Below are 120,965 nucleotides of genomic sequence, written 5' to 3' on the forward strand. Positions count from 1 at the left end.
TTCCTCAGCGACACTCCAATATAACCTCTGTTTACATCATATACTCCATGGTACTTCAGTGGTGAATGCATTTGATACCAGCAAATTTTGACACTTTACAGACGTCACCCAGACTATATACTGTGGCATTGTACGTTTATGAGGACTGCCATTTACACTGTACATAGGGAGTTTACACTGGACTACCGAACACTGTGCCTGTTAACCCAGCCGGGGTTGTCCTGAGCCTGCTCATCTTCTGCAAACATGAAGACATGAAGCTACCAAGTTCCTTTTTTTTTTTTTTTTACTCGTCACTTCGTGCCAACAACCTGCCGATCGTTACTGTGGACATAGCATTTAGATAGTGGACGTGTTGATAATATTTTCAGCATGTGGTGCAAATAAAGGCCCATCGGTTTCCTACCAATGGGCATTTACATGGACATGATAGATGGGTCCAGTTGTAAGGAGAGGAAAGTCTACTGTAGCGCCAGATACTCTGAGTGTAAGAGTGATGTGAGATGAAGCAAGACATTGAAAATCAGGGATTAGTACTGTATGCATTATGCTTTTGAAACATGAGATGCTGCTCCATTTTACACACTGGGCCTTGAAACAAACTTTTTTTTTTTTTTACTGTTGTAAAAACACTGTTCACTTATTTTTTAAATACTTTCAACACAAACACCTAATCCTGTTTGATCGAAATAAACACCTATTTATCAGTACAAGGTGGATCCTTCTTCTGTAAATTACACTTTACAAGAACATTCAGAGAGAATGTGTCTGAACAACTAACAAAATAGCACAATTTTAGGAGACAAAATGAAATAAACAACACCCATTAAAAATATTTAGAATTTTTGAGACGTTTAAAATACACCATTTTCACCACGAGAAGGAATTGCGCTGTTTCACCCTGATAATGCAGTCCCTCATCTGACCACCCGATGGCAGGAGAGAGCTTTGCTGAATCTCACGCAGTATGTGCGTTTCAAACGTTTTCAGTGGTACAAATAAACATCTGGTTTTGTGCTCTCTCTCTCTCTCTCTCTCTCTCTCTCCCTCTTTTTTTTTTTTTTTTTTTACAGAAAACAAATACACACATAGAGTATTTCATGTCTGAAGTGTGCTCAGCGTGTCTTTTAATACAGTATTTTGCCACACATAAAAACCCAACTTAAATACAGTCGTATTAAAAGGTTTTGGCATATTCCATTATTTTTATTTATAAACCATAAATCTTCATTTTGATATTTCACATAACCACTGGACACTGTAATATTTCAGTAGTGAAATTAGATTTATTGGATTTACAGAAAACCTGCAGCCCTGAGTGCAGGAGTAAGCGAGTATAGAAAATAGATGGATGGATGGATGGATGGATTTATTGAAAATGTGATGCAAAAAATGCATCCAAACAAAGAAAATAACATGCATTCATTTGGGCACCACAACAGAAAATAAATCAAGTATTTAGTACAGCCTCCTGTTCTTTTTTTGCAAAAAATCACTTTCTTTCTGCAGCCTCAAATGGGCGCCTGGATCTTGAATGAAGGTATTTTGGACCACCAACCTTCCAGACATCTCCAGCTGCCATGATTGATGCCCCTTCTTATGACCAAATAACTCAACCTCTGTTTCATCATCAGTCTATCGCATCGCATTCCAAAGTGAAGCTGGCTTGTCCAAATTGTTGTTTTTTTTTTAATATCTCAAACAACTCGGTTTGTGGCTTCTTCCCCATCAGCAACATTGTGCAATGGTGCACAGTGACACCATCTGCAGCCAGATGGCCTTGCGGGTCTTCGGAGGACGTCTGCAGGTTGCATTCGATCATTCTCACCGTCCGTCGCCTCTCTGATATTTTTCTCGGCTTGTCACTTCTGACTTGAACGAGAACTATTGCCTGTGGCCTTCAATTTCCTCATTTCCCCCGAAAGACAGCTGGAATCTCTGAGATATCTTCACACTTTCTCACGATTGGATGCGACTGTCTACGAAGTCCATCTTAATGAGCTAATCACAACAATGCTGTGTTTCCCAATTAGTCAGTGTTAAGTAGTTACAGGTATTCAAATCAACAAAATGACAACAGTGCCCAAGTTTTGTTTTCATGCGTCTTGCACATTTTCTGTTCATCCAATAAACCTCATTTTCAAATCAATTTGAAGTTTGCAGATCAAAACAACCAGTGATTTATAAATTAAAACAATGAAAATTGTCAGGGGTGCTTAAACTTTTCCATGGCTGTACTAATAAGGGAAAGTTCAGTACAGTTCAATGCCTTCTGTCTGTATTCAAAAGTAAATAAAGCTCCACTCATTTCAACATCGGTCAACCTCTATTCATTCAGAGCGAGATAAAGAAAAGTATCACACCATCCTATAATGAATTAAATGAATATCTCCGACCTAGACGAAGGGGGTAAAAACCCCAAAGACGCAATCTAGTAAACAGCACAGACTGATTCCTTTAAGGCAAATCATACTGGAAAACACGTTGACGTCAATCCCTCCTCTCTGACGTTAGCACTTGATCTCACATCATCTTGATGTCAGCTGTGGTGAGTGTGGTCAGTGAAACTAGGAAACCACTGCATTACGGGCTACCCGCATGGTGGCACAACATGGCCATTTCCCCGCTGGTGGAACTGCTCTTGAAAGTATGAATTCTTCAAAAATCTGGAAACGAGAAGACAACACTTGTGACTTTCGTGACTTTACCCAGCTGAAAACACTAATAGGTATTTTCTATTCCCTCTCATCCTTTGAGATGTGACACACTAGGCCTTTTAAAGTTGACCATGCTGCCTCTGCTGTCACTTACAAGGACATTTTGTTAACAAAAACAAAAAACAAAACCTGAAGTAATAAATAATCATAATTAAAGCTGCAAGCAGCGTTTGCGGGACTGAGCCGCCGTGGCCAACGCGACCCCTGATGACACCCGATGACCCCCAATGATGCCCGACCCCTGCCGACGTCTGCAATTGACCCCCGTCCTCTGCCGACGCCCGGCGACATCTGCTGAAAGAAGTCTTTTACCTGCATTTTTTTTAAGTGGTTGTCAAATGTAAAATATAGGTCTTGATGAGACAAACTTTGTCAAAAAATTGAATGACGTCTGTAGCTTTTTTCTAAAGGATACTGCAGGCATTTGTGTGTTGACAAAGAGGGAGAACAATTCTAATCATCATATGCCTGTGTATGCAAATGCATTTTTTTTTAAGTGGCTGTCAAATGTATGGGAGGGCGTGGGAGGGCGCTAGAGAAGTTTAAATTTTTGCGACAGGATTTTTGGTCAATTTTCAATGTGCGTCGAACTTGGAGGGCCGTTGCACAAAAACGGTTTGAAAATTTCACTTTTTTTTTTGATGATTCTTTGGATTGAACGTCCAGTCTATGTCATACTGAATTTTCAAGCCCGTCGGACTTGCGCTTTCTGAGCTTTGTCTTTTCACTCTGTTCCAAACAAGTGACGATAGGTCAGCATATCAGCAAATAGGTCTGGATTGACCGCACGCGTGGGTGTTGGCCCCATGTCTCTATGACCTTCCTAGAAGGACATTTTTTTTCACGAGGAGCAAGAAATTTGGTAAAAATTGGTAAAAAATAACTCACTTCCTGTTTGTCGGGCGACAAAAGTTAGAGCGTACGAAATGTCGGGTTTGACGAGACGAACGCGTGGAATTTTTCACCGTGAGTTTTGGAGCATGTTCAGGGGGTCAAATTGGGGCGGGAAATCTTTGAACGCCTCTAGGGGGCGCTAGAGAGTGGAATTTTGCCTTTTTCTCTTCATTTTATCAAACGTTTCGCCAGTTTCTACCCATGTGGCAGATTTAATTCACCGATTTTGTATGGTAAGGGGGTCAAAATGGGGTTCAAAGACGCGAGGAATGTGTAAATAATAAGAATAAACATAGCAAATACAATCGAGTCTTCGCCTTGCGAAGACCTGCTCTGATCAGAGCAGGACTTCGCTGAGGCTCAGCCCCGAATAATAATAATATTAACTTAACATGTGACTTTGGTGATTTTATATCTTGATGGTCAGGATTATACATCACATATATGCGTGTAGCTACATTCTTCTCCTGGAAAATGCAGTCCTGGGGGCCTCCGGTCAATACTATTAATGTTTGCTAAATACTAATAGTTTAACTAATAGTCCCTGTGGATGTGTGTCCCTGAGGAGCAACTACGTGTTGCTACGTGTCCTATAAACAACCTAAGGGTGTGCATGTAGCAAACACTGTATTCATTCAAATGTAATCATTCAAATTACTTCATCTTGTGTATTCAAATACAAGTGTTACAACACCTTTAAGCTACAATCCACTCCCTCCACTGTGTGGTTCAGGATAGAAGATGCTGAGAGCAGGCAGTTGTTAAACATCGAGACACATAAGAAGCTGCAACACACAAGTCTCCTCCAGACTCTTGAGGTAATGTTGACTTTTGCAACATGCAGCATGCATGTTCATGCAACTTATTTTTAAAGAAAGGCATCACATTTCATAACTCCATATAATTACCGACCCAACATTTGCTTTTCATTTAAGAGAATGGAAGACACCACCAGGAAGACTTGTTACGAGGGGACCGCCGTGCAAGACTTTAAGTTATTTAGGGAGCGATCGCGTGAGCTTGTGGTCATTGTGCCCTGCCTCAGAGAAATCCTGCACCAGGAATTCAACAGGTACAGCAGGGCAGATGGAGGACGACTCAGTGTCCTGGTCAGGTTGACACCTTTCTGCTTTCAGGTCTAGCCAGCGTAGAACAGTACTTTAAAGCAGCTCTAGGTAACTTGAGCTTGCTACGACAATAACGTCGTAGCAACGTTATTGTTTACTTCGTCTTTCATCGAGGTTACTTATTGGGTTCCATTCCATCATTTTATAATCTTATGTGTTTGTAATAGTAGTAACAGAAAACCAAATGATCAGCAGGGTGGTCAGGAGATCACAGTTCATTGATTTATACATTTGTATTTTTTTTGTTTGTTTTTTCCATTGTGTTGGGGCAGAACTGGATCAGACAAAAACATCCTGGATGTCCTCGGTGTGGGAAGTGGAGGAGGTATGTGACGAGCAGCTGTTACTGGGTGAAACTTTGGGGAAGAGCTGAAGCTTCCCCATGGTTACCAGTGAAGGTTGTCTTGGACAATCACTTATGTAGTGGCCAATGATAATGACCCAGTGCCTGTGTTGTTTGTTGTTGTTTTTTTTTTGTTTTTTTATGTTTTGGGTTTGTTTGTTTTGTTCTGTTCTAATCTGAATGTGATATGTGCATTAGTGTTGGTGCAAGAAGTTCTGTGGTAAAACAATAATAATAATAACAGGACATAGCAGAAGGAAAACTGAAAAATTAAGACAATCAGTTTGTGGCGATTAAATAACATTGAGATTAGACTCATACTCCCGAGTTGTTCTCTCTCTCTCTCTCTCTCTCTCTCTGTCTATCTCTGTCTATCTCTCTATCTCTCTATCTTTCTCTCTCTATCTCTATCTCTCTTTCCATAGGGGAGCTGGATGTACCGATGCTCACTGTCCTCCACTCCAAACTCCCTGACATTCTCATCAGGGCTGAAATTGTGGAGGGCAGCAATGAGCTCACCAGCCATTTCAAAGGTAATGGCTATCAGAGCGCCTCCAATAGCCAGAGTGGCAAACTGCAAGTCTGAAGCTTTGAATTTGAACTTTTCTTTTTCTTCCAACTTTGTGTTTGTTTCAAGACAAGTTAATACTTGTATTTTTTGACAGCTACTCATTGAATATTATGTTGCCTTATGTTTTGTGTGTCTATCGAACAGCTTTGATATCAAAGACACCAAACCTTCAGAAGATCCCGTTTGTTTGGAACTCCATGAGGAGTGAGGAGTATATGAGCCGAGTTAAGGCGACAGGAGACGTGAAGAAATTCGACTTCATACACATGATTCACGTACTTGCACATCACTTTCACTAGATATGCAGTTGTAAGACATTCATTGCATCATATTTGATGTCATATTCATCATCACATTTGTCATCAATTTGTCATGCAATCTGTCATCAGATGATCTACTATGTGGACGACCTTGCCGAGACCATCAGCTTCTACCACAGCCTCCTCAAGGACGATGGCAGACTTCTGATTCTCCTGTCAGCAGGTCGGTCGTCTTCTGCGAGGCCATTACAATCTTTACTTTATCTCAACTCACCAATAAGATTTAGAAGTATATTTTTTCATAATGTGATTTTTTTTTTTTTAATCTTACACTGAATAGAAAAAAATGGCTGGGACACCCTGTGGAAGACCTGCCAGAAGGATTGGATCAACCGGTATTGCTCCTCGGGTGAGGTCATCGCCTGTGCCAAGAGCCTGGGCCTCAAGTACAAGGAGCTCTCCATCCCCAACCAGTTCGACATCACCGACTGCTTCGACCCGAGCAGTCAGACTGGAAAAGGGCTGCTCAACTTCATAACGGCCAAAGACAACTTCTACGAGTCGCTGACGCCGGAGATCAGATCGGGCATCCTGGATCTTCTCAGGCACAAGTGCAGCACCGAGAAAGACGGCAGGGTGATGTTTGACAGCAAGCTGAGCTGCATCCTCATTCATGCCTGAGCAATGGAGGTTGTTAAAATAAATATGTCCTTTGCTTACCTCACATATTTTGTGTCCTCTTTATGCCTACTTGACGTCTAATGTCCTTCATTTGTTGCTCCAGATGGTAAGAATGTCACACCTGGTGAGGTTTGTCTTGTCTTGTTTGTTTTTTTGTTAGTCGTATCATTTCCTGTTTTATTTTGAAAAGAAATGAACTCTCCTCTCGTTTTTAGAGCAGCTTCCTCATGTGTCACCTGAGTGTTTACCCTCATTTTTACCGATTGTCTTCACCCATTGCCCTTCAGAGTTCATCTTATATCCTCCGCTTTTAGACGGGAGTTGTTTTTATTATGCTTTGGGTAATGTTTCTATTAGATCTGGTTTTCCTCCTGTCGGAGTGTTTTGTGTTTGCTTAATTTCCATAGCTTTAGTTAGTACCGTGCGTGCGGTGAGGTTCATGGCTGTGAGGATTTATAAAGGATTGAAATTTTTTTAAAAAAAAACATTACATTTTCTCTGGGAGTTTCATTCATTCCATATTTGTAGTCATCTCTCTGGTCTAAGGCCAGTGAAGCAGCTACTTTGTATTCTGAAGATTCAGATGTTTCCCACCGGAGGCGGCGAAGCTAAAATCAGCAGTGCTCTCGTATTTCATGAATTCATGTCACCCTGCGTGACACGTTCGACTGTTTATGTCCGTGCCACGACAGAGGATCTGTTCTCTCTCAACACACCGTTACACAACAACATTTAAAGACTGCTGTCACGATCCTCACCGCTCATAACATCACCAACAGGCATCAGACTGAGTTGACAGCTGCACAGTTTACAGTGGGGAACGCGCCCAATCCTTTTCTATCAGCTGCGATTACTAGCAGTAGCCACCAGGCGTCACTGCCTCCTCGGTTAAGTCTGCGCTTTAGTCGCGTGTTTTTTTGTGTGTGTGTGTTTTGTTTTTATTATACTTTTATGTCCTTTGTTGAGTGACGTTTTGTTCAATACAAGCGCACAAGAGAGCCACAGCTCTCTGTTTTAATAGTCTTTTCTTTTTCAGACATTCTCCTCCAGATTCAAAGTAGTCCAACAGTGAACACGCTTTTTTACATGAATGAATGAATGAATGAATGAATGAATGCTTTATTTCAAATATATGAGAGCAGGGGCGTCACTAGGTTCTGAGGACGAGGGAGGCGTAGCCCCCTGGAGATGCACAAGATGTGAATGAATGTAGTAGTCACTAGTCCAGGGGTCTCAAACACACAGTGGGCCAACATTTTAAACTTGGACAAAGTCACAGGCCAACATTGATATTTATTGGGAAAAAAAAAAAAAAAAAAAAAAATCTTCCTCCAGATATACTGTATAGTGATCCTTCTTATATGGATCCAAACAAGTTTTACTTCAACCTGAATATGAAACAAGCAAAGCTAAATAAGTTACAATAAATAATTTGTATGTCTTTTATTTGCAGCCTTCTGGTTTAAATTTCAATATTAACCTATTTCCACAGGCTAATAAGGCATTTTAAAATATATGTTTTTTAAAAAGTAGTAATAATATCCATCAATGAACGTTCTGCCCTGATTGAGGCAGCAAAATACCAGCAGAGCATTCTGGGATTTGTATTAGTATTGGCATTAGCAGTACATGTGCTGTATAATACCTGCGGGCCAGATCTAGTAGTGAATTTGTATTGCTTCGTGGGTCAAATATAATTACACTGCGGGCCAAATTTGGCCCACTGGCCAGAGTTTGACACCTATGCACTAGGCAATCAAAAATTTTTACAAATAACGAACAAGAACCGGGAAATAACTTTGCCACTTTTGGACAGATTTTGTAGAGATACTCAACTGTTTTAGGCCACCAGTTAATGCAAACACATGCCATTTGTTTATAACATTAACAACAACAACAACAACAACAACAACAACAACAACAACAACACACAAACTAACACTACTTCACAAATTTCTTCTTTATCAAGAAAACATGTAGGCCTATCATGCAAAATACAAAAATAAAAAATCAATTTGTGAATAGTCGCGGTGTGCATCCATAAAGTGAGTAACACAACTGATGCTGTGCCCCCAGTGGCATGGCCACCGGGGTGGCTGGGGGTGGCACTGGATACCCCTGGAATATGATTGGCCACCCTGCCCGGCCACCCCCACCAGAGCTGCCAATCACTTTGTCAATCAGCTGCCAATCACTTTGTCCGAGTCGACGTTCATTCGCGATTGATTGAGGATTCACGTCGAGATGCATTTCAACTCCGTTTTGCGGAAAAGGAGAAAACAAGGGTAAGTAAACAGTCGCTCTGTGCGGTGTTGAATGATGTACAAATGTTTAAATTAAGTTGCCAAGTAAGATGTCTCTACAGTTAGCACCGTACTCTAATTAGCATAATGAATTGAGACGTACGAGAAGCATTAGCCTCCGCCGGTAAATGTGGAAAAACAATCGTCACTGCAGCCCCAGGCAAGACTTACTAACTTACTTAACTGACACACTCACTGTATGTATCTGTGTGAGCGCCTCTGTCGCCTATTAAATAAAAGTTGCTTCACAAAATACAAGTGTCGAGGCTTTTTTTGAGTGGAAGTTAGCTTTTAGCTCGACCAGTCGTGTTCCACGCAGCAACACGCTAGCGTTCACACAGGCTGCGTGTCGCTGACAGCCGCTGTGTCACACAGCCAGTCTGGGCGCTACGAGCCTGACACGGCGGCTGTCAGCAACACAAAATACAATAAGTGTCCAGCGTCACGTATTACGCGGTTGCAGTCGACAACAACATTTATTTCATACACGTGTGCAAAAAAAAAAAACTCTTTGGGGTTGCTGTACCATACCATTAGAGGATGATATAATCGCATGTGATACCCGTGTGTTTTTTAATTTTAGTGATTTTCTGACTTTATTATTTCTAACCAAATAATATGCATGATTTCTTCAGGGGCAGACGGTGATAGAGACAAAGCAGGATGAAAAGGACTCAAAAAATGGAGACCTTTTTCTCAGTAAAGAAAAGAAAAGCTGCAGATAACGGTGATCAAGGTATCAGTCAGTCACTGCATCCTCTGCATCAGTCACACTCAAAGTCGCACACCACCTTTGCATTGGGCTGGACTGTGGAATGGGTAATATTAATTTAATCTCATTAAATTCTGTTTTATTACTTTGTTTATTTTAATGCTCTTTATTGTTGCTGAATGGAAGTGTGCTTGTTGTTTTTATGAGCTAATGGATAGATAAGTGGCCTATAACACAAGACGTTTAAATAAAGTAAATAGGATATGTCCACAATGTCAAGAAAGGAAGCAGGGTGTCTTTAAAATCAATAACATTTGAATAAGTATTAAAAGTTTAGTTGATGTTATACTTGTATTGACATTTTGAGTAATTGATACAACTTTTCCCAGGAACTTTTCACAATGATGAGGTTGAGGGCCCATCATCTGCAATTCAGCATTCTGCAGGTAGTCAACACCAAAACAAGCGTATTCAGCTGTCATAATCCTTTTTGTAAATAATACACATAAACTGTATACTTGTAATATAAGTCAAACTTTGGTAACTTGAATGTAATTCTCATGTGTATGCACTTTGTACCTGTTATGAATTTTAAAAAAAAAACATTCATAACTAAACTCAGTTGTTTGTTTCCATCTCTATAAGTTAACAAAGATACATAGATACCTATGAAACACTTGTTTATCTTGCTGAAACTAATACTACTAGGTTACTAGTACTAGATACACCAGTATACTCTCCTGGAGCACAGAGCAACCCACTCAAACAAACAAAAAGCATTTTACTCAGTCAGATAAGATTCTAAATGCTGGATGCTACACTGTTTTGTGCATTATTTTTCTGCTTTTTGTTCACTGGGTCATACAGCTATTAGCGTGACCAGCTTGGAACGTCAGGTAACCCACAGCCCCACAATGCCCCCTCCTGGCTGGAGAACCGCTACTACACAAACTGTGCAAATCTTCTAAAATCTTTTAGAACAAAATAAAGTTACATAAAAAACAAAAGCCAAAGGTGTATATCTAAATACAAATACACTCACAAATGTGAGCACACATTGGTGGGCATCACATCTACACGAAAGATATTGGTATCATCTTTTAGCGAAGGGCTTCAGCAATCTAACTATATATAGTTATCCGGGGTGTGACTTAACGGTGTAGGCGTGGTCAGTGAAAAACACTGAAATTCAAAGAATTTCAAATATCTCACTTCCTGTTTGTCGGCTGTTAAAAATTAGAGTGTACACGACGTAGAGCTTGATGAGACGAACGTGTGGGTTTTTGTTGTATGAATTTTCGATGTTCCTAGAGGGCACTAGGTGCATTTTTCATTTTTTTGGATTTTGGTCAGTCTTGACATCCATCAACTTTAAAGGGCTCTAAAATGAAAACGGTGCAACGCATCCTGACCATTCTTTTTACGTTGACCTTCTGAGAGTCTAGTCTGTGTAATACAAAAGGTTTGAACGTTGCAGCATTCACGGTTGTTGAGTTCTGTCACTCTGGATGATTTCAAACAAGTAAAAATATCTAACTTCTGGTTTGTCAGGGGTCAAAGGTCAGAGTGTCAGAATGTAGGTCCGTATCCAAGGAACGCGTGGGAGGGCGCTAGAGAAGGTTAAATTTTTGCGACGGGATTTTTGGTCAATTTTTAATGTGCGTCGACTTTGGAGGGCCATTTTTTTTGATGATTCTTTGGATTGAACGTCCAGTCTATGTCATACTGAATTTTCAAGCCCGTCGGACTTGCGCTTTCTGAGCCTTGTGTTTTCACTCTGTTCCAAACAAGTGACGATAGGTCACTTCCGGTTTGTTTGGGGTCAAAGGTCAGCATATCAGCAAATAGGTCTGGATTGACCGCACGCGTGGGTGTTGGCCCCATGTCTCTATGACCTTCCTAGAAGGACATTTTTTTTCACGAGGAGCAAGAAATTTGGTAAAAATTGGTAAAAATAACTCACTTCCTGTTTGTCGGGCGACAAAAGTTAGAGCGTACGAAATGTCGGGTTTGACGAGACGAACGCGTGGAATTTTTCACTGTGAGTTTTGGAGCATGTTCAGGGGGTCAAATTGGGGTGGGAAATCTTTGAACGCCTCTAGGGGGCGCTAGAGAGTGGAATTTTGCCTTTTTCTCTTCATTTTATCAAACGTTTCGCCAGTTTCTACCCATGTGGCAGATTTAATTCACCGATTTTGTATGGCAAGGGGGTCAAAATGGGGTTCAAAGACGCGAGGAATGTGTAAATAATAAGAATAAACATAGAATACAATCGAGTCTTCGCCTTGCGAAGACCTGCGAAGACCTGCTCTGATCAGAGCAGGACTTCGCTGAGGCTCAGCCCCGAATTAGAGTGCTCTTTATTTTCCCGTGGAAAATTCAACCGCCTCGTCAGTCAGCTATGTGACATCAGGGCTTTCCGTGCCTGTTCCTACAAATCATTCATAATCAGCGTTCTCAGAGGCCGCCCTCACCGGAGCCGCGGGCAACTAAGAGGATCCTGATGAATACTGCATAATCATGAAAAACGCCTTAAGCGGTTTAAGATTGACTCTCTTTTGTATGAATGTTTGATGAACGAGGGGCCCCCGCGTCACTAAAAGCCACCGCGGAGAGGGTAACGTCTTAATCAAGGCCCGCAATTATTTGCGCGGGAGCAGAAACCTGGGCAAAAGGCTGGCGAAGCGGCAGCTGCTGCTGAAAGCGGCAGTTCGGTAGCGGGAAGGAAAATGATGTCTGGCGGGCGCGCGCACGCACGCAGACGCGCGCTTCACTTCAATAACGCGAGGGCGGGTTGCGGGTTAAGGATGATGGAGTGGTTGAAAATTCGCTGTTATTATTGATTCCCCCCCCCCTCCACCAGTGTCTTGCGCCTTCCACTGAAACATACCCTCGCTTACACACACATACACACACACACAGATAACAGGAGATTGAGCGGTGCCCTCCGACCAGCAGGAAGCTTCACTGACTGCGGCTGCGAGAGATCTCTACCCCCCCGGGGAGGCCGACTTGTGCCAGACCTCATAAACCTCCTGCGCCCGCCCGCCAGTGAGCTCTTAACTAATGTACCTTGTAATGGCGAGAGCCGCCGATGGAGATACAATATTGTTTTACATCCGGTGGAGGAGACGTTTCACCCTTTTGCATTCGGTTGCCTTTTTTTCGGGCGTATTTCAAAGGCAGACTGTAGATGAAAAGCTAAGATGGGGTTATTTGGTTGTTGTTTTTTTTTAATTATCCTACCTAGCCAGTTTAAGGGAAGGAATCCAAGAATACAGCCCATTATAACAGTGCAGTGATTATCAGGAATGATGTTATATTTTAGCAGGATATACTTCCTGAGGATTATGGGTGCAAAGGGGCCTTATTGAATAGAATGCATGCGCATGTGAACCAAAACAAACCACTTCCCTGTCCATCCTGAGCGTCCTCTGAGCGAACAAGGATATAATGGGACCACCGCTGTGTTGTTGACTTTTTTTTTTTTTTTTTTTTTTCACGAGACTGCTGTCAAGCAAACATTTCAGCTTGCGTTTCAGGCTAATCATTAAGAGAATTGAAAGCACTTTATAGCATTTTTTTTTTTTTTTTAATCCACTTCCTTGTTTGTCAGTTTTTATGACATCATTTCACGTAAACCGGTTTGGCTCCGTTTCACAACCGCTAAACTCAACCCACTGCAACTCAATGCAGATAACTCAATATGAACTCTCTGGTAGCGTATTCTGAGACATCAGCTGCTGCGTATCTGAGGGTAGTACTGAATTCTTATCACTGTGAAGACAAAACTGCATGTATATTTAATATCTTACGTGCATTGTGAAATCAAGTTTTTTAAAGCAAGTTAAAAGCGCAACCCCATAAAACCACCAACAAGGATAAAGGACCAGCGCGCCAACGCCGTGTCTGATCCTCCTGAGCTGCCGTCAGTGTCGGAAGACGAAAAGGCCAAAAACTCCATTTGGAACTCAGTCAGTTTTTTTTTTTCCCCCTGTGATGAACTGTGGCTGAGAGACATTTAGCTCAAACGCACTGTAATCTGATTATAGACAAAGAGGTTAGGCAGTCGCCCTGACAGTAATGCGGTTACTGGGTCCCTAAATGGAGTCTAACCATCTCCCACTGCAAAATGGTAGAGTTGATAAAAGCCAATGAAGCTTGTTTGTTTGGAGGGACAACTGTCTGGGACGGTATGTGACACTGCTGACGGAGCCAGAGCACACAGACCCATTTATTGTTTTCTATTGACTTAATGTCATTTCAAAATGATGGCACCATGAAATCAATGCTTGCTTTTAAAAGGAAACAAATCTGTTTCCATATCATGTAGGGGGATAACTGAAAGTTCTGCAGTGAAATCTTACGCATTCACCCTGTTCAGTTTTCACATAGATGTTTTTTTTTTTTATTGTCTGGCCATCAAACAGCAAGATTTCTTTTAAAGACGGCAAAATCAAAAGTTACGACTGGTTAAAATGGCAGTAAAAAACAAAACAAAAAATAAAAAACTGATTGGCCTGCTTTGACTTTGATAAATAGAAAATTAATTCAGTCGCTTCTTTCTCTCTTTTTTCAATTCATTTTTGCAAGGACCTCTCCTTTTTCAGACACTTTTATTTGAGCTCTTTGCCAGGCGGATATGTCACATTGATCCAGTTAGTTTGGGACATGATCCAGAAATTTCTTTTGCAATTTGAAGTTCAAGCTCTCAATTAAGCTGATGTAAAGTATTGTCTATGTGATTCAAGGCCTGGCCATAACTCAAACGCTAACGCCACATCACCACAGACAGACAGACAGACAGACAGACAGACAGCAATGTTTTTCTTCGGGCTGAACACATAAACAAACACATAAACAATGACGGACATTTATTATATTATATATTTTTTAATGTATTGTGTTGCCAGTAGATGGCGGTGTCCCGTATATACGTTACAGGTCTGCTTTACTGGCGTATGTGAATATCACGTTTTTCAAAAAAAAAAAAAAGAAGTTCCTTGTAACATATGTAGTTGTCTGTGTATTTGTGTACTGAAAGAGTAAATTTGTAGGTGAGGACAACTTTGTGTGTATAGTAAGAACAATGGTAATATTAATAGCCAGTGTGAACAGAAAGAATTCATGGCAAAATATCAAGCAGGTGGCCACAGCGCCTTTTCTCTTTTAAAGCGTTTAGAGATTTATCACTGACTCAGTCTGACTGGCTCTGACCTGAACCCACAATGTTGAGTCACCATCCATCTGCATTTGTCCCAAGCCAGGGAACCTTTTTTTTTTTTTTTTTTTGTAGCATTCTGCTACCAGACCTGAGCAGAGTACTAAAATGTGCTTTAAGGAGCAGATATATTTAAAAGGGGGAAAAGGTATTGTGAAAGAATTGTACAGGGAAAGAGGGGGAGTGGGGGGGGGGGGGTGGATGCCAACACAAGCCTTTTATTTTGACATTCCAAGCATCACTGATTGAAGACTGAATATAATGATTATTTATGATTTATTATGATGGGCAATGCCAGGACTTCTCAGGTGTCCTCTGGTTGGTGTTGGGCTCTACTTGACTTGCTGAGCTGTACCAGTAACAATTTACATAAAAACATTACAGGTTTAACTCTTTAAACCATTTTGTGTACACCATTAAGAAGACAAGGGCTCCAGCAGACCTCCGTGACCCTGAGGGCAGACGTAACCGAGGTAGAGGAGATGGATGGATGGAACAGTAGGAAGACAAAAGCTCCTAATATCACCCACAGGAACATGGAAATCGGTGAATTCTGTTTGTTTAAACACTATTTCGACCAGCACTGACCTTCTAAATGCCAGGATGGCTGCAGGCCTGATGCTCTTTGTTGTCATCATATCACACGGGAAAGAGCTTCCTATCATGCCTCACTTTAACAGCCCGTCATCATCACCGGACCTGGTCGCATGGGTGAGATCGCGCCATTACGTTTAATGTCACAAACCGAGCATATGCCGCCGCCGCCGCCCCGCTCTGGACTTTGGGGCAGCCGAGGCCGTCAGAGCATGAGATTGTCACTCGACGCATTTACACATCTTCTCCTGCAGGGACGCACCTGCGCGCACACACACTGGCGCGTGCAACGTCCAAATCGGCCCGGCGGCGCCGGAAGTTGCTGTCGACCTTGTCCGAGAGTGATTGACAGGACGGGTTCCTCCGAGCGGAATCGCACATCATTCATAAGTTCTGAACTGTCGTGTTTCCAGCTGTCCACACGAGGAGCCCAATGACATGAGCTCGCCAGCCGACTGAGGGTTCGGCTCCTTTGCGTCGTCGCTCAAGGCCTTTCTGAAGACGCCCAGTTTCTCCGGCTTTGTTTTCTGCTTTCTCACACTCGCGTCGGCCCCATAATGAGCGTTTTGTCTCTGCCTGCATTGTTCCAAGTGGGAGTGAAACGTGTGATAAATCCTCCTCAGTCAGCCATTCAGGCCTGTGACAATGATAACCAAAGATGCACTCCGCGACTTGGCTGGGATTTTGGAATGCCGGCCTCGTCGTGCCTGCTCAGCTCTTTTTCGGTCAGGGTTTTCTTGCGTCGCCTCTGCTTTTTGCAACCGGCACCGGCCCTGGCGTCAAAAAACCCGAGCGGCGGTCATTGCCGAGCGCAGAGGGTGACTCATGTTGATGGCTTTTTGAAGGGAAGGGCTTCACAATGGCAACAGGACTGCACGCCGCAGCACTGCCATTAAATCACTGGCCGAGGGGGCTGTCCTGTAAATCAGACGGCCCAGTGGCCTCGTTGCTGCTGCTGCTGCTGCTGCTGAGTGGGAGGATGCTGGGAGGCTGGACGCTCAAGGACCAGCTGGATGGACTCTGGCCGACTGTCTCATCGCTCAGCCAAGGGACGAGCCTGCCTCTGCGTTTGAACTTGGTTTAACGGACAATTTACAACAGATTCCAAGACCTTCAAAAGACAGCAGAGGTCCCACAGTGTGCAAGGTTTGCTTCGACAGTGTTTCGTAACAACAAGAGGCGTCAATGTTAGTGAGCTCCAGTCCAGCTCTTATTTCGCATGCTTGCTCCAGTTTTCAGAAAGTGTTTGGTTTCAGTGTTGGAAATCAGTTGCCTGTTCCGTTGTGACATCATCACCGGCACTAAACGCCCCACCACCACCACCACCACCCCCCCACCAGGTGTTAGCGCTGCGCTTCCCCTTCTTCCAAACACAGGGAGGCTCCAAGAAACCAAGTTTGACAACGAGTCGAAACCCCCGTGCTTGAGCAGGAGGGTGTCTTCATTAGATTTTCGGATAATTAATATTGTGAAGTTGCTCTTCTGCAGTCCAGGATGACAATGAAGTTCTAAAATGTGTTGGCTATGGAACATTTAAGAACTCGTGGTTGAAATGAAGAATGCTTCTTTCTGTATTTCTTTCTGCGGATAATAATTGTGTAAGACTAAATGCTAACATGCTATGTACTGACTGAAGATAAGATGTATTCACGATATTATGATGATGTGCGAGGTTTTTAATTCAAGACTTCTTGCAAATTTTCGACCCATTTGTGTGAATCTGCCTCTAGACACCAAGGCTAACAAAGGGATATTTCATGTGTCGACCTGCCCCTATGATGAGTTTTTTGTGTGTACCCCTCTACACACTCTCTGGAATGGAGCTGTCAACGACACAGAAATTTTCGGTCTGGGGTCTAAGATTGTGTTCATCAGTCAGGGATGAGCCTTTCATGGAAGGGCTGGCAAAACATTGTCAGCAGTTCAAACGCCACAAGAGCTGTCTTTCAAGTGGTTTCGATTAAAATGATCTGCCACAATTTGGAAATGTTGACTTTTCTCATTCGAAACATTCCACCCAGAAAGTATACTTACTTTTCATATTACATTTATATTTTATATTTACAAGAGGAAAGTGGGCATAGAAAATGGATGGATGGGTAGAGGAAGAAAAAAAGATAAAAGAAGAAAAAAAAAACCTTTTGTCTTAATTTAAAATTAAGACAAATGGTTTTTTTTTCTGAGCTCAATGAGGAGCATGTCACACAACAGGGACATGGTAGTTTAAGTACCTTAAAGTGTATTCTTCTTTTCTTCTTCTTCTCTTTATTATTATTATTATTATTATTATTATTATTATTATTATTATTATTACAAATCCAATTACACGCTAATTATGCAGGTAGGACACTGTCAGGCGGTCCCTAACATATGCAGGCTAAGTAGTTGTGGGCTGGATCGTTGAGCAACAGCGGTGGAGGCAGCAGCAGCTCAGCCAGTCCCGGTGCTGCAGTCCCGCGAATCGGCCAGGCACCGACATCGTCCCGGCGGCTACTGGAGGCAGTGAACAGACGGTGGTCGGGGAAGCAGCGGAGAGGGGGTGGTCATGAGGACACCTGCTCCGGCGACTCCCTCCGAGAGGCGGACCGGGAATCCAGGCGGACATCGATTTTCACCGAGCGAATAAGAAAAGGTGGTGATGCAGCAGCAGCAGCGGCAGAGCGGCGTCCCTGCGAGACACTGCCTGTCACTTAGCTTAGCGCTAGCCGTCTAGCCGAGGAGCTCATCAGCCTTTTTGCCACCTGCGGATCGCTCAAACGTCACCGAAGCCATAGGAATACGCCAAGAACAAATTCTACTCGCCCACGTCTTTCCGGTGGATCAGTGAGTAGGGCGTTTATTCCTCCGTTGCTCGGTTTTTCCATGCACCGTTAGCCCCGCAAGTTAGCCGCTGCCCGTTATAGCTAGCTCGCGTAGCCTAGCTGGGGGAGCGGGGGGGCGGGGGGTTGTCACTGCCAGGAAATGAACTTAGTATTCTGCGAGGGGACGTCGAGGTATCGTCTGTCTGCGCGGGACAGATGGGAATGCGCTGGATGAATGAAGTCGGCGAAAGGGGATAAAATTCCTTGTCAACATTAGCAGGCTTGACCCGTTTAAATGCGAGCGTTTGGCGTTTGGAAAAAAAAAAAAAAAAAAAAAAAAAGACAGAAAAGGAAAACACTCGGATCAGCTGCTCATCGCAATTCTGTCATTTTGTCGAGGTTTGCCTCCAATCGCTCGGCCACTGGGGGGTAGAAATAAATAATAAAATAAAAAATAAATAAGCCGCTTCATCTGTGCCACACAGTGTCACTTCGTGCTTCAATGTCGGGAGATTGAATGCGACACTGCACAGCACAGCGATGCATGGCAGGCGGCGGAGTCGCACGTCCTGAGACGCGACACAACTGCGAATGATCATTGCGCTCCTGCTCGTCACCCCCCCACCCCATATTATTGTCGCTTTTGATCTGATAAATGCAAGCCGTGCGTGATAAAAACACGCAATAAAAACATTAGCTGATCACCCTTCAGTCAGCGAGAAGCCACCAAACGAGGATAGCAGATGGTGGTGGTCTTGATAACATAAGCCTCTGATGAAATATGTTGTCATTTTTTTCTAATGTCCTCGGGATTACTATGTTGTTGTTTTTGGTTTAAATTGCCTCGTTGTTGCATGCATCGCAATCCCAAGACAACTTCTTCTTCTTCTTCTTCTTCTTCTTTTTCTTCTTCTTTTTCTTCTTCTTGGCTTTCACGTAGCATCGTTGGGCTCCATTCGGCCCTTCCAGTCGATACAGGACACAAGGGGCGATAAACTATTGAAAATTGAAGAGAATTAAACCTGCATGCAGGGTTTGGCGGGACTGAGCCCACCCCATGGACTTGCGGCTGACAGACTGGCAGCACTTTCAGAAAAGATGTATAAACCACCAGTATATAAGGCTAAGTAAAATAAGATTTCAATAATATGAATACTGAACAATTGCGTATTGAGAGTGTAGTGTGTTTAAAAGTGTTAAGGAAGTCTAAATAATCATAAGCCTGTCTATGCAAATGATTCAGATTTTTCACCTCCAGTTTTTCTATTTTTTTATTTATTTATTTTTGGATGAGGCTGTGAAATGTACATTTTAGGCGTTGATGAGACAAACACATGGGTGTTCGAATGAGCTCCGCTTTTGCAACCTTGGAAACAAACGCTACGAACTCAGTCATTTCTGCGTTAAGTAAAGACTTAAAGTGGGGGAACAGAATGTCCAAGTTGTGACACATGAATACCCTGTCTACAGGCAGAACATGAGCAAAGCAGCATTTTATCTCGATCGTGTGGATCGACGGCAACCAATGAGTAGTTGCATTGTGCACTCATTTTGATTGAGTTCAAGGAACCATTTTTTGGGGTATTTGAATCTTTTTCTGTCTTCAATTTGTCATTGCAGCCGAGCTATTTCACTGTCGTGACTGTTTTATTATGACAGTTGGGCTGGTGTCTGTTTGTAAGCAATAAGGAAAGGTTAATTTATTTTTCATAAAGTACATTGCACTTGCCTTGTTATTGTTAATTGTGAACCAGTTGTTCACAAAAGACGGTGTGGTTGTTTGTTGCACATCGATGCGACATTCCTAGGGGGCGCTACGGCCGTTAAAGTTTTTTTTCTCATGTCTCGGTTTTTGAAACCTGGGAAACAAATGCTTCCAACTCGGCCATTTCTGCATCTACAGGAAGGATAGTGGCGTCATTGTTTAGCCAAGGTCTTCAGGAATCTAACTGTCCAAGCGTTCAGCAAAACCGGCTATTTCCGTTCACAACAGTCCGTCAGTTTAAACTCCCGTGCGGCGCAAAATGAAGCCGGGACGTTCCCTTTCTCTCTCTCGCTTTGTTTCCGCACGGCCCATTTAGCGGGCGTACCACAACACACACACCTTTCTTGTAGTGGCGGGAGCTCAGCTAGCTGAACACGGTGGCTACGTTAGAATAGAGCTAATGGCAGACGTTGCAGAGCAGGCAGATAGACCGAACGAAAACGACCTCTGAGGTCGGCAGTGTGGGAGCATTCTGGCTACAAGAAGGACGTTAATGTTTTGCTGTTGTAAAGGGAAATCGCACCATACAGTCAGACTTTGTTTATTCTTAGTCATTATTTTACACTGTTTTGGGTACTGCACTATTTGTCTTTGAAAATGCAGCAACTGTTAGACAATGTGGGGGGAAAAGCAATAAAACATATTTTCAAAGAATGCTGATGTGAATTTTTTTTATGTCTATAATAATAATCGTGAAAAAAACGTAAAATCGCGATCTTTTTTTTCTCAGACTATGATCGTACACCAAAATATTAAACTGTTGCACCCCTAGCGTGAATAACGGTGTAGGCGTGGCCAGTGAATGAACAGGCAGTCCGACTTGGGGGCGTTTCAAACAAGTTGAAATATCTCACTTTCTGTGTGTCGTATCAAAAAAGTATCACATCACCCTTTTCAAAACATCGCACCGCTGCTTTCTGATTATGTTTCAAAAGCTTTTCTTTATTTGTTTCTCGGCTGCCCTCTGACCCCTTCGCTCGTCTCTTCCCCCCGACCCCCCTTTTTTTTCTCCCCAGAATGATCCTGCTCGTTTCCCCGCAGACCGCTCACTCTTCGGCCGATGGACCTCGACCCCTTCCGCTCTCCGGACTCGTCGGCGCAGGGATGAGATAATAAGGCGGAGCGGCCCCGTGCGCTTTTCGCTGCGACTGAACCACATGTGGCACTCGTGAACCCTTTCCCCGACCCCCCCCTCCCCCCTCCCACCTCTCCTAGCTCCTCTTCCCGACCCCCAACCCCCCCACCCACCCGCCCTCCTCATCCTCCTCCCCCGGAAGGCGAAGTACGCCCCATCAGTGGGAGGGAAATAAAAAAAAAAACTCCAAAAATCAAAGACCATGACGACGCCGGCTCTCCTGCCGCTGTCGGGCCGCAGGATACCCACCCTGTCGCCGGGGGCCTCCTCCTTCCCGCACCACAGGGCCACGCTGAGGCTCTCCGAGAAGTTCATCCTCCTCCTCATCCTCAGTGCCTTCATCACCCTATGCTTCGGCGCCTTCTTCTTCCTGCCGGACAACTCCAAGCACAAGCGCTTCGACCTGGGCCTGGAGGACGTGCTCATCCCCCACATCGACCCGCCCAAGGAGGGGAAGCACGCCTCCGGTCAGGTGATCATCCACGGCCAGGGGGGCCACGACGAGCACAGACACAGGTAAGAGGAGCCGCCACGGTCGGATGCTGTTCTTGCGGGTTTGCGGTTTGCAACTTGGAGTAATAAAGAGAGGGAGCTAAATTCTTGGAACTTTTGTTGAAGGTTCCATTTATTCCCCTTTTTTTAGCGGTGTATTCTCCATTGAGACCTCCAGTAGAGGAGTCCTGGATGGGTCTTCCACTATTGCACTCCAGAAGACTTTCTAGAGATCACATGTAGGGCTGCAGCTATCGAGTATTTTGGGAATCTATATTCTATCGAATATTCCAACGATTCATCGGGTAATCGGATAAAACGCACGTTTGCTTGATTAAAGACAAATGAAATTCCTCGATTACGTTTTGTAACTCGAAATAGTCGGAGAATCATTGGAGCCCTAATCACATGGTCCTTTCGAGTCGTTTAATCAGTTGGTTTTGGTCTTGGACCTTGCACTTGTTTATTAGGGGGCGGACTCAGCACCTGGATGGGGGTGTGGCTACGAGCTTGGGAGCTATCTGTGACTTTTGAGGGCGGAGACACTGATCGCTTCTGGAGAACTTCAGTTTCGCTACTCAGCACTTTTAACCAAACAATGTGATACTCACTTATCCCCCGGTGGGCAAGGGGAACACCCTGTTGTGACAAAGACGTTCCGGGGTTTCGTAAGCCGACACCGTCCTGTGCAAAGCAGATCTCGGTCGGCGCGGTGCCCTCCTCTTCCCTCATCCTTTTGTGCTTGCTGGGGTTTCTCTCAAATCCTCGCCGCCATCGTGTCTGAGCTGGTTGCCTATGTTCGTGCACGCTGATTTTTTTTTATTTTTTTATTTTTTCAAGCTGCCTTGATAACGATAACGTGGTAACGCCCGTCGCTGAGCAAGAACCTGCAGGTTTGAAGATGCTTGCAAGATTAGAAATGGATGTTCAGCATCAGACAAACGCTAGTGAAATTTTGCCACAGCCATTAAGGGCCTGTGTGCTGTTGAGGGTTTCCCCCTCACCCCTCCTCGGCGTCTGTACAGGGCTGTCGTCCCTGGGGGACTGTTCACGCCTGAAAAAAAAACCCTGGAGAGAACAAGGCAGGTGTGAAATCACTCTTCGTGTGTCGACGGCTGCCACCGATGGAGGCTTTTCAAGCGTCGAGCAAAACTAAAAATGGGATTCGAGAGTGAACACAAAAACAATGTTTGCAACACGCCACCGTATCACTTGCGTCATGATGTGAAAGTAGTGACGTCATCATCCCCTTACGTTTGTTTACTGTCTTGTCAGTGATTGGAACGCTGCTCTCTGCCGTATTTGCACTCATGGTGAATTTTATTTTTGCTCCTATTTTGGGAATTGGGTCCCAGCACCGACCTCCCACGTGGGAGGGATTTCCAGCGGTGCTTCGGACTTCCTTCATGTTTCCCATATGTTTTCCACTGTATTAAACTGTATTAAACTAAAGTACGGAACTCATACTTAGGGATGGGTATCATTCAGAAGTCAGAAAGCCAATTTCGATACCAGTTCCAGAATTATACTGTTTTTGTTTTTTTTTATACCAGGTTTGAACGTCAAAAATTCCCTGCCAGTACTGCACAAAACAAATATTTTCCATTTTCCTGGTAATTCAAGTCAGTATTTTTTTTCTCCTCCAAATCAAGTTTGTTGTATTCCTGCCCTTTGCTGCTACATCCTTGGAATAAATATATATTTTGCTTCATTTTGATCCACCTTAATGACGTGGAGCCACACAAAAACGCATGATGCTAATTTTTAAAGAAAGGTTTTGAGTGTCTTTAGGTCACAATGCGAAAGCCAATTGGCAGCGACTTTAGACCTTGACAAGTGATTATTGAGATTTATCAAAGACGTATCGACGTTCAGTACTCGGATCACAGGTCAATCACGCCCTCAGTAATGGTTTAATGCTGCATTTCCTGAAAATAAATGCCTTAATTCTTCATTCTAGTTGTGAAATTGGAATATCCTCCTTGTCCCTGACATTGCTCGCCCTAATGCCGCTTGTCAACTTGCTAAACCAGGGGTTTTGCCAGCAGAAAGAACCATAGCTTTTTAGTAGCCGTCGGCAAAGCGAGCAGAAAAAATTAAGTAAATCAAGTAAATAAACCAACCCGAGAGGCCGCCTGAGAACGGCGAGACAACTTCCAACGGACTTAATTCGCTCAGGGAAAATGGCAGACAGCGGGACGTAAAGATAATTTTCCGGGAGTGGGTCTCCTGATTGCTGGCGTGGGAGGTCAGCAGTTACACAAAGTGCAGCGCGAGGTGTTAAAAGCAATTTGTCAAAGTGTTTCACAGAGGGGGCCCGTTTCGACTGTCGCCCTCTCGTTCCCCGCGGTTCCTTTTCACTCCCCACACCCCCAACCCCCATTCGTGAAAGCCTTCCCGAGCTCACTATTCCGCCTGCTGGAAATAACTTAATTATCATTGTCCAGTGGCTCGGAAGGAGCAGACAGTACCGGGCTCAAGTGGCGCTGGGTTGCCGACAGATCCACGGGAGGTGTTGTGAAACATAGCGACTTGGAAATTTCAGACGTTGGGGCGGTTTTGAGAGTGGGGACAGGACAGGAGGTCGAGATTGCTGTCCGCGAACCTCTGTCCTGCGCGCCGCTGAGCTCTCCATGAGCTCCTCTTCCGCATCCATAAAGACTGGGATCATTTATTCCACATGCAAGTCTTTTTTTTTTTTTCATAACAAAGAGGCGAGCGGTAAATGTCAGACCTTATCGGGGTGATCAAGACCAGCGTGGCACGGAAAGACATGGCTCCGCCGACCATGTGAACTAACAAGCTGGAAGCGCGTGCAAAAAGTGAACCCGCGTCAAGCACGACAGTCCGTAGCCGTGCGGCCGGATGAGTCGTCGCGTTCACTCAACAATTTGCACTCCAAGGGAAAACATGAGCGCCGAAACCTCGGTCAGGCTGAATGATGTATTTTATTTTATTTTTTTAAATTTTGTTTAACCTTTATTTACCCAGGCAGGGGATTAAGGACAGCTTCCTATTTACAAATGCAACCCGAACAAAGACTAAAGGCTCCTTGATGGATGGAAGGGATGTGGAGCGGATGTTTACTGGCAGATTCTTCACGTTGGCATGTCCGATCTTCTTTTAAATTAGCTGTGTGAGGCTCTGGGGGCGGGGCCTTAAAGGGGTGGTTCCGGATTTTGACGTCTTTCCCAAGTTAACCACGTGCTTGTTGCCTGTGGAGACCGTTTCAACCGGTCCTTCTGGTTTAGCAGAGTTTGCGGTTGCCAGGCTAGCGTGAGTCAATGGCTTCTGCTAGCCTTCCAATTAAAACAATTTCACCCACTCCACAGTTACACCCGAGCGAGGCACATAAATTATAATGCCAGACTATCGATGTAAATGTCTGTGTTGATAGTATAATGTTAGAAATAAAACTACCCTTGCGTTGCAACAATTGCGTTACATTTCGAGGCACTAGTTTCTCAGCAGCGGCGGAATTTTACTTGGCTCTGCTTCTTTAGCAACAACAGCAGCCGGTAAATAAAAGAGCCGCTACAGGCGAGGCCAAAATTATTAGCCCCTCCCCTCCTTATGAAGTTAGGCAAATTCTTGATTTCTCCATGGAAATGAACATTGACAACAAGTGTTTATGGATGTATTTGTCTCCAAATTGATGATGAATGCTGCAAACATTGGGAAGAATCTTAGGACAATGTTCCATAATTCAAAGGGGGCTAATCATTTTGACCTGTAGCTAACATGAGTTGTCGTAGCCTACCACCAACGACAGGAAGTGTAACTACGTTGCTGCTGTGAAACAGGAAAATATAATTCGAGCATTGTGATGCAAGGGTAGTTTTATTTCTGGCATTATTCTTTCAACACAGACTGACTTTTACATCGACGGTCTGGCATTTTTATCTGCCGCGGGTGCATTGTGGAGTGTAACGGTACAGAGCAAAGGAAAAACCTCTCACCATCCCGCCAGGTAAACATGAGGAGGAACTCGTGTCTATTGTTTGGACGTGATTTTGAACAGAAAAAGTCCCACAACAGAGCGCTATACCTTGTAGAATATTTTTGATATCAGATTCAGTTGGCAATAATTGTTCGACTGGCACCCTTTTGGATCCCTGCCTTTGCATCTTGTCCCAGCTGCACCGGCTGTTCAACCCCGGGTTGAGATTATGTAGATGTCCTTGCCAGCGCCTGTTGGTGCGTTTGTTTCGGTTGTCGGTGTTTTGTATTACAGATTATCACACCCGAGGCATATTTAGACTCTATGTGTAAAGAAATGAGTCATGTAATTCGTCGCACTATGAACAATTAATGCTGAGAAAGAAATTGACCCTGAGATGACTTAAAAGAGATTCATTCTGCAGGTTATATTTATAACACGCATAGGAACAACTGTTGCTGGATTTGCCATTGTAGGAAAATCGGTTTTCGCCATTGTCCTCTCCATTACTGTCTTCCGTTTCTCTATAGCTCTTGAGTAGATTCACTTTTTTTCCCCCAATAGAGCAATCTCAAGATACAAAGGTAGAGAAGAGGAGTACATTCCTCTTTTTCAGCTAAAAACACTTGAAGTACTTTAACGTTACACGTGCTACAATAAATTGTGCTGTATTTTTTTAACTGTATTTTTTTACCCATATTAAAGAAAAGGAGGAAAGAAAAAAAAATCAAACTTGACTAAAAATTTATTAATTGAATCTACATAAAAGTAAGCTATAGTCATACATATGGGGAATCACATAGTCTTATTTTGTAAGATATCGCCCAGCCCTGCCATCCATGATAAACCCCAACACTGCAAAACTCTGAATATTGTTCAGTTATGTTTAGCGGTTTCCAAGGAATGTGGTACAGAGTCTCTTTCATAAGTTCAGAAAAAATAGTTTTGAATACATCCTGTACATTGTTAGCACAGCTGTGTGTTTGTGTAGCGGCAGCAGAGCCTGTAATTGTGTTTCAGTCTAATCAGCTTGTTGTTGTGACTCACGCTGTTATGGCCCAATTATTTTGTCTAATACAATCAATGTACCTTTAATAATTTTCCATTAACACGCCAACATACTCAGTGGCTGTTTTCTATACAATAAACTTCACGGTCACTCTCTTGGTCCCCTGATTTGTACGGGAACTTTCAGACTGTGCCTTCAAAAATTGGTTTATGCAGACCTTGCTTGCAACCAGTGCTTATTTGAGTCGTCTTCAGTCTGCGTCCAGCCTACCCATTACGACCTCTGACCCCTGACATCAACAAGACACCTTCCTCCACAAAACTGCCGCCCACTGTATAGTTTCTTTTTTGGGACCATCCTCTGCAAACCCCAGAAACCGCACAAACCTCACAAAACCCCAGAAACCACACAAACCCTCGGCAGTTTGTGAACTACTCAAGTCAGCCTGTCTCGCCCCAACAACCACGTAGTGATTCGTTAAGTAGTAAAAGTTAAAGAGGCCACAGTACAGTCCCTACAAGGACGATTTAAGGTGTATAAAAGAGAGAGGAATCCCTTTGGGATTTCATTAATTACCCAAAATTAGTTTGATGCAAATGTATTGTCTCCAAAATTTTCTTGTTTGTGTTTTGTTTCTACCGTAGTTTAGGTTATAGCAGCTTATGGAAATCCCTGCTTGAGAATTATCCTCCAGAAGAGCACACATTAAACATTCCCAGAAATGTGTGAGACCTTTTAAAGACCCCCAGGAGCTTGTGGAGGGCTCATAATAAAACCCTACCTAGACATTATTTGGCCACATGTGGCTTTAAACAACAAGAAGGTTGGGCACGTTAGCGGCTTGATTAAACCCCCTAGGTGTGAGAATGTTTTTGCTGTCGTTGGTTTGAGGCTAGCTGCCTGCCTCAAATGGCTAATACTGTCGAATTGCAGAATTTAATTTTAGATATGAACGTGTGCATTGAATAAAAGTAATTTTTCGTGTCTCTGTAACTGTGGCAAATATAACTGACATTATTCATGCTCAGTTCTCCTCTCCACACATTTGTTTATTCAGTTGCAGCACCTTGACTTAAAAAGAATGAAAACTATTCAAATCCATGCGTCAGATTGTTGAAAATAGAAGTGATTGTCAATTAAGAATAATTTAGCTGAAGCTCTGCGTTCGCCGTATTTTGCCAAAGCAGTTCCAGTGGCACATTCCCTGAAACCTTTTCTCATCTTTCCGGAAACCTGTCTGACCCGTCCGGCATTTCGCTTCTTAATACCAAAGTGCCGGCCAGTGTTTGGCCATGTGTCGTCACCCCCTGACATCATATCTGATCTGCTTCACCGCTTGTGGCCTGAGAAGACCAGGCAGCACAGACCTCATGCACAAATGACCAAGGGAAAGGGGATAAAAAAAAAAAAAAGAAAAAAAAAGATAGCTTTGAGCTGTTTGACATTTGATAGTGATCCCATTTTTAACGTTCTGGGGGGAAATAAATCGTGACAGATAATGCGCCAAGTAGCTTTTTTTTAGTGCCTTCCCGCTCCAGGCTCGTCGAGTCTTCTGGCACGTTGTGTGCTTCTGTTCATGCGCAGACCATCGGCGTTTGCATTTGCAGAGTCTGTTTATTCACCTGAGATGCATTTACCATGTGAAACATTTAGTGGAAGCACGCGCCGTCTCACGAGCAATAGCGCGGGACACCTTTTTTAAACCACGGACTTGCCTGAGCTTCAGGATTACTGCGTCTTAGTGCAACTGGAAATAATCACTGGACCGACGCACCTTTCTCTTGGCTCCGGCCCAACGCGAAACAACATGTGGTCCTCATATTTTGGTACCATTCGCAGCATTTCATGTCTTGGTGCAGGAGTCCGTCTGTCTGTGGCCAAGCAACTCTAAATGTGGCTGTGTTTGCTCAGGGTATGGCCGCTTTGTGTCGGGCTTCTTTGGTCGCACCTCCGCCCACAGCCCCCTGTCAAAGGCACTCCCACCAGCCGAGAATACCAATGACCATCTCCAGTCAGTGCAGGGAGATAAACCTCCCCATACCGTTTCTTTAAAGATGAAAAAAAAAAAGGGGGGGGGGGGGGGGAGAATAGCTTTTCAGTGTTGGTTATTCAGGGCAAATGGAGGAGTGAATGTACCCTGCCAACCTAAATGGGGCCATTCAAGCGTCTACCGGCACAGTTGAACTCAATCTTGTGTCTGATTCTGTCAGTTCTGGATGGTGGCAGTTGGCTTTAAATGAGACCTCTGAAAGGTGGTGTTATATCACTTCGGTGCCAACGTGTTTTTCTCTCGCTCTCTCTTTTTTTTTCAAAGCCAATTTTAGTCAAATCTTTTCCTTTCTTTGATGAAAATCACGCCACTTGAGAAGTTAGTGCGCTCCCATTGTGATGTCTTACTTTTGCTCTTAGAAGGCAAATTCAACATCTGCTTAGTGGCCTTTCTTCAGTTTCACACAGATCACAACGTTCCCGACAATAAATAGTTAAATTCCCTCTGCTTGTCTCATCCCAAAGGAAGGGAAATTTCTCCTCTGCGTTTGACCCATTCCCTGAGGGAGCGGTGAGCTGCAGCGGTCCAGAGCTCCAGAATCATAGACGATCAGGCAATCTTACCCCCTCAAAACTAAATCCTAATACCCAGTGACAAGCAGAGGAACTATGGATACCATTTTTACAGTAGTCCAGGAGGGCAGGGGATCGAGCCCGCAACCTCCCAGTCTCGGGACGGGCACTCTTCCACTAGATCACCAACCAGCTGCTAGACCAGCTGGTCCAATCATCAAAATGTCACCCTTTTCACCAAATGGTGGCGACTCATTGGTTTCTCTGCATTTTATATCGGATCAGTTAGATAGGGTTTTTTTTTTTTTTTTTTTTACGTGGTTGTCTTGTGGTGCCCTCGTACAAGTCGCTGCTCTCACTTCATGCGTGTATTCAAACACGGGTTGCCTTCGACGTGTACAGCATCGCGGTTAAAAATCGACCTTCACCGATGCGCGGTTGCCTCGACGCCGCCGAAAACAAAACGATTCTGCACACACAGCTGAACGTGGGGTTTTTGGATTTGTCTTATCTAATTGTCGGCCGGCGCGTATGTCGAGGTTTATCGATTGCGCCAGGTGGCGTTTTGCAGCCTTGTTGCCACGTCCTCGAACCGTACCCCAAAGGACGGACTTGAGCTCTCGCACTAGCCAAATAAACTGTACGTTTGGTGTCCAATGTGCTTTGGCCCGGCCGTACAATACTGCGATCGCCTTTACTGTCATAAGGGGGGACAAGTCAGGAATTTCGTCAACTGGAAACCCTTTACTTTAAACCAGTGGCTTTATTTGCACACTTACCACTGTCAAACTCGGTTGCATCGGAGGGCCAACATTTGTGTGACTGTAATCTGTTGTTTTTGTTTTTTTTGTACGCTAATGCGTACAAGATTAGAGAAACGCTCTTACGCCCATGCTGTATTGCAGTCCAATTAGACATTATTGCTCTTGCCTTTCAACTGTGTTTCGTGATGATTTCGGAAAACACTTTTTCTTTGCACTCAGAATAAAATATCAGCATAAACTCATCTCTCAGATCCCAGCCCACAGTAATTTGACTCGGACTTATCCTAATTAATTTGTCTGCCTCCCAGAGATTTGATCTGGCGCTGTCGCAATCGGAGCGGGCGGCCACAGATCGAGGAGTGGACTTCCACTGGGCGTAATCTCCTCATTAGCGCTGCTGCTTCTTTAATCAAATGCGCTCTTTGCATCTAATTTCCTGTGTTGCTTTTTCCTCGTTTTTGTGTCCCTCCATTTCGCGGGATCATAAGGGGGCGCTCGCGGAGAGCAGCTGCAGCGTATCGGATTTGAGTCTGCGTGATTTAGAAGAGATGGGAGAAATGAAGAGCGTTTCTTTCAGTTGAGTTTGTGAGCTGCTGGGGTATTTGCTCTTGCTAATGTTGCTGCCACAGAGTTTTTTAGTCATGCCAAGACCAGTTTGGCTTTAATAACATGATTTAAAGTGAATAGAGGAATTCTAACATCCTGTTTAAAGATTTTCATGGAATGCAAATTGATGGCCGTTTGAAGTTTGACCTTGTATGTTCTGCAATGGAACAGAAATTGATTTAAAACCAAAGCAAAAAAATGGATTTTATCAACCCCCCCCCCCCAAAAACAGTTTTTGCTTAGTCTGGCACATAGTGTCTAAATCATCATTACTTCCAGTTTTCATTTATTTACCTTTCAGAGAGACACGACAGCTCGTCCTTCTCTGTGATATTTAATAGAATCATGTGTTGTGACTTTTGTCTGATACCACGCAAACAGCTCTGTCATAAGCATTCTCTTTTAACTGAGGCTTGTTGACACCATTGGGATGGCAAAATGAGTCTGTCAATCTCTGATTTAGAACGGTGGAGAAAATATATCAAGAAGCCCATTGTATTAAAAAAATAAATAAATCTATTGATAGGATTAAAAGCATGGCGACATCCGCATAAGTACATATGACGCATCAACCTCAGGTAGGGCTGTGCTGCCAGCCTCCTAACCTTCTTCAGGGACGTGGCAGGTCTTTGTGTGAAGGGAATTTTAACGCCGTGTTTCATCTTCACCTGCCAGCTCATCATTAAAACAAACTCAGCCGGACCTTTGGCAGCAACCGTTTGCACTTGGGACCTTTGTTCAGACACTACCAATAACCGCTGGTGCGCCGCTGTCAGATTGCGAGCGAGACACAAAAGACAGAGCAATTTCTCGGGAGTCTTGCAAAATTCAAGAAGACCCTCCACGTCCCTCCGTATTAGATCACAGACAGAGGGATAATGAGGGAGAAAATGATGCAGTTTGGAGAGAGCGGTAGAATGTCAGTAGCGTATTATTGTTCCTCCCCAAACTCTCTTTGCTGCCTCATGTCATTATCTATTCTGTACTTAGTCAAGAGGCTGCGCTGTGTTTCCCGCATGCCAAAAGAAATTAGATAGACATTTAGATTTTTTTTTTTTTTCCCGTCAGAGATGACATTAAAATCTTTTATGCCTAATCCGAGTCATTGGAGTGTGGGACCGTTGTTTGGCGTCATTTCCCCTGAACAGGACAAAAATGTGACTGAATGGGAGGCCTGAGCACATCAGGGTGAGCAAGTGTTTATCGCTTTGAGCACGGAATTCAAATCGACCCCATCAACAGCGAGGACAACCCTGTAATTGAGTTTATGAGAAAATATAGGCTTAATAAGCCGATGCTTAAAAAACAATTTCCCCCAATGATGATCATTAGCATGTCCAAATTTGACACAGTAAATGTTATGCCGAGGCCTTGTGCAGTTCCCCTCACTCCTGCTCCCTAACTTCATTTACATATGTGCACAGGGTTAGAAACACTCAGGGGTCTGTGGAGCTGCCGCACAGTCTCTGGTGGCTGACACATTGAAATCGTGAGATTTTGGATTGAGAGGCTAAATTAATTATTCGCTGGCCCACAGAATAAAAACGCTGCATTTTTCGGGTTGGGATTTATTGACAGTTAGGCACTGCTGGGTTATTCCAATAGCTGGCATGGCCTTGAACAAACCTTTTTAGAAACACCCGTGTTTATAGTCAGCTACTTTAGCAACACCTTTATGATGCTGATCAAACACAATTATGAGAAAGTGACTGTGTTTCTATTGAGTGGTATTACCTAATTACAAAAAGGTGTTAAGTCGTTCCAACTTAAGACTGGAGGCGGATGTTCCGAATAGTGCTGCAACGATTCCTTAAATAATTCAAGTAACTCGATTGCAAAAAATACTTCATTTGCCTCAAGGCGTCGCTTAATTAAATTTAAAGCTCACATTTAGCACGGGCTCTTTTTAGTGCGACACAACGTCACAGGCCATGTGCCCAATGCAAATCGGGAGAAGACGCAAGCGGTCTTTTGGTAACGGTACCAGGGCGGTGTGATGTCACGTATCTGGGACGCCTGTGAAACGCGCTCGTCTGTTGCAAACTTAATGGCCGCATTCTGCTGCGGAGTGGCCATTAATTTAAACAAACGCATGTTTTATCCGATTGGTAGATGAATCGATGGAATATTCGGTAGAATAATCGATTATCGAAATATTTGTTAGCCGCAGAACCTAGTTCCAAATTGATCCATTTTGTCCAACCATCCGAACTTCTCTAGTCAAAGGGCAACATAGGCATTTTGTGGGACCTATAAAGGAAGGGCTAGCCCCTCACGTGTGGGAGCAGCCTTGGGAGAGCCATCGCTTGGAAGCCATTGTTGCTGTTATTTCACGGAGGATCTGTGGAGCCAAAACCTCTGAATGACCTGCTCAACTTTTGACGAGTTACGCAACACTAACGCTGACCGCTGGTGGTGCCTGCTACATCACACCCTGGGGAGCCCGTTTCTAAGTAACCCAATGCAAAATGTGCTGTTTTCATATTGCCAGATGATGTAACAGCCTTTTGCCATGTAAGGTAGTATTTTAGTTTTACATATTTTTGTGTGTTCTTTGGGAGCGTCTCTTGAGGATGATCGGTCTCTGCAGGTGTGCCTCCCCGTACAACACCCCCCACCCCCACTCTATCACACCCGTCGGTATGAAGCAAAACCAGAAACTATAATGATTAACACAAGCAGAAACCCTAGAAATAGTATAATATATAATATAATATCTCAGAAATATCTAAGCTGTCCCCATCTGTTATGGTAATACCCAAACTACACATAAAAGTATCGTATAATTACTGTTTAAAAAAAGAAACGGAAAGCTCAAGCGCTTTGGTCGATACACAACAATCATTGTTACGCACTGTCTCTGTTCCCCGATTACCCAACACTCTTCCGCAAAGAAGATAGCGAGGGGGATTAGACGTGTTGTACGAAACCTGCTGATTTGCCAGTTGCTTATCTTGAACAATTCAAATTAATGTAAAGAAGAAAGGACATGCAGTACAAGCAAATCTCACCCGCGGTGCTCATCCCTCGAGCGTTTAGCAGCGTGGGATCAAGACGGGCTATGTGGGAGGAACTGACGACCTGCTGTGATCTGTGTGGACTCAGCTGTGAGCCTCCACAGAGCCGCACATCTCCAGGAAAATGAGAAAACAATACTAAAAGCGCGTGAGCGGCTGGACGCACACTCTTGGCCCTCACCCTTGTTTTTTTTTTTTTTTTTTGCGATGGCTGTTTCTCTGGACCGCGGTCTGTTTCTGAAGATCAAATGTCCCCGAAATAAAGACGGACGAGGAAGCTTGGATCGGTTTTGCATGAGTGCAGGGCATTAAGGTTTTTTATTGATCGAAGAACAAAGGGGAGGTTCTGACCGCAAAGAAAATAAGTTGGAAAGAAATTGGAGACGTACCGATTCAAAGAGAGTCCCTGGGTCCTTGGGGGTGTTTTGACCATGGTTAACTACAAAGGTTCTACCACATTCAATCTATCTGGCAGATACGCTCCACAATGGACGCCGTGTCAGTTAAAGCAAAGGGATCAAAGGGAAATTACTCAACGGCAAATTTGGAGTTGGGCCCCCTCAGGTTTCGCAACGTTTTAATTTTGACTAATCTTCCCTGAACTCGCAGGCCAACTTGTAGCGTTTCTGGTTAAATCCACACAAGCTGTGTCCGAGGCGCATGGCCTTGATAATAAATGCTCCAGCGCTACACGGCTGTTGGATTTATAAGTAGCCCGGGGATAGGGCTGTGTAGTAGCTGTTCCCTTTATTACTGCTCTCAAACATTTTTTGAAGCCTGGCCTGTTGAAAGTAGGACAAAGTCTGCAGGTGCGAAAGTACTGAGAGTCATCAGATTTTGGTCGACACGGGGTCTTAAAAATGACCCCCCTTTTTTTTTTTTTGGATACCGTTGCTCTTTGCTTCTGCATCATGCAGAAAAGCAGCAAATCTCTGTGCCGTCACCCGATTCGAAAAAGTTCCGACTTGTTATTTGGTGCTAGCTACAGGAGACGGACTCAGGGGCTCGATAGGAAGACATCAGTCAGCGAACCGTGATGTAGGTCAGCAAGGCTGGATATGAACCACGACAACACACCGAGTGGCAGCAGGGCTCAGGTGCTCACCCCAACACAAGTCAAGGATAAAAAGTTAGGTCATGTGTTCGCACACGTATGAGCGGAGATACAAGAATAGGTTTCCAAAGCAAAGACTGGAACAGGACTCTCGAACTGCTTTGACGGTGTTCAGACACCGAAGCAGCCAAAACAGGAAAATGATCTGATCACTTCAAGTGGTAGGCAGCAGGATTTTTTTCTTTTGTTACATATTTTTGACATATTATCAGATGATGGATGAGACAACTGAGAGCAGCAGCAGGAGAGAAAAAACAAAACATCATGTCTAAAAGATGCACGATCGTTTTATTCTGGGGCTTTGTAATTTATGAGAGGAAATTGTCAAGCCAGAGAGAACTGAACACTGTCAAATTCCCAGAGTGAAGAGAATTTTCAGTGAAAAAAGATTCTGCTCGCAAAAGGTGAAAAAGAAAAAAGAGCATTTCTCTGTACAGATATTGCTGCTGCGCCACCAGACAGACATGCTTAATTTATCTTCTTGAGACAAAGCATCGTTTGACTTATTTAAAGGATATTTTTATTTTATTTGGGGGTTTAAAAGCCTTGCAGCCACCGCTATGCAGATTAGCCAACACCAAAGGATCTTTGCTAAATCTAAAATGTTTACTCATACATCTCATCTATAATATATGATATTTATATATAAGACCATAATACGTACATGTAAATGCACATTTGGCCTGCTTGCCGCATCCGTGGCAACAAGTGTTGTATAGTATTTGCATAGGTTCTCTATCGGAGTCCAATCGCAATCCTAAGAAAATATGGACTACATGTCCAGACTGCCGTTTGTCGCATTACATAAGGCAACACTGAGGGAACTGGGGCTTTCCTTGCCCCTTGTTGTTGACGGAAATCCCAGAAGCCGCAGCAGCTTCAGCTCGTCAGAGCTGAAGTGCACCACCTTCCCGGACCCCTGGCAGTTTTCCCTTCTCTCCAATTAGGGTGTTTATGGACAAGCGGGAAGCAGACGTAGCCACATGACTCGGAGTCCAGGGCCTGTGCCCGTGAGAGCTCCTGCTTGACAACTAAAGCAAACACTCTGCTCTTACACGAGACGGAATAATGAGACGAGTCACAAGGGGGCGGGAGAGGGGGGGAACGAGAGGAGTTTCCAGCCTTGAATTACCCGCACTCGGCTGTAACCTTTGTACATAGCCGCCGTCGTCCATTGTTTCTTGTGTGTTTCTTTTCTTCTTTTTTTCTTTACTTGTTTGGCTGGAAAATGGCATTAATGATTGAAGTGCCCTGGGAAAGCTTTTATGCGAGACCTTTCTTGTGTCTTGTGTCACTGATGAAGCGTGTTGGTTGGAAAGCACATGGGTTTTGGTAACTATTCACAGTCAAGGTTATTTCCTGAGTTATACCTCCCAGAGGAGATCACCAGTGAAGTTACGTTGTTGTTTTTCTTATAGAGTGCATTGAATAAACCAGCCGGGTTTTTAGCCTTTTGTAATGCGGAGAAGTCTGTCGACCGCTGACCATTTTAGGAACCCCTTTGCTTTTCAGATTAAGTACATCAATGTGTTTTGCTGTATTGGGAGAGCTGCACCAGCAACAAGCCACCCCCGCATTCCCCATAGGCTTGGTTCCTATGGCCCCCGGACACACTGGAGGATTTCAGTCCATTTGTGCGGGAGACGTCATACATTGAGATTGTTTTTTTATTTCACCCACTTTCAACTCTAAAAAAAACTGCCAGACTGAGCGATGGCTGTAGCCAAGTCAGTCTGATCTGACAAGACACCGGGTACGCTCTTGCAGACCTCCTCGGAAAAACACCCGTGTCGTCGGCAAACTTACACGAGCTGGTGCTCTTTCAGAGCCGTCTTTCGCGTGAAGTTTTTCTCCGGTCACTTCCTGCTCTGCCCGCTCTCATTGTGCGCAGCCGTCGCTGAAAATATCTGGAAGGTAAATATCACGCATGCTTCTTATTGAATCGACTTTCCCGTTGCGTCAACTCGCTCCGGAGCAGCGGAGCAGCGAAATAATCCCAAAACACACACTTGAGGATGAGGGTCACACAAATAATCGGCTGACTATTCAGCCCGCGCCTCGCGACCGTCTGGACGAGCTCGGAATGGGGCCAAAAATCCTCTAGCGTGTTCCCAGCCTTAATTATACCAACGTCGCTGATTCCCCGCGAGGGCAGCAGGACGGCTCTTGCTTCGCTCTTGCCCACCACCAAGGGGTTAATCCTGGTGTTCTGTGCTCCGGGTTGTGTCCGGGCTCGACAGATCGCAGCAGCCCTCTCACGTTCTGATCGAGGTATTGGCATCGTGCATCCGCGGATGGACTCCCAGTTGCGTGTTTGATATGACGCGAGACAGAACGGAACCCCATGGCAACGGTAACAAAGGAGAGAGCGCGCTGGGCCTTGCAGGAGAAATGTTTCTTGTGGAGAAACTGAAGTCATTTGCTCTAAACCTGGCACATTTCTCCAGCTTGTTTTCAGTCACTAGGTAACTGTACCTAATACGCGCTTGCCGAGCAGAATTTGCATGGTTGCGGTGCCGGTTCAGCCCCTGTTTCTCCCATTGTGCTCCGTCGGAGCAACCCATTCATGGAAAAAAACAAAACAAACAGCCAGTCTTGCAACATCAGCACCTCCTTAAACATTGCATTTAAATGCATGTTGCTGAGGGCACGCTCGCTTTCAGAGGCACAGGGAAAGGCAGACACAAAAAAGGCATGACATCCAAAGCCGGGTCTCCCTCGCAACACAACACCAGCATTGCCGACAGCCTCGTTACGGAGAGAGGGCGCGAGACAAATGCGCACGTTTGGCACGTTCAGGCCCGCGCCGTGCCACCGGCGAGCTGGGAAGGCGGGCGGTAAAGATGCCCGCAAAGTCATCGCGCTCGGCATTTGAGCGGCACCTGCGAACACGCGATCCCGGCGCTGGCGAGATGCATTTCCCCGTCAATTAAAGTCAGTCACGCCGCGTTGTGAATTTGAATATTTATGAGTTTGTTTCCAGGGCGTCGTTGCGTAACTCCAAAGCTGTTTATTTTGGTCTCTGTTGGCCCCCACGTTCGAAACGATGATGGAATATGAAAACGGATGCGCATTCTGTTGTGTGACGGATAATTGGAAGGGAAACGTCTGTCTCTCCTCTGTTTGTCTCGCGCATCCGCGGCCTCCACGTCTCATCGGCTTTACGTCATGGTCCTGCACCTTATCCCTGGAAGCCCTTTCACATTTTGTTTTACCCCAGTTCCTCATCCCGACGTACTACGCAGACGTAGAGTTCACGGAGTCTCAGATTAGCTTTGCTTTATCCTGTCATACATACGTTTGTCAAGGGAAATGTACACTACTCCCACCAAAGTGTAAAACGCCATTGCTGTAGAGTTCATGGAAGTAGGGCATTGAAGAGGAAGCGTGGAATTTTAATTTCTTCATCACAACAATTTATTGACGCAAAGACACAGACAAGTGAGTGGGTAAACCACAACAAAAAAAAAAAATCATGAGCGTCTCAGCGACTTGTCACATGACTATTTGTTAGCTGTCGCCTTCGTCTCGTGGTGTCAAAATGTGAACAGCTGTGAAGAGGACTGTGTAAATTCCATCTGTCATCGCGCCAGAACATTTAGCGGTCAGCTCATGGAAAGTGGCACTTCGGTTTTGTGATATTTACAATCAATCACTTCGGTAGGGATGAACATGTTTCGTCTCTGCATTAAGTTGAACAGTTGGACGTGTGCATTTGAAGGTCAACCCATCAATATTTTCAGTGCTTCTCAGCGTGAAATATCTGCATCAGAAAACAATTGAGAAGCACTGTTTTATATATATATATATATATATATATATATATATGTAGAATGGGTGCCACCCATTTGCCGATCTTTATCTATTTTTGGATTGCTGGACATGCTGAATCATTCTCACGCCATTTTATTATTAATTCAGTGAATTCAAATAGTCGGTTATTAAAACGAGATGGTAACCCATGGTGAGAGACATGGGTTACCAGAGGAAAACGGCGTCATGGCGACTGACGGAATATAGGACTTCACTATGTGGGAATGCAGGGGTTCACCGTCAAATGCATTCATGATTTGGAGACATCGCAGATCTCGTGTGCTCACCGCGATGTTCACCTGTTTAATTTTGCTTTCCTTTAACTTCTGCCCTTCTTTGCTCTCCACCGTTGTTAGCCATGAGCAACTGAGCGCGCAATAGCTCCGAGGTTAGAGCCGCACGTGAAACCCAAAACACCGTCTCTCACTGTCTGCCTCCGCCCGCTTCCTCATTATGTTTGTCTGCACCTGCTCTCCCCCTCGAAGTTCCCCTCACTTAAGAGTTATGGGATGGAGTTTGTTTCCCCGTAAGAGCCTCGCGGATACGCCAGTCTTTAATGGCCTACATCAGACCCGGGTAGCTTTTGCTCTGACTTCCCAGCCTCCAGCTGTTTATTGCACAACCGTGTCAACCTTGTTTCCCCTCCCCAGAGTCTCATTGTACTTTAAATTGAGCTTTAATTAAATGCCCCTCTGCACACCTTTTCCAAACGTTTCAACTTTTTTCTTTTTTTTAGTGTCTCTGTTTAAATAACCCCAGGAAGTTGAGACCGGCTAACCTAATGAGGATCCAAGGGAGGATTAATGAATTTACTGAAAAAGGAGGAGGAAAAAAAAAAAAAAATCAAACCTTTTTTCTCACATCCAACAGGGAGGAGGAGGAGAGCCTGCGGGACAAGATCCGAGCGGACCACGAGCGGGCGCTGCAGGAGGCGAAGGAGAAGCTCCGAATGTCTCGCCAGGAGCTGCAGGCCGAGATCCAGACGGAGAAAGTCAAAGTGATGGAGGAGCTGAAAAAGAGGGAGCCGGGGCCGAAACCCCTGCCGCCCGTCCCCATGCCCAAGGTGGTGGGAGTCAGCGACGGCGAGCCGTCGGAGCCTGACGTCAAGGAGAAACGGGACAAGATACGAGAGGTAAGACGACCTCCAGCGTGCTTACTGTTGACGACCGGTGGGTCGAGAAACTCTTCGTCAGCTGCTTCTTTTTTTGTGACTAATCGTTTGCACAGTCCGTTCAATAGTACATATTTTTTTTAGCATATTATCAGATGATGGGTGACACAACTGAGAGCAACAGCAGGAGAGAAAAAAACAAACATCATAACTAAAGGATGAGCAATGGTGTGATTCAGGGGATTTGTAATTTATGAGAGGAGATTGTCAAACCAGACACAACTGAAAACTGTCAAATTTGGAGACAATCCACCTAACAATTTTACATAAAAAAAAAATAATTATAATTTCTATCGCTGTGGAGAGTCGGCAAGAACTCCGGACTTACTCAGACCGGAAGCAGTTCCAAACAGAAGGCTTGATTTCGGGTGGAGAGTTGGTGTTACAGACAAGAAAGGTCAATGGGAATCTAACTGGTCCAAGACTATGAACCTAGGACAGCCGAGGAACAACACTGCACGGCAACAACTGAAGAAGCATAGAGCAACGAAATGCATTATTTTCTGTAGGGTTTAAATAGGACAATAGTCTCTTTCAAGTCTTCAAACTTGGTGCCTTCGAATCAATACCTCTAAGTGCAGGTGCTGGCGACGGCAAGTGCGGCGTCCTTCTCCTTAACGTAGGTTCTTTCAAGACTTTGCGTAAAAGGCTCGAGACCGGTGCATCTTGAAGGTTAAGTGTGTAATATTTGGACATTTTGCGAGGAAACACCGACATGAAGTGGTTACATTTTACATTGCAGCGCTCTTTCGCCCACCCACCCTCCCTCTCCCGAGTTTGCCAGTGAATTACTTTGGCCTGCGCACCCAAATATGAACACCTTGTCCACCCTCTTCTTTTCTGGTTTATTTGAGGACGCGAGCGTTCACTCTAAATATGAAAACGCACTGCTAAGCTGGCTGGATTGTCTACACTGGGCTTCCTTATCAAAATGGCAGTACAAGACCCCTGCTCCATGTATATTCTGCTATATAACTAAGAACTGTTCTCCGGGTAGGAAAACCAAATTACTTTTATTGTACTGCGAATATACACTTTTCTTAATGTGTTTATGGGCAGCATATAACGCTTGTAACAATATAGAAATCCTAAATCAGGCCACATGTTACACACTGGACGCGAGTCGTCCTCGCGCTCCAGCTGCCAGCCCGCGTCTCCCGGCAATTGGATCCGACGTAACGCGAGTGCAGCGAAACTTTGCGGGGGGGGGGACGAATCCAGCGTCCCCTCGGTATTCCACGAGAATCCGCTCGAACTTTCCTCGCAAAATCCAGCTCGGCGCCGCACAGTGGAGACCTTCAGGGTTCCCACGCTTGCGCCCGGGGGGGGGTCCTCGGTATGAATAAGTGATTAGAACATTGTGAGGCAGGAATCATAAAGTTTAGAAGTCCCAGTGCTGATGTGCTGCATGTCGGCGCTCATCAGCTGCCCCTTGTCCAATCCAGACGCTCGTTTGCACTTCCTGCTGTATAATTGATAACTCTGATGTGAGGGAGATGCTTTCTCTAATTTATGAGAAGACACGTCTTGCTGGGCCGGGTCCACTGTCACATTTTGGCAAAAAAGCCCAAAACTAGTGCCGAGCCACTAGTGGAAATTTCATCATTCTCAGAAAGCTGAGTTAATCTTCCGTCCCAGCATTTGTGTTATCAGACCAATATGGGTTCGAGTCTACTGTACGTCTCTGTCAATTCTGATTTATTTATTTATTTATTTTTTTTGTGTGTGTGTAATGTCTGTCTGGGTGCCAGCGTAACGCTGAGCCAGACCGTCGGCAGTCTGCTCAGAATACAGATGGCGCTATCTGTTCCCTTTCCCCCGTTGAAACCAAGCCAACCCTCCGGGCCCCCGTCTCCCTCTCTCCCTCCCTCCGTCCGCTCATCCGTCCGTCCGAAAGTTCTCCTCCGCATAATTAACTCATATCATCTCTCCTGAAGCGGCACTCCGAGTCGGGACACTAGCAGCCGCTCGTTGAAGCCAGCAAACTCTGCCTTTGTCTCTAAATGCCCCTTTTGTTCCCTTCACAATTTCCATTCAGAGAGAATGCCACGCGCTCCCAAACGGGCAAAGGAAAAAAAAAAATAAAGGAAAAAAAATCCAAAAACCCGTGGCAGCTGTACACGGCACGGCACAGCTCAGCATAGCACAGCACAGCACAGCCCACTCACCCTTCTCTGATTGCTTTTTGATTCCAGGGAGAAATCATAATTGCACAACGCCAACACTATTGTGACCGGGAGACTGGAGTTTCTTTTCTTTTCCTTTTTGTTTTTTTTCTTCCCTTTCCAAAAATCCTTTGCGACTGGCAGACATCCGGCTCGCATTTTTATGGTCCAGGGGAAGCGACCGGGGAGGGTATCGGCATCCCTGTTATTGTCCTTGTTTATGATCCAAGTAGACGGTAAACAGTAATTCAGTCTGCCGTGGCCGTTGGAACAAGTCTGTTGCACTTGCTTTATGTCAGATTAGTCCATCTGTCTGACGCGAGGCCGTTATTTCGGCGGTTATTTTGTCGCAGCGCCGGAGTTTGGTGCGGTGTGCGAGACGCGCGACCGTGAAGCCGCAATTACCGCCGTCTCTGCCTCCCTCTGGTTATAATGACTGAAGTGCAGATAAATGAGCGTGTTTTGGATGTGTTTTTCCTGCTGCGAGCACCTCGCTGGTGAATGAATGGCCGCGCCAAAACACTGGCAACACGCTGTGTAACAAGCAAGCGACGGACCCGTTCTGATTGAAAATTGTAAAGTCTGCCGTTTCAAAAGAACCCACGCAAGCCAGTAACTAATTACCGTCTTGCAAGTATAAGATGGAATTGCACATTTCACTCTATTTCAAACAATGCAAATTTAAAGGTACAGCGCGTACAATTCTGCCATCTGGTGGACAGATTTTCGACTGCATCGCTCATTACGATAATCATTGGCCTGCCGACAGAAACCTGGATACCTCGTCGTCCAACTCCTTCTTTGCTGGTTTATTTGAGAACGCGAGCTTTCACCCTATATACTCAACGCGCTGTCAGGCAGCTGGATTGTCCACACCAGGCTTCCTTAGAAATATGGCGGTGCAAGATGGCAGCTAACTGGAAGAAAGACCCTTGCTCTGTGCGTATTTTTTTCAATATGAATAAGAACCGTTCTTTGGGTAGGAAAACCAAATGACTTTTATTGTACTCTGAGTATACACTTTTATTAATATAAATATTTTTATGGGTAGTATATAAAGCTTTGAACAATATAAAAATCATAAATCAGGCCAAATTTTACACAATGGACCTTTAAATCAGGAGTTGTGTGCAACACATAAAGCTCTTGAGAGACTAGCTTCTGTACGGGGAGCAACTGTTTTGCCAGCATTTATTTTCCGCCTGCCATACACAGATTCGCTTATTCGAGCCATTAGTGGCCATTAGGTCTTTGTCCTGAGACGAGGGTTGGGAAATAAACGATGAGGAACTGAATGATTAACTGTTCCAGCTATTCACCTGCCATATGAGCTATTGTTGGCCAGGAGCTCTTTCAGTTGCATTTAATGAGCCGTAGCAGAAGAGTTTGTTCTGTGATAATTGGGGAAAAAAGAAAAAAAAAAAACTTTTAAGTTGAAATATTAGTTTGTATAATTTATGGAGTTCAGAGTCCCTACGATTTTTTTCCCGGTTATCTTTCTTTGCTGTTACCTTTGACCTTCTTTTATGGTGCATGACGTTTTCTTGTTTGGTGTTTCAGACAGAGATTAAACTGTATAATGGCCTGGCCAACCCTTTTAAAATACGCAAATCAAATAAGGTTTAATCAGATTGAACTTTGCATTTGCATGTCACAATTTCATTGGCATTGCCACACAGGAGTCATGTTCTGATGGCAATTTAGAACTTCCAGTTTGTGCTAGAGCAAGAAGATTTGGAGTGTTATTCCGAAAAAGAAAAGAGGCCGCAAAACTAAACTCAAAGCGTATTTGGCTGAAAGCTTCAAGTTGTCATGTCATAGGTAAACATTGGAATGTGTGTGTGTGTGTGTGTGTGTGTGTGTGTGTGTGTGTGTGTGTGTGTGTGTGTGTGTGTGTGTGTGTGTGTGTGTGTGTGTGTGTGTGTGTCATTGCAGAGCTACTCTCTTGCTCTCTGCGAGGCTGAAAAGTTCAGGTAAATCGATGGCAAAGCAGTTCCCTTTAAGTGCAATTGTAAAAGATGCCGCTGAAAGGTGCAGGTATCAAAAGCCTCGCTTTAACAGGGTCCGGAGCCACATTCAAAGGCGAGTTTGAAGTTCGACACCGTCTTTATTGAGGCGACATAACCTTGCACTTTTTTATCTCGGGTGCCGTAGTTCAAATATGACTTGGAGTAATGGTCTTTCTTCCCGACGGAGACCAGGATCTGTTTTGCATTTTGTCTTTTTGATATTAGAAGACTGTTAACATATCTGTTATACTTGCAGTATATACTTCTTTATCTCTTTTGAAGCCCCTCATACCCCTCCTCCATCCCTCCAGTACTGATAGTGGAACACGCCTATCAATGCTGTAGTCCTGAATAATGCAGCCCTGCGGCTTGTCCACCAGCAGGACTTGTTATCCTTTCTCACTCTTTTTTTTTTTTTTTTTTTTATCTTTAGGCCATCCTCCAGTATCTGCTATAGCCTCGCATGTTGATCACACGCAGCGTGTTGGTGTGATGATAGCCTAATCTCTTTCAGGCTGGAGTGACCCTGCGTAAGACTTTTTATCTTTTCCTTGGGCCTATTCCTATTTTGCTTCTACTCATTTATCGGTTTTCGTTCCGTTTTATCGCCTAAAAGGTCTCACTTTTGTTTTTCTTTTTTCACCTGGATTCCCGATTACCCCCCTTTTTTTTTTGTCTTGTGTAGCCCAGTACCATTTCGAAACAGTGGCCTGCGTCAATTAGTCAACTCTTCAACAGACTCTTTCTTACCCCGTCATACCTCTTAGACTCCCAAAGTCTCGTTTTCGTGCGACACTCTAAGGATTGATGATACTTTGAACAATGGGCCGCCTGTTATCCGCAGACGAACAGGCTGGTGTATTACATTGGAGCGACAGAACGGACGGAGATAAGCAACCTAGAGGGGGCGACGCGGACGGTTTTACATTTCATGCACCTTCCCTCCCCGAATGAATTGTTTTTCGCGAGACAAATCGCTATCGCGAGTGGTGCCTCCTTGTGTTCCTGCCTTTTGTCGGACGTGGCGGGCAGGTGACATTCGATAACCCCCATCCTCTCCACAGAGCGGGAGAGAGAAGGCCATGCATTATGTATGCCTCCATACATACGCGGCGTTCCCAGCCGCTAAATGTATTCCCGAGCAGCCGCCATTAGCCGCCGTGCAGTTCAAAGCGGGGTTGCTTATTTGGTGGCACACGTGCGAAACAGCGGTCCTCGTGCTGCGCCGCGGGTTTTAGTGTGTTTATCTAGTTCGTCTCATCATCGTCGGCATCAGTTAAAGCGGGCGTGTGCATCGTTCCACCACTGGATGTTGGAATTCTGCTCATTGCGCCACAATAACCGACTCGCTGCATGTCCTCTGGTGCAGCGACTGCTAACAAGGGTATGACCGATACACTTTTACGTCATTTACAAGTTATGTCAGTGGTTTCTTAGCAAAAAGTAAAGTGTCGTCAAAATAAAAAAAAGAAAATATTCGGCTGTCCGGATGAAAGATGTAATGTATATTCAACTATATATGAATTTCTGGACTTTTGCAACTAGCGATGCACAGATACCGATACCGGTATTGGGTATCGGTACCGATATCGGTATTAGGTATCGGCAGCGATACCGGGGGTTAGTACTCTTTTCATACTTGTAAAATGGCTCCTAAGATGCACGACACTGATAGAAGTTGCATATAACAATTTCTCTAAATTTGTGTTTTTACTTGTGACAGTCACCCATGTTCTCCATAAAAACATGCTGAGGAATGTTGTTCAAATAACAGAACATCTGCGGGGGGGAAAAAAAATCAAAGCAATTCTACAATATGTAATGGCCTTACCAAGTAGTCGGTATTGGTATCGGTGAGTACTGAAACGCAAAGTACTCCTACTCTACTTGTTTTGTAAAAAAAACTGGTATCGATGCATCCCTGGTTGCAACCCATCAGAATGATTTCATCATCGCCTTCACTTGAATCCACGAGGCTTTTTTCCCCACGGAGACGCTATATGGCTCAAAAACAATCGCGCCGACGTACCACTGATGATGTCGTAAACCGCCTATGTATGTCAGCTCCTTGGGGGCTCACCGGATGAGAAGCCCCGCAACGTTTTGATCTCTCGGCTCTGAAGGTGGATGAAAAAAAAAAAAAAAAAACAGCCCATCCAGACTCTTTAACCGTTGCGGTTTCGCGGGGAATTCTTCTGCCGCCCTCCCGCGTAAAAGCCTTTAGTATATTTACAGCCGAAAAGCAATTGAGATGTCGCACGTTGGCCGCCCCGCCGCATCGTCTAAAAAGGCCCTGCGCGCAGCCCGATGGGAGGCCCACATAAAGAGTGATTTGGAAGGCGATGAGAGCGATGGTGGCACGCACGTTTTAAATCCGTCAGAGTGAATCTGGAGGTCACTCCGAGCTGCACGCTGCTCACTGACTCAGCTCTCCAGCTCCTTAAAGAAGACGTGTCGGAATGCTGTTTTTGGGTGCTTTGTTATTATCAGGCCAGTATAATCTAACACTTTTTCACTGCATTCCTTTGCATCTTATTCCACTTCTTGTGCTAGCTTATCTGCTTTTATTTTATACACTGTGGTCACACATGTTACTATCAGTCCATTAGCTGCTGAAACCAACTGCCCTTGGCGGGATTAATCAAGTTGCGTGTATCTCCGTCCGTATCAAAATAACCTTGCACAGCAACTGGATTGCTCAGGATTCGACTCGGGGAAATTGCTCTCCCATCCTGGCAACGTCCATTTGGTGTTTTTCGGGGGGCAGTGCTTGCTGTTTTATTAAATTCCATAACCAGTCAGCTTCTGCAACCAAGACAACGGAAGGGTGAAAACGGAAGTGGAGTGGTGATGCAAGTGAGGAACGACACCTCAGCCTGACCAGGAAGATGAGCTTTCAACAGTGGTTTTCCACAATAGACGTTGCTGCAGGAGCAGTACAGAAACTGACTGCATTCTCAACATTGAACAAAAACAATAACGGCACTGGATAAGGATTTTTCTCTGTGGTCTAAATGTTTTTTTTTCCCCATCTTCCTCCTCGCTGACTTTGGCGAGTCCTCCCCGCCGGAGTTCTTAGCCTAGCGTCGCTCGCCGCCCAGATCGCAAGCCTCGAGCCGGTGAAATCAAAGGCAGCAGTTCCGTTATTATTCTGCTCCAAGGTGATAAACAGAAGGCTCGGTCGGTCACCTTTCAAGTTCCGCCTTCCCTTTTCTTTACCAGATGGGATACCTGCGATAAATCCACCACATTCAGGAGGCGTTCCATCTGGCGTGCCGGGTTAGCAGAGTAATGGTTCAAAAAGTGCCGGCTGGAAGGGCACCCATGAATATTTCAACACCCCGCGGCCGTCTCTGCTGTGTGTACACGGCAATTATGCGGCACATCCGGAGTGAGCGCGCGTTAACCGCGGCCGCTGGTGTTTTTTTTTTTTGGGGGGGGGGGAGAGAGATGACTGGAGGGGAGGAGAGACGAGCGGCGGTCTTGCCAAGGGACCGCCATCGTTAAGGTCGTCTCCTCGCGCCCCGCGCCATCTCGTCTGCTGTCAAAACCCTGCGTCTTCGGGCGGGGGGGGGGGGGGGGGTGGGGGGGTGGGGGGGTGGAAGTCGAGTGACATTTTTCAGGCCCAGGCAAGGTCAGTGTTAATTAGGAGCGCCAAAGATGTGCAAAACCCTGCAATGGTAATAATAAATGGAAGGATTTCTTCACATTTTGCGATTATTGCACCTTTGTACCAAAGTTGAAATCCAGCGACACTTTGGACCGAAAGTTCACAACTAATGAAATGGGGTTGATTTTTTTTTTTTCTTTTTTGTACATTTTTTTTTGGTTATTAGACTTGGCAACTCAGTTCACCATATAAGAGGTGCTGCAGCCTTTCTCATCAAAACCGACACTCTCACTTTTCACCGCCGCTCATCACTCGGTGGGGAAAGTGGAGGGGAAAGCGGAGGGGAAGAGCACTTTTTAATCTCCGTGGCTCTGACCTTAATAACACACGGCCACCCATGGGTGCTGCCAGTTTGTCCAGTGCAAACTCAAGCATAAAATGTGGCATTATTAATACATCTACTTAGGTGGCATAGATGGGGCCACATGGAAATATGCAGATGAGTTTGAGAGGAGATAAATTGCGGCTACAGCCGGCAGTTTTCCTAATCTTGGTGGACTCGGGGTGGGAGGGGCCATGGTTGGTGAAGAATGAAAATGCCTGGCCTTCATATTAGCTGGCATAACTTCATATATATGTCAGTTAGGGGTTGGATTGCTCCAATCCTATCAGATATTGAAAATTGAAGCATCTTTCGGTGATTAAATGGTTTAGCAAGCTAAAAAGTGTAATTAAAGTTAGCAAATTTAGAGACCAGGAGGATAGACGACGCATATTCCACAATGTTTTCATGTCTATTGTGAAGAATGAAAGGATTTATTTTTCATAAAACCAATGTCAAACTAATTTTGAGGGTGTGAGTTGGGCTGAGTATCGAACTTCGCTCCATTTTTGTAGCCCTGATCGAAATGCTGTGGTCCATTGAATATCGAAAATCTTCATCTTTCAGTGCCAACTTCTGAGATCCAAGAAAAGTAGCGTCTGTGAATCAACAGTCAGACGTGTGTCAAGATCTAAAGTCGTAGGCGATTGGCTCTCACATTATAGAGTCGTGACCTAAAGACACTCGCAAACCTTTGTCTAGGTTGGAATAAAAAATAGCCTCTTGCCAAAGAAGTGTAAAGTGTGTCTCCACTTCATTAAAGTGGATCAAAAATGCTCCATTTGTGCCAAGGATGTAGTGGCACTTGACAGACTTGATTTGTAGGAAATCCTGATTTAACAGTAAAATGGAATATAAACGCTTTGTGCTGAAATTGCAATGTATTTTAGTTGTTGAAATTGGTTTTTAAAACATATGTGGTCAATAAAGTTCTTGGACCAGCATCAAAATTGGCTTTTTATAAAAAAAAAAATTAAGTGAGACCCAATTACAAAAACAGTGGCTTTCCATTCCGCTTCACCAATAGAATCCTGTATTCTGTAACTGTTCTGCTGAGATTGCTAACATGCATTGTGTTTTTAGTATCCATTCGGTCCAATACTGCAAAGAAGCCCAAATCATTGAAATCCATTATATTTGAAAGTCAAGGTGTTATATGTTTCTACTGCACCTGATTCAATACGAACACACTCAAAGGGAGGAGGGCTTCCACATTTAAGGGAAGCACCGCAGAGACTCCTGGCCTTACGAGGCAGCCGCGGCAGAAGAGTTGATGAATCATGCTAAGCAACAGACTGTGTTTGCCTGTCTGTATTACTTTGGAGCATTGTCGCGCTCCAACAGGCCCTCTCTATCCTCCGGCGCAAGCTGCCGGCTGCCGTCATACACCCCGGTCCCAGATCTCGTAACTCACTGTGGGCCCTAACTGACAGCGGGGCCCCAACCACAGCCGCGCCACACTGAGGGGAAACGTCTTGAGTGTGACGGAGGAGTCAGTGGGACATGAAGTGAACATAAGGAACGCAGCCCGGCGACGTCTGTCACGATTTGGAAGGGGACATGCATTATTAAATTCAAATAGTCCTTTGCCTGGCTTAGCTGAAGCGAGGGATCTCCCAGCGTTTTAGGGTTGAAACCAGAGCTAATGATGGCCGGCCAGTCTGCTGAGGTTGTTGTGTTTTCCTTCAGGAAATTAAATGATCTTATGAAATGAACAAAAACACTGTGAGGTTTACTTTTGAAGCTGTCCATTTTGACAAATATTACTGCAACTCCATGGTTGCATTGCGTAGCCTGCCCTCTTTTCTTTCCCTGTGTGGTTGCGCTGTGGCAAATAAAGCCCCGTGTGCGTGCTAACGCTAAAATGTGCCGATTTTGTGCCGAATGCTGTCATGAAAATCTGTTTGTGGCACAATGTGACACCAGACACAGCCTTCTGGAAAATGTTGCGTGATGATTTAAAATATAAAATGCTGCAAGTGCGTGTTCATCTGAACAAGCTGGACACGCTCACGTTGGCTAAAATTATGATGGATTTGACCTTAAAACCGGAAGGTCGCCTTCTGCTACCAGAACCATGTCACCATGTTGCGTTTCCTAGGGGACTGCTATCACTGGCGGAGCTGCTCTGTGGCTGCCTACAATGGATGTACTCTAAGAACTGGATACCAGACTGGCAAAGTGACGACTCGCTGATTCTTTTTTTTTTTTTTTTTCACCCAGTGGCCACTTTAGGTACTGCAGCCAAAATGCATTTTTCCATTTTTCACAATACAAAATGAATCACCTGTAAAACAGCTGACAGGACAACTGTGGCCTGAAACATGGTTTGTAGTGTCTTGGCTCGTTCTGATTGGCCGATGCGTCCTGGTGATGGGACTGCTCTATCGGCCGTGCAATGCTAAAGTTAGCAAATGCTTTTTCAGCATATGCGCTGAGTGGGCAACTTCATTGAAATGAATGGGCCGCCATATTGGACACGGCTGCCTACTTTTTGTTTAATTTTATTCATCCAAAGCCTTGTGAAAATAAAACCACTTGGTCCGTCCCCAATAATGGTCCTCTGAAACAGTCCCGGTAAGAAAATGCGACTCGGCCGTAGTCATTGCTAGCATTCGGCATTCATTGGAGTGCATTGACTGCCTGCGCTTGTGTTTTTCTGAAGTTGCGGTGCATTGCCACGCCGTTAGCGGGCGGTTGCATCTCACTTGTCGTAATGGTGGTTGGGCTAGCTGTTTTGATGGGTGAAGGAGAGGAGGCGGAGATTCACATATACCACTATGAAGGTCTAACTTTGTAAACAAAAGGAGAGAAAGGGTTCAATATACAACACCGCCAGAGCTTCACACACCAGTTTTTTCACCACCTTATATCCGACAATGATGAAAATCCCGCATTGCCCCTATTGTGCCCTGTCAGTTTTCCAAGGTCTCTTAAATAAGCAGTTAGTCAACACGTTGTGAGCTCCACGCTCGACTCCGCCCATCCCTGACACACATCAAAATGAGATCAAGCATCCTAATATTATTGCACGTTGCGCTGTGCTGCCCATGCACTCTGGCTGTGTGTGTGTGTGTGTGTGTGTGTGTGTGTGTGTGTGTGTGTGTGTGTGTGTGTGTGTGTGTGTGTGTGTGTGTGTGTGTGTTATAATCCTCATGTGTGCTTGAAGTGTGTCACCGAGAGCCACAGGACCAATAATGAAAAGAGAAACTCCTGCTCCCCTTTCTTTAGCAGCTTGGCCGGCTGCCCGGAAGATCTGGGTATTTACCCTCAAACAGACCAAGGAGCTTTTGTTGTTTGCAAAGCAACTAATTGCCGTGGCCATGATCCATCCTCTCAAATATGTAAACGAATTACCCAGGGTGCGCGCTTTTTATTCCTGCACGCAGTCGTTGCGGGACTCTGTGTCTTTCCAGACCTATTTCCTGTGTCAAAATGGCCTTTTCATGAGACAACAGTAGGCCCAGTCATGTGACTCCAGCCATCCCCTCTAAAGACAGAAAAGGATGAAGTATAAATAACAGCTGTGAAGCCCTAACAAAAGCGGAAACATGTCATTTTTAACACTGTGTGTCGCCGGCCAAAAAAAGTCCAGTGACTTTGGAGCGCAGTGGGGGAAGGAACACTGACCCGCATCATAACAGGTCAGACAACACGGCAGCCAAACCCAGGTCGACAAGCGGATTTTTGTCATACACAGGATTGTAAGGCCGAGTTTTTCCATTTTTCCATCTCGGCTGCCGATTCCATTCACCTGCAACCCATTAGCGCTCGGAAATGAATCACACAGCATCATTCTGACTGGGAACCAAAGAGAAAGTAGAAAAAAAACAAACTAATCCTGGCCACACTTATTTTCTTTGCTGCTCTCCCTCTTCCATCCACTATAAGCTCTTTTTTTTTTTTTACACAGGCCATGTGGAAAGTAGCTCGAAGCCGATTGTTTGTGGGTGGACTAGAGCTGCGTATCATTGCAACTTCTTTTGGACGGTACCTTGATTTCAATACTGGTTCCAAAACTACGCTTTTTTTTGTTACAAGATGTGCTCACGGCACCCTACATTATTTACCATCCGTGTGGCTCTTTTTTGTAGTATGACCAATGATTTTATATTGTTTTTTGTGAGTATTACCCCATACTTCTACACAGTAATTCAGATACAGCAGAACAAGTGAACAATACAATACGTATTATTCCATTTTACTGGTGATACTAATCTGAATTTTTTTTTCCTCTCCAAATCTAGTTTGTTGTATTCCAGTCCTCTGCCTTGACTTCCTTGCCACATATGCTGCATTTTGCTTGACTTTGCTCCACCTTCATAAAGTGGAGCCACCCTGAGACTTCTTTGGCATGACGCTAATTTTCATTCTTTACATCTTTAGTTCACAACTCTATTATGTGAGAGCCAATCGATAGCAACTTCAAATCTTGACACAAGTATTCCAAATTACTATTGGCTCGCAAGACGCCGAGCTTCACTTTCTTGGATGTCGGACTCTCTCGATATTCGGATCATTTCAGTCGGGGCTACAAACGTGTGAGGGTTCGGCACCCAGCCTTGGGGTCCACCCGCGTTCGAAAAAACCCTTGGTCGAGCGGCTAATTTCGGCGGGCGAAACCTTGCCTGCTGTCGTGCAGACGGGCTGAAGTGGGCAACTCTCATCTCATAAGAGAGATGAGAGTTGATGAGCGCGGCGGTACCTCGGTGTAAACAAAAGAGATCTAGCTGTCACGTTGCACCCCTCCCAACGTCGGCCAAGCGAAGGTTCTGGAGGAGGAGAGGAGAGAGAACGAGAGCGGCGGGGCTTCAGTTAAAGCTCCCTGGCTGTGTCATCACCCCCTCTTTCCCCCCCCGCAGCGCCTCCTTTCAGCCACAGCCTCGATGTCAGGGCTCATCTCACAATCCCCTGCTCTTTTTTACCCCCCTCCACACACACACACACCTATTCCTCTCAGCCTTCCTTCAAAGGTCACACAAAGACAAGAATCTCATTTTGTGCCTTCTGGTAGGAAAAAAATTATAGTATACAGATAGCGCCGACAGAAGGCCGCGGCGTCGGTACGACTTTCGGAATATATTTATTTTTTCTATTTTATTATATATTTTTTTGTTGTGCAGCGGTACGTCTGTTACTGTTAAGCTTTTGTTGTTGTTTTTTTTCTCTCCCCTTTTATTCACTGCTCCTCGATTAACTTAGCAGACCTGCCAGAGTGCGGCTGGCAGCGAAACGACGAGCTTTCACGCAGGTGTCACAAAATATCCTTTGCAGTGTGTGTGTTTTTTTTTTTGTTTTTTTTTCAAATGACCTCAATTTTCTGCCATTATTTGGCTCCATTTCACCCGTTGTTGGAGGCGAGTGTCGTCTCCTTTCACGTTATCTTGGCAGCGAAGTGTGGCGGGGCGATGAATAATCAATCCATTAATTGCATTTTCAGCTTTTTTTTCAAGCGAGGCGAGCTCTGGAGGAGGCGCAGGAAAATAAGATAATTTTACACCCCTTTCCTTGTCTGAAGTTTCTAAATTGCATTTTACGCTCACCTGGGGGTAAGCGAGTGAAACGATGCGATGAGCAAACGCGGCCTTTGATTTTTTTTTTTTTTTTTTTTTTTAAGTCAGATTTTTCCTCTGTGATTTTGCTGCATACTTTCTTACTGCCTTTAAAAAAAACCCTGCTGCGACGACGGGACTAACTTTCCCTGTTCTTGTCTTCCAGATGATGAAGCACGCCTGGGACAGCTACCGACAGTACGGCTGGGGTCACAACGAGCTGAAGCCCCTCGCCAAGAAGGGACATTCCACAAATATCTTTGGTAGGCCAGCCGAAACCCCTCTCACCCATCGGCGCTCCGCTAACGCGATAAAAAGGTGCATCAGCGGGTGCGCCATGTGCACGGCCTCACTAGCTGTCTGAATGTTTGCGCTCGCATAGTCAAACACACACCGAATTCCACTTTCCACACCATTTTCGCTTTAATAACAGATACGCGTGTCCTGCAGAATCTTTTAGCTTTGGGTATATGCTAACAATATGGGACATTACTCAAAACGCTGCATTTTAAGTGCTTGGATAAATATAAAGTTTTCTTCAGTCAGAGCATTTTTCTTCAACATTGTGTTTGAGCAGTAAAACCATGGACTATATAACTATATAATCTAATTAGTCTGTCTGAATAAATGCAGTGCCTTCTTTATGGGCATGACAGAACAGACATTATTACAGCGAGGCGCCCTTAACTGCCAACTCTTATTGGATTTTATTTTATAGCGACATTGGCTTTTGTGTGCATTTTCCATGTTGCCTTGCAGTGACGTTACACTGTCAACGCATCGCCCGCACAGAGCTGCTCCTCATTGATGTTGCTAGGTTGAAAACCCAAGAGAAGAACTCGAAGAACTGACGAGCCATAGGATGGTTGTCAGCCAGATATGAAATGGTACAAAAAAAGAAAAGTTTCCATTCCAAGATGAGAAACTTCACAAAGCCCGACATGAGAATGACTTCAATGTTATTGTCTGTGCTCCCGGAGACATTGTGTTCGCAGCAAAGTACACGGCCAGTTGTACGGGAACCAAACTTGGCCGAGTTTTTACGGGACGATTGAAGTTTCCCAGATGGCTTCATCCGGGAGAAAACATTTAAACACTGGACGACTGTTGCCATCTTACTCATTTGGGATACATTAAACTTGATGCTTGACTCGGACTTGCAAAGCGAGTGAGACAGATGAGGCGACGCATTCCAGGCATTGCACAAAGGCGCTTGTCAAAAATGGGCCGTTTTTCAGTTTAAAAGACTTTTCTTAACTTGATTTTTTTATTTATTTTTTTATCTCCGCGACAGTTCCAACAGCTTTGTCACATGTCTGGCAGAAAGACAGACATTTAGGACTACAAACCGTACAGATCTCAGCCGCTCAACTCGAAACCACAGTGAGCAGGTTTGATCGCATCCGGCCCCCTTTACAAAGGCTCCCTGTGCATTTTGGGATCTGGGGTCTTTTAAGACTCTTTTAATTACTTACAAAGCTTTAAGCGCTGTGACACTGCTGTACGTCTCAGATCTCTTATCGCCACGCGGCCCGGCCCGCGTTCAGAGATCCTCTGGCATGCAGCCTTTTATCTGCTTCAGACTCCAGACTGAAAGGACCGAGGAGGACGGGGCTTTTGAAATGAGAGCCTCGAGGCTCCGTAACACCCGGCCTGGAGAAGTGGAACAGGCAGAGAGGAGTCAAGGCGTCTCAGAAATAACAAATGAAAAAGTCCAACTTTAAGTCGTCTAATATTCCGGAAGTCTTTTTAAGCCCGTTCTATAATCTTAAATTATAGGGACGAATCTTCCGCTTTCCCTTCGACTGTCGTAAATTGTTCACCATGAGATTGCCTTACTTGAGTGCCATTTACGTCTGGGTTCGCGAGTTTGCCTATCGACTTGTGCATGTCCGCCACTGCTCCCCGGCTCCGCGTGTGTGCATGTGTGTGTTTGTGTGTGTGTGTCAGGAAGCGCTCTCGCTCGTCTTTCTTGTCAAATTGAAACGTTCTGTCTGGCAAATTGGCCGGCGGCGCCTGTGTTATTTTATGAGCCGCTGCGAAATGGCGTATAGATGCTTTTTCGGTCCCTTTCCATTTGTCGGTGTGTGTGTGTGTGTGTGTGTGTGTGTGTGTGTGTGTGTGTGTGTGTGTGTGTGTGTGTGTGTGTGTGTGTGTTTGTGTGCGTCCTCGGCTGGGTGTGTTTGTGCGCTCGTCGTGGCGGCAGCCGGGTATCTGGAGGTTATTAGTCACATGGGCGCCACGAAAAAAAAACACAAGACGCCGAATGGAGCCGTCCCGACTCGACACTTATAAATGAGGCGCGTTCGCTCACGCTATCGATTGCGCGTCCGAGCGCCGGCAAGAGGCGGCAACATATTGGCCATGAAGCCGCCTCTGTTGTTTGCGTCGCTGCGCCGACAGCCGGTACCACGGGGGACTCGTGGCGTTGGGGTATTGCGTCGCTGGGATGGAACCAGGCAGCGCTTAATCCACCGTGAGTTGTAGCCTTGCACCACGCCGGCGCTCTGCTGTCGGAAGACAGGCCACCCCGTTGTGTACAGTGATGGTAAAGCCGCTGTGAAGCAAGCATTTTGCCCCAAGGATGCATGAACCAACGCTATTGTCTTCTCCAAGGGAGGAGAGCCGAGCAGACACGTGGTTCTCCCGGGTTACGCCGAAGCTCGGCGATACATCTGATCAGCGCTCTCCTTATGAAAGGCCTACAGTGTGGCTCTTGAGAGACAAAAGCGCCCTTCTGACTGTCCAGGGAGAACATGACACGTAGCGGGACATGGCACTCGGGGTCTCTGGACAGATATAGATGGATTTAGTTGAAAGCAGCCTTCGTCTGAAGAATGAGTAGATGCAGCAAGGATGTTGCAAGGCCTTGCCATAGAATAGTCGTTGTTCAATTTGGGCCAACAATGGAGTGTTGAGCACAGAGTGAGAGCATACTATTCCAATGTTATACCAATTTTCATCTCAGTTTTTCTTTTTCATCCTGGACTCCAGAAGTATCCCAAAAACTGTGCAGATCTTGAGAACACAGCGTGTGTTCAGCTATTTGTTTTACTCTTTAAACCCAGTTTCAAAACTGGCATCGGGCTAAAAACAAGGCAGTTGCGTTGTGAGGTGGCCTCAGAAAGCTGAGGCAGCCAGCACTTGACTGGGTGCCTGTCAGTTGGGTATCAGCACCCTTTGTGTCATCACAAAAGGTTGGTTTACATACACACTTTACTATACTTTTGTAGCCCCAACAGAAATGCTCCTATCCTATCGAATATCGAAATATTTAACATCCTTCTGTAAATCTTAGCATCTGCGAGCCGATGATCATTTGTCAAAATCTAAAGTGGCAGGAGATTGGCTTTCACATTCTAGACCAAAGAGCTAAAAACACTCACAGACTTTTGTTTACATTCGAGTTAATATTAGTGTCATGCCAAAGAAGTCTAAAGTGTGGCTCCACTTAATTGAGGCGGATCAAATAAAGCAAAATTCAACATTTGTTCAACAAGGATGGAGCGATAGAGTACGGGAACATGATTTGAATCACCATGAAAATGGGAAGTACATTTTTGTGCTTCTTGTTGTTCAAATTGGTTTTGATCTTCTGGTGTAATAAAAAAAAAGTATTCTGGAAACTGTATCAAAAACACCGTATTTGTACAAAAGAATTGGAATCAATGTGTTGGAAACTGAAAAAAACAAAACAAAATCATTGTAAAAACACTGTGGGTAAAATAAATGACTCTTCTAAAGTGTTCTCTTTGTCAAAACATTGGCAAAACAGATTTTGTACGACATTGGAGCTTTCAATCCACAAACCAACCTATAAATGATGTTAATTGTTGTCGTCAACCATTTAAGGCTGGCAAATCTCATTCCGCCCGTCGTCTGCTCTGGCCGCCGCCAGTCACACGGGGCCCAGGCACCAGACGTGTGTGGTTGTCATGACACCCGTCTGCGACGTGCCAGAGAGAAATTAGCGGCGACTGATCTGACCCTGGTGCCGGCCGAGGTTTGCCAGCGGCTGACACGGCGACTCCTTATCGCAGATGGACAGATCTGATCCTTCGACACAGTCGTCGTTGTTTGCTGATAAATGCTCTCCGGGGGACGCGGGTCGCCTCTCATTGATCAGGACTCCCGTGTTTGCGTAAGCGTACACCCGTGTGGTCGGCGTCGTTTGCGAACCCGACTTCTCAGCGGTTTCAGTATCCGACTCCGGGCCGGCCCGTCTCCTCAGTGATAACACACTGCCGGTGAAACAGCCACATTCAACACGCAACTCCTGGTGGCTCTTAGTCTGACAGAGACGAGTGTAACACTTCCTGAACCAGGCCCGAATAACAACAAGCTGTTATTCAGAAGTTAGTGGATGTTTTGAGGTTCTGTATGTGAAATATTTTCTTCCCGCGCCAATAAAAAATCCGCGGCATCATTAGTTTCCCGAGCTGCTTCCTTCTAAGGGTTTCATTTGTGGCTTCGAGTGTCCTTATTGAAGTAATTTTTATTGAATTTAATTTTGCCGGCGCACAAGGGGGGGGGGGGTCTAGTGGTGAGTGTGACGGCGCTCCGGTCTGCCTGACTGAGTCGCTGTTCGAGTTTTATTGGTTTCCCAGAAAGCTGGTCGACGGATAATTTTGGCCTAAAATTGGAAGGAGAGACCGTCTCGCCTTTCGGACACGTGGCATTCTCACATGCAAGAGCAAATAATCGTTCAAATGTACATAATTACACAGCCACACTCGGATTTCCTCAAAACCTCAAATCTAAATTGGATGTCATTTATTTTTCCAAAGTTTTCAAATTGCAGTTGAATATTGAAGTAACCATGAGTTGCAAAGTCTTGTACTTTTTTGTTGTAGGTTTCGGTCATATCTAGTGCAATGGCTTCTATGACAAAATAATTGATTGCATCCTGGGAAAATTATTATTTGTTATTTTAACGCAGGAAAAGGTTTATGCGCTTAACTTTGTGCTCATATCTATATTACATGAATGGGTTCAGTTTCCCTGGTGTGTCCACCAGTTCGTCTAATTGGAGGTCACTTCTCTAGCTGTGCAAAGTAATGTGGCCAAAGTTTTCAAACGCCTTTTCCAAAGTCTAGCACATGGTAACTTTAAGCAGAAATATTCAAGTGTCTCAACGCTGTTGAGAATTAAACTTCATAGCAACAATGTCCACAGTATTTCACACTACACTACATTTCCAATTAAATAGAAAGTCAATTTAGTTCCCTAATCTGATTTTTGGGCTGCTGGATAAGGTATAAGAATCAGAATTATTGCCCCGTAGTGTCTGCTGCAATCCTTTGTGGGTGGCAGTCCTTTTATGCAGTTACACTGCAATCAAAGTGGACAGTGAGCTGAATGTTTTAGTCTTTTTAATGTGGACAGAGCCCTCAATGTGTTTATTGGGTGTTGAGAAAACTGTGAGCAGTGGAAAGTTTGTCATTTATTATGTTTTTAGAATTTTCCTGCTGTGGTTTGGACCTTCAGAACACCTCGACATGAACTATACCGGAATGCCCATTAGAGACATTTTGTTTCTTTTCACACTAATGTTTTCAATCAAAATTTGCTAGCCTTTGGCTTTAGGTCAGACTTGATGTCTGTTGGCACGTGTGCCGGGCACCAGTGCTCCCTCAGAAGCCTTCACTTCAGCCTGCTTCCCCCACCCGTCCCTCCCTCCTTCCTTTTCTGTTCAGATTAAACTTTCAGCAGGGCTGTTGGTGCCAAATTGGACGGCAGGAAATGGAAGGATTTGTCTGTGCTGATTCCAGCAGGAATGTTCATAAGCCCCTGAAAAGGCCTGGGAAAAAAAAAAAGAAGTTCGGTGAAGAAAAATGAACATTTCTTTGAATGGCCTGCTTTTCTATGATACATGGCAATAATAGCAATAAGTGGTGTTTACAAGGCAGTGCCACTGATTCATTGTTTAAGCGTAAAACCAGGCTATGTCATGTCTACCAACATAACAAATTTCTCCTGCGTGCTAGTCCTTTTTATTTTTTCTTCCACCTTTCTGAGCTCTGGTTACAATAGTAATAGTTTCACACTTTGTGACGCTACTTGTGAGGACCTCTTTCTAGGTTTGTTCTTTTGGAGGCCAAGGAGCAGCAACTCTACTACAGGCCCTCTTCAGACACCTCTGCGCCTCATCCTGTCACAAAGGCTGAGTTTAATCTGGTCCTCTTGTATCACCACACGGAACAATTGGGGGGAATGTCTTGTGACTCAACTCTTTCTTCACCATGATGGTGCAGTACAAGACCTGAGCTGTCACAGATGCCTCCCCAGGCTGCTGCTCCATCTGCGCGTCACTCTCAAGTATGGTCTCGGACAGTCCGACCGCTTTGTGGACGAGAAACGTGGCCTCAGATTTGTCGGCTCTGAGCTTGATCCCAGCATTTTCATTGTGTTAAAATTGATGTTTCCACTGAACCAGCTCAGTGGTCTAGTGGTAGAGTGACCCCCCCCCCCCCGGAAACTGGGAAGTTGTTACTTCGATTCCCAGCTGGGTTATAACAAAGACTATAAAAATGGCACTCATCACCTCCCTGCTTGACACTCAATGTTTGGGGTTGGACTTGAGGGGTTAGATTACCGGATGTTCGCCGCTCCCGAAGGGGATGGGTCAAATTCCAAATACCAAAGACTATAAAAATGGTACCCATTGCCTCCCTGCTTGGCACTCGGTATTTTGGATTGGACTTGGGGGATCACTCAATGCTTAACCGCTCCCTCAGGGGATGGGTCAAATGTCTTAAGTCCAAAGACTTCAAAAATAGTAGCCATTGCCTCCCTCCCTGGCACTCTGTTTTCGTGGTTGGACTTCGGGGGGAAGGATCACCCAGTGATTCCTGAGTGCAGCACCACGGATGCTCACCGCTCCCTTGGGGGATGGGTGAAATGCATCGGACACATTTCACATCTTTCGCGATGTAACAATCAGTGGGATTTCAACTTTAACTTCCAGTGCCGTCTGAAAGCCATCAACGCAGGTGGCCACCAAGCAACCTGGACCGATTACCTCATACTTACCTCATACCTCATCCCCAAAGGGCTACCCAAACGACTTATAGCAACCCCTTTTCAGATCTTCAGTGCACATGTTGACCAAATGGGCAAAGTTCTAGGCTGCCCCATCCGCCAGGAGAGGGGTATTGAAAGGTCCTCTGTATTTGTTTCAAACAGAAAATCCACACTCAACAAGTTTTGTCTATTTTATACTGGATACCCTCCACTATACATAATGTTAGAGTTCAAGTCAACTCAAGGATTCCATCCGTGAAGAAAAAAAGTATTTGGCACGCGGCCTAGATCCAGACATCCGGCCTGGGGTTTAGACACAGAGCTGATGTGAGTGGAAGGCCTGGTCTGACCACTTACCCTCCGAGGCAGAAAACAGCACAGCAGATGTTTCACTCCGCTGCCAAATAAGTTGGTAACAAGTCGTTCACTGCCAGCCAGACTGGTCCGAGCTGGCCGGCAGTTGGCTTTGTTTTCCTTCCGTTGTGATGATTGCAAAACAGGCGGAAAAAAATGCCACAGTCTAATCCGGAAGGGTTACAGAGGTTTCTAATGAGTTGCATAGCACGCTGTTAAATGCTGCCACGGCACTTGTGTAACATTGACTTGGACTCAGAGTGGTTGCCATTTTACAAAGGTTTTTTCGCCATCAAAACGTCATCTGCAGGAATGACAAAAAAATGAAAGGATTAGTGTAGAACAAAGATGCACTAGGGCAGTGCCTGTAGTAAGCACGTATTTTGTTGGGTAGGTGTCATTTGAGAGATGATACGTGACTGATTGATATTGGATACAGATAGAGTATATGAGTATATAAGCATTGAGAACGGATAGGCTGTAGATGGATGCATTTACAGCAGAAAATATGGTTTCAAATAAGGTGAACACAGTGTTGAACTTTGTGATCATCGTGGTCGGTCACCTCTGGCCAGCAATTAAAACTATAACGACTCTAAAAGTCTCTGGCTACTTGCCAACTTTTATTCCTGACACTGTTTTCTCACCCGATTGTGGCGGGGTTAATGGAATGCAATGAGAAAAAGACAGTGGAAGAAAACACAGCTGTATAGTAACGCTGTATGCTCATGCCGATTCTGCTCTACAATGGGTAAAATGAAACTAAACTTGTCAATAACAACAGAAATGACAAAGCCATTGCACAAAGTTATGTTAAAAACTGCAAAGTGATGTTTTGGCTACGTGGTATTCCAGCCTTACTACATAAACGGCATAGAGCAGTGAGCTTTAAGTTCATGTTTCGGCCCACATGCTACAGACATAGAAAGGCACCTTCTATGAAGAGATGAGACTTGGATATACAACAGGTCCATTGCGACGTCCATTATTCTGTACCGGGAAAACAGTCATGTCCAACCTGGCTTCTGAATACGATGCCAGAGAAACACACTGATGCTTTGGCTTTCCATCACTTCCCCCTCTCCCACAGCTGAGAGTGCACAATAAAGGGTGAATAATACCATCACATTCCACTGATTTGTGTCACTTGAGGAACCTATGGACTAATGAACCTGGCACTGAGAAAGAGAAACCCAATAGAGATTTGAAAAAGCTGGCAAAGAGTGAGCCGTTTTAGTTGAGGAAGAAATGCGGCTTTGCGCAGGGTTGAATTTAAACAAGGGAGAAAAAGGCTGTTGTTTTCATGTCACAGAAAAAAAAAAAACCCAATGATTTCTGGGCCTTTTGTTTTGAACCTGTCTGTCTGTGCGAGGCTGTAGCGGTTAGTTTGGCACGGCAAATAAAACCCATCCTGGCCAATTTGTATCAGATAAACACCGCACAGCCGCCACAAAATCCACCTTGCTGGAAGTGCCAAATTCAGCTTCATTTGACGCAGCTGGCATCAAATGAAAGGCTGGACAGCAGACAAGCGAGCGGGGGATGGCGGAGAGCCGCAGCAACAGGAGGCGGGGAGTCGGCAGCGATGACGGAGACGCGGTTCGGGCAGAAAAGATGCGGGAGAGCCGACGGCACAGCGGAAGTGATTTAGGGACCCAGAGGAAGGGAAACGAAAGGGCAAATTAAACCGGCCATTGATAGAAATGTATGAGAGCGGAGGAAGAATGTTAAGTATTGATTGTGGATGGAAGGACAAATAAACCCCAGACAATATGGGGAGGCTCGGAAGAGGGCAATTTGTAATATTATATAAGACACTTCACATTTGGGAGACGGTCTGCACGGCACGCAACGGTGACACGTCAGAATTATTCAGCTGCTCTCAATTGTCAAATGAGTTGCGCCCATCTATCTGCTGAAAATTCAGCTCGGTCATAACTGAACAATTCTGTCATTTTATTTTAAAAAGCGCCATTGGTTTGATTTTAACCCCCCCCCTGCAAGAAGACTAAAACGCCGCAAAACTCTGACAATTCACGCACTTGGGTGGTTGACTTCTCATTTGGCTCTAATTCGTTGAGTAAATAAGCGCAACATAAGGAATTCAGGCCTCAGCAACGTTAGATTTCATGTCTGTGCTGCAGCGACGTGGTATGTCAGTGTTCATGGCTGATGCACAGACTTTTTTTTTTTTAATGATTAAATTCGACAAATATATAGTTCTTAGGTTTGATTGCTTTTTTTAAAGTGTTGCCTCTGTCTTTTTTTCCCCCCAAATATGTATTTCCGTACGTTCACTGACATTGCAGATTGTGCCAAAGAGGAAGGAAGTCTGCAGATGTTTTGCAGAACTTATACACATATGTATATATGTATATATATATATATATATATATATATATATATATATATATATATATATATATATATATATATATATATATATATATATATATTTATATATATATTCCAGCTTTGATGCCTTATCGTTGCACGATTGTGTCGGAGGCCGACTGACTACAGTTCAGACAGCTAAAAAAAAAAAAGAAGAAAAAAGCAGCGTTTTGGTTTACGACTCTCAAAATTTACATTATAACATTGTATGCGTGCAAGTGGCTTAGCTTCCACTTAAAACTAAAAAAAGAGGCTAATCTTTTTTTAAGACGGCTATAAAATATTTACCCCCTGCATTGGAGAAACTTACTAACTAACATCTTCTCTTGCGCAGGTTTCTGGGTGGATGTTTACTTTGGAGTTGAGGGAAAAAAATGTGGTTGTCGATGGGAATTGCCAGTGCAGTAAGGAGAAGGCAAAATTGTGCTAAGCACTGTCTGGTGTCTGAAGCAGTTCTGGCTGTGCATGCGAATAGAGCCAGTAGTTGTTGTTTCTTCAAGGAGCTTTTTTCTTTTTTCTTTTTTTTTTTTAATCTCCTATTTTTTGCCTTTATTGCCAAAACACTTCACCTTTGGGGGTAATAAAGACATTGCCAGTGAAGGCGGCCGTTAAGGGATTAACAGCAGCTGATTTTTTGGGGACACTCACTGCCCATGGCGCTGTTTTGATGGTTCAGCCAGTTCAGCCTGAAATGCACTTTTTTTAGGCCGCACCTCGCCAGCGCTCAGTCACGGGTAAATGGAATGCATCAAACGGGACTCATTCTGCACAGGCAAGGGGGAAATAAAAAGAACTAGCCTTTTTCTTCATCATGATGAATAAATATTCCACGATAACCTGCTCCGCTCAATAAAACCACGTGTCCAAAATGACAGGGGTCTTATATAACTGTTGCTCAAACACACTGAAAAGGGACTGACGGTGTTTCGCAGAGGCTAAATTCCCAATTGTGACTGTCAGTACCTGACCTTTTTTTTTAATTTGAAGTCAAACACAAACCTAATTCCCTCCACATTTGCACAGTGGCAGTGACTCCAGTCATCTGCTAAATGTCAGAAAGAGACACACCAGAATTGAAAAAAAAAAAAAAAATAGTAATTAGCAATTTTTCCAAATTGACTTTTAGTTGAGTTTTTATTTAAATAATTGGTTTTACATGATCTCATTCTTAACAGGAGAACTTTATTTCCCTAATTATATCTGCACATTGCACAAGATTACACAAATTCGACAAGTCATTTAAAAAAATAATGAAAAAGGGGCTAATTGTGGCGACCCTCTGCATGCGGAGGCTGCCCCGTTTTACCTTGACATCAAAACGGCATTCTTCGAGTCAAGAACGCCGCTTCTCCCCCCCCTCTCGTCGTGTCCCTTCATCTTTGCCACAGCGGCGTCACATTGCCCCGACCGCCTGAAGCGTACCTGTGGGTGATGAGGGCGACAGAAGGGAGGAGGGGTTGGGGGAGGGCTGTGGGGGTGGGGCATGTTGTTGGTGCAGCACATGGGGGCTGTGCTACTCCGCCAAACAGTCGGGGCCAATCTGTCAAGATCAGGCAGGCGTCCAGGACACAGCGCTATCGGGTCCCTGCCTGCCCGCCTGCCCGCCTGCCCGACTGTAGTGTATTTTTAGAGTGATTTAGAGGTTCCTGTCTGTAGCGATAATAACGCCGCGGCTCCCGCACGAAGCCAAACGCTCTCCTTTTGAATGAAGTCGCAGATAAGAAGGGACGGGCGGCGGCGGCGGCGGCAGGGGGGAGCTCAAGAATTCCGGCGGCACCCACCGTGGCTGATATGAAATGGGGAAGGATTGAAAGGGCAGCGCCGCCTGACTCTTGCCGCTAAAGGTGCACACATTAGGCTGAACCAAAGAAGTTGCAGGCTTAAAAAGAGGTGGAGGGGGAAGGCAAATATTCTGCGGGAACAGCTAGAAGCGCTGACTCTGATAGCTGTGATTTTCTTGAATGTGAGTGTCGGTTTTTGACATGCGTTACCACTCAGTACCAAACTGCAAATAGCAGAAATTAGGGGCGTAGATTCTTGCCAGCTCAACGGTTAGCCGCTCGTTGGTAAAATCGGCGATTCATTGGTGTCCCATCTGTTGCACGGGTCGTTTCAGTTCATTTATGATTTGAACAAGTGATGTAGACCAAGACCGCCTCAACTGAGACCAAAGGGTAGCAGGAACCAATACAAGTCGAAATACCACTCGACTCGTCACTCGGGTTTCCCTTCTGTTCAAGCACACATTGAAGACTTTCTGAAGGCGGTTTTAAAAAAAAAAAAAGTAAGTTGTTGCTCTCACTTGTCAATTATTGAACAAAGTCCAACACCCTGCTGAGTCGTCGTAGCTGTGTCAGTATGTCAGAGTGTTTTCCTGAGCATTATGTCTATTGTTAGTTACTTCCCGCCAGTGTAAGCCACTCAGTCAGGGCTCACTAAGTGCACTTGCCTTTGACAGGTTGACGCGATTTCCTCCGCGCCTCTTTATTCATTCTACACCTTGCGTGGCCGGCCCTGGTCCCTGTGGTCACGAACGGCAATTAAAATGTCTCTCACATTATTCCTCGCGAAAATCTCCACGTTCTTTCACTTGTTTTTCATGGCGACGGCCGCCTTTAGTTTGTCCTTCACGCGGGCAGGCTCATTGTGCTTTTTGATTGGTTCCCCTCCACTCATAATGCCTGGAGGGGTGCAGGACTTTGTTTTTTTTTATCAGGTAAATTGGCAAGCGCGTGACCCGGGCCAACGAATCTTATCGTCTCATTTGCTCCCCGCACGTGTCCCCTTCCAGGAAATTCCCAGCTTGGGGCCACCATAGTGGATGCCTTAGACACCCTCTACATCATGGGCCTGCACGAAGAGTTCAAGGACGCGCAGGAGTGGATTGAACAGAACCTGGACTTCGGCGTGGTGAGTACCCTCCTTTGAAGTTTCGAATTGTTTGATGTGTTGATTTTTTTCATTTTTTGTATTTGATCAAAATATAACAATTCTGGTATTTATGACAAATGAGACCAACATAGACCAGCTCAGTGGTCTAGTGGTAGAGTGTCCGCCAAGAGACTGCTAGGTTGTGGCTTCAATCCCGGCGGGCTCATACCAAAGACTGTAAAAATGGTACCCATTGCCTCCCTGCTTGGCACTCGGTATTCAGGGTTGGAATTGAGGGGTTAGATCACTCAATGTTGCCTCAACTTCACTGGACATTGGGCCTCATTTCCAAGTTAGCCAGTTTGCTATTGGTTGGTGGAGATGCCTCTCAACATGTCTCATCCAGCTCTTCTGCTTTAGCAGGCCAGTGCAAGTCAATGGTTTCTGCTAGCCTGCATACACGAGCAATCTTCCCCACTCCACAGTTACACCTGAGGCTGAGACTGTCTGCCAGTGGTCTGGTGGTAGAGTGTCCACCCTGAGACTGCTAGGTTGTGGGTTCAATCCCCGGCCAGGTCCTACCGAAGACTGTAAAAATAGTGCCCATTGCCTCCCTGCTTGGCACTCGGTATTCAGGGTTGGAATTGAGGGGTTAGATCACCCAATGTTGCCTAAACTTCACTGGACATTGGGCCTCATTTCCAAGTTAGCCAGTTTGCTATTGGTCGGTGGAGATGTGTTTCAACAAGTCTAATCCGGTTCTTCTGGTTTAGCAGGCTAGCACAAGTCAATATATATACAAATCTTACCCACTCTAGAGTTAAACCTGAGGCTGAGACTGTCTCTGTAAATGTTTTTTTTTTTATATATATATATATAGTAGAAGAGTTTTGATAGAATGATGTTATAATATAATGTTGTTGTTAAATAAAACACCCTTGCATGCCAAGAATTAGTCACGATTCACCGACTGATTACTCCATCTACTGCTAGTTATTAAATCTTGTTGGCAGTGTGCCAATAGCTTCAACGAACTAGACCTTATTGTTAGCAAAGCCTCAAAACATGGTTGATTTAAACGTAATTGGGCAATTTGGAACGCAGGCCAGTCACAAAATGCTAGCTTTTTTTTTTCGTTTTCGTGCGCTTTTCTCACTCTTCCTTGAAGGGACTTTCCAGTCCAGTGCGGGTACAAAATAAACCTGCGTAGCCGCAATGTTAGAGGAACACCAAATTGCCATCATTGAAGTGATCTGGACCAATTTGAAATCCAACCGCCGCCCCTCGTCTTCATCACCCCACCATTTTGCTCCCTTCTTCCGCTTATGCTTCCACCCTGCTGTTTCCCACCTCCTGATGTCCGTCACAACCGCAGCTCTCACCTTTTATTCCGTTGCTTCGCCGCCTCTCGCTCATTACCAGGACCTCTCTCGCTCTCTTTCTTGCTCTCTCACTCACCTGCCAGTCTCCTCTCTCCCTCCGCCCAACCCCTCTGTGCCCTCTCTTCTGTTTCCGTAATACTCCCCCGTCCCCTGTCTTCGCTCTACCTTATTTTTTCATTATCAAATTTTCTCCTTCCGCATTTCACCACTTATTGTCACTTTCTCTCCGTGTTGTCTTTCATAACCCTGTTTGGAGCCGCTGGTTCTTCCTGTTTTATTTACTTTACTTTCTCCTCCTTCATGATATTTGACAATGAGGTGAGAATTTCGTCATCTGTTATTCTGTGGCTTCTTTAAATTCTGTTACTTTCCGGCCCATTTCCTGTTACATTCAGTTTCCTCTATTTTTTTTTTTTACCCATTAGACTTCCCCTCCATCACTCTGTAACCTGCTTTTGCAGGTTATAGAGTGATTTGTTTCTTCTTCAATTTTTTTTTCTTCTGATGCCCTGTCTTATTTCTGGCCACTAAGTGTTTTAGTCTTTCTTTTTCATGTTATTGTATTCATTTTCACTTTCGGTTATTTTCATCCTCTATCTTTAGTTTTCATTTATGTTGCCATATCTCCTGCTCCGAGCTATTTCTTTGCTCATGTTATTGCCAATTATGCCAAAGCATCCGCCTCCTACTGCTTCTCTAGCATCACGCTGCTATATTTTGTCCCTGGAAATCATTCTTCGCGTTGTGCCTTTGTCTTGCTTTTCCCGCTTTCACCTTCCGCCAGCTCCCAGTGTCTGATGCTGAGGGTCGTTGGTGCCCGTACTGAGGTAACCACAGGACAGCTAGCAGGTAGTCGGATGGAATCTCACCATCTGACACATGGAGGGCTAATTAACCTTAGAGGTACCGTGGTCGAGCTTTGGAAAGAGGACTGTGTAGGGAATAAGTGGGAAGAAACGGAGGGATTTTGATTGATCCAATACTGGGTGGGGATTGTTAAAATGAAGAGAATGGCAGCAAACACACGGTGCGTGATTAAAAAAAGAAAGAAAATAAATAACTTCAAACCAATACTTTATAACATTATAACAGTATGTGATTTTAAAAAATTCACCTTTATATACATATATATATATATATATACACACATATATATATATATATATATATATATATATATATATATATATATATACACACATATATATATGTGTATATATATATTTTTATATATATAAAAATGGAAGTGCTGTAGGAAGTGCTCGTAGTCCTGCAGCGAGACGTTCTCCACCAGCAGAGGCTCAAGCTCCTCCTTGGTCAGCCACCTGCTGCTGCTCAGGGACATGTTCTTCACCTCGTTGCTGAACAGACCCTTAGACCTCATACGGTCCTGGTGCTTCATTTTTTTTTTTTACCAGGGAATCTGGTAAAATCTAATTCAAAAAGACATATTCAGGTTCTCCTGTGTTTGTGGAGGAATGTAGTGTTCAGATAAAATTCTTACATTTCATTTGAAAAAAAAAAAAAAAAAAAAATAGCATAGATTTAAGAAACCTCCATCGGCTTCATTCAGCACAAACTTACAAAAATGATGACACACTTTGCAAAAACTCATTTTTCTGGCGCAACCCAATACACCAGCCTTTCCATGGTTGTTCAACTGTCAGCATGAAATTTCCATTCCAAAAATCCAGTCCAGGTACAAAACAGAGTTGTTTAATTTTTCTTCAGTGGAGCATCAATATCTTGCGTGATTTGCACTCACCCGCTGGTTTTCAAACTCCCCGCTTTATGGATCTTTTTGTAGTATTGCCGTGGAAAGCAGTGAGGGCAAATGCCAAAATTCCAAGAAGAAAAACATGATCTAGCTTGCTAAAAGAAAAGATAAGGTTTTAGATGTGTTGTGAGGTGGTTCTGAATTATGCAACAAAGAGCAAACGCACAAGTTGGGAGATGGAAATACATTTGTCAAAAAAAAGTTGTGATGTAGCAAAAACGCTGAACTTATTCGATGGCTGTTTATGCGCAGGCAGCCCTATCTGTTCATTGCAGCGTAGCTGCTAGCGACTCTAACAGATATGTGTTGACTAATCAGGAGAGCGAAATATTCTGTGGTCTCCAACTCAAACTAAGGCCACTGCATTTTCAATGGTATTAGAATATTTTTAAACCGTATTGAGATACATTACATATATATTGACACTTTTAAATCTCATCTATATTGCTAACTACCAAATTTACCATTTTTTTGTAAAATGACATCTGTAATGTTAGAGAGAGTTTTTTGGTATCAAAATTATTTTTTAAAAAAGGTTTTGTGAGAACTGCTTTGAATTTCTGAACTCATATATACGCATTTAAAAGTAACTTCCAATTCCAACAGAAACGACAAAATGAGCCGCCTGCTTCAAGATGACATTTATAGAAATGTAAATGTTGAAGGGTAGTTGCTTTGGACATGACGTTGGATTCTGCAGTCGCTCTTCTCACATCTTGGCAAAAAAAAAATACACTACTCTCAAAAAATTCAGGATGTCCATTTTTCAGATAAAGACAATGCACCTTAATTGCATAAAACTAAGACAATGCATAACCACAATAACCACAATTTATAACCCCACAGTTTTCCCTCTAATATGCAGTCAAATTGAAACAAAGCGTGTCCTTGTCTCACTTTTGTAAAAGTCCCCCAAAAATATTAATAATGCATTGATGCAGGTAGGATGAGCGGGGAAATGCGGACGTGTTTGAGTCGAGTGAGACGTGGAGGCAGCAAGAAGGAGTCCTCTGGTTCCACGGGAGGTGAATGGAGATGGGAGATTAGAGGGAGGAGAAAGGAGGAGAGGATGAGGCTCGAGCTTGAAGCTCCCGTTAATGAGCCGGCCGAGAGCGGCTTGTTGCCATGTTTTCATTAACGACTTGGTTTGATGCTCTCGTACCTGCATCCATTAGGCAAATGAGTCGGTCCGAGAGCTGCCAGCTCCTGTGGCATTCGGCGAAAGGTTCAGCCATTTTGCGCGGTCTTTGTCGAATCCAAGCGGCACGGCTCGCGCCGTTACTCGGGCTTTAGCTCTGGCCTTTTCCCACAGAAAAGGCATATCCTCAGAGGAGTTCTACTCTTTAAGGCAGGAAAAGAAAAAGTTATTAAACTCGGCCATTTGGGGAGTTTTAAGCGGCTACAGATTGAGGAGCCTCCCCTGGCTTAGTTCTGAGGCAGGCAATTTAGATGTTGTTTTTCTTTTTCGTATCATGATTGAGGTTTAATCTCTGTTTTTGCACAGCGTGGATAGACCTTGTGTTTTTGCCCTTTTTTTTTTTTTTTTTTCCCTGTTGCGATGGTAACCTGCCGTTCCTTTTTTTTTTTGTCAGCTCCCTTCATTAGCCGCTGGCCAAAGCTCGTCTCGTCCTCCCGTTCGGGGTCGACTTTTAGACTGACGTTCTTCTCCGCAGTGTGTTAATGATCCGGCTTTCACTCTCCAGAATCTTTGAATCCCATCATTCCCTTCGGTATATCCCTTTGGGGTCTCAGTAGTGTGGCACATAGACAGATGGCAGCCTCAGATTGACGAAACAGAAGCTTCTTTAAGAACTACGTAAACGCGCAAAAGTGCCTCTGTGATTAAATGTCGACGTTCCAAACGCAGCGTCTGTTTCAACCCTTTAATCGCCAGAATGTTTTTCAAGGAATTATTCAATTTTGATATCAAGATTTCAAATGGCTGTGACTTGAAATTGGTTAGAGATAAAGCCAAACTTTGTGAAAGGAGTAAATCTTTGGGTTTTTTTTGTTTGTTTTTGTATAATGTCAGATGTCAGGGGTCTGTATGTCAGATCCCTGTCTCCACAATACCCCACAGGCTCATCAAAATGTTTGATCCACTTTTGATAATTTTCCAGATATCTCAAACAGACCCAGCCATCATCACTGTAATTCACAGGGTGACCGCGGACATCCCTGCTGCCTCCACCGGCACTGGCTGGGCGTTTCCTCCCACAGCTTCTACCACTAATTCCCCGCGCCCTCCGTCACCATTAGCGGTGTTTTGTGCACTCCTGCTTCCCCCCCACCGCGTCCCCTCATCCTCATTCGCCGATTACTCCCACTACACCCCGGCCACGCTGAGGCGAAGCATGTGCTGCTTGGTGACTGTCGTGGCGCATGGACTCGCTGCCGCTGCGTAAAGACGCACCGGCAGACTTCGCTCTCACCGGACGACTGAACATCATCGTCAGAGTGCGAATATTCCTCTTCGTTATCTGAGCCAGACATTACTTGACGAAGTACTTCGTCAGCGAACAAACCTCTCGGCAATGTATTCTCGGTAAAATTCGCTGTCTTTCTCTCTCTCTCAACTCCCACTACAACCACTTCCTCGTCTCCTTGACTGAGGCTTTCTCTCTATTTATACTCCGAAATCTGAATATAAACACCCCTACAAATGCTGCTCAGATTGAAGCCACAGGTGTCTGCCATCTCCTGGTGTAAAGTAGTAACTACTTTCTGCACCATATTTGCCGCTATGGCCTGTTTAACTCAGCAATGACGCTTGTCGCAGTTTTGCGACCTTGGCGCCTGAAGGGTTAACGGTTAATCGCGAGGTTGAAACCTGTCGCAGCGACAAGAGCGGCTCTCCGCCGATACGCTAAAGCGTCTCCAATCCAAATCAAACGTCTTAATGTATGCACGCCCTCCCCTCACCAGCTTCCTATTCAGCCACCCACCTGCCGGCGCCAACTCCTCCACTAATGAATGATTAAATAGGTGCCATGTTAGGTTGAGCCAAGCAGTGAGTCATTGCTGGACTCGCCGCTAACCTGGTTGGGCGCCCCCCCGCACGGTAGCCTGCCCTCACGTCGTGATGGATGTGCCGGCGTGAGGTCCGCATCCCCTGCCAGCCGCAGAATTAATGGACTCGGCTGACGCCTTAATAAACCCTTGTTAAATCGACAATTTGATCAGCGAGACGAAAGGACGATTTAATTGTAGCTGAAAGCTAGTATGTTTCATCTCGGCCTTCATTTCATTAAAACAAGGAGGGAAAATGTGGCCGCCTTACATCAACACGCGAGTTGGTACTGTCACCAACTCGCGTGTTGAACCCTGAACAACTTGAATCTGTGGTTCACCCAAATCTGACCTCATCACTGTCACTTAAAATGAAATTTCCTAATTAAGCTAACTAATAGCAAGGGAAAGGAGGGAAATAATCCCATCAACCACAAACTGTGCACTCAAACCTCAAAAAACATCAGTCATCCAGTAGCATTCAGGCGTGTACCAAGTTAGTTTACGTGGAACTTGAATGCAGCTCCTTGAGAGAGACTGCGGTGGATATTACAGCCACAAATGTGACGCTTATGTCGCCTTTTGCGCTCATCCATTAACACTTGACGGCACCACAGGAGCAATATGGAGCCACCTTATGAGAAGAGAATGGGTGGGTGAACTACCTGTTCGAAATGCTTGATGTTTTGTTTCTGCCCTGAAGCATCATGCAGTTTTCTGACATATTTGGGTTATTTAAACACTATCCTTTGAATTTTCACATTGGTTGAAACAGACTTCCTTAGCTTTTTTACCATCCTTACCCTCCTTTTCTACTCAAATGATAAGCCATTGAAATTTTTTCCCAAAAGGCATCAGTTTCACCCAGCCAAACAAGCGGATTAGTCGTCTGTTTGTTTTACTCGGCCAAGTCACTCAACTTACCTGCCTACTTTCTCGACGGGAGACACGATGATAATCACAACCCAGCAAAGACTCATCTTCCCCCACCCCCACCACCATCTGATGAGCTTGAACTGGTCACCAAATGACTAATTGGGAGGCTGGGAGCTGGTATTAAATTCTGAATCGACTGATATATTCCAGTCATCTCAGAATGTGATTTCTCACCATCAAAAGCAACAGGATCTGACTAGATGACAGTAACTGTCAGTGACAGACTTTTGAGAGTGATGAAGGTTATGACAGGGGAGAGCAAGTAGATGTCACCCATCTCGATGTAGATTTACCTCGATCAAAACAATGCCTTTAATCCAAATCCAATCCCCTCCTGCTTCACGGGTCATTCCACACGCTGCGTGATTTCTTGTTGCGTCATCTTTGTTTTGTTGTTTTGAATCAGATCTGTTTTATAGCCCCGCTGGTTATTGGAGGCCAAGGGCTCCCGAACCGCAGCTGTAAACGGCCGACAAGTACGGCTGACTGACTGCGGCGAGTCAAAGAGATGGATGCCGCCGAGCAGAGTCGGCCCCTCGGCTTTATGAAGGCTTTCAATCCCGTCGTGATTCAGACGTTCCCGACATCAAGCACTCAGTGCCGCGCAGCGCGTGGACCTGCCGTTGTTTTTACTGCATGCAAGAAATCAACATCGACTTTAATAGGATGTTTAGAAGTGCAGTTGCCTTCACCCTCAGTGGTCTTAGTTTCCTGATTTTTGGTTCGCCCGGTTTTCTTATAATGAAAATGCTTCCCAACCGTGTGAGGTGCAGTCATTTGACCATAAACTATTTTTTTTCCCAGGACAACCTGGGCTGTCGGACTATATATGTCGCAGTTATGGCAGATGAATTTATCACATAGGGTTATCACAACAGAATCAAATATTTCATCACACAGAACTATTGAAACACAAGCAGAACATGTTTGAAATATGCGTCGACTTCGTAAATGTCTACTTTATGAAGGGGTAACAAATAAATTCTTTAAAAAATACAATTCACAATTATTTACATGTTGTATACATACTGTAAAATGCCATTTCCATCTTCGCTTTGAAGAAGGTTAGTAATCTGAAGAGATTTTTTCACTAAAAATAATACAAAAGAAATAATCATACAATACATCAGCTACCTTTCCAGTTATATTGTTATCAACATCCCCGAAAATCACTACTTTTTGTGTTATAACATTCGTGAAAGGGCTAATGAAGCTTGGGAGACTTTGGAAGGTCCCCATCGTCCGGATTCAGCAGCTTCTTGAAGAAAGTCTTGATAACTCTACGAACCAAATATATAAATCTGTGTGAATTGAGTGAAAAATGTTGTGCTGTGCAATACATTCGCAATTCATCATCATCATCATGATGTCATCCGCATACACTGTAAATATCTCACCGGACTGCAAAAGGCTTTGTTCAATTCAGCTCTCATTTATGCTTTGTGTGGCGTTTGAGGGCTAGATTATGATGGTATGCATGAATGATATACATAGTGAAAAGGGTTAAGGTTTGTCTGTTTAAGTGTCTGGGAAATTGTATTGTAATGCAACTTTGTACATTGTACAATAGCTTTTCACTTGCGTCCACATTAGCACATTACTTTTTTTTTTTATTTTTTTTTTTAGTCATGTTGCTATGGCAACATACAACGTTATTATTGCATATCGCCCATTTTCCTTATATAGTGCAGTCATGGCCCGAAGGTAATTTCACTTTAATTTGGCACTGCTCGTTAACTGAAATGTGCTAGAGTTTATCATGGTTTCACAAGTCAAAGTATTGATTGCTTGCAAATGCCCATGAGACTAAAACCACCAAACCTCATGACTGAGGAGCGCGTAATTTAATGTCTGTTTCTCAGCTCTTCAGACCATTCACGACGTGAGAGCCCAATTTTCGTCTTTCTCGCACCTCCGCTGGAATTCTCGCTCCTTTTTTTTTTTTTCCCCCCTGCCATATTGGGTTTATTGTGAATCGAGGTCACCCGCCTTTCGCTCTCGGGGAGGTGTGCGACTAAAGTCTTGAGATTTTGTATTCATTTTCATTTCTCCAGCTCAGGTACCCAAGCAAGGTCACATTGTTATTTGCATGTGGCTCTCAGCGTTTGAGTGGTTTAGACTGGCAAGGTTGTCCATGTGAGTGGCCTCCCTCCTACAGCGTTTCCATGGCATCGCGGGCAGCGTGACAGAAATGCACACAAAAAACAAATCTTGGTGTCTTTGCTGTCTCCATTAAGTATAAATAACTTGTAATTAGCTCAAGTCTTCACTGCGGTTTCCTGAGGCTTACATCACACGCATTTGCTGAATGCTAAGAACATTGCGGTGCTAGCAGGAGGGTTCGCCGTCCTCTGGGGGACATTAGACTAAAAGTAAATCACAAACTTAATCGAAATGTAATCGCAATCAGGCTTTGGTAGCAAGCAAATTACGGATGAGCGCGAAGAGCAATCTCCCATTTCGCCTTTGGCGCTCTGTTAAAAAAATAGACATGGATCCTGTGAGCGGTGTTAATCCACACATAATTGAAATGTACAGGATGTGTGTTTCTTTTGCGTAAATGTTTCTAATTCTGTTAAGGAGCGCTAAAACCTCTTTAAAGGTCTCGGAACGGCTTCTGTGCTGACATCTGCAGGCGGGTTGCAGAATAGCTGACCGGCAGGAGTGGCGGTTAATCTCTGATCCGGGATCAGGAAGGGAATACAAATCACCCTGCACCCTTGGAATTCAGAGCATTCCCCCGTCACCCAACTACTTGACATTTGCAGATGCGCCGCGTTGAATACTTGACTACACGCGTGTGACCAGCATAGTAGTGCGCATCGCCCTGTCTTGGAATGTATCACATTGGTACTGTTACCGGAAGCACTTTTTTCATTGTAATTACGATGTGATATGATTCTCGTGCAGCGTTTTGACTCAGGCCTTGCTAAGATATAGCTCAACAGGCGTTCCTCTGTGGCATCTGCGTGCATATCCTCATTTGAAAGGGATGCACTGCATGAAAAGCCGTGGCGGCGCAAAACAACAAACACCGCATTTGTCGGGTTACCTGCTACTAAACTATTTGTTGGCATTGACTTGTTTTTATAGCAGGGGCTGTGAATCCCCCAAGTAGCTACTGTAAAAAAAAAAAAATTCAGTCAGAGCTGGCTCAACTCTCTGACAAACAAAGCAACGAGGGAATGCAGCTGCAAAAGAATATTTATTTAACAGAATAAAACGAAAGCTAAATATAACAGAACACAACAGCTTATGCCTGTAATATTGGGTATCAGTAGTGTGTGCGAGTGCATGACTGTATGTGTGAGTGTTGTAAGCAAACTAATCAAACTAACCAAACTAATAGCAGGTGAGGTGAGCTGGAGGATCCAGCCGGTGCATGACGAGCAGTTGACAGCAGCGTAGCAGCAGGCTAGCAGAGCAGCAGAGAGAGAACAAGTGAGCTCTGCAGGTGTTTTATCCACATGGCCCCGCGCTCTCGGAAGTACGCACACCAGAAGCCAATGAGCGATCAGCCTGTGGAAGAGAGAGGGAGAGAGAGCAACAACAACCCCACCCATTTGAAAACATGCAACTGAACTGAATATAATGTGTTTCTCCCCCCCGCAGAATGCTGAAGTGTCTGTATTCGAGGTCAACATCCGTTTCATTGGAGGACTGCTGGCTGCCTACTACCTCTCTGGACAGGAAGTAAGTGTTCCAAACATTTGTGTGATGCCTTTTTAGCTGCGTTTCCATTACAGTTTTTCGCAAAATAAAAGTGATATTTCAAAAACTTCGACGAAGTACAGTAATTCTCACAAAATCTAGATTTTACGGCTTTTGCGCTTCGTAAAAAAACGCTGGAATTCTAGCTAGAAATCTAGCTCGTAAATTTCTAGCTAGATTTACGAGAACTCTCGCGGGACGAGATTTTACGAGAATTGCGTTTACTATTGTTTGTTTACGTTTGTTTGCTGTCAAGAATGGTTGTTATACTTTTCTCTTTGATTACTTGAAGTGAACAGGTCTCATGACTCCGTACATCACATCCAGTGATGTGTAAATGCGAAAAAAGTGTTTCCATGCCACTTTTGCTATATACCCCTATATCGATATGTCTGAAAATCCACCTCACAAGAGCGTAAAAACCTTTTAGCAATATTTGAAAGGGTTTTTTGGCCTTTTGGTGTTTCCATTACCAGTTTTTTATTGCGATATTTAGGTTTTGCGCAATTCTAGGGGTCATGGCAACGCAGCTGTTGTCATTTTCGTAGCAACTGCCAACAATACCCACTGATTGGCTGGTCGCCGCACCTCTGCGAATGTATGGCGACTCAGGTAGAGGGCGCGTGAAGGTGACGTTTCCCAGATAAAGAGATGGTTTGCGTAGGGTCAGGATGATAAATGGCTGAGGGGTGTATAGGAGTAGGAGAGTGAAGGCGCTTAACCCCTCGTTTGCCTCCGTCAAGCACCTGCCGGTAAGTTGCTGTTACTAGGCAGCTTCCGTGCGAAGCAGTGAGATGGTGGTCAGCGTGGACGGGCTGTTAGCGTCGTTTTGTGAGAGACGGTAGCTTGGGTTCAACTGATGGCTTGTTTATAGGTCCAGTGTGTACATTTTTTAAAGTAAGACCAGTATTTAAGAAAGCCTGACAGTGCGTTTCAAATTTCGGGCTTCCTTAAAAAATGCCATAGCAAGATGGCAGCTAACTATTGTAGTTAGAGACTATTGCAGCTTTATATAGCAGCTATCTATCTATCTATCTATCTATCTATCTATATAACTACAATAGTTAGTAGTTATATAGCTAACTATATAACTATAGTTAGCTATATACGTACATACATATATATGTATATATACATATATATATATATATATATATATATATATATATATGTATATATATATATACATATATGTATGTATATGTATATACATATATGTATGTATATGTATATATATATGTACATATGTATGTGTATATATATATATATATATATATATATGTATATATATATATATGTATGTGTATATATATATGTATATATATATATGTATATGTATATATATATATATATATATATATATATATGTATATATGTATATATATATATATATATATATATATATATATATACATATATATGACTGAGTTGAGCTGGGTGCGCACTGCGCCTCACGGTAAGGAAGCAGGGTGTTCGATTCCTGTGGTCGGCTGTACGTGTCAGACTGAGCGTCGCCACCTCGTCAGCTTAACTGTGACAAATGAGATTCCGTCCTACGGCCAGATGTGACCAGGCTACTAGTGACCTGCAGGAGGGGGAGGAGGAAGGTTGTTGAGGCTGCATATTGATTCAGTTTCTAGTTTATCAGGAGTTTATGTGGGGAGATCTTCATTTGTGGCGCCACGTTTCACGGCAGTGAAATGCTGGTGTGGCAGAAGTCAACTTGCACTGAGGTATAAAGAAAGTGTAAAAACTTATAATATAAGTTCTAAAAAAGCAAAGAAGTGATAAAAAATGATTAAAAACGTGGCCAGTACAGATAAGAACGTATACTATAATTAGTTACATGATTTATGAAATATAATATAATAAACTATAGTGTATTGCCTGATTGCTATTTCTTTTTCTTTTTTATGGTTGGTTGGTTTATGGTTGTTCCAACCTTTATTGCATTCAAGAGGGTCAGAATTTTGAATTGGTTTACACATGCAAAAACTGTTTGGCTGTACCAGAGGCACACAAATGCATAGAAATTATTTTGTTGTTTATTGTTAATAAGACAAAATAGGATTAATAAGAAAACTTGTAGTTCTTGTAGTACTCTTCTACGATGTACAAGAGTACTTGATGTGTCATTTCGCTGAAACATCCAGTTCTGAGGTGGACGCGACAGTGCACGTGCAGCATTGTGGGTAAACGTTGGTGACTGCACCAAAGGAAACTGCACTTGGAGGCTCAATACTGATTCTCAGCGCAGTACATGTATCCTTGTCCCATTTTTCCTCCTCCTTAATTAGGAGTTTAAATCCCTCACGCCATAGATATCAATCGTCGGTCCAGATGCAGCGCCGGCCAGCTGGCAGCGGCGAGCATCCTCAGCCAACGCGCGCATCAAAGGCGACGGCTCTCCCCTCCTGTGAGACTGGACACTTCTTGGGTCGTAATTGCGCGGGCGAAGTCGTTTTTCTGTAACCGCAAACTCTCTCCGGCGGAGACTGGCAACCTGCGGCAAGCCGTCGTTTAAAATAGGGTCGGCCTCCGCCGCTTCTGCACCTGTTTTTTTGTTTGCGTGTGCAATCCTAGCAGATCGCTCGCCACACGCACATATCCGTGCATGCAATGTGTTTGGGTGTGCGGTCGATCCCAGTAAATCAGACCCAGAGACTCGGTGAGATCCTAATATCCTTGGTTGTTTGAGTGGGAATCGGTCTGTGCAGCGGTGCTGCTCTATCTAGCAACCAGGTCTATGGAGTAGTTTGGAAAGTGGGTCATGATTGCTGTGGATTTGGATGCTGAAAATGTCTTCTTCTTTTTTTAAGCAGTCAGAACCGATGTGTTTTCATAAGCGGCGATGGAAAGACCCAGTAGTCCCCAAACGTTGATTTTGACAAGTGCTCAAACAAGTGGAAATAACTCGCTTCCTGTTTGTCGAAATTAAAAATTAGAGTTACGTCGGCCGGTGTCGGTTGGGGGCAGTCGCGCGGGCTCAGTCCCTACAACGCTGCTTGCAGCTTTAATATTTTATGTTTTAGGTGAGTATCATGTTTTTGCAGATCGTGAGAATCATAAGTCAAGGGCTGTTTGGTTCTGTTGGATGTGAGAGTGGGCACTCGCTTTATTTCTGTTTACGCATGCACGTGTGTGTGTGTGTGTGTGTGTGTGTGTGTGTGTGTGTGTGTGTGTGTGTGTGTGTGTGTGTGTGTGTGTGTGTGTGTGTGTGTGTGTGTGTACGACAATAGCCCAGATCAAATACGATAAATGACCTGATTTTCTCAGGCGAGACGTGGAGAATCTCGTCCTCGTGCGCCGCTGCACAGCCTTCGGACGTTAACCTAGCTAAAGACTCTGGCGACGAGACAGAGAAGATAAAACATCAGCGAACAGATGAAAAAAAAAAAAATCCTCTAGGAAACGGCACTGCGTCAGAATCGAACGAGCGTGAGATCAGCATCAAGCATCGGCGGACTGGGCTGGAGGGTGTCCTTCCCCAACCTCTCCTCTCTTTTCACACTCTGCCGCCCGCCTTGCTGTCTCGGCCAGGCGTCTACCCCCATCTAATTGGTCGGCGTCCTTCTCACGCTCATCTCCACGGCGCTAATTCTCCCCCCTGCTCCGCCCTGCTCGTCTTCACAGCTCCTCTCCTGCCTGCGCTCGCCCTCCCATATTTGTTTATCTCACCCACTCCTCCTTCTCCTCCTTTCCTCCATCTGCGTTATCAGCTCCCCCCCCCATCCCCGCTCCCTTCTCTCCCCCAAGCTTTTTGTTTTTAATCTCCCTCCTTCCTTCCTTCCTTCCTGTGCTCCTTTGTCGCAGGTTGTTTATTTTGTTGTGCTGTTTGCTCACTCGGCTTTCAAAGTCATTATTTCCGTTGTATGATTTTTCTTCTTCTCCTCTCCTCTCTTTATTTCTTGTATCTCACTGTAGCCCTTTTCTGTTCTCCCTACCCTCTATCTGCTCTGAAACCTTTGAACTCTCGCTCATGACAAGCATCTTTTCTCAAAAACTTGTTTTTCCCTTCCACTTCTTTCCTTAGTGGCTTTGCCTTTGACTTCCGTTTCCCTGCCTTGAATCCCTCTGTCTTTTATTGTTCTTATCTCTAATCTTTCTAGTATGTCCCTTCACGCACCCAAGTAAATCTTTACATTTACCGTGTAATATTCAAACAAGCCCACTCAACTTTTTTCGCTTTAGTGCAACCTTTTGCACCCTTCTGCTCTAATTCACTCGCTTTTGTACCTCATTTGGTGTCTGTGCTTTTAGTAAGCAAGTAAGAGTTTATTTATATATCACCCCTCACAGCACGAATGCACAAAAGGCTTAACAGCAAATAATAATAATAACAATAATAATAACATTCAGTGAAAATATGAAATGCTAAACAATAAAAGTGCAAACATGTCAAGATAGGGGATACAAACAACAATTTAAATCCAGGCTAAAACTAGCTACCAGGGGCCCTAAAATTTCTCAAAAATACTTGAGGGCAAAATAAGAAATAAGAACAGGTGTCCAGAAAGGCAACCTGCCCGGAAAAGATCAAACAAGGGCTAGCCAACCTGAATAAGTGAGTTTTTGTGTCTTCTTTGCATGCATGCAAGTTATCTCTCTATAAAGTGTGAGGCAAGCCAGAGTTTGATAAATGTTTATCTCACCATTTCATATCACTCTGTAATGAAACAAACAGATCATTCAGAAAAGTTGTCATTCAGTGGGTTTCGCGAATTGAGAAATTCCCACATCTCAAATTCACAACCTTTCCTTTTCCTCATTGTAATTATTACATATTCCAAAGGAATGCCCCCCATCAATCCCTTGTTAGCTTGCTTGTGTAGAAGCTGTGCTGATTAAGTCTCACCAGTCACTCCATTACTGCCATTCAGCCCCCTGCTGACTCAAAGTTAGCATAGAGTTGCGAGGAGCCACGTAGCTTTGCTTTGGCTGAAGCAGGTAGAGTAACTTGCAGGGTAACTTTACAGTGGGTGTTTTAGCCTGACGCAAGATTCTGTGTTCAGAGGTGGGCTGGGCAGAACTCTCAATGAACTGAGTGACGGTTGTGTAGTTTAAAATTCTGACTATGTTCACATCACATACCTACAGCACATTTTTTTCCAATTAGATACCAGTGCTTTTTGAAACCAGTAGTTGTTTATATGCCCTGGGATTCCTGCCCCCCTCCTGTCAGAGTGAGCAAAACCAACATAATGAAACAAACCAAGAAAAAAACTAAAACATTTTGAGTCTGCGGTCATACCCAAATAAACAGCCACTCTGCATTGGTAGAAACTCAGGCATGAGGATACCGACATGAAACCATCTAAGTTAAGTTAAAACAAGACAGAGAGGAGGGAGAATAGACCCGCGCTAAGTGAGGTGACGGGCAGAGAGAGGTGAGGAAATGGACCTTGAACCAAATGAAAGCAAAGACAAGAAACTGAGATGAGGAAAATCAAGTTAATGAGGGGAAAAGGAGAATAATGTGAGAAGGAGTTGGCTATGAACAAAGGCTTTTCCGCGTACGATTTCTAATTCAATCAAGCATATCCACAGAGCTGACATGCTCAAGTTCAATTTTTTTTGAGTATCTCAGTTATGTAAGATGTGCTGAAGTGAGGTGAAAAATAATAATCACCGCACTGAAAAAGAAGGTTCTTTAAGTCCTTGTTCTAGTTGTGTGAGAGGTGTTCTCCAGAGTAGAGAAAAACAGCAGTATTTGAGCCTAATCCACATCACATCATTAGCGGTGGCCGTTGTACAGATGCATTCTTCTTGAAAGTTCGTGTCCGTTGTGCTCGAACCAAACAAAGTCCCCTTGTCAGTCAAGTGGAAGAATTGAATTCCTGAAAACAGCGCAGCAACAAGTGCCTCAGGCGGGTTTAAGGGTTAATAATGCGTGAACGCAATACAGCACTTTACACTTCGCCTGCGTCATGTGACCGTCAAGATTTGATCACAAGACTCTTCGCACACTCACTTGATCTCCTTTTACCCATGGAAATGCGGCCTAGGGTTGGATCAGTACAGGCCATGTAGTCTAGCGTGCTGACCTCCGGCTGTCAGCTGACGTGGGGGGGTTGTCAGGCAAGTCGACGATGGCTGGAGAGTTATGATTGGCTAGCTCCATGTCAATGGTCCATATCCCTCCTACACTCTACATTCTGCCACTCTTTTTAAACTTCACCTCCCCTGCTTCCTCTTCCTCTTTTCTGGTGATTTTCTGGACTTTATCGTTTTTTCAAAACAACTCCAAAGACCATAACTGAAAAATCTACCATTTGCTTTGAATGGTGTTTCAGGTCACAGTCGTCCTGTCAGCTGTTTTAAAGGACTTCGTTTTTGGGCCAATGAGATTTCTTTGTTGCAGTACCTCGAGTGGCCACTGGGAAAAAATCCCTCGTCGCCATATTGCCAGTCTGGTACCTATGGCTGCTGCTCATCCTTTCTCCTCTCCAGCCCTTCCTTCCCATTGTAATTAATTGTTTGTCACTGATTGTGTTGACATATGAAACACCCATCACACATCTATATCAGTCCAGGAGAGAAAGATCCCTCTTCTGTGCTTCTTACTGAGGTTACTCCCTTTTCCCTTTATGTTTTTTTGTTTTTTTTTTAGTTTTTTTTAGTTTTTCCCTGCTTGTTCAAGAGTTTAAGGGTAGAAGAGGGAGTTCCATAAAATGTAACAATGTTGAACTCTGTGGATTTATTGTTAATTGGTGCCATCTGTGTTGGGTTTATGCGGCTGTCCCTCAGTGGTCGTGACTGAACTGCCTCAATTCTGCACGGCAGAAATTCAGCAAGGTGCCGGAAACATCCCTCAGAGATTCTGGCCCACTTTAACGTGACAACATCACTCAGTTGGTGAAGATTTGTCAGCCATCGCCAATCTCCCGTTCCACCAAATCTACCAGGGAACTCGTGAATTACGAGAATTTTACTAGAATTACGTTTTATTTTGTTTGTTTACGTTTGTTTGCTGTCAAGAATGATTGTTATATTTTTCTCTTTGATTACTGGTAAAAAAAAAAAAAATATTCAGTTTCCTCCTCCATCCAAACATTACGCGCCATTTTCACTTGAAGTTAACTGGTCACATGATCACGTATGTCACGTCCGGTGACACATAAATGCGGAAAAAAAAAAAAGTGTTTCCATTACACTTTTGCAATATACCTCTATATGATACGTCGTATCATATAAAAACCTTTCAGCAATATTTGAGAGGTCTTTTGAAGTTTAGGTGTTTCCATTACCAGTTTTTTTTTATCGCGATATTTAGGTTTTGTGCAATTCTAGGGGTAATGGAAACACAGCTAATGAAGATATTGATATTGCTCCTTTTATACGTTTTGGTGGATGCCCCACATTTTCTTAATGCTTTTTTTTGCATGTCGGGGAAAAATGATCCAATTTGTTCTATTATTAGCAACTCTCAGTGGAATAAAAATGGTACCATGGAACAAGGAGATTGGGTAGAGGACATGAGAATGTGCGCACGTGAGCCCACAAGGTGGGCTTCGGTAGCGCGACATATGGCCATATTTGTTTGAGATAGTTCATCACTGCTCGTGTCCTTGTTCAGGGTTCCCCTTTGTCACACGGTGCAACAAAGCAGCCAGCAAGGCAAAAGAATCAGGAGAGCGTCTCCTCACGCAGATCTTTGGTACCGTTGGCAGAGCGACTGCCTGCCTGCCTGCTGAAGGATGTGAACAGATGAAGTAGATGATGGTGAGGTGGCATGACAGCGTATGGAAATGACGCGCCGTCACCGTGCACACGCAACCACGCACACACGCAGTCAGGCATACGCACACATGGGGTGACTTAATCCACCGTCTCTCTCCCTCCTCCCTCCCTCCCTCTCTCTCTCTCTCTCTCTCTCTCTCTTTTGCCCTCTGGGCCCTTCTTACCAAGCAGGCTCATTCAGCACATTTCACAGTCTGCTTCTTAATCCTGTTAGGAGGCTCCATTACATGTCAACAGTGGCCCATAGTGTACACTAGAGATCGTGTGTGTGTGTGTGTGTGTGTGTGTGTGTGTGTGTGTGTGTGTGTGTGTGTGTGTGTGTGTGTGTGTGTGTGTGTGTGTGTGTGTGTGTGTGTGTGCGCACATGCAGCAGATTTTGCAGCAGAACAGTGCAAATTAGAGCAGTCATTTTGTCAAGTCTTTGGATGACTCCCACTTCTTTTTGTACAGTGTGAACATGTTTACAGACTTTTTTTTGTTGGAGAGGGACTATGGTCATTTTACACACCTGATATTACAGCAGGCCGAATACGGCTGAGGTTCCACCATTCAGCTGGTCCCATTTTGCCTTCACATTGCACTTTGTCAAACAAACAGAACCTTTTTGCCCTAAGGTGTTCCCCTCCTCGCCTATAGGGGCGCTGCGTCAAGAGTTCTACCGAAGGAGGAGACAAGAGAGCCGACAAGAGAACACATGGCAACTTGCCACACAAACGCTGGTCTGGGTTGTGTTTACCCACCATGCCCTGCTTTGCTTTGTTGTTGGCTTCTGTTCGTATTTGAAGGAGACCAGGAGCTAAGTTGTTTATGTTATTCACAGGGGTTCATTCATGCGACCATTCTTTACGTAAGTTCACATGGGCGTGTTTACCCCAAAGCGTAGGTTCAACAAAGACCGCCACCTGTTTATTTACCTGAATGAATTGGAGCTGGATTTGTCTCAGTGCAGCCTTGAGCTGCGATGAAGATGTAATGAGGTTTTTAAACGCAAACTGAACTCCAGGTGTTATGTGTGACCTTTATGTATATAACGTTTGGTAAAATACTTGTTTTTTTTTTTTTTTATTTAGACTGAAAATATATCACATACAAATATTTTCATGCCATGTTTATTTGCATTTCACACACATTTTATATACAGATGCGTCATTTGCACAGCTGAGTGCTTTCATGAGGTGGTTTTTCAGACGTATCGATGTGTAGGTGTATCGCAAAAGTGTCATAGAAACACTTTTTCACATTTACGCGTTATCGGACCTGACGTACGTGGTCATGTGACCTGTTCACTTCAAGTGAAAATGGCGCATTCTGTTTCGTAAACAGAATATTTTTTTTTACAAGTAATGAAAGACAAAAAATATAACAAGCGTTCTTGATAGCAAACAAACGTAAACAAACACAAGCAAACGTAATTATCGTAAATGTAGCGGGACGAGATTTTTACGAGAATTACGTCCCGCGAGAATTGTGAGAATTTACGAGAATTACGGCTCATACGCTTCACACCATGGAAACACCTGCAAATCGCAATTGTACTTTGCCGAAATTTTTTTAAATATCGCTTTTATTTTGCGAAAAACTGTAACAGAAACGCAACTAATGGCGACCGGTACGTGTGGGACACCTGTTGCTGACTTGATTCTATTTACTGATGGGAATGTCTCTGATTACGCAGGCTTTAAGCGCACGTGATAGAATTTAAACTTCACACTCCATTTGACTGACTTTAATCTGTTTTGCTGCGCCACAGGACACTTTGTAAGTTTGTTGTTTTGGTTTAGACTGTCGTATCAGTTCGAGGCCGCTGAGCTTCACAGCTCGCAGCTTACGGATGATATCCTCATGTGTAATAACTGGATCATTGGCTGAGTTTAGGACGTGTTTGAGGGTCGGATTACAGCGCTCTCCGTCCCCGGCATGTAACATTGGTGTACCATTTGGCAGGCGATTTCATCCAAAGCTCCTTACAAGGGGACCCCTGCAACACATTTTTCAGCACAGCCGCTCCCAGCTGGAGCGAAACCTCCTCGCGCAGGCGGCGTTAGCGTCGATCCCCGCCGCCACGAGGGACACAAAAAAACCAGGCTGTGTCCCACTCTCACCTCCTCTGTCCTCTTGCCATCCCCCTAAATCTGCTGTCTGGGAATGTGGCCCATCAAAACACAACACAGCCCAGCTGTCTCGGGCCACAGCTAATCCCGGAAAAGCGAATGAGGCAGAGAAGTTTGAAAGGAAGAGAGAGGGGGGTGGTGAGTGGGGAGGAGGAATGGCCACGGCTGATAAAAAAAAATTAACGGAAAGAAAAGAAGACGGTAAAAAAATAAATAGTTTATTCACAAAGTAAAATGGAGGGGAAAATAATTGTGTTTCAGTTGTGCCTGGCGCCTCAGCTAGTCTTACCTTGGGTTTCAGAATGGAAGTCTTGCACATGGCAGAAAATAGATTGATAGATGGATGGATGGATAGATGGATAGATAGATGAATGGCTGTAATTTATTGATCCCAAAATTGGGAAAGTACACTGTTAGAGCACTGAAAACGATACAAAAAATAAAGTATACAGTAATTACAAAAAAGAATCAAGTGACTACGAGAGTCAAGCGAATACCAAATAGCAAAAACGTGAATAACAAAATGAGGTCCTTGCTTCAAAAGCAGGATGCAACAGCTACGAGCTGCCCTTAGAAGCTCCAGAGAATGACGTTTGAATTGGAGCAGGGAAGAACAAAGGAGATTGAAGGCTTTTCTCGAGATTGGCTTCAGCTAGAACTCATCGTGGCTTGTCATGGGGTCGGCGACTCGAGGCCAGTGACGCACCTTGCAACGATAAGGAAGACTCCTGGTGAAACTTTGCAAGTCGTGTGCCAGACTGAGGATCCGTCCAATCGCTCTCCGAGGCTGCATGTCTGGAAACGATTGTTTTGGGGCGAGGTGGGAATGCGCAGTAAAACTTGGATCAAAGAAGATGCGAAGCGAACTCTTGTCCGCTTAAAAACTTGTCTCTCTTGGTCTGCTTCAAGAGAGCCTAATGCAGGAAGTGGGCTACAACGCAGGGCATTGTGGGTTATGACAACCTATACAAATACGCTCGTACAAATACGATCGTGGATGTATTATAAGGCCTGGACACAGAACCGCAGCTCTGCTGGAATGCTGATTTTTTTTGTTTCTCCAGTGGCCACCTGTGGTATTGCACGAATGTGGCCCAAAAAGCGATTTACGCTTCAAAAATAAATGTCTGTACAACTGTTGACAGAACGCCTCTGACTTGCCTCTGACTTGATACACGGATCATAATAAATCTTTCTATTGTCTGTTTTTTAAGTCATCGACTTTTAATCTTTCAAAAGAAAGTTTGGCAAGGGCAGAAAATCCCCAGAAAAGAATGTATTCCGAGCCTAACACCACAGCTTCCTACGTGCTACATGTTCTGATGCACCATGTGTGACACTCTAATACGCCCCACAACGCTGAAGTAAATTCAAGATGTCTGACCTTTGGCTTTATGCCCCAGTTGAGCAACTCCATTGAAATGAATAGTTGGCCTGCATTAAACACCAAATGAGGGAGGTTTCTTGTTCACTGCTGGTCTTGTCTCCTACTTCAGTACTTCTTGATGCAGCACCACTAAAGGTGAGGATGGGAAAAACGCAATTCCAGAAGTTCAGCTTGTTTGACAAAGTTTGCCGTTGGAAAGCATCCTAGGACCAGTAGGCTTGTAAATCCCCGTAGTTCTAACACTTTTGCAATGATTGAACTGACAGACATTTTACACTAATTGGAGAAATGGAAAAGTTTGATGCTTTTGTTTTCTAAGCACGTTTTAATCTCGGATGCCAATTCGTATCTGTCCTCATTTCTCAATTTCTTTGATTACCACATAGCCCAGATAGCTAGACGGATCATTGTATTGCCAGCGCGTACGAGACACAAAGAGTTTGATTGCTGATGACACAGGCGTTCGCGCAAAGGTGGTCAATAAAAGCTGTAGAAATACACGTTGGAAGCTCCTCTTAAGGGTTGTTTGGATCTTGTTCCCGTCTGATGGCACCAGTTCTGGTACGGCCAATAAAAAGCAGTGAAGCAAGTCAAAGACGTCCGTGTGGGGGCAGCAGCCGGGCCGCAAATCAGCCAAGTGGTTTATGATGAGTGGGCAAACACACACACACACACACACACACACATAGACGCTCGATATATAAAATCCTACAAGCTGCAGTCATGAACTAAAAGTTGTTAAGGAGATTGGAATGTTTATTGAACTTCGAGTGCCACTTTTAATTCTGCATGTATACACTGTCCATCTGAAGCCAGTGCAGAATAAAACAGTGCACAGATGCTTTCCCCCCCATCTGTGTAATAATCTCGTTTAGCATTGGCAGCTAATGTCATCAGAACTTTGTGTTTCATTCGGTTATTCAGCAGACATCACATGCTACGTACGGCTCTCTCTCACTCAGCTTTAGTGCTGAACCTTTTTGTTTCTTGCCTTTTTAGACCGTAGATTTATTTTGTGTTTTTCTTTACAGAAACATTTATTTCATCCACTACAGAGTGAAGTTCTTTTCTCCTTTTTTCGAATTTTTTACAGGTGTTCTGGACTTCTTTTTAATTTCCCTTTGTGCCTCAACCTGTCCTTCAAAAATGAAATTAAAATCAACTGGCTTGCTTACTCCCGGAGCTGAAAAGCCATTTTGCCTTCCTACAAAAAAAAAAGAAAAGAAAAATAAATTCTGTGTGGTCATTGTGTATTTGAACAGCATTTTTGGTCTTCTCCTGTTAGCAAAGAAAGATTCAGGCTTGTTTATTTACTTCTTGAGTTCCTGAACTTTTGGCTTATGTAAGTTGAACTTTCAGGGTTTCTGATTAATTTTTTTTAATTGTTTAGTTTAGTGTGAAAAACCAAACTTATTTTTCTTATTTTAGCCTTTTTTATATTGGGCTTTAGTGAAACAGTATCACACAGTTAATGATAAAGAATGCCCTATAGATCTCAAAAAAAAAAAAAAAAAAACTTAGCCCCCTGTTTACATCCTCCCACAAAAACCTGCTGCGTCACCTTCCTGCTAACAAAATAGCCCTGTTTGAAGCAGTGTAATGAAAATAAGCCTTACGAACTGAAAAACCTCTCTCTGCAGCTTTGAAGTTAGGGAATTACTTAATTAACAGTTAAGAATACCAAAAACTTGTGGCCGAACCTGCTGTTTGATCTCCCCTCCTCTGATGTGGAATTACGATTTTTATAGAAAGCGACCTCCGAATTAATAAAACTGAGTGCCCCTCTTGTAAGATGCGCTTAATTTGTCAACATGTTTGCGCCTCAGTGCGTGTTTTCGTCAGCCGCGCGCTTCCAAAGGAGCTTTAATCCGCGCGCATTTACATCTTTTAGCATATCCTCACATTCGACGGGTTCAGCCGCAGCAGATTAACCTCTCCGTGCTTTTTTTATCTCTTTGATTGGCACTTTGGGGGGAAGGCAAAACACACCAAACAAAAACAGCGTCTGGAGACGACTGTTTGTTGTTCGGGGGACCTTCATCTGTCAGGAATCACGCCGTCTCCAACCAAATACGTGTCCCCTTTTCTCCCCACAAGGCTGCAAATGAGACTCCGGCCGTGATAAGAAATAAAAGAAATATTGATTTCACACTGTGTGCTTTGGCGGCTCACTCGTCTCCTGTCTGTCTTCTCCTCGGCGTTTCACATCTGACGTCGCCTGGCGTCACCGTTGATGTCGTTTTTCTCAAACATGCACGTTATTTACGTTATCGAGATGCTTTCTAATAGTTTATTGTGAAGAATATCGAGTAGAAATTGGGTACCAAGAAACGGAGCCTCTCTTAAATTTAAACTTGTCTCCTGTCCTGTCCCTCTGCAGGTATTCAAGCTGAAGGCGGTCCAGCTGGCCGAGAAGCTGCTCCCTGCCTTCAACACACCAACGGGGATCCCCTGGGCTATAGTCAACCTGAAGAGGTCAGTGATCCCGAGAATGAAAAACCTTTTCTTTTTTTCTGGGCTTTGACCCAGATTAATAGAAAATGACATGTGACGCTCAGTGAGAACAGGTGACAACCTCGCCGGGGGAGAGCAAAATCCAGTGCGACATCATTCACTCATCTTTGCTAAAAGCTCTCTGGCTTTGGCCCAAAGGATTACGGCTAAGGGAAAGAAGGGATGTTTGCTGTCTTTTCATTTAGAATTTGATCCATTAAATTGTAGATCAATAATAGTTTTAGTTTTGAAAATGCCTTTCTTCTATTTTAACCACTTCATCAAAACAAAAACGGAAACAAACAGGAAATGCTCACAGTCTGTATATGTGTCTGTGTGCATATGTGTGTGTATACATATATGTGTATGTGTATGTATATACATCCCAATTATTGTCATAAAATGTTCGCCAGAGAATTTCCTTGTCTTTCAAAAGGTTTGGCTGTATCAGAGGCAAACACTCTACTACTCTGGACGTCGTCTTGCTAAAATGCCCAGTGCTGTGCTGGACAGAACAGTGCACGCGCAGGATGTGGGTGCGTGTTGGTGAAAAGCTAATAAAAAGGTCACCCACGAACAGCCGCCGTGGCTCTCAATCACTCGGTGTTCAATCCTGCCAGCTCGAGTCGGCTTGTGTTGGCGTGGACCAAGGCAACCAAGGCAACCCCGCGATACCCCCACCTCGCTTTTATGTCCATCGAATGTTCTGTTTTTCTAGCATAACACACACTGCTTTCTGATGAACAAACAAGGCTCTATTATTAAAATGTCATTACTCTCTTTGCTTGTGCCCTGCCGTGCGAGTGAGACTAGAGAATGGAGTGAGAACGGTCTTTGGTGTGCAAATTAATGCAAATGAAAAGGTTTTACGGAAACACACTAAACACTGAACCGCACAGACCCTTCACTTTTTTTTTTTGTCACAGACGTTTGCTTTTTGTTCTGGTTTCATTGAGCCCTGAAATGTTCACAGGCACACCTTCAAACATAGTCCTTTCATTCCTGTTTTTTGTTGTTTTTTTTTTTGTTTACTTTTTTTTTTTCAGTGATTCTTGTACTTCAAGCTGCGGTAAACATTATTTGCTTTCCAACTCATCCGCAGTCGACCCACACACACGCATTGTGCGTTCAATGCCACTGCCTCATTAGGCGTCGTCACAGGCTGCCACTGCGAGATTGCGTTTAAAAGCCGAAGCCTTGCAAAATTTTTCTTCGGCGCAATGATAAAAGTATGTTTGCACCCTCCTTTTAGTCCACACTGGAAGGTTTTCTCTTGTAGTTGTTTTTTTATTTTTTTATTTTTTTATTTTTTTTATTTTATAATCGGTGACAATTACCTCTGTACCTGTTGCTAAGCAGCCGTACTTTGTTTGCGCGGACACAATGAGGTCGCACCGTTTTGTGTCGGAGGACGCGAGCACTTCACACAAGGGAAACAGCTGCACACGCAAGCGGCCGCGGACAGAAATTCCACCCCGAATGGAAAAATCCGCACGTGACGTATCTCGTTGTCACGCTCCGTCGGACAAACCGCCGCCGAGAAACATTTTCCCGGACACGCGCCTCTCGTCATTTGCATCCCATTACCAGTTAATGTAAAACAGTACGAGACGTCCCAAGTGCGTCGGTGACATTCTACCTTGCCGCGGTGGAACAAGTTGTGAATCTGTCACGCTGGCTACGAACATTGCTGCACCACCATGCACGACTGGATAGTACATAGAATCAGACTTCCATTGAAAGTTTTTTTTTCAGGGGGAGTGCTTTTCAACATGGAATTAATCTGGAATTGGCCTCATCGTTGAGATTTTGGGCCTTAATCTTTTTTTCAAAGTTGATTTGTTTCCTCAGTTTGTCAAAAATTGCCCAAAACATTTCAGAAATACAAATATAAATATTACACAGCATTTGGAAATCTTTCAGCCTGAGTCATCCTCATGTAGTAAATGCAGTTTATTTTACTGCAGTAACCAACATCTGTCCACATGCTGCACATGCACCTTTCTGTCCAGCTCGAAACTGGATCTTTCAGCCAGGTGACGTCCCGTTCCAACGAATCCAGAGTACAAGAACGACAAGAATTTAGTTTTCCCATTTTGTCTTAAACAATAAACAACAAAATTATTTATTTTTGTTTGTTTGCCTCCGTTGCAGCCAAACTTTTCAAAACTTACTTCTCTGGCAAATTTTTCATTGCAGTAATTGTTATTGATTAAAATTTTAAGGGCGTCTGAAAATGTTTTTCCACCACTGTAAAAGCCTCATCATTTCAAGACGCAACTGTAGAATTTTGAGTTTTTACTTTGATGTCAGGCTTCCACTATTAAAACTCATTCCTTTCCCCGTCTTCTCTGTCCTCCAGTGGCGTTGGCCGCAACTGGGGCTGGGCCTCGGCGGGCAGCAGCATCCTGGCCGAGTTCGGGACCCTCCACATGGAGTTTGTCCACCTCACCTACCTGACGGGAAACCCCGCCTACTACCAGAAGGTAGGACTCCTGTCAGCCGTCGGACCGCGTGCTCTGTCTCTGCTTCCGTACTGCTCGCAAAACGTCGAGGGTGTTTGACTTTGAGGTGATATTGGTAGAAAATTTCAAAAATTCACACAACAGCGTGTGTTTTTTTGAGGCATGTAAAATGCTCTTTTCTTCATCTCCAACAACGTATTGAAACAAACATCATTGACGTGCATCAGACGGTGAAATTAAGTTCAACTGTGGAGGTTTATAGTGCATTTTAGTTGCAATCTGACATTTCATCCCAAAGACCAAAATCTTGAAATCTTTGCAAGTAGTTTATTTAGCTTTAACGATTGAATGCACTTGTGTGTCATTTAAAAAAAAGAAGAAAAAAAAGAAAAATCGTCCCTCTAACAATATTTTCTATTGTTGCTTAAGTTTTCCAATACAGCATCGAGTAACAATACAAGGCCAAATGATTTTGATGAAGTAGGCAGAAAATCTACCAGAAGATTCCACAAACCAAAGCGATGGCTCCTGCAAAACTTTTGAGAAGCTCAATCTTTTACCCCCACACACTTAAACTCTGTTTGTCGCCGTCGGCAGGTGATGCACATCCGAAAGCTGCTGGCCAAGATGGACAGACCCAACGGGCTCTATCCAAACTACCTGAACCCCCGCACAGGCCGCTGGGGCCAGCGTAAGTTACCCGCTGCAGTGCTCACCCTATAGATGTGAGCATTTCCTACCCTGCAGCAGCCGCATGGATCACCTTTAATGGGAGTAAATTGCAGCGGGAACAAGGAAGACCAGTGAGAGGAAGAGAAACACTGTTCTTCTTTTTTCCCACCTTGCTCCATTGATTAGATTTTGGCGACGTGCCCCAGGGAAATTAACAAGTTCACTTAGTGAAGCTGGATGTGTAGTTGCACACCGTTCCTGATCCAACCTCAAACATTTTCCTCTTTGATTCGTTTTCAATTAGTTACCGGTGCTGGTGTTGCGGTTAGCTGCTGTAATTTAGCCAGTGTTGGCGAGTAATCTATTACTAAGTAATGGATTACTCTATTACCGGTGCTGGTGCTGGTGTTGCAGTTAGCTGCTGTAATTTAGCCAGTGTTGGCGAGTAATCTATTACTAAGTAATCCGCTCCTGTAATTAAACTACTTTTTGACTTCAATTAGTTACCGGTGCTGGTGTTGCGGTTAGCTGCTGTAGTTTAGCCAGTGTTTGCGAGTAATCTTTTACTAAGTAATCCATTACTGTAATTAAACTACTTTTTGAGTAACGGAGTAATATAACGAGATTACTATGGCAAAAATGGTAACTATATCGTAATTACTTTATTAAGTAACGATTTTGTTACTTTTCCTAAATCTTCAAATTACTTTAACAGTTTGGGCTGTGCAAAAGGCACCAGTGATGTACATGAGTTTGTTCTGTGAAATCTGCAGTTTGTGTTCAGAGGGCAAACATTCATTCATGTTAAGAGGACAGAGGCAATATTTGGAATTGCAAAATTTGCTTCATTCCAAAGCATTTAGCAACTGTTGCTTTATTTTATTTTTTTTAGCTAAAGCAATTAGTAATTGATTACTTATGAAGCAAAGCAGTTTAAAAATAGAATCAGATTACTTTATTGAGGAGTAATCAGTAGTTGCATTACTTTGATGGAATTTAGCATATATGTGAGAAAGGTTTTGGTTTTAACAAACATTTTTTTCTCTGAGTGCTGCTACAGAGTTGCTTCAGCCTCTACATTTGTTCCGTGCACATTTATTTAGTGCAGTTACCTTTTATACACGCAGTGTTTTACAAAGGAAATGTGAAGTCACCTGCCAAACGTTTTGCTTTTATAGCGTCAATGTATGCCTTTGTTTTCCCCTGCGGCGTCCCGAAATCATTCTCGGGGCCCCCCAAATATTTGCACACTTGCTCACTTAACAGCTCTCCCTGTCTGTCAGCGTTGACTGTTTGCTCGCGAATCCATTCGGGGCAATTTTAAAATAGGCGTCGTTGTCTTCAGTTATCCAGGCAAACAAGAGTGCCAAATCACATCTGTTTACCGCTGCACCTCCCAGCAAAATGGCATCGGTATAATATTTCACTCCGCATTCACATGAAAGTCTAAAAATTAGTCGCGGTTTGGACGCCAGAAGCACAAGTCCTTCTTTTTTGAAGACGGTGCCACCACCGCTCTTTGTTTGTTTCGTGTGCCAAGAAGACAAATGAGGGGGGCTCAGGATGGATCCACGAAATGGCCAATTATTGATGGATTGTCGGACTTGGCAGATGGACTGATGCACTTGTGAGTGCGCGGGCTTTCGATCTGGAACCGGGTTAAAATGGATGGACAGGTGAGGGGTCGGTGTGACGGACGGCTGACTGGCTGCGTGACTGGGTAGCTGTTGATGTTTGTTTTCCCGAGTGTTTGTTTTGCGTGAGTCGTACAGCGAGGGACGAAAGTAAATTTTGAATTAGGACAATACCTCCGTCAGTGCACCAGAGGGCGCTGGTGGTGATTGTGCCCAAAGAAATGGCACTTGGAAACTTTAGAGCGGTTATTAATTCAGCTAATCACAAATGCTTGGCAGTGTCCAAAGACTTTTCGCACCCGCTGCCGTACACAAGAGCTTTGGCTTGACACATTTGAAGTTTACAGTCACACATCTTGGCAAGGGTGTAAAATTTGAAACAACGGGCGCGTGAAGTGGCGACAACTGAAGCTCACGGTGCTGTGCATCAGCTGAAGAGAAATCTTGAAATAGAAAGAACTGCATGGAAAGGAAAAAATGATGAGAGCCCAGGAGGACTCAGACTTTACGATTTATTGTATTTTGCTGCATCTTGTCTTTTGTTTGAATATTATTAAAAAAAAAACATCTATATATATTTATATTTTTCACACTGGATTAATGAAACAGGCAAAAATTGATTCCTCGGACAATGACTCATCTATTTTATATTAACAATTTATTTAGGGAAAGCACGATGGGTTTGCTACTGCATTCGCGTCAGGGCACAGCACACTGGAGATATGAATCACAGCTCTCTGTTTTGGACTAGATTAATATTTTTATTTATCTTTTTTTTTTTTAAGAGGCCCTCTAAGCCCCCAAAGTAACACTTTTTTATTAAAGCCTGCCCCTCCCAAGCAAACCCAACCTGAAGCAGAGCCCCCCTGTGAGCTGCTGCTCAGAGACCAGCGGCCATTAAACAGGTGGAGAGAGGCAATTAAAAGACAGGGACGTTATTAATGAGCCAACGGTCAAGAGTTCTCAAAGCCAAAATGTCCTTGAATTCTAATGAGTGTTTGCGTGATAAGAAATGGAAACTATGTGAACATTTTTGCTACCTTTATTAATCTTTCTAGTGTTCGTGTCTCTCAACGTGCACTGAAAATTGTAATGCACGAGATGATTAACGGCGCGTTCGGAAAAAAAAAATTCAAACAAGCTTTTAATGTACATTAGGAAGAAATTAGCATAGCTAAATCAGCATAATGAAGATTTCCATCTCATCACCACAGCAATACCTTGGGTCTGCAGGGTGCTCGTCTGTTATGCCCCCTGGTGGTGGTTTGTAGTGTTTCCGCCAATTGATGGCACTCTTGATGCAACATTGTGTACAAAAAATGTAATGTTTCGTTAAATTAAAGCATTTTCTTTAGGTTTTTATACATTGCTATTTTCTATTCGCCCTGACAGAGAATAAAGCCGCGGTCTGATTAGTCAGAAATCCGAGATGGACACGGTTATTGTCATTAGCATCGGTAGCTCACATCAGCACATTCCATCGACTACATAATAGTTCTAAAGCTCAGAACACCCCATGCACTGGTTGACGCTACTGTGTGACGTTTTTTAACGGCACCAAATTCAACCAGTAGGGGGTGTCACTTCCCAGCTTGAAACGATAAACTGTGAGTTATTGAGGTTCCTCTGACTTTGCGGCCCGTATTTCTGACTCCAGAGGGACGTCCCTGTCACCGCAGACAGCCCCGAACCGGGAAAACCCCGCTCCCGAGATAAAGCGCCCAGACACCACTTTATATTTCTCCTGTGATCCCTGGAACGCCCCAGCCTTCCCCCCTCAAAAAAGTACGCCTGTATTTTTAGAAGTACTTATGACGCGCTCAAAAAAATTGCTGTCTAAGCTGTCAAGTCAGTGGGTTGACAATCCCCTCTGCTGCAGCTGACTGACACTTGAGCGCTGCCGCTGCTACAAGACGAGCTGTCAACCGCTGTAGCGAGCTGAAAAATGTGTCTGCTCCCCGCCGGAAACGCAGATTCTCCGTTTGTTTAGCTCGTGACAACACTTTGCATTGTATTGTTTACCGACTGGCCAATGTTCTAGATACACCTTGACCTACAGTTACGAGAGTTTGAGTTCCTGTCGCGTCTCTGTGCTCTCCAACCAGTCCGCCCGTTCCGACCTCTGACTCTGGACATCAACATGGCGTTAATCTCCGCTGCCTCTTAACCAGGCTCCCAGAATCCAAGATGGCGGCCCATTCGTCTCAATGAAGTTGCTCAGCCAGCACATACGGTTTTTGACTTCTGCACTATTGGGCCCACAGAGCATGCGCAGTCGTGTCACTTCCCATCATGCTTCTGTAACTCGCATGATCTATTTTGGCCAATCAGAATGATCCTGGAGAACGTCACTCCGTCACTTCCAGACACAGCCAATCAGAATGAGCCTAGACACAGCGCGTACGACGTTGTGACGTCTACAATAGAAAAGTTTGACATGAATCCTGTTTCAGGTCACAGTCATCCTGTCCGCCGTTTTAAAGGCATTCATTTCTTTTTATTTCGGTCCATGGGAAAAATGCTTTTTGGGCCAATGGGAATTTTTTTTCTGCAGTACCTCGAATGGCCACTGGGAAAAATAGGCGCGCCGCCATATTGCTAGTCCAGTATCCAGTTCTTATAATACATCCATGCTCTTAACTAAATAACTTCTTTGGAAACCAACAAAAAAATTTGAAAAAAAGGTATCTGCAGCGTAGAAAGTTGTAAAGATAAAAACAGAAAATGCATGAGAAGGTGCGTCCAAACTTTTGACTGTTAGTGTATATGTATTTTTTTATTTTTTTTATGGTGAAGTGATGTCCTTTTTTTTTTTTTCTCTCTCTCTTGCAAATGCTTCATCTTCATCTTTTACGTTTGCAAATCCACTCGTCAGTGAGGACAAGTGACCACCACCCTCTCATCATCGTGTTTGCAACGCTGACGCTACCATTCACATGTTCAGCGAGCTGGGAAAAATGACACGCCATTAAAAGTCTCTTTTTCGGTGCTAAATGTGCGTCAGCGAGGCACGCTGTCGAGGTCGTGATCGCTCCATACCCCCACCCCCACACACCTCCCTGCTGGGTGCTGCGCGGCCAATCGGGGACAGTCCACCTCCATCTGAATTCATTACGGCAAACCGTTTAAACGGAGCTCTCAGGGCCGCGCCGGGCCCGAGCCGGCGAGATTTATGCGCGTTTGTGGGCAGAAAAAAAACGAGGCGGCAGCCCAAACGGCGCCCGCGGCGGAAGCGCTTCGACTGCGGCGGGAAAGTAAACAAACCCCTATCAGGACACTTTGTTGTCGTCCCGGGCGGACTGATTAGCTCGCGGAATGAGAGTTTAACCGATTTGAGTTAACGTCTTCCGGCCAGGGCCTGACGCGTCGCCTTCGCTGAAAAATGAACGCCGGCGTCTCGAGTCAGCAAATACCTGCGCGAATGTGAGCTTGACTGTGAGCGACTGTACTCGTGCGTCTTTTATCGAGGAGTGTAGGTGTGGAGACAGTAGTTAAGCCCAACTAATGAGGAATGAGGCTGAGGTTCTCAGTCTTAATGAGATCCTGCTGTGACTGACAGCCTTATTAGCACACTCGCACTCCTGTCTTTTACTATAGCGGCACACACACCACGCGTCTTTTTAGCACACTCGGGTGCTCATTTTGCCTCCCATTCTTCCAGTCTTCTCATCACTGACATACATATATATATATATATATATATATATATATATATATATATACATGTATATATATATATATATATATATATATATATATATATACATGTATATATATATATATATACACATCAAGTCACCACTAATTCTAACACAATACAGATGATTTCACCATTACTCTAAAATTTGGAAATGTGAAAATCATGTGGATGAAAGTAGTAATTGAGTCACGCTCACCCTATCAGCGAGGAGAAGTTTTGTTGTTTGCCAATTCCACCAGGGAAATAGTGGAATATTGGTTTCAAATGAGTTGAGTGGGGAAAATGAGTCCCTCTAGTCCAGCTGAGCCTCAGAGAATTTATTCTATTCATGTTGCAAAGCGACAGGAGGGATCGGATCGTCCCTTGGGGCTGAGAGAACAGTGGCCGTACTTTCACCTTTGGGGCTGAAAATTTCCGAGTGAAGTTGATTCTGTCTTGGTTAAAAAAACAAAAACACGGAGCTGTGAAAATTCCTCTTGTCAGGCTGTCAAGACTGCCAATTAACATTCCACAGTGATGTTGGGTAAACAGTCGTTCACTCACAGGTGGATTTATTAATTCAACATGACACTTCACATAAACTTAACAACAACAAACTTGACAAAGTTGGCCCATCTAAAGTCTTACATAACATGATCATGTAAGGCTTTTGGAATACTTTTACCAAACACATGCAAGTGTGCCTTGACCATATTGAAAGAAGGACTCCGTCATTAACTGTAATGCCCAGATATGGTGGGAAAAAATCAGTTAAGAAATGTTTTACCACTGAATCCCCATTACGTGACATGTTGCAAACCTCAGGAGGCCTCAACTCAAGGTTGTTCTTGTAAACCAGCAGGCATCTGGCCATTCGTTTCTGCTGTTTACCAACCCATATCAATGTTAAACTGACTATTCCATCCCTGCAGCCGCCATTCAAACTGACAGTCATTGGTCCTTGATGATGACGAATGGGCGCAGCGGAGGAACCAACTGTAGATTTGTCCTCGATCACATGCAGCCCTCGCTCGTCCCCGACCTTTTGTTTTCAACAAGCCCGTCCGTAAAACTTATTCTGTTGCGGTCGCTCGACGCCGCCCCCTCTCCTTTGATTGACTGGTCCTCCCACTGTAACCCTGATCCTGTGAATGACATGGCGATAATTGAACGGAGGCGAGCTGTCGCGTAGGCGGACCCTCCCCGGGAAGACTGGAGAAGTGATAATGGAGGTTTGAAGAAAATATGAAGGGATATAAGGTGAAAGTCAGAGGTGGCAATTAGCAAAGTACAAACGAGTACTTTGTTACTCTCCTCAAGTAGATTTTTCAGGTATATGTACCTTAAGTGAGTACCATATTTTCCGGACTATATACCGCTACTTTTTCCCCACACTTTGAACCATGCGGCTTATGCAAAGGGTGCGGCTTTTCTGTGGATTTTACTTCACCCGCCAGGGTGCGCTTTAGCAGGAAGTGCAAAAGCGAGACAAGCGCATGAAGAAAAAGTGACAGCGGTTCGACGTGTGTTCAGTGGGTTCAGTGCGCAACATTTTCTGTTTTGGCTCTCGTCTGTATGTTCTCTTGTCTTTATGCGCTCTGTCTTTGTGAGCTCCGGTGCGTCGCTGGCTAGAGTACTGGTCCGACTCCATACCAATTAACCGAGGTGACCAGCGGGACCCCGCAAACAGGCTCCGCTGTGCGAGTCCAGAGTCGCAGGCTCGCAGCCGCCGAACCGCTCCGCTCTGCTCCACGGACCCGTCTCCTGACCAAACACCTGCGGCTTATAGTCCAGTGTGGCTTGTATATGTACACATTTGTTTTTTCCCCCAAATTTAGCTGGTGCGGCTTATATTCAGGTGCGCTTTACAGTCCGGAAATTACGGTATTCCTCTACATTTGAAAACAAATATCTGTACTTTCCTCTACTTACACTGGAAAAACAGGCTTGTAACTTTTGGGTGTTTTGGATACAAATTCTCTTCAAAGTAATTTCCCTTATTATTAAATATCGTTTTTGTTGCTTGAAGTGGGGACATTTGAACTGTGCTGTTGTGTAGTCCAATATAAAAGTGGATGATATTTAAGAGGGAGATTATTTTAGAGTACCTCGGCTTTGAGGTCAGTGTTCAGTACGCTTTCAGTACAGATAAAAATAAACATTGGTAGAAAATAACAATGGTTATTGTTTTTAAAAGTGTTAACATCCAATAATGGCTCACAGTTTGGTTATATGCTGCTGTTGGCTGAGGGAAAAAAAAATAGTACTGACAGTACCAAAACTGGTATAATTCCGATGCTCATGCAATACCTCTGACCTCTGGTGAATTCAGTCCACCACATTATTCTGTCACAACTTTTTCATTTTTTTCAAAATGATCACACAAAAAATACTATGCCAGGCCGGATGGAGTCATGGATGAGCACGCTATAGTTTGCAGACCAGACTGAGATGGTTTGTTTGGCACGGAGGAGGCACAGTGGATATATTGGCAGGAGGATGCTGAGGTTGGAAGTGGCAGGACTGGGGGAAGAACAGAGGGGAATTTTATGGATGTTGTGAAAGAGGACGTGAAGAAGGATGGGGTTATCTGGAGGGAGGTGATTGGTTGTGGCCACCCCCTGGAGAGAACAGAACAGTCCATAGGAAGATGGAAGTGATGGCAGTGTTTGACAACAAGGTTGTTGTTTTGTCTGTGGAGGGGTTTTTCGGTAAAAATCCAAACAAGCTGTGGCAAATGGGCCAACACCAATTCAGCTGCCAAGAAAAATAGAGTTGCATCTGTCACCTTGCATCCGTCGTGTCTTAGTCAAAAAGCGAAGCCGGTGGGTCTGCGTTGGCGTTAAATTCTGACCTTTTTCTTCTGGACTCTCACACTGACTGACCACAACCAGTGTAATTAAAGATTTTTTTATTTTATTTTATTTTTATTTTTTTTTGTTTGCTTTCCCTTTATTGGTGAACAAAAGATCATTTCTTATGCGTAGCAAGTAGAGTGATTGGGAAGTTAAGTAAACCAATTTAAGCCGCAACGCTTCTTGTTCCTTGCTAGCTAAGTTGGAATGGTCTTTCCCGCCACCATAATGCAAAGCGAAACCATTGTTTCGTTTGAGGGAAAAAAAAATTTGAGTAACGCGGGTGTGTCCTCTGGCCGGGGGTGCCTGGCTGGCGGCACAGAAAAACTCAACGTGAATGCAAAATAAACCGTCATTGTCCGCCACAGCAGCCCTGCAGCTGGAGGAATTCGAGATAACATTTCATTCAGTTTATTTCCAACTTAACACCCCAGAGAAATAAGCCGTCATTGTGAGGGCCTCGATCGGCGGTGCCGCTGGCGCCGCTGCCGATGCCTCAGCAACACCTTCCTCCGTTGTTGCAAGTCTAAGGATGTAAAACTCAAATAATAATAATAATAATAATAATGATGGTAGTGGCACTTGGATAAAACTACCCAGTCGCCACAGAACGTCAACAAACTTTTCCAACAGGACCCAAATTGACTGAAACATCTTGAACGGCGGTTTACAGTTTTTCATATTGGTAATTTATCCTTCAAACTTTCTGTTAGCGTGTACTTGTCGAGCAGTGGCATTTTGTTTTCGGAAATAACTCCACTGCACATGTACTTCACATGCAGATGTGAACATATTCTCAGCCCCCGCTGCAGACACAGAGTTCCCCACGTTCCCTAGAGGAAAAACGATAAATAATTCATCCCATCTCCCGCGTCTTCATCTTTAGGGTTCCGCGTCTTTGTTTATCTCTCCATTTAGCTGGAAGTGTTTTGTTTTTTTTTTTAAGAAAATGTTTTATCATCATCAGAAAGGAGCCTGTAGGCCTCTAGATGAGGAGCAAGACATCGCACATAATTAGATGAATGTAAAGCGATGAAGCAGATCAGCTGTCAAATTTTGTCTTTTTTAATTTATCTTGGAACAAAATTTCAAGTTCGTTTTCTCACCTAATAATTTGGCAGACCCCGGTTTGATTAGTGGGTTGCGACGTGCAGCTAGTCGCTGTTCGCTCTCGCGTTGCAGTTTGCAGTGTTGGCCTCCCTGCCTGTGGTGGCGCTGCATCCGCAGCCGCCGAAGACAAAGGCAAGCCGAGCAATTACGAGTGGGTGTTTACCCATGACGCCCTCTGTTGTTGTCCGAGCAAACAAACTGGAATTGGATCAAACAGGCCAGGAGTTACTGCGCCATTGGTGTTGTACCGCTTCACGAGCTCCCGCTTGTGCAGAAACCTACAGGAACGAGAACGTTTTGCTGTAATTACGCGAAAAGTTCTTGTATTCATGAGAATCACGAGCTGGGAAATTATCGTTTGCTTTGTGAGTGCAATCCACTACCATTGAAATCAACTGACCATGAACATTTCAAATTTCTGCTTTGAATTACTCAACGCGGACTCACTTTTTTTTTTTTTTTTTGGCCGAAGGAAAAAAAAAGAAAAGAAAAGGAGCTTGAAGCTCCCTCCGGAGACAAGAAGTTATTTTCTTAGTGTAATCAGACTGTCGCCACCCGTCCTCCTCGACGCGGTGTCCTACAAACGAGGGCGGCCATGAAAGCTGTGTAAACAGTTCCAACCGAGCGACTGGGGACGGCGAAATGTGAGCACATCAGGGGGAAGAGCAAACACAAAACAGGCGGACTGAGGAGGAAATGTGCCGTCTGTATTTGCTTGGTGTACGAAAAAGAAAAACCTCCCCAGGACCTTGAGGGTGCTGGTGGGTAGGGGTGTCACTTCTGCACTTCTGATGCCTTTCGTTGTGTCAGACCTGACAAGAAATGATGGGGGGGGACAATTAATCGGGTTCAGATTTTCACAGTCTCTTCTTTTGCCATCCGTCTCCGCAGATCACACCTCGGTCGGGGGACTTGGCGACAGTTTCTACGAGTACCTGCTGAAGGCCTGGCTCATGTCGGACAGGACCGACGGCGAAGCGCGCAAGACGTACGATGACGCCATCGAGGTACGGCGTGCAAATTGCGAAATTTGTTCGCTTTGAAATTTCCCCCATTTTTGGAAGCAGCCACGGAACAGAAGTTGTCAGAGGTGGGAAGTAACAAAGTACAAATACTTTGTTACTTTAATTAATAAGAGTTTTTTTTTCAGGTAACTGTACTTGAGTATTTCGTTTCCCTATTACTTCTTACTTTTACTCCCCGCGTTTGTACACAAATATCTACCTTCCATTACTGACTTTGAATAATGATATTTTTACTTTTCTCTTTAAAATATACAAATTCTGTTCAACGCAATTAACTTATTATTTATTATGGTTGTGTTGAACTATGCTGTCAGTACGCTTTCAGTACATTTACAAATATTAAAAAACATTTCAAAACCTGTACTCTCCTACTTTTGCCTGAGTTAAGGAGTTGAATCAGTTATTTTACTTTTACCAGAGTATTTCTTTACGCAAGTTTCCATATATACAATGTATTTACTGTATATTTATACTTAAGTACAGACTGTAAATACTTCTGCCACCTCTCGTCTTTGCAGTATTTGCATTAATGGTATCATATTTAGCCCTCCCTGTTGACAGCACCCCCCGCCCCCCACCTCTCCTTCTAAAAAAAACCTTGACCTTCCTGCCCTTTGTGATGTCATGACTGCAGGATTTCCATCGCAGAGTTTTTCAGCTCACACTTTTAAAAAAAATGGGATTTTTCCAAATTGGACTTTTCTCATTTCTCGGGCTTTTACCGACTCTATGCCGTTGCATGTAATGCACCACCTTTGGCTGCAGCATCAAGCCGTTGCCAGGGCGAAGCAAACTCACCCAGCTTTCATTTTATCCTCATTTCACTCACCAACGAGCGCGGTGCCTCACGTCTGCCAGTGTTTCGGGGAGGAAAAAAACAAAACAACAAGCTGTTTGTGAGTTGAAGTGAGTGGGATGTGTCAGGCGGCAGATGTCGGCAGTCGGCCGCTGATGAAGCCGTCCGTCACTCATTAACGGTGTCAGTGAGCGAGCGGAGAGGCGGCCCACAGGGGGCAGGATTGCGGATTCTGCACACGCCTCTGTGGCCCTGCCTCGCTCCTGTACCAACGCTCATACCTCCTCCCGCTCGCGCCTCTGCATCGTTCTAATCAGAACCTCCGACCCGACGCCCCTCCCCGTCCTGCCGTTTCACTTTCGAGTCTCTTCTCCCCCTCCTCCTCCAGGCCATCGAGCGGCACCTGATCCGCAAGTCCAACGGCGGCCTGACGTTCATCGGCGAGTGGAAGAACGGCCACCTGGAGAGGAAGATGGGTCACCTTGCCTGCTTCGCCGGCGGAATGTTCGCGCTGGGCGCCGACGGCTCCCCCGACGACAAGGCGGGACACTACCTGCAGCTGGGGGCCGAGATCGCGCACACCTGCCACGAGTCCTACGACAGGACGGGTGAGGAGTGCGCAAATGCCGGGGGGTACAAGGGGAGACGGGCTGGCGGCACAGAAAAACTCAACGTGAATGCAAAATAAACCGTCATTGTCCGCCACGAGGAGAATAAAAAAGCAAACGTGCAAGGAAGGCAGAGAAGGTCAAAGGTCGGAGGTCGTTCTTCCTTTTCTAGGCACTCAAAGCACTTTACATTGAACCCATTAAGCCGCATTCACACTGCCAGCCAAAATTCGATTTTTAGCCCATCCAGATTTAAACCAGATGGCTCTTTTGTAGTCTGCACAGTCACAAATCACATGAAATCCGATTTCTGCAAAACAGATTGAAACCAACCTTCGGGAAGTGGTTTCAAATGGCATTTGGACAGATGCGTCTCAGTGTGAACAGCTCCAAACACACCAATCGGTTTTGACTGTCAGTGACGTCACTCAACGCGACGCAAGACCCAATGCGCCACCAGAGGGCGCCATTCCAGGTGTGGAGCTGTAATGTAATGGAGCAGACACAAGAAGCAGAAATCAGCAGTCCCTGGACAGAGGAGGAAACTCATTGTCTCATCAGTCTGTGGGGAGATACAGTAGCTCCATTCAAGCCAAGCTTGAATGCAACAAGTGACGCTGTCGCAATGATGTGACGTCACACACTACACTACGCTGGACGACGCCTCCGCTCCGTTGTCGTTGCTACAGCAACCTGTGAGATGGGTCAATGATGTGGCCCAGTCTGAACAGAGCCACATCCCATTTGGACAACTTGCTAAAAACAGTGTGGACGGTCAGCCCTGAAAATCGGATTTGGGAAGGAATCTGATTTCAATCAGATTCGCCTGCAGTCTGAACGCAGCCTAATTCATTCACACCACATTCACGCTGGTGGTGGGAAGCAGCATGTGTAGCCACAGCTGGCAGTCAGCTGGGGCAGACTCAGACGGAAGCATGGCATCCAATCGGCACCAAACTGCCCCTCCGACCTCCACCAAACATTGTCGCCCAAGGACATAACTTTCAGATGGAGCGGGATTAGAACCGGCAACCTTTCAGTCATTAGACAACCCGCACCTCCTGAACTTGACATGGCTGTTAGTGCAATTCTGTGAATCACCGCTGACAGCCTCTCATCGCCTCGGCTCCATTGAGAAATCTCACACTCGAGACTCGTCAAGTTTTGAGCGACTGGCAGAACAAGTTTAAAAATAAACATGTGAACGCAGCAAGAGTAGCGGCGTCTTTTAACGTTTCGCCGAGTTGTTTGAGCAAAAGAAAAAAGAAAAAAAAAAGTTCAGCTCTGACCTGAAATCTACATAGACCCAGGCTTGACATTTGTGGCTGCGCAATAGGGGCAGTCTGCTAATGTCAGTTAACCGTTGTAATAAAGTATTAAACTCCTAGCTAATCTACACCTTGTCTAATTAAATAACTGTCTGAATGTAGAACAACAAGAGATTGACGAGATCATTATAAGGAGACGTACTTATCTGAAGGCCAGTACGCACGTTATATTTATATTGTGGCAAGAAATGAATCTTTTGTGGGTCCAAATTAGTATTTTGTTGGAACAAATCATTGTTTCTTGGGAACGAATTAATACTTTGTGGGGACAAGTTAGTATTTTAATGGGGATGAATTTGTGTTTTGTGCACATCTATATTGTGGCCACAATTTTTTTATTCATTTCCCCACCTTTCATGTCTCAGGCTCTTCAGAAAATCAGCTCAATTGTGTCCCCTCTCTGTTTTCTTCCTTCAATTCGCTCATTCATTCCTGGTCTTGGCTCTCCGTGTCCTGCAGTGCTGAAGCTGGGCCCGGAGGCCTTCAAGTTCGACAGCGGCCTGGAGGCGGTGGCCGTCCGGCAGAACGAGAAGTACTATATCCTGCGGCCGGAGGTCATCGAGACCTACTGGTACATGTGGAGGTTCACCCACGATCCCAAGTACAGGCAGTGGGGCTGGGAGGCGGCGCAGGTGAGACTTTTTTTTTTTTTTTTTTTTTTTTGTAAGCCTGATCCAGTTTTGGTTTGTTTTTTTTAAGTAGCTGTGTGACAACACAGGGGGTTTTCCGTAACATTCAGCTCCATGATAAGTGGTGATAAGTTGTTTGTGATAGATTTTTTTTTTTTTTGAGACAGATTTTTTTTGCTTTCACCACAAAAGAGGCGCTCCTTGGCCTTCGACACACTCATGTGGGCGTTTTTGAATTTTTCATTTCCCGCCCTGCCTGTTTTTTTAAGCAAGAATACAGATGCAACACCAAAGGTACCTTAAAATAATCTTGCACACTTCATACATGTGCATGCTGAACCAAGAGGTGGCGATATAACCAGATGATACAGCCGCACATACATACATATATATATATACATATATATGTACATATATAAATACATATATACACATATATATATATGTAAATATATGTACATACATAAATACACATATTTATATATATGTATATATATATATATATGTATGTATATTGCATGCAAAAAATGGAGAAACAACTACAACAAACCAAAAGCAAATGTCTGGTTAACCTCGGTGGAGCGTTTTCATCAGCTCAGTCTTCAGTGAGCTGAAAAGTCTGTCTTACGTGCAGACGAAAGGCCAAGACTTGCACAGCTGAAGCCTTTCAAAGTCTCCCGTGTCGGCCCGGAAGATTCCGCCAAACCAAAAGCATGCAGTCCTGCGTAAGAAGCTCATCGCCACACTGTCGCGGTGACCGAGACAGCAACAGTCGTCACATTATGAACGATGATGATCTGGCTCCTCGCGACAGCCGCCGAGAAAGATTTATGGGCAAATGTAGTTCGGCAAACGCGACCAATCTGTGGAGCTCGCCGGCTTTACCGCATCATTATTACAGTCTCCCCTCTGCCTTTTTTTTTTTTCGTCCTCTTCCTTTGTTTTTTTTTTCCTCCTTAAATTAAATTTTAGACAGATGTTTTTCTCTGTTACAATGGCCACGTTCCAGCGTGGGAGATTAAGTTTGGACGTGAGTGTGTGTGTGTGTGCGCGTTTCAGGATGAGCACTTTGACGAATGAGAACGTCGAGCTGATGCATGAAAAGTCGAACGGCGGGTTCGCCGTCTGCTCCCTCCCACTTTTTTCCCCCAGACACGAGGCTTAAATAAAGCGAGAAGAGGAATTTAGGAAGTGCTCCATGTGGCACGTCAGGTTCAGCCGTTATACCTCCTTTTGTGTTTTGATATGTAAAGAAATTAAATCTAAAGCCTTTTTCCGTCTCGCACTGTTGCGCACTGACGGAGGATTAAGCAGCTGGACGTGCCTCAGCTGGCTCGTCTTCTCCCCTTCTACTCCTCCTCCTCCTCCTCCCCCATCCATCTTCACGCCCCTCCTTCTCTCCCCGCCGCCAATCGACTTGTCGCCTCTTGGCTACAACCAACCACTTCTCCCCGTGTGAAAGATTTACGCTCGTAGGGAGTTTGAATGACTCCTTGAGGAAGCTGGCGCGCAGACGGCATCGTTAAGATGAGCGAGTTTTTGGATGTAGGACTTTAGGGGCGAAACTGAAGGAAAATGTAGTTTAAAGATCTCTGTCGAGATACAGAAAGACTTGAACAAAGACTTGACAAGACTAGAAAAAAGAAAGATGGAACATCTCATAAGCAGTATTAGCTGATTTTTTTATTCTCACTGAGCTTTTTTTTTTTTTTCTCTTAATGTTTTTTATGCATTTTGGTTTATAATTATCTCAGTGAGATGTTCCAGCTTGTGGTGATTTTTGTGAGTAATGCGCACTTGAACTAGAATGGCAGCTAGAGTTACAAAGCTGTTTCATTTACAAGTGTAAAACTTTTTCAAAGTAACCAAGATCATTCAAAGTAAATAAGAAATGACAGCCAAGTAGAAACCACTACATTTACATGACTGTAAACTGACACTTAGTATTTTAACATTTCAAACAATTTTATTTATATCAAGAAAAATGCGCTTGTTATTAGTGGGTCTATATTGTTATTATTATGTTATTATATGACTTCGGTTGTTTCAAAGAGGTTAGATATTATTTGTTATTGGAAAGTCTTGAAAAGACAAATTTTCTTGTTCTGTTGGCAGGTAATTTTGCTTACTTTAGGTAAAATACACTTAATTTTTGTTCTATTTTTCTTATTTTTGAAAGCCGTCTTTTTGCTGTGTTTAACTAAGGGGCAACATTATGTTCTCCTTAGTATTTTTTTGTACCGATAATAATGTCGGAACATTATTCCGGTGTTCAGCAGGGCCACACAGAAAGACAAACAAAGGCAACCATTCACACACCTACGGACAATTCACAGTCTAGTTGGGGCGTCCAACGTAAAAACCCATGTGCCAAGTCAAATATATGAATCAGTCCTCCGTGATTGGCTGCGATGACCCCTGAATAGGAAAGTCGAAAGGAACAGAAAATGACAGGCCTGAATATGTGGGGAAAGAGCTTTGTGCGCCGGTCTGAAAGCTAAATTGCGGTGTCGTTCCTCCACTTCTCCACCACTTGGTGATGCAGATCCGCCCGTCACTCCTCCGCCCGTCACCGCAGTCTGGAACTTGACAGGTGTCAGGAGTTGAAAAGCTCCCAGGCAGACAGACCGCTTCCTGGACGTGGTAGTCTCTTTATCGTCCTCAGATCAGACAAGAGTATGTAAATGCACCGTCTTTGATTAACAGCGCGTTAAAATTTCGCAACAGAGCGTCGTCGAGTTTCTGAGCACTCCAGAGGAAACCGGCGGCCAGAGAACAAAGGTGCAGCGGGAGGCAGCAGCCGGTTATTAATGGAAAATAATGGTCCGAACTCATCCCGACGACGCAAAATGTGACGCCCGAGGATTGAGGGAAGGAGGGAGGGGACGGGGGCGAGGGGACAAGGACGGAGACAATGCCTCCAGTTCCTTTGCGTTAATCGTGGCAGTCGATAAGGAGACGGACAGAATTTTTATGAAGGCGCCAATTTGGCCGAAACAAGCCAAATCGATTGAACGCACAGCCGACAGCAGACACCGTCTCACACTGCGACCACCAGCGGGAGGGGTCATTTTTGCGTAACTCAAGTCAAGAAAACTGCATCTGACAAAATGAGCGTGTTGGTCTAAAAGCTCCTACAACTACATATTATGGCTGTCAGTCGATGAAAAATTTTGATCGCAATTAATCACGATTAAAAATGTATCCTGAGTTAACTCGTGATTAATTGCACATGTTTTTCACCATGCTCTATATGTAACTTTTACAAGATATTTATTGTGTTTCTTGGAGAGGGCAATAATAATTCCTCTGTGGAAATTATTTTTTAGTATTGTTATTTTCATTGGAACATTCCGAAAAGATTAAATACTTATACTGTCCAGATTCTCTCTCTCAAAAAAAGAAAAAAACGCAAACCTTGAGGTATTCTCAAGCCATGGTCGCATTTGTCAATCGCGGTATTTTGTTTTGAAAATTAACTGGATTCTCTGTGTGTTTGTGTGTGGTATGTACATGAATATATACTTATACATATATACATATATATATACACACATACACACACACATACACATATTTACACATTTATATTGTCATATGTAAATGCAGGAAAGCGCAGTAGTTTTCTAGTTTTCTCTTCCCTGCTGCTGTCTCCAGCATTTATCTCTCCAGGACTCTCGGGGTCTAATCTGTGACAAGCGAAGAAATTAATTAGAGCACACTTTTGAAAGCTTATTAAAAATTTGTGCTTCCCAAGCCCACACCACCACCACCACCACCACCATACCCCTCCCCCGCCCCAACCACCCACCTCCTGTATTTTGTATCTGCCCTTTTCATTTCATTACTCTTTGTTTTTGTGGTCCATTTATCACTCGCCCGCCATTTATTTCTCTGCCTCTCCCCCCCCCCCTCTCTGCTCTCTGTCTCTCCCCCCCCTGTCCTCCGCCTCTCTCGTCACCCCCTGCAGGCCATCGACAAGTACTGCAGGGTGAGCGGGGGCTTCTCCGGCGTGAAGGACGTCTACTCCTCCAACCCGACGTACGACGACGTGCAGCAGAGCTTCTTCCTGGCCGAGACGCTCAAGTAAGCATCCGCATCGCCCGCTCTCCGCGCCGGGCCAGTTCCTCCCCAACTGATGAGCTCATTATACACCCAAGCAACAAAAAACAACTGCTTCCTATGCATCACAAAGCCTCAGATCTACACTTTCTTGGTAAACTCGCCCCGTCGTCTGATTGCTTTTCAGCCCAGCGTAGACGCTGCATATTGCGCTGCGACGTCTGCAGTCATGTGATAACACTTCAGCTTCCCTCAGTCTGTATTCGCTCTTTCCTGCAACTGCACCCTCCGCTAGTTTGTGCAATGTACAACACTTCTTAATCATTTTCACTTCATTTTCAGCACTCTTTTATGTACTCACAAGAAGTTTTAGCTATTGAAATGAATTGATGAGGTCGACTTAATTTGACCTTTTCTAAACTTTTGGAACGCACACATTCAACTGTTAAATTATTTTTAGTTTTTATTGCATGAAAACACAAATCGGTTTGTACAGTTTGTATATGAACACTCCACTTCGTCGTGCTGATCACATTTTGCGACCTTTAAAAAAAAAAAAAAAAAAGTTCTCTCTCGACACGTTGTTAAGGTGTTGACAATTTTTTTGCTTCGGTCCATCCACCACTGCTGCTGGCTTCTATGTTTCAGTATATTGTCAGAGGGAGGTGAACCTCTTACATGCGCGACTTTCAGTATATAATATCACTACAGCGTTAACTTTTTTCCAAATATTTCACCAAAACGTTGTATATCCCGATTATTATTTTTTTTGCGAGTGGTGCAAGGCAACGCAAGGCATCTTCATTTATAATATATTATATCATTACCTTTTATACGCAAGGCAATTCAATGTGTTTTACATCATTGAAAGTTCAACATTTTGAAAGAATTTAAAAGACGAAGAACACAGAGTATTCAAAGACAAAGTGCAGAGAAAAAAAGACAGTTTAAAATGCGTAAATGGAGCAGTAATAAAGCAGGATAGAAATAAAAAGATGATGAAATATAGGAAGATGAACAAAAGCGCTCAATTATAATCATAAGAAAAGAAAAAGGAAGAGTCTTGAACCTGGATTGAAAAACATTCACACTCGGGGCTTCACCTCACTTCTGTTGGCAGCTGATTCCATTTGGGTGCAGGAGTTAAATGCTGCTTCACCATGTTTAGATTGAACTCTGGGCTCCACCATCTGACCTGAGTCTACAGATCTACAGACTCCCACTGGGTTCATACTACGTTAGCATTTCATTCATGTATTCTGGACCTAAAACCCTTCAGGGACCTATAGACTAGTAGCAGAACTTTAAAGTCTAAATGTATTTTGTTCCTTTGGCAGAGTGCCTGACACGCTTTATCTTCTGTGTCCCAGTGGAGTCACCTGGTCATAAAAGTTCTAACCTGTCCTCCTGGCCACAGTGGTAAAGAGCAGCATCGCAGCCGCCCTTAGTTCCTCATCGTCACCGCTGGATGAAGATGAGCTGCGGTGTACAAGCAGTATAAAATCCAACCTTCCAACCTGGAACCTTCACGTGGCTCTCTGCTACCCTCTGCTGGCGGCTTTTATCAAATTCAGGCATTACGCCTACGTCACGACTGATGGCTTCAACCTGGTTTGTTGCGTTGTTGCTGAACCTGCACGTTGGGGGGGCAAACATGATTTTTCTTTTCCTTTTTTTTTTCATGACCCTGATGTGAGCAGGAAGCTGCTCATCACCCTGCGAACGTGTCCTCCGTTTAACACCAATTAAGCCGCTCTTTGTTGCAAAAGTCGTTAAAGGTCAGCGGCGCTGACATTTTAACGGCGCGCCTCCGATTCAGCCTTTTAATGTGGTCACCGGTCGTTGTCGGCGGCTGTGGACCAATCCCATCGCAGAGCGGGGTCGGGGACAAACTGGCTGCTGATTGGCTGCCGACACGTCCGATTGGAGTCTTCACAACTGTGGATGTACAGAACCAAAGATCCAACATTTGTTTGTTTTCCAATATATGAGCTCAATATTTATATATTTATTTACATTTTTGATTTATTTTGCTGTGTATTTGCTAAGAAATAACGTAAACGTGATGTGATTTTTTTTTAAGGAGGCTCTCATGTTATACTTTGGTATAAGATCTTTCTTTGTCTTTTTTCTCTCCTGTTCTCCTGCATGGTGCAGTATCTGAATGCTCTCTGAGTTTTCAGAGTATATTTAACCCGCAAAACTAATTCAGCTTTACTGAACCTTCCAAAGGTTTGAAAGCAGTAATGAATAAAAAAATAAGGCCGTCCGAGAGGGTGGGGCAACCACCTGCCTTGGATTGTGGTTGCAAACTTTGAAGATGTATCGGTGCCCTTTGTGACATCACAAGGTCCAGATTCTAAGGATGTTTTAGCACTCAATTATTATTATTAGTATTACTTTTTGTTGGAGCCAGGGTCTGTTTTCCACTGATTACATCAGTCAAGTGAATTCAACATAACACGGGGCCTTTAAAATCATCGGCATTTAGAAAATGCCAATTCTTGCTTCACCATCTTTTTTTTTTTTCTCATTGATTTTAACATTTTCGACATCTGAATTTTATTTCCAGCCCGATCGGATGCAATAATAATAATAATGTTTGGGAGCTGTTTCGCTCAATGCCGCTCTCCTTCTTTCCCACCTCCCGTCCCGTCTTCATCCTCCCCACCCCTGCACCCCCTCCCTGGACCACCTCCCCCCCACCACCCACCCAGGTACCTGTACCTGCTGTTCTCCAGCGACGACCTGATGCCTCTGGAGAGCTGGGTCTTCAACACGGAGGCCCACCCGCTGCCCGTCCTCCACCTGGGCAACATCACGCTGCCCGGCAGCCAGCCGCTCCAGCGGTAGGCGCTGACGCGCCAACCTTTCTCCAGCAGCTGACACCAGGGGGCGCTGGTGGACTACTCCAGCGAGCGAGGACTCGAAGGAAAACTGAGATCCAGCTCTGCGAACTCGGCACTTGTTGTTTTGTTGTCTTTTTTTTTTTGTTTTCTTTCGGACGCCAAACAGAGGGGATGGCGAGAGAGCCTTCTGCTCTCCTTCTGCGTTATTTGCTCTCTTGACTTTTCTCTCCTCCCGCCGCTGCCATCCATCCCCTCCGTCTCCTCCCCGCGCTCCCATCTGAAAACGCGGCGGCTCGGCTGCTCGGCCTCCCGACTGGACTTGAACTGACTCGAGCGGAGCGTCGACACTCGAAGGCCGACGTGTGATCATTTCTTTTGTGACTATTTTTTTTTTATTATTTTCTATTTGAACTCTGACCAAACTTCACTCTCTGCGCCCGAGGGTTTTTTTTTTTTTGTTTGTTTGTTTGTTTATCCCACCTCCCTCACCCCTCCTGAAGGACGGCAGTCAGTTGGACGCACTGCACTGATGTGGAGGCAGACACCCTGGAGGACCTTTTCACAGGCTCTGCTGACGACTACGTTGGTTTGTTTTGTTTCCTTTCTTAAAAAAAAAAAAAAAAATTGGGGACAACAGGGTCGAACCGCAGCTCCCCTTGACGTCGTCCTCGGACGAAGCTTTGAACCTTGAACCTGGAACCGTTCGCCGCTCCTCCCGTCGTCGGTGAGACGTCGAGTCCTGGTCCATCTCTGTCACGCTGAACGGACCAGCGGTGCGTTTCCTCCTCCCCCTGTCCTCGCCTCTTTTTTTTTTTCTTCCAAACATTCTTCTTCTTCTGCTGCTGCTGCTGCTGCTGCTGCTACTCGTTTAGATGCTGCTGCTTCTTCTTCTTCTCCCTTTTTATCATAATTGCTCCACCACACCCCATCGCATCATCTCAGCCCCTTCCACTCTTCTCCTGTTCAGCTTCTTGTCGTCCCTCCACCCACCCTTACAGCGGGTGCATTGAATAAACTCAATCATTTCTGGGGCACTTTGTGCGAGATGCTCACTGATGGCCGAGCGGACGGGGAGCCGAGGAGCAGCGCTGAAAGGGCTGCTGCTGTTCCGTCCGGTCCGAAACCCCGAAACAAATTCAACAGCTGGAGAAGTTCTCTGCGGTGCTTCACGTTTCTTTCTTTCTTTCTTCACACTACAGAGTCTACAGACTCATTTTTGGGGGGGGTTCACATTTCTGTAAATCTGGTTTAGTCGATTGCAAATGCGAAAATGTCAAGTTATTGTGGAAAATCAAAAGAATGAAATTCGACCGGCGGCTTTTGTTGATCCTCTCCCCGGGAGAAACCTATCATATCCTTTAAATGTATAGTTTTATTATATGGGGGGGCTGAGAAAAAGTCAGAAATACTAAGTAAGCAAATCCGACACTTTTGGTATGGTTCTATAGAAAATGATGACATCATCAGAATTATTCTTTTTGATTTTACCCTCAAATGTTCCCAAACTTTGCGTATCAAGTTGAGCAGGAACTCGACAGGAGTGTTTTTTCTGCTTAAAGTCTCTTTTGATAAAACGGCACGTTGCCCAAAGCTACGTTCTGTACAGCTCGACAGAATTGCAAAAATGCAAATGCAGTTTCAATGAGCGACGTTTTAGCTTTAACACTTTCTAAAGTTCCCACAAACCTCGAGATAAAGAGTCGCTGAATCTATTTATTTTTCAGAGGCGTCGTCAAACAGAGCGGCCTCACTAACGAGTCTCTTCACAAGGTCTCCCTGCGCTCGGAACCGCTAGCGCGCTGCTAAAACTTCAGCAGCCAGTAAGGGGTTACACTCACTCACATGTCGCTCCATTATCTTACGCACACAACCGGCGCCTCGATGTGTTTTGGCTCGCGCACCGGTCCCCACCAGCCACCCAACCACACTAATATTGAGCTAAACTGGCTTGAGTACGAATTTGTGAGCTGCTTTGAATATTTCAATTCCCGTTGCTTTTTGTGACTCACGATGTCTTTGGTGCTGCCGTGGGAGTCGAAACCGCCAATCGAGAGCGAAATAAGGAATGAAAATACATATGAAATCGTCTTCCTTTAATTTCGGGCGTTTATACTGGTTTTACATCAGGAACCGGTTTCATTCCAGATTTTTTTTTTATTCAATCGGTCCCCTTTTCTATTTAATAACCGTTGCCAGTTTTGTTCGGAGCTTCTTCTTTTCTTTTCGTTTATATCTTCCTTTCTCAGCCTTTCGTTCGCATATCATCCCCTCCATCCTCCTCTTTCCATCAGCCCGTCCCTCACGCGGCTCTCATCAGAAACTCTACTGAGCATCGACGGAGCGGTTGCGCTCTGCAGCCTCTTGCAGCCTCTCGCGTCCCCCCCGCCCCCACCCCCCCCAAATGCCTGTTTGTGATCGGTGGCCGGAGTCCCAGCAGAACCTGGGCAGCCATCGAGTCGCTTGGAGCGACGCGGATTTTCGGAAAATTGAGTGTTCCGTATTTGTATTTTTTTGCTGATCTTAGAAAAGGATGGGGGGGGCGGGGTGCGGGGAGTGTGTGTGGGGGGGGGGTGACGATTAAACTGAATCTGTAAATATGTTTAAAGGCGAAACACAAATTCAATAAAGATGTTATTGAAAGTGACGTCGCACAGAGAGCGTGGTTTGTCGGTAACTCCGGTGTGATAATTGCACTTTTACAGTGGGGGAGTTTTGATGGTTCAAAGCCAAAGATTTAGAAAAAAATCAATGAATTAGATTACACTTTTGAAAAACGTATAAACTGCTGTGCCAGATTAAAAATTTCAAAAGATAATTGAATAAAAATGTTGAAAGTTGGATAGACTAACTGTGTTGCATTCAAGTTGGACCAATTGGATTTGATCCTTTTGGCCGGTTGGCCCCAGGGCTTCTCATCGGTGCGCCCCCCCTGGTGAGTCTGCGATGCAACAACTCGTGCCGAAGCCAGTCGGGAGACACCTAAAAACACTCCCCCCCCCCCCCCCCCCCCTTTTTTTTAACGTCAAAATGTCACGTATCTCTTTTGCAACAGCAAGGCTCCCACTCACTCACTCGCACACGTGCATTTCACACTCTGTCTTCTGTGGCTTTTAAAGGGCAGCTTGTTGCAGCGTCAGCACTGCCTCAAAAAACGTTTCTTTTTTTTTTTTTTCTAGCCCGGCAAGATGGATGAGCAAGGCTTCAGAACTGAGCTCAGACATCAGCACGTCGAATTAAAGTTGCAAGACAACATAGAATAAAGTAACTCGAGCATCTGCTGGACATTTAGGTGTACGGCTAGAAAAGAGCGCGCGCTCCAATTGCCATTGTCGCGTCGACCGGCTGAACTTTAACCCGCAGAACAAAAAGTGTACACGTTTGTAAACAAGTGCCTGTTTCCCTAGTGAAACCAGGCTGGCTGCTTATCCTGCCAGTGTGTGTGTGTGTGTGTGTGTGTGTGTGTGTGTGTGTGTGTGTGTGTGTGTGTGTGTGTGTGTGTGTGTGTGTGTGTGTGTGTGTGCGAAGTACGCAGGTGCTTCCTGAAACCAACAAACAGTATCTGTGAACTGGAAAGTTGGCCACTGCTGGGACTATTCTCAGTCCTTTTTTTTTTTTTTTTTGCCTCTTCTGTCGCAGGCAGTCACACTGAAGGTCAATATTAACTTTGCAATGTCGCACAATTGCGAGCCGCGCACGGTTATAAATATGCTTCCGCGCTGGGAGCACAGGAGCATATTTATTCAGGGATTCACCCTCGTGAGCATATCAAAAGACACAATCAAACATCTCAGGGCTGTCGGCAGGTTCTGTTCGCTGATGGAGGTTCCTGCCTTGAGGGCAGCTTTGTCTTTTGCAGTATTAGTTATTCCCCACTGTGTGTTTGCGGGAAAACGTCTTGAGTTGAGTCAGGTTCGTGATAACTTCAACGTTTGAATTTTTTCTTAACCGCTGCACGCGTACGAATCTGTTTCTGCCATTTCGATTCTGTCTTCGGGGGATTTACAGTGCTCTTCAGATGGCGATCATTTGGACCCGAGTCTTTTTCTCTCTTTCCATTTCCTAGTCAGCCAACCAGCCCTTCCTTTAATCCTGGGATGCAGAAGTCTGAGTGCTAATTTATCGCCGTGGGTCTGTGTGCTGTGTGTAAACTGCAAGGCCTGTAAATCAACATAGCCACACGCGCGCACACACACACACACACACACACACACACACACACACACACACACACACACACATGGTGACGTCATTGCGCACGTTGGTAGCTCATTTTTAATACAAACAATAAGCCATGCTATATTGTGTCCTAACACACACACACACACACACACACACACACACACACACACACACACACACATTCGGGTACCGGCTGATTGAGAGGTTTGTGCTGCAATCCATGTGTCCATCTACATCCACGACATCTTCCTGTACCACCGTCTGCGGCAACCAATGTCAGATGTGCGCGAACTAAACATCAAACGAAATGGATTAAAGCACCAAGCGGTTGCAATTACGACTCGGCACTGCGGCAAATGAGGAGTCACACTATTGGAGCTTTCAGAAGCGTTATTGACGCATCAGCAAAGCAGGAAACAGCTGTTTTTGTTCTAACCTGCCACCTGGAAAAAAAAAAAAAAAAAAATGATTCCAGTTTCTAGCCGATCTCTGTCAGCTGGTTTCACCTCGCGCTTTCTCTCTACGTCACCGTGTCACTTCCTCTCCTGCCCGGTGACGTACGAGCTCCTCCATCCGCCATCCACATCTGACAGTTGTTCGGTTGCGTAACCAATTTCTGGGCCAGAAATTGGTTACAGAAAGAGAAAACACTGTTTCCCATCCGGCGGGGGAGTTTCCCCCTCGAATCAGACGCAAACTGTGCCATGTCAGTCATCGTGTCTCGCTGATTCCATCCTACGCACCTTCACTTAGACCAGGCATGGGCAAACTACGCCCAAATACGAACCATTAAGCTTTTTTTTTATCTGGCCCTCCAAATTTGAAGAAATTCTATTGATACTAAGTAAATCATAAAATAGCTGTATTATATCCATTTCCCCCGTGTTTTGACAGTCATTTCAATAAAGAGCTAACTAACGTGGGGCTTCAAAGACACTGATTTTGGTGCAACTTTGCTTTGGTTCATTTTCAATTGACATTAAAGCACACGGGCGTCTTGACATGGTGAGGCTACGGTAGTGGTTAGCTTACAGAGCGCGTAGACGTGTTTAACTCAACGTTCGTCAAAAGTGGAGATGACGTTTTGAGGTCTGATAAAACTTTTTTTTTTGCCCTTTGTATCTCGAACAATATGACACTGATACAAAAAAAATCTTATTATCCATAATTGGAAATTTGTCTTTTCTGCTACCACGGACAAAAAAATTCAAAGGGCAGCTTTAGCGATGGGCGATGTTTCAGTTGCTGTGGCGATTCCTGACGGGAAGAGCAGAAGCGGAGGAATCTACTGGTTTACGGTGCTGCGTCAGAACTAGATGGACACTGATTGGACACTGAACCACCTCAGTAGTCTAGTAGAAGAGTCTCAGTCCTGAGACTGGGATGTTCCATCTCTGGCCAGTTCATACCAATGACTATAAAAAAAAATGGTACCCATTGCACCCCATGCTTTGCACCCAGTATTTGGGGTTGCACTTGCGTGGGTTACGTCACCCCAGGGTTCCCTCTCAAGGGGACCAATCCCACATCTGTCAGGATTTGACAATCAGTGGGACTTTAACTGATTGTTGATGGAATAGTGAGACCAACTGGCCTGCTACAGTCTGACTATCCCGTCTCCTTATGGGTGAATTTGGGTGTCATTACATCTCCCAGTATGGGTTTAAGCTGCTTTTCCCACCAGTGTTGCCAATTTAGCGGCTTTTTCCGCTAATGTTGGTGGGGACTTTTGGTGACCGCATCGTTTTTCTTACCTGCTCACGTCAGGCTAGTCAGAGCAGATGTTTATACCCGTTCTAACCCTAACCCCGTGTCCAGTCTGGAAATGAATAACGCATTGTGCAAAGACAGGGAAAAAAAATGTTAATGTGCTCTGGGTTTTTTTGTTTCAAATGTTTTGGTTAAAATCGTTATTTTGTTTTCGTTTATTGTGGTTATGGTTACTCATATGGCATTTTTACTTGACACTTGTTGTAGGCTCCTACATGCACCATAGAGTAAGATTAAAAACCAAACCAAATCTAAAAAGAAGAAGAAAAAAAGTAACTCTCTAAAAGTAACTAAAAGTGCCTCTTTTGTCTCGGAAGAAGTTCATTTGTAGTTCTAAACATAATTAACATATTTATTTGTGTATCCCCATGACATATTCCTCTCTCATACAGCCCTACAATGTCCAGTACAACAACACGCGCACAACCATTTAAGCAATGGCGTCATCTCGCGACTTATACTGACTTTTAGGACAGCCAATAGCAACTTTCCTTACCGGGGAGTTGGCAACACTGTTTCCCACACGTTTTGTCTCTCCTGTTGAATGCAGAAGCAGTTTTGGCTTTTCTACAAATGTCCTGCCTCTGGTGAATTCCTCCTCTTCAGGGCCAACTTTTTGGAAATCTTTTGGAAACCAGTTCCAGTTCTTCAGTTCCAGAGGTCGATTTATCTTGCACGCGATCAGTTTATGCGAAACCATTCCCAAACAGCAAAAGCCAATAAAAACCTCAGAAATGTGCGCCGGTGTAGAATACGGAGCACACCGTGTGATAGGAAGTGGGGAGC

At 44.4% G+C, this 120,965-nt stretch overlaps 2 protein-coding genes across 3 annotated transcripts; both read left to right on the top strand.

Annotated features, from left to right (window-relative positions):
- Positions 1–4,549: 4,549 nt before the first annotated feature.
- Positions 4,550–6,603, top strand: LOC142891543 (histamine N-methyltransferase-like). Its single transcript, XM_076031184.1, has 6 exons — positions 4,550–4,683; positions 5,011–5,063; positions 5,507–5,614; positions 5,797–5,927; positions 6,042–6,135; positions 6,253–6,603. The coding sequence occupies exons 1-6, from the start codon at positions 4,550–4,552 to the stop codon at positions 6,591–6,593; spliced, it is 861 nt and encodes a 286-aa protein (XP_075887299.1). The 3' UTR covers positions 6,594–6,603.
- Positions 6,604–17,832: 11,229 nt separating this feature from the next.
- On the top strand, positions 17,833–115,356 carry man1a2 (mannosidase, alpha, class 1A, member 2). 2 transcript variants are annotated; one of them, XM_076030873.1, is made up of 14 exons: positions 17,833–18,246; positions 21,006–21,640; positions 39,312–39,573; positions 53,497–53,593; positions 65,893–66,011; positions 76,689–76,769; positions 90,406–90,500; positions 92,881–93,004; positions 93,581–93,674; positions 103,825–103,940; positions 105,143–105,362; positions 107,150–107,322; positions 111,290–111,405; positions 114,099–115,356. In XM_076030873.1, the coding sequence occupies exons 2-14, from the start codon at positions 21,327–21,329 to the stop codon at positions 114,232–114,234; spliced, it is 1,947 nt and encodes a 648-aa protein (XP_075886988.1). In that variant the 5' UTR covers positions 17,833–18,246; positions 21,006–21,326; the 3' UTR covers positions 114,235–115,356. The 2 variants fall into 2 exon arrangements, with proteins under 2 accessions (XP_075886988.1, XP_075886990.1); XM_076030875.1 differs by having other exon boundaries at positions 17,833–18,055.
- The last annotated feature ends 5,609 nt before the right edge of the window (positions 115,357–120,965 follow it).

This window comes from Nelusetta ayraudi, unplaced genomic scaffold, assembly GCF_046127955.1.
Source record: "Nelusetta ayraudi isolate G7.1 ecotype Tasmania unplaced genomic scaffold, CSIRO-AGI_Nayr_v1 ptg000031l, whole genome shotgun sequence".
NCBI lineage: Eukaryota > Metazoa > Chordata > Actinopteri > Tetraodontiformes > Monacanthidae > Nelusetta > Nelusetta ayraudi.

Excerpts from the sequence above, each read along its gene's own strand:
- LOC142891543 (XM_076031184.1), top strand. The coding sequence starts at position 4,550 with ATGGAAGACACCACCAGGAAGACTTGTTACGAGGGGACCGCCGTGCAA. Across the intron at positions 5,615-5,796 it reads GCTCACCAGCCATTTCAAAG|CTTTGATATCAAAGACACCA; the intron begins GTAATGGCTATC and ends TCTATCGAACAG. Across the intron at positions 5,928-6,041 it reads ACTTCATACACATGATTCAC|ATGATCTACTATGTGGACGA; the intron begins GTACTTGCACAT and ends ATCTGTCATCAG.
- man1a2 (XM_076030873.1), top strand. The coding sequence starts at position 21,327 with ATGACGACGCCGGCTCTCCTGCCGCTGTCGGGCCGCAGGATACCCACC. Across the intron at positions 66,012-76,688 it reads AGAACCTGGACTTCGGCGTG|AATGCTGAAGTGTCTGTATT; the intron begins GTGAGTACCCTC and ends TCCCCCCCGCAG. Across the intron at positions 103,941-105,142 it reads CGTACGATGACGCCATCGAG|GCCATCGAGCGGCACCTGAT; the intron begins GTACGGCGTGCA and ends CTCCTCCTCCAG.